This window comes from Anopheles merus, chromosome X (assembly GCF_017562075.2).
Source record: "Anopheles merus strain MAF chromosome X, AmerM5.1, whole genome shotgun sequence".
NCBI classification, from domain to species: Eukaryota; Metazoa; Arthropoda; class Insecta; order Diptera; family Culicidae; genus Anopheles; species Anopheles merus.
The window spans coordinates 16,222,983-16,345,335 of NC_054081.1; the positions used below are offsets into that span (position 1 = coordinate 16,222,983).

Here is a 122,353-nt window from a genome sequence, read left to right on the forward strand (position 1 = left end):
GGACGACTCCAGGTGACAATGACTCCAGACGACTCCGGACAAATCCGGGCGACTCCGGGTGACTACGGACAACTTCGGGCGACTTTGAGAAATTCCGTACGATTCCGAACGACTCCAAAAAAATCTGGGCGGACCTACCTACCGGAGTCGGTTCTAACATTATCGGATTCGGATCGGAATCGACTCCGCATTTTTGCCAACTTTACCCATCACTACACCATACCAGGCGCCGTATCCGAAACGGCAAAGCCAGAGAAAGCAGACTGTTGCGCCTAATCTACCAATCGGTCTGGCCAGACAGTTGTGCGCCCGGGCACTACCTTACAAGGGATTTTCCTGCACTTAATGACGCACCAGCGTCAGCGCAGGGAGGGGGATTAATGATGGTGGATACATTGCTTAGGTGAGTTCTTCCTGTGTGTTGATGTTTGCAAGGGAAGCGGAAACAGTCTAAACGATCGCATTTAATTTTGTTACCATTTTATTACAGCTCTTCCGAAGTACGTAACAAAACTTACATTCACTCTTTCGCTCGCTTCCTCTCAATCGTGTGTCACTCTTGATAATTTATTTCCTGTCACCTTCTGAAGCTGTGTCTCATCTCGACAAAAGGCATCGGTACCTTAGTGTAATCGTTTTGACGGGTGTCGTTTGTTTTTTTTTTCAGTTTTCTACTCCCTCCAACCCGAAGCGCAACTCAGACTCGTGTTGCGCCATTTCCTTAAGCTAATACGCATTTGCTATGTATGTGTTATCGCTCACAATACACAACAAAAGCGACAAGAGGTTCTGTGTACTGTGCCGTGTCGATCTGTGCTGGTGGCTCCGATTTGGGCGTGTTTTTGGGCACACGGTGCACGGTGTTTGTGTGTGTATGTGTTATTGAACGACCAATAAAACAGATCTAACAGAGGTCTGTGGGTGCGCGTCGGTGTGGCTTAGTGTGTGCCTCTCCTCTAGTAGAAGAACTGCTTCCACGAGTCTTGCTTCTTGTGGCCACCGTTCCAGTAGCCGCGATGGCCGCTGTATCCGCCCTGCTGCTCCTGCTCGTCGTGCCCGTGCTGCGGCCCGTGGTGGTAGCCGTGACCGTGGTGCGGCGCACCGTGCGCATGGAACTCTACGCCGTGGTACTTGTTGTACGCGTACGCCTTGGCCGTCGTCGGGTAGGACTGGGTGGAGTACATGTGCGAGGTCGGCGTATCGTAGCCCTGCGTAAACTTGTGCACCTGGGGCGCCACGGTCGGCGCGAAGCTCAGCGACGGCGTGTACCCGCCGGACAGCGGCTGCGAGTAGGTCGTCGGCAGCAGCGTCGTGTCGGTGTTGTAGGTGGTCGACAGGTCGGCCGCATCACCGCCAAACTTGGGCTGGATCGCGCCGAACTGGCCCGCCTGCACGTCACACACCGTGCCGGCGACGAGCGTCGACAGCGGGGCGGAGAAGATGCGGAAGTTCACGTCGCTGTAGTCGAGGTCGGCAATCAGGAACACCGGCATCCGGTCGGAGATGACCCACACCGTCTCCTCGTCGTCAATCTTCACGTCCGCCGGGAAGACCAGCTCCACGTCGTCCCGGTCGACCACGCCGTGGTACTCCGGGCTGTACGGCAGCGACGAATGCCAGCAGCCGACCGCGTTCTGGTCGATCAGGTTGAACAGCTGCAGTCCGGTTTCGCTCATCACGCGCGACGTCGTGTGGCTGTTCGGTCCGCGCTCCTTCAGGTACTGGAAGTCGTGGAAGCTTTCCTCCACTTCGTCTCGTCGCGCAGGATGCGCGTCGACACGGTGAACTCGCGGTGGCTGGCTAGCGGCGAGAAGTACAGCGTGCGGAACCCGTCAGCCTGCGGCGGCGTCAGCGACATGCCGAAGATGCCCTCCTCGCCCCACTGGAAGTTGAGCCCGGCGACGTTGAAGTCCCCGCGGAGCGGATCCGGGAAGAAGAAGCTGTGGGCGAAGCGCCACGATTTGTTCTGCTCGAACGAGTACACGATCAGCCCGTACCCGAGCTCGTCCGACATGTACGCGAACGTGTCGTCGCAGCTGCGTCCCATATCGATGGCAATGTTGGCGATGAACGTGTTGGCGTTGGTGTCCTCCGGGCGGAGCTCATACCGGCGCAGCCGACGGTTCGTCTTCAGATCCCAAACGTTCAGCGCGTACGGGCAGAGCTGCTGCGTAGTGTTGCCGATGCCGACGGTGCCGGTGTCGAGGGCCCACAGCCGACCGCACTTGTCCGCCTTGATGCGGTATACGGTGGACAGACCGTTGGCACAGTCGCCCGCCACATTCGAGGACCAGTCCGGGTAGGGGATGAGGGCCGGCGAACCGGACGGCGTCTGGTTCATGTCAATGTAGTTAAGCGTCGAGGGGATACCTGAAGGAGCAGGGTGAAATAGATAAGTTGTAAAAGATCAGTGATTTAGCTGCGTGCGTCACTGCTGACATTGATCGCTGAAAGCATCCTGAAGCCTACCGCGCACGTTTCTTGCAAGGCTACATAGCTCCAGGAACCTGTATCTCCAAACTATCTCCCCAAGCGCTGCTCAGGCATTCGCCCCGAAGCACCTTCAGCTCGTCCAGTTTCACATCAGAAACTCAACCAACCATCAACTAATGGTTTATTCGGGTAGGTCTGGTGCGCAAGGTTTCCCTTTCCTCTTTTAGCCGCCGTCATCGTCGCTAACTAGCTAATCCACTACTCACTTTCGAACCCTGACTCGCGCAACCCGTGCGCGTCCTTGAACTTGGACATGCTCGCCTGAATGATTTCAGCGTGCGTTTTAGACGTCGTAGCTTGCCGAAAACGGAGCGCATTATTAAATATATCCTACCGTGAGGCTCTTGGATTTCGGTTGCTGTTGCTGGCTGCTAAACATGCTGTACGCTCCAAAAAACAACCATGTGTGATGCAATCTTGAGCTGCTCAACCCGTCCCAGAAAGGGAACGTTCCAAAAGCACTTGCTTCGGATGTGTCAACCTTGCGGTGACCGAAGAGTAAAGCAGCGTATTAGGATATTTTAGGCAGCAGTAGATACCACAATTCCGGTCCGGCCCACCATGTACCGCGGCGTTCCGTGCCGTGGGTTTCAAGCGATTGCGGGAGGCGAAACCTATGCAAATCGTTTGCCTCGCGCGGCCCTCCGGCCCCAACCAGCCTAAGCCATCGCAGGCCTCCGCACGCTCGCAGAAAGCGCATTCGAAGCAATTTTTCACACTCCACCGTTTCGTTTTTCATTTTGACAGCTTGTTTGCACCGGGCAGTGCACCGTGTGTGTGTGTGTGTGTGTGTGTGTGTGTGTGTGTATGTGTGTGTGTGTGTGTGTGTGTGTGTGTGTGTGTGGTGTGTGTGTGTGTGTGTGTGTGTGTGTGTGTACAAGTAGTGTCTATGTGGCATGCGGTTTCTGAGTTGTGAAGTACGCGTCGTACCTCATTTCGACTGTATGTTTGCTTCCGCTTAGCTGCTCGTTCGGGTGGCCCTAATAGCGCAAACCGTTTTCTTTTTCTGCATTGGACGCTATTTATGACGCCACGACGTTTCGCGGCACTAATCATATTAAGAAGGGCCTGTTAGACGGTCAGAAAAAACTAATGTACCCAGCGTCACCAAACCGCTTGCCACGGAGCTGGACCGAATGTCCTAATGTTGGCACCTGCTTTCAGCGCACTGCCAATCTGGTGGCTTGTTAGCAAACAGTGCGCGCCCGCGAGAAAAGACGTGTGTGGCTCGGCTCAGAGGTTTGACAGATTGGCAGTCCCCCCCATTATACACTGTTGCAACCACGGCGCATAAAAATTCGGTCACATTTCACGGCGCACGCGCTGTGACACCCCAAATGTCCACTGGACCGGGGACTACGCGAGGTCTTCACGCGCTAACGTTCATCTCCAAAAATCCGAAAGCCCGAGGAGTTGCAAACATCGTGGTGCGTTCTTCGGAACGCTTTGCCCGGTCCCGTCTAGAACGTTGCGGGCCCCGACGATGTCCAACCGCAGATGTCCTAGTTAGGCAGCGGTGCGGTTGTTTACACGGTTACACGGTTTTGCGTAAGGATGGTTTTGCTCGCTCGGTGTTGTAAACGGCTGGCGCCTCCCCTGTGTGTTGCGTTGTGAGGAGGTCCGTCCGTGCAGCACGTAGCGCCGTGTTGCGACGAATCATTAAAGTGCGCTGCTCAAGTGAATGGGTAATCCACAAAAAAGGGCTTAACATGATAATAGGCTGTTGTTGTTTGCTGTCGATCTGCATGTGATCTAATTCCAACACATGTTTTGTTGTAATGACTGAAGCAGCCCTGAATGACTGAAGTGGCATTATCGCGCGAATCACGGACCTACTCGAAAGCGGTTAATAAGCTGCAAACAAGCACCTGTGGGATAAGCTTCTTTGCAAAAGAGCAAGTGAATCGACCATCTCACGTGTCTCATAGTCGTGAGATTGGAATTCTGGAACAGTGAGTGAGCGTAACTCACAATCTTCATCGTCGTGAGTCCTTTGTTGCCACAACAAAACTAAAAAGGCTATGTTACGTAAATTGCTATCACAGTGTCCTTGAGTTCCGCGACAGACCAATTTAGTCGCCAGAAAACAAAATCAATACACTCTCCAATTAAGTGGAAAATTTATTCGAAAAGCTGTTACATGGACCCAACGGCATTTCTGACGTTTTGTTTATTCCTTTTATGTTTGGATTTGGCGAGATGGTTTGTGCGACCCAAGGTTGCGATAAATTGTGCCGGGGAACTATTAATATCTTTGCTGAACCAATCACAACTAACCCATGAAATGCTTTCCCTGCAGAGTACCCGAAAATATGTGGAAAGAGTATTCTTAAACGGTTGTTTATGGTGTCCGGGAAGGCATGCTACCAACGCGAAAAGCAAAAAAATGCCTTTATACCGTGTCTGCAATTTAAATATCTTTTCTACCTCGTGCGTTCTCAGAATGCCAAAAACTGGAATTATGGAGCCTGAATAGGGTAACCTACCGAACCCGAAAACAAATGCGTCAGCAGGTTGCAACGCCATCGGCCGAAAAAGATCGACCCACTGGAACCTGTTTCGTTTCCTCTTCACGCCTTCGCTCCCTCTCTCTCTCTCTCTTTCTCTATTCCTCTTCCGCTCAAACGCTTGTTTGGGCCTTCCCGTTGACGTTGGCCGATGCGTCTTCCGATTTCGCTGACGCTTCAAACTGCTCCAAAACTGCTCTACATACCCATACTGCCGTCCGGCGGAAACAAACTTTTTTTTCTGTCGTTTTCGGTTAATGCACGAGCGTGGGCATGTGTGAGGCGAGCGATGGGTGCGAACACCGAAATCAATGTAAAAAAAAAAAACAACCCCAACGATGCTCCAATCGAACTGTCGGAAAGCAGTTTCCAGCGACCGCAGTGACGTCGATCGATTCGGGTGTAGGAAATTAGTCTAAATTGGTTATTTACACTGATCCGTTTCGGAGAGTGGAAATAAGCAGAAGCAGAAAAAACCTTTCCCCAGGATTGATTACACCGAGATGCGGTAACTGCGTGTCGGTGGCATCGTCATCACCAATAAATCAAAAGCACACGCCCCTATTAGCTTCTTCCATTAATTCATCTGCCGGTTGTTGCTGCTTTTTTTTTTGCTTTATTCCTCACCCAGAGCAATCAAGTGAATTTCACCCATCAACAAAAACAGACAAACGAACGGCGGGCTCCAATAAAACAACAAAAACAAAAAAAGCGTGCTCGAAAACGCATCAAGCGAATCCAATCGTAACAGACGCAAGGCAGCGCCGTAATCGACTCAATCCGGAGCTGATATTAGAAACATGGTTGAAGGTGAGTGTCGATTTGAGTTTCAGCGTATACATTTTAACTTCAGTGACGAAATGGTAAGCGCTCAAATGACAAATCGCAGCCCATTAAGAAACATTAACAGAAACTGAATTCTGTGAATCTGCAGAATGGCCTAAAAGCTAATTAAGGCTTTCAGTTAAAACAATACATCAGTTTGTTGCCATATTTGACCAACTTAAACAAAAAACAAACCGTGCAATGGGTATAACTTCACAGCTTCAAATTGTTTGTGGCACTATACGTCAACAGGTTTTTTTTTTTTGAGGCAGAGCAAACTGTTCCAAGAATTGCTTAATAACAAGCATTTTTTGATGGTAGAATATAGACGCCCAATATGTCCGTTTTGAGACACCGAAGCGGAAGAGTGAGTTCTGGGCAACTAGGGCGGAATAGCGCTCTATTCTCTTTTGCTTGTCGGCTTTTGCATGAACCGGAACGTTACACATAATCAACAACGATAAATCACACTTCCAGGACACACGTTACTTACCATCCTTCCATCTTGGTACCGAGACGAACAGCTTGTTCTCCCAGCGCTCGATACCGACCGGCAGACCGTTCGTGGGCACGTAGTCGCCCCGCGCCAGTGCCTGTTGCTTGAGGCGTTGATTGGGGAAGACAAAGTCCAGCTGCTGCCAGCTATAGCGCTCCTGGAGCTTCTGCGTTCCACTAACACTGCCGGCGGCCACCAGGCACGCCACCATCAGCAACATTCCACCGTACATCGTGTCCTTTTTGTTCAAACGTTTATGTTTCTGATTGTGTGTCTGTTCGCTTCTGCCACTAAGGAACTTCTGTGCCCAACTTGGTCCCAAAAACTTGGCTTCGGGGAGGCTTCTCCGGATCTCACACACTGCTCGGCGCGCCACTTCACAACAACTGATGGTTGGTCGAGCTCCGGCACTGGGGTTATATCAACAACGTCCGGCGCGAAACGCTGCGCCAGCGACGAACCTCCCACCAAACGCCCCGTGAGGTCTCGCAGGCCTCCGGTCATCCAACCGAGCACGAACAAACGAGCGAGAGCGTAAAACGTGCGTGTGCATCGATCGAGCCACGAGCGAGACGGACGAGCACGAGAACGTACCTAAGAGAACAAGAGCATCAGTCCGAGAAAGGTAGAGAGAGAGAGAGAGAGAGAGAGAGAGAGAGTGAGAGAACAAAAAGAGAGAAATCATTGCTTTTTGGGTCCTGGATGCTACTAAACGCAAGGTGCGCCTTATGATCCGTATCCAGGTAATGGCCCTCCGGTCAGCTGCAAAGGGCAGTGTATGTGGGTGAGACGCGGTAGGTCAATAAAATTCAGCAACTTCACATGAAGATTAAGACACCCTGAGGACAGAAAAAGAGGAAATCGGGTAGTAACAGAGGTTGTGGGTGAGCTGAAAGGCGAGACAAACAATTTAGCGTCTTAATGAAGCTCAATTTTCGGGTGTAATCAACTTATTTCGATGTGTGAAGCTATTAAACCCGTACTGACCAGTGGTGAGCAAACGGGTTTGGGCAAATCTGAAGGTAAATTATGCTTAAAAGCATTTTAAAAGTCTGCTTAAGAGCCATTCATCACAGTTTAATGTACCATATATCATTAAAATTAGCTTGTACTGGCATCATGTTGCTAAAAAGTCTCCAGAATGTTGAAAAAATATTGAATATCAACCCTTGATATATTGGGAGTTTCAGATGACAACTTGGTAAACTTACTCCCAAGATGTCTAAAGGTTGATATCTCACTAACAATCTAGTGCAGCCGGGAAAGTTAAATGGAGCTGAGCTCTACTCTCGGGATATTTCACTTCCAAGGTATCCCAAATTTTAACTAAGATCTTTTTGTTGTGGATAAATATCAAATAACTTCAGTATCAACAAAGGAACTTTTCAGCTACCAAATATCCTGGAAACTATAGTTAGTGAATATATCTTCATGAAAAAAGTGCAATCAAATTTGCAGCAACTTTCCAGCAGCAATGAGGTCTCAAAGAAGTAGCTACCCTTGCCGGCCCCTGATGCATATTAGCTGAAAATGAACTAAACCTCGACAAAAACAGCCGTACCTTGGGCGTTCAATTCGAAGGTGTGTAAGGTCTCGTGTGCAATAATCCAACAATTTAAACCGAATCCAGCCAGCATTAGATACGGTCGTCGCCATCCCTGCCAGTTACTGTCAGCTCACCTGTCATTCTAATGGGTTAATTATGTTGCCCCCCGGCTCGCATATCGATTACCCGCGAGCGTCCAGCAACAGACATCAGTGTGTACATTAGGGACCGGTTTTCATGTTTACCCCGCGCTTTTTTCTCTTTTCTTTTTTTTTGTTTTTGTACCTCCATAACCAAACCCGACCGCCACTCATCCCAAAACCGCAGTGCACATCTTCGTAGGTAAAAGAGAAATTCCCAAAACCACACCCGGGACGGAGTTTCGCACGGGAAATACCTGCGCGATGAGTTTGGGAATTCCGCCGCGCGCTGGTTTTTCTGAGCCCACCTTGACCTCTCGCATGCAAGGAAATCCGTCCGCCGGTCAGGTCTGCCAGAACGGCTGCCCCGGTGTGCATTCTAGCGCGTCATGTACATTGCCGCCGTCTAGTCTTGCGGGGTATGCGTTTGGGGCATTGTTGAAATGCTTCGACCGAAGGGCAGCGTGCCGTTTTCTCCGCTGCAAGCACTGCTGCTGCAGCTACCATCGATTTTCCGCCCGACCGGCGATTGAGTCTAGACGGCGCGGGAAAGAGGCTGCGCCAACATCCTTAACATTTCGACGCTGTGTTCGGTGGCGGTGGAATATGCCTGGGAAGGGGAATGGTGTGGTTGGGCGAGTAAAAATAAACCCCTGCACGATTGTGCGCGTGATGCGAGCGGGGGGGATTGGGGGGGGGGATCGAAAATAATCAGCAATAATCCTAATAACAAGTTCGATCGCACGCACGCACTCACGAACTCAGCGATGCGGTGATCACGCGCAAACTCAGGGACCAAGCGCTGTGCGAAGGATCGAGGCGGTGACGCCATCCGTTTGGCGTTCCTTTCCCAATGCCCTCGATTGCTTATCGAGATTCTGACAGGCACAGAAACAGCCGCAGTCTCCTTTCTTTCTCAAACACGATTGAAATGCCTCCGCGTGAGTGTGTGAGTGCTGTATTATTAATGCATACAATTTGTGCAGAAAATTGGCTTCACTTCTGGAAAGGTGTGCAAATGAGATCATTGCCGCGATACGCTGGGGAGTGTAACGCACACCTTCGCCAATAGAGCATTTATAATAAACGAGGGGGAGGTGGACAGTATTATCTTCAGCTGGACGCAGTCTCAAGAAAGGAAAAAAAAACACACACCCGTTAATTTCGCGAAACGCCCCGTCCCACCTCCGACAGCCTTCGATTCCGAAAGATTCGATTGCCTTTCCTCTCTTGCCTATGGCGAGATCTCGCCAGCGCGAAGGTGAATGTCACGAAATTTTATGTTTCCAATTTGTATGTGCCCCTCCCCTCGTCAACCACGCACAAGTTCCTAGGCAGACCGGCGAAGGGCTCTAGGGTGCTGGGCCTAAGGTCGGTTGCGACGTCCATATGTTTCGCCATCCGCACACACATATCCATAAATTGGTTAAGCCGGTTGACGAAAACACGATCATATCACACGCATTATTCGTGAGCTGTTGCTGAACACAAGGTAAGTCTTTAGGTCGTTAATGGTCTCCCGCTGGTTGCAAGGCACTTCGTCACACACCGTTATATGGTGCCTAACCGGAAGACCCGGGCCCGAGAACACTCGTTCTCGTTTGAGGACGGGTGAGAACTTCGTTGTACCTTCGACGCCGCGGTGAACCAATTCGAGGGGCCTACCTGGCGCAATTAGCGTGCGTCTCGGAGGTAAGCATTTCTATGATGAGGTGTCGCTGTGTTTCACGTTGCGCGACGACAATTAGCTGTCGCTAGGCAATCGCATTGTCGTTTGGGGTAATTTGAAACCATTTCCACCAAACCCACCAAGCATCTCCTAACCCCCATCGCGTTTTCATTTGAGATGGAAGGCTTTGTAACTGCGTAAGTGGTTGCGGTGCCATGACCAGGATTTGGAGGTTTAAGAGCACACGTTGGTTTGCCTGTTGCGCGAAGTACGCAAACAAAACAAAAAAACAGCGTCCTAGAGAAGGTGCTCAAACGGGCCTGTCTTCAAATTGTTAATTACCGATTCATTAGCAATGCGCGCAGAATGTTGCCTCCACTTGTTGCGGTACGCGCAAGATATTATCTATGTCAGCTTGCGGGGTCTTCTTAATTCTGTCACAGGGTTTTTTTTTGTTATGCTATCCCGCGAAACACATGGAGAAAGTTTCAAATCAGGTTTTTTATTCCTGAAAACCAGAGCACATGACATCATGAGCTCGATACGTTGCGCATGGTTTTTTTTTTTTTTTGTACTGTCGTTTTTTAAAGCGCCCAACAGTCCACGTCTTTGGAGCGTTGATCTTACAGATAAACTTTTTTGAGCTTCTGGCGCCTTATACATGAATTCATTGATTTTAATGCAATGAAAAAAATACATGTAATTGCAATCAAGCATTAGAGACAAGCTCCGGATCAAATTTGAGCAATTTTTGTTAAAAGACTTTTTTCTCCTTCATTCCTTTCCCATGTTCTTTTTCGCAAGTTTCGTTACCTGTATTCCGCCAGCGGCATCAGTCAGTGAGGCGGGTTAGGAGCTTCGGCGGTTGCAAAGCGTAACCTCAAAAAGTGTCTTCGACTCGCTGACATCGAGCCCAAAGACACGTTGGTGCGTTCAATTATGCACGCGTCCCCGCCCGCCCCTCCGACTCCCCCGGCCGGCGATACACACCAAAGCGTGCCGAAATCGAATTATTTTCCACCCGACCATTTTGCGCCTGCTTGCTATGGCACATTTGTTTCATTCGCCTTCCGACCACCCCTGACCCTGTGTGCGAATCTCCCAATTTCGATCGATCGGCTAAAATATCGATGTAATCGATAATCTGCCGTAAGTGATGCGCACGCACACTCCAGCGGCCCATCTCACACCCCGCCAGCCATTGTCGGCGAGTATCGGCTCATGATTTTGCGCGGCTTCAAATGAAGCTAATTGGCGAGCCGCTCCGCCAGCTGATTTCAACAATTATCGTCCGTTTTTCCGTTTCTCAAAACGCCTTTTTTGGAGGTTTCCAAATGTGTTGCGGCCCCGGCTAACCCTTCCACGCGAGATCGCGACGCCCGAGCACAAGCACCGAAATACTGTTCCACCAGAATGGTGGAAATTAAAGGAAATCGGACAACCGTGTGCTTGGAGGTTTTACTTCCGCCGAGCCAATTACACCGCCCTACCTCGATCCCCACGTCTCTTTCGCGTCACACACACCCGCTTGTGTTCGGTGGTAGAGCACTGTCCAAGTTCCGCGTTGTTGTTCTAGGTCTAGGCGTCTAAGGCTCAAGATCATTGCTGGACGCGACCCCTGAAGGTCCGGCGGCGGCGGTTGTGGCAGCAGCGGTATGTTCCTTTTGCGGATCCAGCTAACCAGTGAACCGTTGATTAGTGGTGCATGCGCCTTGGTTGGCAAGAACATGCCAGCAAGAACAAGCCGTCAGGGGCAACAAACCACCGCTTACTGTTTTTGTTGTTCTTTTATTGTGAAGAAGAGCATGTTGTCTGGTGGAAGGAAAACTAGGTTTTCGTGTGGCGCACTGACATCCTGACTGTTCAAGTACGTTTATGACTCAGTGCGGCCAGAAGCTACATTTTATGGTGATTGTAAAAATATACACACATCTTGGGAGAATGATATGGTCGCAAAGCTAAATAAAACTAATTTAACAATAATTTATCATCTTTTTTTCAAAATGGACGTTTTGGCATACTAATGAGAATAGATAACCAAACTGACAAAGGCAATGGTATACTTTAAGCTTTGGCTTCAGATACTCTCAGTTCAAGAGTATCAGACAGTATCTGAACCGTAAACTGATCAAACATAAAGCTATGTAGTGAGATTAATAAAAAAATCAGTATTGCTATTAAAAGTGTCTGTGAAGACTTGAACGCGCCCCACCCACCTCCATCGCATAACACTGTGGCCATACTAATGACACCACAACACGGCACATCGAAAGGAAGGTTAATAATGACATCCAACATGAGCCTCGCTTGCCTTCTCCCACCGAGAGTGTCTCCTACACGTTTAGTTTATCGCTCTTCACGTTTAGCGGTTTGCTGTAAAACACTAATTTAAATAATTTGCACTACATAGATGTTTTATTTCGTTAACCGACTGGTGTTCCACCCTACAGCTAAGCTCGGTCAAGTGACTAAGCTTATGTAGCTGGTAACAGCTTTCGAGAACATTCTCAAGGCCACCGGCAAGAGTCTGTTTAGCTAGGCTTCGATCAATAGGTGGTATGAGGTTATGTTTTCAAGGAAAAGCTTCAGAGGTTTATTATGTCAGCACACATAACTCTTTTTATAGCAGAAGCTAATCAAAAAGAAAGTAAACAACTGTAATCTTTGCCTGAACGATGATACCTATAGCAAAGGAGGGAACTTGATGATGACACGTCGAGACGAAAGAAAACAGATAATAAAAAGCAAGCTAATTAACTACCTCATTAATTTTCGTAACGCAGCTACAAGATATTAGATTGTCCTGAATTCGGTAACAAATGTTTGCTACCAGAAGACCCTATTTGGAAGTCACAAAACAGGGTGACGAAATGCATAATTTATATTTAGAAGACCTCTGGGCACCACTTCCGACACTTCAGATGAGGCAAAATTCCCATTGCCAGCTTTCTGGTGTACGCAACCCACGCAACATCTGGTGTACGAAAGGCATCCCCAACATCCTGGAAATAAATCAGCAAAAGTTCTACGAAGCGGATAAGATCGCGCCAAACTTTCTCTTTTCCGTGATGCGTAGATGTTCTGCTTCGCTCGCGGCACTAACAGCGAGCATAATTGTACGGAAATCTACCCACTCCAATCAGCGAGAAACTACTCTGCCCTGTCCCTGTCCAATTTTTGATGTCCGAGCATAACCTTCAGTTCGATTAGCTCCCCGCGCAGCAAATCATTAATCTTGCGCGTACCGGCGCTCAGTACCTTCCAAAAATTGCCTATTTCCGTGCGTTTCCTACCAAAACCGTTAAGAACTTCAACGATATGCTTGGTGCTTTGAGTGTGTTTTTTTGTGGTTTGGTTTGTCCTTTGTTTCTGTGTCAGCCGGATGGAATTTTCGTACCGTACCTTTGTCCGGTAAACTAATTCTTTCCCTTTTGCGGAGCGCATTGAAATTACTACTCGTGTGCGTTTAAATCAATGACGCAATCGCTCGAGCACAAAAACAGCTGTAGTTTTTGTTCCTCCCCACCCTGTTGTGTACGTCTTGAATGGTGTCCCATTGTCGGTGAAAGGTTTTGTTTGCTGAGGGACCACACGCTTTGGAAATAGATCAATAATGTTGTCTTGTTCGTGATTTTTATAGCACCGCCACGCACTCGGGACGGTCGGCTACGGTTGGAAAAAAAAAGTCCAACCGGACGGCCCATAAATCTCGTAACGTAAATTTCCGCTTTACAACGCTTTGGACGGATGCATGAACGGCATCGATTCATCTTCTGCTATGGTAGATGCTTTTAAAAAAAATCGACCGCCCCATTGTGACGACCCATACCGCTTGGCTGTAGCTGTATCCTTTCCGGAACATTTGGTTGATTAATTTAATCGTACTGGTTGTTCTGTCCAACCAGAACATCCTATTTCATGGGATACAAAACGGCATCGAATGATGAAATCGCGTTCCAAAGTCGAGCGTTAAAGCAACAATCAAAAACACCCCAAAAAGCAACGCGTAACCGGTCCAGCGATTGACAGAAAACAGGGTGAGGAAACAAAGCATTGGCCGCTCAATACCGTCTCCGATTAGCGGGTGGAATCGAGCTGACGGACAGGGGCAAGGCCCTCAAGAACCGTGCCCACACCAGTGTCGCTTCAAGGGGCGAACGCCACAGATTCAGACCATTTCCATCAATCATCCATCTGCACAAGTGATCAGCTTGAGATTAAAAAAAAACCACAACAAAAAAAAGTGCAAAACGCAAATTAGTTCTCACTCCCCCGCCTGCTCCATATTGGTCGGGGGCGAACCGATGAGGCAAAGGAGAAAGGATGTGGCAGAACGCCTTTTTTGTGCTCGGTGCAGGTTTCCTTCCATTTTTTTTTCTTTTGCTCACTTTTAGAATGAGCTCACAAATCAGGTGATTTATGGCATGAGTAGCCTGGTCGTGCCACTCCCGTCGTGATGGCCGCAGCCGAAATAAAGCAAAGGAAAGACAACGCAGACAGAGCGCACCGTTTGTGCGCTGGACGACGATGGCATTGGTGTGCTAAGACATGCCATTCCAAAAATAAAGTGTCATGCGCTGCCCGAAACATAACAATGTAGCTCATTTTAACGACCTAGGCTTAAGCTGTGCTGTAATACATTTGAAAAAAAAATAGCTCGTAGAAAATATACATAAAAAAACGGATGGCCGGAAACGGAGAGTGACAAATTTGTATTCGAAACCGTTTGAAATTGTGTAAGCGCATTAGACGCGCAGGTCTTCCTAGTTTCCCGTGGTCACCTTTCTCAACGTACTTACCTGCAGCAGAAAAGCGACGGAAAATCTATGCACCTTAATCCCGCACCGTGCGGGTGCCAGTTTTGCACCCGCACTGTCGCATTTTTCCGTCTGCAGAATAACAAAATCGAACGGCAGCGCAGCAGACTGCAGCGCTTTCACTTTTCTGCCTCGGGTGCGTACGGCAGGAGCGGGATCGCAGGGCCGAACAGGGGTCGGTAAGGAAGTTCATTAATGCCAAACACACACACAAACAGGCGCGGGAGCGCGCGCAGCATGTGACGAGTGCATTTCCACTTGACGACAGCTCACCATCTCCGCGGGTTCGTAGTTTTGCGCGATCTCCCGCCGGGCACCTGTCTTGGGCTGTTGGACCAAAAAAAAAATGGATGGTTGCACCTCGTTAAGGTGTTTTTATTTGCGCTAGCAGTACCATTTATCTGCCACCGGTGCAGCAAACAGTGATTTATTTCGCTTGCCCAAAACAAGTTGCAACCAATTCCCATCGCAAAACTAAAGAAACACACTGTTTTGTTTTTATTTTCATTAAGCGACGAACCTTATGAATTATTATTTTGTACGGTTTATTATTGATTTCATTAATCGCAAAGTTTTACAAACACCCCACTGCTTCAAGGGTTTTCGCAGCTTGCGCGCAGCGTGCTCGGAATACATTTACACGGCAGGAATTTTCTCGCACCTAGCGCATGATTGAAGCACTGTATGCACGCGCGACCACCCTCCGACGCGAGGGTTGATTTATGTGCAGAAACTGCATTCATAAGTGATCATTTATTCGCACCTACATTTGACATAAGCGATTGAGCGATTATCCTAACGATCGTCTTGTTTATCTACTCGCGTCACTGTGCACGAACAGTGCTTGATGTTCGGTGCAAGGCGACAAGTGGTTGGCAAATTGTGCCGGCACGAGGATAGCAAGTCGAGTGGATGCGGGACGGGCCATCCAGGCCAGGCCGGTAATGCACTGTTATGTAACAAAACAAATCAATCACCCCCATCGGACACATTGATTCCCGTTTGATTCGTGCTATCGGTTTAGTTTTGCACGACAGTTGGCAGCATAAATGCTCCGAAAGCCCGTCCCCGCTTGCCTTGATCGGTTTATTATGTGCATGCCGCCCGGTCAAGGAGAGTGGCGTTGCAACCATGACCAGGATCAAGAAGTTGTCCCATTAATAGCTGCGTATAGCGTTTATTCCAATTTTTCATGAACACGGCGGGAGAAAGCGGCAGGTAGCAATTTATGGAGTGTTTCGTTTTTGTTTTATATCGTTGTTTTTTTGTTTTTTTTTTTAGGTCACGGACTCGACTGTGATCGGTCAGATGGAAAAGCGAAAGAAAGGGTGGACTCAGACTCCATTAAGAAGAAACATAATAATACCTTCATTGCAGTTTCGGGTGATTCGGGAAGCGTACGTGCTCTCAATCTGTGCGACTCCGCGAGTTACATCGCCCGGGAACAGATGGCTCAGGCTGCCCGAGCCGAAACGGGCTGCCCGAAACCACTTGCGATAATAATCGCTTCACCCGCAAAACGTCACGTGGGTGGTACGAAGGCACGATATGCATCGTGTTCATCGGATCGGCACGGTCGCCAGACCCCAGACGAAAACGCATGCGCTGTTATTCGATTACGAAAAAGCAGTCGAAAAAGCAGCGCAAAGCTACAATTTAATACGAAAGACTTCAATGCGCCGCTAGAGGCGGTTAGGCGACGAACCTGCCATCGAACCCAAAAACTGTTTAATCGATTCCCGTTCTCCGCTGCTCTGCTTGCAATTAAGCTGTACGTGTATATAAAAAAACCGATCCAAACCACACGTCACCCGACTGGTGAAGCCCTCGCACCGTACGTTAGTTAAGGCATTGCATTTGAATAATATCGTGTAGGTGACGGCGTTTGTGCCGAAAACTAGCAACCACTCCTCCTCCTGCCTGGTTGGCAGCCATTGCATACCCGTACCGGATAAAAGCTGGTGCCCCAATTTCACCACGCCGACGCCTGCACACCCCGATGCGGTGGCAGTGCTAGAAGAGCCGGCCATAAATAATCCACCGCTGGCTGCCCACGCAAACACACACACACACAGACACAATACGGTGCGCTCGTCCATTAGCCGCCGGCAGTTGCGGGCGCCTCTCCCTGCCCCCGGCTTAGTAATGTGAGAGTCCTCGCCGGTCTACAGAATGTGCATTTGCAGCCGCCAAAACGATGGCCGGTTTGTTTGTGTATTTAATTCCTCGCCGCTACGGTTAAACCGGAACGCTTAGGAGTACGCGCTGTCGCCGACACGCATGTTATGACTGGATCAGTTTCTTCTGAATGGTGCGCAATGAGGAAACGATACAACCGCCGCGCACATGCGCACCAGTTCGGCGTTATCGGGCGTGCGACATCGTGTATTGCGATATCCCTGGCGTGTCTTCGATTTTCTCACCAACAACAACTACAACAACAAAAAGAAAAACCGGACTGCGTCTCGGTTCCGCGATAGTGTGTATCAAATAAAACGTAAGTGTAATATTTTCTTGCGACCATTCGAGCAGCGATGTTTGCATCGGGGTAGGTCAGGAGCGGCGTTCATAGCGGCCGCTTACGGTCCAACCTTGAGCTTTCTCAAACCCCTGTCGGCCCAGACACCCTCCCCCACCAACTCTGCCTCGGCTGACCGCGTATCTAATTCACGTGAAAGATTACGAGGCACGGGATCAGGAAAGGGGGCACGAATGCTCGAGTTGTTGGCTCTACCCCGCTTTTGCTTTTGGTTTTGTGTGTCGCCCGCGCTAACTTTACGGCCGGCAGGCCGGGTTGTTTATGTCGTGCTCACCTATGCGCATCGATGTGCAATTGCGCAAGGCCCGCGGCTCGTTTGCCGCATGCCGTAATGCGCCGAAACGAGGGCCAATACGCACGCCCAACCAATGTCCTGGGCGCACTAATCAATGATACCGAGTGTCCGGGGCGCGCTGGGTGGTTTGCCATTGGATGCAGGATTTTCCGGATGCTTTCCCCACAGGCTAGCACGCTAATTTTCTGTACCAATCTGTACATGGATTGCTAAAAAGCACGGAACTCTCCCAGTTCCATTTTTGTTTTAACGATGCTCGTTCAATATCCATAATAAACATAACAAATTCATACGATTGCGTCAATTTTTTTCCCCTTGGTTTGACCAATGACCATGATGGAGACTGGACTAACAATGTTGCTATTTTTTATGTCTTTTTTCTGTTACAAGTTGGATCTCTTTTTTACAGATTTATGCTAGGGTAAAGACAAGTAAAGACGTACCCTGCGGGAAAGATGAACACTTCTCGTAAATACATGATAAAAGTAATTATTGTATAACTCAACAATGTAGCATCCCAACTGAAAGCGACTAAAACATCACATTCGAGATCCGTTTTGGTATAATATACCGATATGATTCAAAAATACGAGGAGCTTCAAATTCCGGACATTCGGCATGTTTTTATTAAATTTCTTTACACTCAGCTTCTGGCTATACAGCTTTTTAATTTTACATGATTGTCATGATGTACGAGAATCAATTAAAATTGTGTCTGATCCCTAGTAGACCCTGATGCCACAGTAAATAAATATTTTCTGTCGGTCAGTTCACCACCAGAGGCATTCTTAGCAGTTTTGCTAAGTACCGACGCCAGTGTTATTTCGTCAATAATTCCTATTGATCACGTCTACGTGCATTGAAATACATCGGAATCCATTGTAAAAGTAGTTATCAACGTGAAAGCAACAGTGTTTTATCATATTGTGCTCTGAATTTCATTAAATCACATGTTTATTCAAAGCAAGATTTTTATCTCATTTTTAATTCCGTACAGCCGAAATAAATTCTGATTGATTATGTAACAATATGTTTTTACATAATGATAATAACAAGAAAACAACGATATTTGAAGATGTATGTGACAAATGCATTGATGGCCGTCAATTCGCGTAGTTTCTTGGTTTCTATTCATCTACGAGTACGAGATAAAAACAACATCCAAACCTTGTTGTATTAAAGACCGTCGTTCTGTCAGTCTAAAAGGACACCAACATCCAGAATTAAGTGTCTAGACCTTGGCACAAGTTAAAAACTAAAAAAGAATATTATATGTGTAAATTTGAAGGTTATAAATGGAATTTTGAGGCTGTCCGGATTATGAATCAAATCGTCCAAAATCAAAATGCCAAAAATGTCTTAGGTTTCCTTAATTCGAAGCAGTACGGTATGTAGAATTGGTTAAATTCATGACCAAAACAAATTTTTCATCATGGGCACCCGTGTGGATCTAATTTGACTACTACAGATCATATGCTCTAGAACTTGCATTGTTTATATTTCTGTAAGTTTTACTAAATCAATGAGTTATACTTAATTATTAAAAACAGAATGAAGAATGCAATAGGAATGAAAGGAAAAACGGACATTCTGTCATAAAGAAAGATGGATACCGACATTTTGATAATTTTTTTCTTATATCATTTGGTGATGAACAGTTTTTAAATTCCTTAAGTAAGATAACAGAGGCGAAATAGACCCTAAGAGCACTAGACCCTAACAGCAACTAGAAAAAGCAATGACAGTTGCAAGAAATGAAACACCGGTCAAAACAGCAGTCATGCGATATGCTATTACTCGCTCGACGATGATGAGGCATCTCACGAAAAACAAAATCTTGACACGATTTGGACCACATCAATCAACAAAAAGAAGATATATACCACATATATCAGGAATAGAGTAGAGATTATATGGGATTACTAAAACGAAAAGTTGAACTTTGACATGGTGAAAAAAAAGTACATGTAACAAAGAATACGTGTAACATAAAGTCGGCACATTTTCACGGTCGTTAAATTTCATCCATACCAGTCACTGTAAATACGAATAAGGTTTCGTTTTAAAAAGAACAACTTATTTGTTTTAAAATGTAGCAATCCTAACATAAGACTTAAAAATTATTTTTTTTATTTAAAAAAAATCCATCAATTACGCCACGATTGTAACAGAGCAGGGGGAGAGTAAGAGTTACAATTTGTTCCGTAGCGGGAGATAGTGGTCCGCAGCACGTTGGGACGAACAAAAAAATTCTGTTCGTCGATCAAGGTTTTGCGTTGCCGTAGTTACTACATATCCTATATAAATAAATTTCTTAAAAGCGTTTTATAACAGCGCAAAAATGTTGCTACAAAAGAATATTTTCCAGGCAATACCATTGTATTCATAAAGGATACAATGTTTTAACTATAACGATAAAAAATTAGTAGGTAAGCTCATCGCCCTCGACATTGAGAAAGCTTTCGATAGAGTTAATCACAGTTATTTATGTAAAAAATGGATTCTATAAGCCTAAATACTCATATTTTTTACGCATTTTTTTTAAATCCATCAAAACTCATGTTCTAGATTATATTTAAACGGTTCACTCCAACATAACATTACGGTTATACAAGGTGATCCATTAGCTCCATAATGATCCAAATTTGTTCTTTTAACGATTTATAAAACTCCCCTTCCAGTAAAACTAGAAGAAGTTTGTAATGATCAAGAAGATTTAGTGAACGCGCACGCAGAAGATATTTCGATAATAACAAAAAGTTCTAAAAAAATAGACAAAAGACATAAAAGAAATATTCAGAGAATTCGGGCTAGATTCTGAAGCTACACTTAACGCTAATAAATCAAGGTCAATTGAAATTGGTTTTATCTCAGCTAGGAATAAAATTATCGTAGATTGGTTGCAAAACAGTGAGAAAATTAAGATACTAGGAATAATTTTCACTACGACTTACGACTTACCATAAAACATTATTGGGAAGCAACCACGCATAAATTTGCGCAAATAATTTGACATTACATTTGGCAAGACAGTTAAATCTTCATCAAAAAATAATAGTAGCAAACACATACTTAACTTAACTTCTAAGATATGGTTTGTTGAATCAGTAATATCAATAAGTAACAAATACTTTAATAAGTAACAAAATTAGCCGGTCTCATTGTACAGTCGTCAACTCGTACGACTTAACAACATGCCCGTCATGGGTTCAAGCCCCAACTAGACCGTGCCGCCATACGTGGGACTGACTATCCTGCTATGGGGGGGTAATCCAAAAGTCACTGAAAGCCAACCCCACAAGTGGTGTGGTACAGGCAGGCCTTGACCGACAACGGTTGTTGAGCCAAAAGAAGAAGAAGAAGAAGAACAAATACTTAGGGAAGACTAAATCCAAACTAGGCTCTTTCATTTGGTCTAAAGGTGGCCCTAGAATTTCTCTCCGTCAGTTAGCTATGTCAAAGACAAACGGAGGGCTGAATATTCTAGTACCGGAGGCAAAATTAAAAGCATTAATTATTAACAGGCTTTTAAAAGAAATAGAATACATTAAACATGCTAAGGAATTTATCTCAGAAAATCACAATTCACCCGAAATCTTAGACATTCCACCATCATATCCATGCATGAAAACAATAAGAATAGAAATGGCTTAATTATAAACTACAATAATACAAAAAAACAGCAAGCTCAATTCACAAATTAATAGTCAGTTCCTATAGCTTTCCATACATAATACAAAAATACCCTAATATTAAATGGTAGAACTTATGACTCAATATAAATGGTAAACAATTGTACTCGGAACAAAAAAGCGAAATGTACTGGTTGGTCAATGAAAGACACTCAGGAGATAAAATTTAAATATAATTTAGCTAACAGCCTAATTGTGAAAAATGTGGCTGTATTGAAAGCCATGGAAATAAATAAGGGAAAAAATAAACAAGCTATTCAGCAGTTACGTCATAGGAATAATTAAAAATGAAATCCATCCGCATATAGATAAACAAGGTTTAAATCGGATACTAAACATAGTCTAAAAGATAAAGTTGGTAATATTTAGGAAAATAATCGAATAAAAACTTAATTAGTTGATTTTTATATAAAACATATTTTTAAAAAAATCGGTCCACACAGCCCTGTCCATGTTCAAAGTAAATCACCGATACCTTGTGAATACGCAAAAAGCCTTAATATTTCTGTTATGTGAATAATGTTTCTCAAGGCGTAAGAGTATGCTGCAAAAGGCTACATTCATAGTAGATGGATTAGACTGACAGTAAGAAATAAATATAAGAATATTAAAATCATTCTACATTGAGATTGTAAAACTAAAAGTACACATCGTGGCTAAACGTAAGGATTACGGGATACTCATTTTTACTAATAAACCAATGCGCTAGAAATCTAGAAATCTGCAGTTGTCGTGTAGCTCATTTCAATATCCCCTTGACATTCATGTTATAAACATCTTCCCTAAAATCAAGTAGGATGAAAATCTTGCATTCTATGATGAGAGGAAATAAGTAAACGGATTTTAGTCGTTCGTCCTGACGTACTAAGGACTTGTTGCTTCTTTTTATTCAAAAATCAACACCTTTTCTTAAATATTTCTTGCTGACCCAAGTTTTGCCTACTAAACTTTTAGCAATTTCTACCGTTAACAACACTATTCATTTTCCATGAGACATTTTAAAATAAGCTCTGATACAATTTTTGTTCATCGTTATGCACAAAAAAATTAGCTTTTTCTGTCCGTCCCATGGTATAAAAGGTTATAAAAAGCAGCCCACTTGTCAAGCAGAAAAGAGAGCGCCAAACATTGCCACAATAAAAAAATAAATCTCTCCAAAAGTCTCTCGCGCCAGAGATGCCGCAGTCAGACGGACGAAGGACGGTCCACTTCCCGCATTCACTCTAATTAATCGAAAACTGAAATAACTTCCCGCGCTTAAATTAAACGCACCAACTAGGGCTGTGCGTCTGGTGGCGTTGCCAGTTGGCAAACCGTCACCGCCCAATTGGACTGCGGTCTGCGGCCACTACCGGATCCGGAATCTATCCAATTTGTGCGACATACCGGGCCGACCCCAGACAGCCCATTCACGGCACAAACCCGTCCGCCAGACACAAACAGCAAGTAGACCGCGTGCGTCTGGCTTGACGTTATTATTTGAAAATAGTATGTCGGTTTCGCTCCCAGTGCCCGCCACGACCAGCCACGCAGACGCGTTTAATGAGGCAACATATTGCCGGGGCGAGCAGCACCGGCGCGTTTTGCCGTGATCGATTATGAGACGTTTTTATTTCAAGTCGGTTGATTTTTGCTTCTTCTTTTTCGTCTGCTCTGCTGCTGTTGGAGTTGTTTTGACCGCATGCGATATGAAATATGACAAATCTATTGCACACTTGCATTGAGGTTAGTTTGACTAATGTTGCTCTGCGCCTGTGTGTGTGTGTGTGTGTGGTTTTGGGCATGAACCGAAAGGGATCCTGCAGTACCAGCAGCCCGATTGAGCAATAACAATCTGCATCGGCTTAGTAGCAGAACAATTTTGCCGATTAATGAAGTTAATGAAGGGGTATGGACGAAGCGACACGGGAGATGTGTATGTGCGCCACTTATCATACGAGTGCTGTTATGGGAAAGCGGGGCAAAATGGGAGTCAAGGATTTTGCTCTGTATCTCATTGGGTGAACCACCTTACACTGATATTTTGACGGCAAGCGCAATGTTTCAACGTCTTGTTCATGAAACAAAAATTGTCGTAGACGTATTAGTAACAAATATAAATGTATAAAATGAAATTTAAAAATCAACATCAAAAGTCGTGAAAATGTATTGTGCGGGGTAAAATGGTCTCGCTATGGGGTAAAATGGTCATACAGCTAATGTCAAAAGACACCCAACCAAAGAGGCAAAATGAACCACATCACTTTAGGCTTTAGGCTTTGGTTTAAGCTCTTGCATCTAGGTAGAATTGTAAGCCTAGAGATTTAAGAGATTTGTTGAATAATTTTGTTATTAGTTGGAATAATTGAATAATGCACGTCTTATCAGTAATTTGTCTTGTCGATTTTTTTTAGGTAGCGGCATTTAGCATAGTTTTATTTATATAAAACAAATATATTGTAACGACCTTTGCTTACACCACAGTCTCATTATTTTGGTCCAACCGCAAAAAATCCAACGATTTGGCCCCAAGGTGGAACGAGCCAAACCCCTAAACGAAGCATTTTGCAAACTTTAACTTTAAAAATTTTACATTGAATTAAAATGGCTATTTTTTGGAACGCCCGATCTCCTACAGGTCTTGCTTCACCGCGAAATGAACACTCAATGAGGCTTCTAGAATTTGATTTGTTAGTGACTGTGGCGACCTGACTGATCAATTCATATGCAGACTGTGGTAATCATCTTCTCGCTATAATTTAGTTCACGAATAAATCAAAATTAATTATTATATAACCGATAACTTGGTCCTTCTGACTTCTATCCAGGGGTATGAGGTGGGACATCATCATCACCTGATCCGGCCATCGAGCTCGCTGTACTCCCCGGCGCCTCGTGCCGAACTGGGGGTCGCTGTCGGGCACTTTCTAGGTGGAACATGAATCCGGCATCCTCATGACATACCCCCGCCAATATTCGCCACTGTCAGGATGCTCGGTTCGCCATACAGGTCAGCAAGTTCGTGGTTCATCCTTTTCCTCCACACTCCATGCTCGAACACACCGCCTAAGATGTTCCGGGGGATGCGCCTCTCAAAAACGCCCAGAGCGTTTGCATCCTCCGCTCGGATGGTCCAAGACTCGTGTCCGTAGAGGACTACCGGTCGAATCAATGAGCGATATGTATCATGGGTTCGAAGTCTTCTGGATCTCAGCAGTCAGTAAAGCCCATGAACGATTATTCTGCACAATGCGTCTTCGGATTTCGCTGCTGATGTCGTTGTCCGAAGTAACGACCGTCCCAAGATAGCAGAACTCCTTTACTACCTCGAGATTGTCGTAATACACTGTCTAATATACTTTCTCCCAGATGTTCTGAGTCTCCAGCAAACAGGTACTTCGTCTTCGTCCCATTGATTCTCACTCCAATTCTTGCTGCTTCACGTTTTAGTCGGGTGTACGTCTCACTAACCTTCGCTGTTGTCCTGCCGATGATGCCGATGTCATCTGCGAAGCTAAGAAATTGGAGAGATCGGTAGAGGATCGTACCACGAATGCCGTTGTCTAGCCCGCCGTTTCGAATGACACCTTCCAGGTCATCAGACCTAACCTATAGTCCGAAGAGTCCGTCACCTAACCTCAAATCCCTGTGAGATTCGAATGATTCTGACACCACGTTCTTAATTACGAAAGCTTTATTTCGAGACGGTCCAAATAATATCGTTTTGATCAATAATTTTATGTCTTAATTTATTCATTTATTTAAAAATCTTAGGTTTTGAAATGTTCATGATGTACATCTAACACTGTGTTTGATGTTTTTCAATTAGCGAAACCATTTTAAACGTGTAGATTTGCTAATAATGCCAATAATCTTTTTTACGCACCAAACCATATGGCCCCACTTTCCCCTACGTATGGCGTTTTTCTCTAGCGGCGACTAATGAGTATGCACTAAAGAGTAACAGTGGGGTGGCGCGTAGGGATACCGCTCCATCCCAGATGTGAGAGGGTGCAACCCGCGTAGTGGAGGGTGCGGATGACATATGTTGTGAGTGGTGACCTCGTACCGTTCAGTAGTTGCAATGAAGCAGAGCAGAAGAAAGAGCGACAAAATCCACACATACACACGCATAAGTACATACTCTGACGCCTCGAACTTACTAACTGCATCTTTCACTTTCGATTCGATGTTGCGGCGTTGATATGCGTCATCCGTCAGCGTCCGAGGGGCAAACGTGCGCGCGGTAACATGTGTTTCGGTTGGTAATTGATGTTAGAGATGGAGAGGAGGGGCAGACATAACAGAGACGGAGAGAGCGAGGTGGATGGAAGGAGCACGATGCGGGCTGGCATGGTAGTGATTATCGTGATTGTGAAGATCTTTATGAAGCGTTTCGCCTAGAAGGAGGCCCTCCTTCTCCGGAGCCAAACGTTATACTCGTACTGTCATGTGCGTTTGTGTGCGTGATTTTTTTGTTGCCTTTTTTCTTTATCTCGTCCAAGGCCTTTTTTTCCTTCCGACGGCCTTGCTGTGCACTGGCCGCTCAATCTGCCACTTGATTTTGATCGTGAGTGATGTCTAGCGACAAGAAAAACAGGTACAGCCGTCAGAAGAGCCGTATATCGTCCACCGTCAGAAGAGCAGCACGAAGTGAAACGGAACTGAAGCCCAGCAAAGACCTCCCCACCGGTCCGGATTAAGCCCGCGCATGTCACACATTCCTGCAAGTCTGAGCGGAGCAGGGAGGGGCGTATAAAGGTAGCATTGCGCGAGAATACTGCCTTCGCCCCCATCTGCCCTCGGGCCGACCCTTCCACGTGCCCCTCCTGCCCATACGAAATGAAATTAATTGGACGCTTAGCGCAGGCCCTTCCCCAAATCGCGCGAAACGTGCTAAGTGGGAAGCTAATTTTGGAAACGGAGCAGCAGAAGAAAAAAATAGCTCGCCCCGAAATTTCAAACCAATGCACACGCGGGAAGTGAATGTTGTCCCGGAGCCCAACCGTGTTTCTCACCGTTTCGGTCTCTAATCGGGCTAATCTTTCGCCCGAGCTCCCCGAAAACGCGCGAGAAGGAACAAAAAAATAATAGAATGCCAAAACTCATTGCCACTGACAAATTCATGACCTGGCACAAGCCGTTTTGCCTTAGAAACAACGGGCGCCACGTTGCGCGCTGTGCTCAATGTCGAACAAATATGGTTGGCCGCGTCCGCATGGTTGCCGGGGAGGGCCTAGAAAAGGCAACAAAGCGCTAGAGAAGCGGAGAGAACAAGACGAAAAGATAGGTTCGGGTTTTGGGAGCGGATTTGGTTTTTTTTTATTTTGTCGAGTTTTACTTCTGCAAGGTTTGACGGCCAATTTGATCTTGACGGCAGGGGTTAACGTTCAACTGACAAGACACGAACAAATACCGAACCTGATAGGTTTTCGTTTTCTCCTCTCCTGTTTCTACCGTTGTTTTTTTGACGACATGTGTCAACTTAATTATAATGTTGTGCAATAGTTTTGTGGGTTATGCTCTACACCTCAACGCCAATTCTATTGTATTCACGACACGCTCGCTTAACAATTTTAACCGATTACTCTTTAAGCTCAATTTATACTCTCAATTGATGCTTCTAATTCTTTCTGAACGTCTTTCCATCACACTGGTAACATTGAGTAAAGCATCAATTCCAGAATCGAAGAAATTTTCAAGAAACAATTCCAGGTGTTGGGAAATTGAGCGCCATTCAGGATTCGTTTCGAAACTGAGCTGGGACGCTATCTTCGCATGTTTTAGTAATAGAAGAAACTCACTACTAGCCACACTTTCAGCAAGACAATAATTACAATGCAAATTAAGCAGAAATTTCTACGTTTTTCATACGCTTATTCCAACACTAATTCCTACTCAGAATTTCTATGCTAAATTTCTTAACTAATTCCTATGCTGAACATATAACTGCCTCGTATGGCTCGCCGACCTACAAAATCAGTTAATGGGTCGGAACAGAAACTGTATCGGCTTCTGGACCGGAACAGATTCACGTTTCGTCCTGGATTCGGAATAGGTCTAGGATCGATTTCAAGAAGGAATGTAATTGGAAGCTGTTTCAGGACCTGTACGGGTTCAGTATCAATTATAGAGCTGATATGGGTTCAGTAGCAGTTCCAGGACTGGTATGGGATTAAAATCAATTCCAAGATCTGTGTGGGTTCGTGATCAGTTATTGAACCTGTCCCAGTCCGAATGAAAGTCCCAATACCGACAGAGGTTTGTGATTGATTAAAGGAACGCTTTAGGGCCGTGATTGATTCCTGGACCGATAGGCGCTCGTGATCGTTTCACGACCGGTATGAGTTCAGTAACAGTTACAGGACAGACATGGCTCCAGTAATAGTTCCAGGACCGGTATAGGTTCGACGCTGTTGAAAGCTGTCAGATTCGGATCAATCCAAATCCGGCTGCAGACAAATTTTGCCCATCACTAGGATGGTTTGTAGACTGAAACTGGAACTGTACCGGTTCCAAACCTGGACCAAGGACCTGGGTTTCAAATATCGTTCCGAATCCAAATCAGGAACAGATCCAGGAACAGTTCTTTAAAATAAATTAAATCGGAGGCTATTTATGTTTCAGTATCAGTATGGGTGCATGATCGATTCCAGGACCGGTATGGGTTCATAATAGGTTCCAGATCCTTTATGGGTTTACTTTAAGTTCCACGACTGATATGGATTCATGAGTAGTTCCAGGATCGGTATGGATTTATGATCGATTCCAAGACCAGTAGGTGTTCCAGGATAAGTTCCAGAATCAGTATGGGTTTATGATAGCATCCAGGAACGCTATGTGTTCATGATAGGTTCCAGGACCGGTATGAGTTCATTAGGGGTTCCAGGACCGGTATAGGTTCAGTTACAGAATTGGTTTGGTTTCCTTATAAGTCGCAATACCGATATAGGTTTGTGATTGATCAAAGAACCGCTTTGGGGCCGTGATTGATTCCAGGACCGATATGAACTCCTGGATAGGTTTCAGGACCAGTTTGCGTTCATGATAGTTTTATGGACCGGTATGGATTCAGTATCAGTTTCCGATCGGTATCAGTATCAGTTTATGATAGGTTTATGGACCAGTATGGATTCATGATCGGTTCCAGAACTGGTATTGGTTCATGATATGTTCCAGAACCGGTATGGGATCATGATAGGTTCAAGGATCAGTATGAGATCATAATAAGTGCTAGGTATGCTAGGTGCTAGGTAACTGCTTATGAATAGTTCCAGTGCCGGTATAGGTTTATGATCGGTTTTAGGACCGGTATGAGTTTAGTATCAGTTCAAGTACCAGATAGCTTCATGATATGTTCCAAGACGTTCATGATAGGTTCCAGGACCTATGCAGACTCATGATAGATTCCAGGACCTGTATGGATTCATGATAGGTTCAAGAGCCGGTATGGGTTCATTATCAGTTCCAATACCATTATGGGTTAATTATAGGTTCCAAGGCAGCTATAGGTACATGATCAGTTCTAGGACCGATATGACCAGTGTTTGGGATCATTATAGGTCCCCGGTATTGGATAGGTTCAGCGACGGTCCTGAAGGCATTAGATCATGTGCTGTTCTTTAACCTGAAAAGTGTATGTATTGGTGTCAGGACCAGCATGCGATTAGTTTTGGTTTAGGTCTCTAAAGGGGTGGTCATAAATAACTCATTTTAATTGGGTTACGAAAGCATTGTTTTTGGCGTATTCTTTGCTTACTTGCTTACTTATCCGGCGCTACAACCGCTTTGCGGTCTTGGCCTGCCTCAGGAGTGTCCGAAACCGCTCACGGTCTCGCGCCTTCGTCTGCCAGTCTGTTATCCGGCCTTAATGGCGGACGCCTCCACGCCATCTTGTCACCTCAATTTGGGCCTACCACGCCTCCTCTGTCCTTGTGGACGGCCTAAAAAGACTTTACGGGCTGGGTCGTCCGTTTCCATGCGTACAACATGGCCAGCCCACTGGAGCCTGGCGAGCTTGATACGCTGTACGACAAGTTCAGGACAGTGAGTTCGCTGTACATCTCGTATAGCTCCTCATTATAGCGGCTCCTCCATTGTCCTTCCACACATACGGGGCCAAGTATCCTTCTGAGCATCTTCCTCTCGTCAGATTTGGACAGTGTCCATGTCTCAGAGGCGTATGTGAGTACTGGTACTATATAGGTACTATATAGTCCCAGCTTCGTATTCTTTGCAGTAAAGGGGATTTTTGAAATTTATTTGCGTAGCCCAGGAATCTGGCCAAATTAACTAGTCAATTCAAAAATCGGAATGGGCTCAGCATCCACTATAGAAGCGGCATCAGTACCAGGACCGGTATAAGCTCGGTTTTGGTTATAAATATAGACGATCAACCGTAAGATTTTTTCCATACTACATGTAAGAAGACAACCATTAAGCACAGAAAAACGCCAAATCACTTTTCTCCGCAGGGAACAAAAAAAATTTTCCCACAAAGTTTAGTTTTACGAGGGTAGGTTATATATGTTTCAGTTTTTTTTGTTTTGTTTTTTTCGATATTATGTTATACATCCACTATCCGAAAAAATGTGCATTCGCTTCACTTCTAACGGAGTACAATATTTGGTTTTTCGAGGCTGCTTAGCAAATCCACTTCAGTACGCTCCGAAAGACAGTTTTTGTAACACAAGTAGTCCAAAACTCTTCTCGGTAGGGGAAGAGCTTGAATAAGATCTTTTCGCTTGATTGTTTTATGGATGACAAATCTGAAACAAAGCAAGAGACAAGCGAGAAGAAAACCAATTAGTAAGGCGTATCGGGCATACTTATTCAGTTCGGGCGGAGAATTCAACGTATGGTGAGAAACTATACCTGCATATGTGTTGCAGGCTTTGCACATGTTTGAAACGCGAAACTGGTTTTGTTAATTGAACACGCATGGGGCCATATTCCGGACGTCTATGGAGAAAGAACAAATATCTTCCGCTTCTTGAATGTTCCACGGCATTCTCTATAAATTCCATTATCGTACGAGACTTAAACTTAGCGCAGGACCCGAATGAAAACGATCCTGGAAGTAAAGGGGACAGTAATGAGACGGCAACGCTTTTTACCTTCCATCCTTCAGAGGCGATCGCACGCAGCACCTACCTTGATATTGATCTATTCGAACGTGTCGCACCGTTCCATTTAGTTTGAATGTTAGAGAAAATATGTAATGGTCGTCGGAGCTGTCTCTAACTAAAAAGCTACCATCCGGTTCGTTCGATAGTATTTTTTCCGCTCCTTCAGACGTTATTGGACCCCAGTACCAACCGAACTGCAATGCATGATAGAACAGCAAACACAATGATCAGATTGTTACACGTTGTACGAACATTAAATTGCAAAATGATTTACTATACCTCTTGAACTTTTTCTATACTTGCAGTAAAGTCCATCGACGATTTCCTTTCATTTGATTTCTTCTTCTGGTCGCTAGTATCACCCATTAGGTACCTTAAATCAGATTCTGGAAGGCGTAGCAAAGCGTTAAATGAAAATCCAAACGGTTTACAAAACAACTACACAATCTGGAATTTCAACAACTCCATGCAAAACGTACCATTGGCAGGAAGCGGCGGCAGCTTCCGTGGAGTGTTTAATTTCTTACCGATCGCGCTTTCATTTTTGTCTTTGACGCACACAGCATTATCTTTCGCTCTGCTGGCGACGATCGAGCGCTTATTGCCCAAGAACGGTTTGTGGTGCTGCTGTCGGCTTACTCGAAAAATGTTACAAAACTTTTGCTTAAGATTTACGGAAAAGTTTGACTTTTTGCACTGAGCGCGTATCTCGTGCGAGATGGAATTGCGCTTGCTGTCCGCTTTATCACTGTTGGTGTGTTTGTCAACCACTTTGGTTGATTTTCTGTCAAGTATAATGTGGGGTTTGTTGTTTTTACGCTCATTAATAGAGCTGATCTGTTCACTGTAGTTTAACAAATTGTTCCAACTGTTTCTCTGTGATGCTTCTGAAAAATGTATCATTTCATACCATTAGTCGGCTGGCCAGATTGTCAGGGTCACCAAAATCATACGCAAACAAAGATGATTTTACAAGTTTTTTTTTGTGATTGGGTAATTTCGTTAACTTGTACGGAGTCTTACAAGAAATCTTCACTCGCGTGCCTATGTATTGTTCCAGTGTGGCTAGCACCAGAGCAACGGTAAAACCAAACAACCATACAAGTCACCGAATTTTGCCTAGGACAGGACAGGTAAGCAAAACCAAACGTAATCGAAACGCAATGCAACCATGAGGACACGATTAGGAAGTGGATGCAGTATCCAGAAACAAAATGAGAACGGAAAACGGGGGGGAAAAAGCAAACTAATAAGATGACCGCAATTCAATTCCGGCGTACACGACCGATTCCAGCACTTACCGTTCCGGTTGCGATAAAAAGACGTTTCCGCGTTGTAGGTATTCCTTATTAAATCAATTGGCGTGGTATAGATGTCAGAATCGATAGGAACATTATAGAAATCAAGAATTTTGTTGTCGTCTAATGCATCGTGTGACATCGCTTGCGTGATGAACACCGAGTCGTCTGCTTTATTTTTTATGGAATCAGTCAGGGAGTTATGCGAGCACGATAGGCGCGTTCGAAGCGAGTTGGAATTGCGTTGCATCGTGGAAATATTGCTTTTACTGTGGCGGTAAAGTGTGACGAAGCACTGCGACCGCTTGCCCGGGCTCCATGTTTTTATCTTCAGCAGATACGTTTCCGACGCGTCCGCCTTCTCTAGCGGACAATTTAGCGGATTGTCGTTTGCTTTACAAGCGCTACTTTTCAACTTATTCTTCTTCTCATTCATGTTGCTTTGCCGAATGGTTATTACAATTTACACGCGTTCTGGTCACCGCTTGCCAAAAGGAGTCGTACTGAGTGAGCAAAAATCTTGAAAAACAAAATATTTACAATTGAATTAGTTAAACTGTAATGAAGGGCAGAAATTGCGCTGTAACCATTCATTTGACATGTTTATCCTAAGTAACGCAGAGAGCATGTTTACGACCAACAAAAAAAGCTAATCATTTGAATACTGTAAGCTTTGAATTCAATACTTTTGTGTTAATTGTATACATTACAGGGTTATCCAGGAGTGCTCATAGCTGTGGGACACTTTATAGCCTATTTCATACGTGAAATGAACTTAATGTAATGAGAATTTGACCCTATAACACCCTTGATGGACACATGCAATAGGAATTTCCACGGAGCCTGTCAGAAAAGCGTGCCATAGAGTCTAATTTGTAACATATGAAGTTCACTTCCAATAAGAAAGAGTCAAGGAAAACAGCTTAATTATAGTAAATACTGTTTGGTGAGTACAAGTTGGATACTTGTTGGGAAACAATGTTCATTTCATCCAAGAACCATCCATCGTTTGGCCTTTTTCTTCAACTTTTCAACCAAAATCTTGAGCTGGAAAGCAAAACGGCCAGAATCAATTCCTTTATTTGCTAACAACACCACAGTTGGCTATTTATTTTAATCCTAGGAAACGCCAATTAACTAATGAAAATGTCGAGTTAAATCCGCGTGTTTTAAAATAGAAGGCAGAAGCATTTGCGCGAACGAAAAAAAGGTCGCAAAACCGTGCCCATTCCAATGTGTTAATTGCATACGTTAATTAGTAGGTGTGAAATTTAGCAAAGCGGGCAGACCAACGCTTATGATTTGTCGACCTGCATGCATGTCCAGCAACTATGAAGCGACGGCGTGGAAAACTGTTTCATAGTGAATGTTCCGTCGCTCAAATGGCACAGCAAAATAAACAAAACCTTCCATTTTGTGCCGTACAGCTGAGTCTGTCTAGCATTAAGCCGACAGCACTGCATCAAGTAAAAGCATAATCTTAATGTTGGTGCCCAAGAGCATTCATGAAACGTGTTACGCATTGCACACAATTCAATGGATAGAGTTCTAGCGCTTTGCAAGGAAACGATTATGTGCTCATTATGCTTATGCTTTATCGTTCGATGGATTTGCCTTTGATGTTTTTTAGCGAATCAAATATGCATCAATAAACCATCCTTTTTTTTTGTTGAGTGTGTAAGGTAACGTAAACATGTTCTTCGTGACATCTTATTTCCCGAAGAAAAGTGACCGGACGTTAGTTTAGCACGCTCATCCGCGAAATTAATGTTACCCACAGCAATGCATATAACAGTACACAAAATGCAGGTAATGTGTGGGAAGCATTCTAACTTTCGCCATGAATGAATGCAACGACGCTAAAAAAAATACGTTCCACTGCCCTACGATGGGTGGGGGGTGGCAGACCACAATTGCTTGTTTAGACACTTTTCCCCCTCTTCTCATTTCTGTTGCCTGCCTGCCTGCCTGCCTGCCTGTCTGCCGTGTGTGTAAGTGTTGCGTGTGTGCGTATGCGTATGTGTGGGACGAGCTAAAATTACGTACAGCCTTTAGCCACTGTGGAGCATTAATTTTCTAACACATTTGCCAATCGTATGGCAGACTTTGCTGCCCGTCTCCGATGCTGCCGTTCTTGTCCGGTCCGTTCTGCATTGCTTTTTTGTAAACTACCCGATTGCTTTATCGATTCTGTTACACATTTGGCCAGTTAATTTTTCACTTCGCTTGGCTCGGCCGACCCACAGACGAGCTTCCACACAGTGCCACCGCGTACCGCGGGCCAACACGTTAATTCGTCCCAATCATCTTTGTTTCGGTCTTGCGGGGAAATTCGTTCACACCTTGCACTTGCACTCGAACGTCGTACTTTTTCCCCCAACAATTCTAACGCTGCCAGTTTCCAGTAAAAGGATCACAAAGCACCAATAGCAATTTCTTTCCTCTGTCGACATGTATTTTTACATTTGCCCTTTGTTCGTAGCTGTCAATATGGTCGCTCCTTACATCGGGCGCAGCTACACCGGTGGGTTCGTTTCTCACCCGGTTTCGTTGCGCTCGTAGCATGCAAGGGTGTTTGCATATAGCTACCTTGACCATCGAGTTTAGACTGCTTTATTGGCACTGACTGCGGTTGTATTGTTTGCTGCTAATTGCAACGTTGGTGGTTCGATCGTTTGTTTTTTTGTTTTGTTAATTTTTAAGAAGAAAATAAAACTTCTTCCCGCAATTTTCCATCAACAATAGGGCACGATACGCTTCGGGGGTGTAAGCATTCTCTGCCACCGTTTCTCGACCGTACAATCACCCGTTCAATGTGAAAGCACAATAACATGTCAGGCAAGACGTCAGTGTGGCTCAAAAAGATAAACAACACTGCAAAACACAACAAGATCGATTTTGTATTTCTCACTATCGTAAATGGTTGTTTGTGTCGAAAGTGTCGCTTCGGAAAGTAATTTCATTGCGTAATTCTCGTTCTCAGTACAAGAAAACACTTGTGCAGATGCCGAAATCTGTCCGAAATCTGTCCGAATGTAAACTAGAGTAAAGCTTCGCATATATTTCGGATCTAAATACGGTCAACTGTTAATTATTCCTGATTAAACAAGTGCTGCCCACGACGAATAGCAACACGACATCTTGGAGAACTTAATCTTCACATCACTTAACTCAATAGACTCAAACGTTCGCTACTATCGTAAAACAAGCAGCCACTATTTATGCAATTGTTTCCGATGGAACAAAAACTTACATATTCCTTACGTACGCACAATTCAAGACTACCCAAAACTAGCCAGTTTTGGAGCTACGGCAATTTTCATGAGGAGGAACAGTCACATACCGGCGGTGGCGGATTACGAGTATCGGAGGCCCTAGGTGGTAGGATGACTTGAGATTGGGAGATTGAACAGTCTACTGCAATTGCTGGCGGAGGGTATCACCGGCCACAGGCCCTACCAAAATTTGTGTCGATCGAGGGGGGTTGAATCCTAGCACCATCCTTCAGGGGACCTAGCACCTAGTACTCTGTCAACTTTTATACATACTGCATACTATAGACTATCGATCGACAAGGCCCAAGCTGACCACCTCGTTCGCCTACCGGTAGATCCGACGCTGCATTCCGGTCCTTGTTTCTACTTCAGCGAACTACGAGTGCTGCAACTTTATTTTTCCAGAACACTTCAAATGCCAATTTTCCAATGGAGACTAGATCTGTGTCGCCCTAACACAACTCAAGTGTGTCTATCGATGCAATCAACTTATCGCCGTTCGACATCGATGTATCGATTGAATCGGTTGAACAAGCATGTCGATCAAATGTTCTGGACCAGATGATGTTCGTGAATCGTCCATCAATGCAATGCAGCATTTTTCGTTTTTAGTTTTTGCTGAACCTTCAAAATATTTTAAATGTCACTGCAACAAAAAATGTTTCCTCTTTTGTAGAAATGCTTTTGAAAGTTTCGCGTTTTTAAACAAAACTGTGTGAAATACACAAGTAGCAAACTACAGACGAATCACATATTAATGCCCCTGCTCGGAAATCTTGTCAAGTCATTATTCACCGAGAGCTCCTGGATTATTACCGTGGGGTTATAAGTTAGCATCAGCATGTATTTTTCCCCGTAAGATCTGTTAAAACCAACCTTTTAGAGTTGGTTTAAATGGGCCTCAAAACCTGCCAGCTCAAACTGAGGTTCTCCCTGGAATCGATCTAGAATCTTGCCCGTTCCCGGAACTGATCTTGACACTCGCTCGGCCCAGGAACTACGGAATGTGTCTTATGTGGTTTGTTAAAAGCACACCCCTTCTTGTTGGGCTCAACAACCCTAATTGGTCTAGGCCAGTGCCAAGCCCGCTTTTAAGTGGACTTATTATCTGTGACAAATTCCCACCCTCTGCATGATAGTAATGATAATGGGTCCTGTGTACATCGAGACAGTTACAGTCCAATTGAACAACGCACCACGTGTTGGACTGAACACGTGTTGCGTACGATAGTGAAGGAATTTTGGATTGTGCAACGTGAATTACCTAAACTTGAACCGATTGTTTACACATTAATCAGTCAGACTTGCTCGTCTGTATTTATTACAAACTTTATAAAACAAAGATGTAAGCCCTCCACTTATTCAAATACAATTCCCTGTGCCAGTGGCAAATCGGTTGAATGGTTGACGGTTATAGTTGATCGTCGCGCGTACTGCTTCCAGGCGTCGGATCCCGATTCACGGCCACCGCCGGTATGTTTCTCGCCACCGAACGCTCCTCCAATTTCCGCTCCCGAGGGCGAAGTGTTGATATTTACGATGCCGCAGTCAGAACCACTCTCTCCCAGCCACTGTTGTTTGGTAGCGAACCGACAAGGAACAATGTTTTCATTAAAAATGTCTTCAACAAAAAAAAAAAACGATCAAAACTTCCCCACTTACCTCAAATGCCGACTGGATGTTGTTGGTGAAAAGGGACGACGACAGCCCTTGGTCGACTTCGTTGTTCCAGCTGATCGCCTCCTGCAAGTTGCTCGCCTTGAACACGTACACGATGGGCGCAAACGTTTCCCGCTTCACGACCGGCGCATTGTGCGGCAGGTTGGAGATGATGGTCGGCTCGACGAAGAACCCGGCCCGATCGATCACCTTGCCACCGCACTCGATCTTGCCACCGAGCGCGACCGCTTCCTGCACCGTCTGCAAGTAATTGTCCACCGCCTGCTGGTTGTGCACCGGCCCGTACAACGTGGCCGAGTCCAGCGGATGGCCGACGCGCTTCAGCAGGCTGGCGTACCGCTTGACCAGCTTCGCGATGAAGCTATCGTACAGCTTGGCGTGTATGATCAGCCGCCTGGTCGTGGTGCACCGCTGGCCGGCCGTGCCGATGCAGCCGAAGAACGCCGCATCCAGCGCCATCTCCTGCGGCGCATCCTCGTTGATGATGAGCGCATTGTTGCCGCCGAGCTCCAGCAGGCAGCGGCCGAACCGGCGCTGCATCTCGATGCCGACCGTGCGGCCGACGGCCGTGCTGCCGGTGAAGGACATCAGCCTGATGCGCTCGTCGCTCACCATCCGCTTGCCGACGTCCTCGCCGCCCTGGCAGAGCGTCACGATTGGGGGCAGCTTGTTGCGCTTGATCACGTCGGTCACTATCTTGGTGGTCGCCACGCTCACGAGCGACGTGCTCGGGGCGCCCTTCCACAGCACGGTGTTGCCAACCGTCAGTGCGATCGCCGCATTCCAGCCAAAGACGGCGCAGGGGAAGTTGAACGCCGATATGACACCGACCAGCCCGAGCGGGTTCCACTTCTCCAGGATCGTGTGCTGCGGCCGCTCGGAGGGAAAGATGGCGCCGCCGAACATGCGCGACAGCCCGACCGCGTAGTCGCAGATGTCCACAAACTCCTGCACCTCGCCGACCCCCTCGGGCAGGATTTTGCCCATCTCCAGTGCCACCAGCTTGCCGAGCGGCTCCCGGTACTTGCGCAGCTCGTCGCCAATCTGGCGTATGACGTCACCGCGCAGCGGGGCCGGTATTTTCTTCCACTCCTGGTAGGCGGCCACACCGGCCGTCAGGCAGCGTTCCAAATCCTGCTCGGAGCCGGTAGCAACCTCCGCTATTACCCGGCCGGAAGCGGGATCGATCGACTGCACCTTGCTGGCCGTGCCGGCCACCCATTCGCCGTTGTACACGCCATTGTTCACGCGCTGCAGGCCGAGATCGCGCAGGAAGGCAAAATTGTCCTCTTCGACCAAATACTTCGTCATGCCGCTCATGCTGCGTGTGCCGAGGATCTTGCAAATGACGTTGTTCAGCTTTGGCCCCCTTTGCAGCAGTGTTCCTATCATGCTGTAAAAGGACCACCGACAGACAATGGTTGAATGTTGAGTTGTTCCAAAAGTGTTGGTCTCGCTGCCCCAATTGCTGCACGATTGTTTGGCCCGGTCACACTTACTCTATCCTAGCTGGAAGCGCTTGCAGTCCGCTGGAGGTTCTGTTAGCAACTGCCGGCTGCGCGCGGTGCCCCTACCATGTGACACTATCTGCGAGGCCGTTATCAGTTTGGAAATACTTTCGCCTCCAATTGTGTATTGCTGTCCTCTTGAGCGATCGAGTGACGGATTTGCTCTGCGGCGACTGTGTGCAACTGGCACTGTACACTGTTCAGCTTGATAAGAGTGATAATTCTGGCTATTTGAGAGTGCATGCACAACAACAGCCGGCGGGGCACACGTTATCTACACGAGAGTGGCGGGTTTGCGTCGTTCGCCTCGAGCATTGGGCGGTGTTCATCTCCGTTTCACCCGAGTTGGTCTGCGTGCCTGCTGATGTACCAAAGACAACGATGGCTCACAATCTCCTAGCGCCTAGCCTATCTTGTGTTGTGATAGGGGCGCGTTAGTAACGGAAGGAACTGATGAGGTACGCTAAATATGCTCTCTGTTGACATGCCCTGCGACATTCCGACGACGTGTCGGTCTCCTGGCTGTCTGTTTTGTTAAATCTTGTTCACTTTGTAAGCATTAAATGCACACTTCTCAGGCAAGGTTTACTTTAAAAATATTTCTTTATTTTTGTAAAACCACTCAAACAACCCAATCATCCGAAAGGTTGCCTTTATGCATTTCAGACTTATTTTTGTAGCAATTTTCACTGATTTTACTAGTATTTTACTAATCAACAGTGATGGAATGAGAAGCGAAAATCATGCGTAACAACAATAATGCAGATTAGTGTTGGGTAAATCTGACTCAGATTCATGAATCTGAATGAATCTTCAAAATGATTCAATGAATCTGAATCTCGGTTGAAAAGATTCATGAACCTCAAAGATTCAAGAATTTTCTAAGATTTAGGAATTATGTTCTTGGCGTAATAACGTACGTGGCCATGCCACCCTGTCCAGCCAACCCCCAACGGGCAAGTTTTAAGTGGGATTGGGCAAATTCAATATTTTGGAGATCATAAATCTCTAAAGATTCATAAATCCTGGAGATGTATGAATTTTAATGGATTTATGAATCTTATAGATTCACGAATCTTTAGAGATTCATTAGAGATTCGTGAATATTTAGAGATTCGAATATTCGACTCGATATCGATTGATACATCTCGTCACTGAAGATGTATATAAATTAATCTCAACGAAAGATTCATGTAACCCAACACTAATGCAGATCTATGCCTCGCTATGTTAGATTTAGAATGCTAATAATAGGTATAACATCTCCTGCGAGGTTTTATTCTCCGGTATTACACGAGCGCAGGCAAACACTATTCTGCAAAACTAAGCTAAAACCCTTTGAGAAATCATTAAAATAGGTAATGAGTTCCTTAACATTGGTTGCTGCATCATTCGAGGGTCGTCAGTACACTGGCATGGCCACAAATCGGCGCACCAGCCGGTCCTTCAACACGTTCGGCAGGTAGCGGAAGGCATTGTAGTAGAAGAAGTACCGCCACGGTTCACAGATGTACAGCGCCCGGGGCGATGCGTCGAACAGTACCCGCCGCATGCAGCCCGTTAGCGGATCACTTTCACTGAAGCTTTCCAGCGCGCGCGGTTGGCAGAGCGGCGCCAGATAGCCCCGGTAGCGATCGAAGTAGTCCTGGTAAAACGCACGCTGGTTCGCGCCCATCGCCGACCACATCTCGTCAAAGTACTGCATCTGCTGGGCGCAAATGTTGGAATGAAACAGGAACGAGCCGGGCATAAACTCGACCACCGGCACGCCGTGGCAGGACAGTTCCATGCGCACCGCATCGGTCCAGGCGCGCAGTGCCGCCTTGGTCGCGGAGTAAACGCTCAGCCCCGGCAGGGCCTGCCGTCCGCAGTGGCTGGTAACAACGATCAGCCGCGCTCGGTTCTCTCGGACCAGCTCGAGCAGGGGTAGCGTGAACTGGATGGTACCGATGGCGTTTACATTGAGCTGCAGCTTGGTGAGGCTGCTGGAAAGCCATTCCGCCTCCCCGAAACACATGACGCCCGCGTTGTTAACTAGCGCATACAGACCTGCAAGCGAGAGGAGCACAATTGTTTGAAAAGATGCAAAAGAAAAGCTTCAACTACGAGTACGCACGTGCTGGATGATTTGCTGCAAACCATTTCCTTATTGCGCTTTGCGTGTCTGCAATGCTTTCCTGGCTGTTCAGATCCATGATGAAGCAGACAAGCTGCCCCGTTTGCTTTCCGCGCGATTGCAAGCTTTTGTATCCGTCGGACTCCTTGCTTAGGCACGTCGCCATCACCGTCATGCCGGCCTGCAGACACATGCAGGCCATATTGTAGCTGGGGATCGGGTTGAGAGACAATGAGTCAATACGCCAATTTGGGACCATTTTCAGTACGCAGAAAAACTCGCTTACCCTAGGCCAGAATCGCAACCCGTAATAATGACTACTTCCTTGGTGCTCAGCTTCCGTATCGGCTGGAGCGATCGTGATCGCCAGTACTGCAGTAACTTCAGAGCGACAACACATACGCCGCTACTGGCAAGGACGATGTTTCTTGCTTGATAAACATTATTGGTAAACCAGCCGGTCATCATCTTCGATTGTAGAAGAAGTTTGTAGTTTCTGCAATGATTTTGTCAAAATAAGATGAATTGTTTTTTTTAATGTGAGTAACTGAAGTAGTGATGGGAAAAATTAAGATTTAGTCGGAACTGATTCTGGCTAGCTCCGAAGTTTTCTGGAATCGTTTCCGGAATCGATGCAGGAATTGGCTCCGGAATCGGAATCGGTTCCTGAGTTGAAATCGGTTCCGGAATCGAAATCAGCTCCAGAATCGAAATTGGCTCGGAAATCAAAATCGGCTTCGAAATCGTCAATTTCGGCATCGCCATAAAAATAGGCGTTTGAGTCCTAAAAGATCCAAATTTATTTGTAAACGATCCATTCTCAAGGTAATTCCCGGACTGATTTCGCTTCTGAAACTTCTTTTTTCATGTCAAGAACTGAATCGCATCCCGGAGCTAACTCCAATTCTGGAATCATTTCTGATTCCGTTGCCCTAACAAATTGAGTTTCCCAGTTCGATTTCAATTCCGGAGCCGATTATGATTCCGGAATAGGATCCGGAGTCGACACCGAAATCGGCTCTGGAGTCAACTCCGGAATCGGCTCCGTAATCTGAATCGATTCCAGCATCGGAATCGGCTCCGGAATTGATACCTGAGCACGGGCTCGGAATCAGATGGGTCCGATTTCGAGCTCCCACCACTAAACTGAAGCACAAAGACGACAATAAACAAGCATACTCATGAAAAGAAAAACTACGAAAAGAATGTAGCAAGCTAGTAACGATACAAAAACATACTTTAAGATAAAAGATTAACCGTTCATTAGATAATCGGGTATTTAAGCCATTAGTTACGATAATGAATATTACAACGCCAACACATGACACGGGTGGAAATATTTTGAGCAGCAACACCCAATTGTAAACATATGATCGGCGGACCGCTAAACAAATGAGGCCGTTTTGCAAGCAGTTTCTGCCTGAAAGTAATGTAAATTAAGCAAAATCCAACTACTCACCGTTGTACCGTGGCAGTGGTTGACTCAGGTGGACGATCTTCGGATTATTATTAAGCGGGCTTAGCTGTAACGCGCAGCAACATCTACCCGGTACTGTTGCCGACTGGGCAAACGCAGCGTTTTGTTTTCCGTTTTTTTTTTTTTGGAAAATATGAGAATATTAACCATATGACGCACACCACCAAACCTCAGACTTCAAATAAGTTACATAACGCACTCGTCGGTGGTGGTGAAACCAACGCAGTTTAAGAAAATACACACCGAAAGCAGTTTTGTTCGTTTCAGCAGCGTGCGTAATGCCATCATCCATGCGCATGTAGGCTCTTGGCGTACGAAATGCAGCGTGACATTTTTTTTGTAAATAATTTACTGATTTGCGTACCCGAGCGTTTCGATGCGTTTGGATTGCGCTTTCGTCACGATGAGTAATTATTCTTTTCTTTAACCTTTATCTCTACGACCGGCATACACGGCTATGATTTTCATTTTCTGGTATAACTGATATAACTTTGAATTGCAAAAATGATGAATATAAAAATTTCAAAGTTGGTTAAAAGATGAAGGCATTAGTCTTTTTTACTTTATTGAAGAAATGGGAATTTTTAAAGTTTTAATTTTTTTTTTATTTTGTAATATATGACACCATTTTTTTCATGGACAGCCTTCAATGCTGCCACCATATTGAATCAATTAGTAATGTTGCACTTCATGGATGATTTTGATTGATTATGAATAGAAAAGCAGACATTCTTCATAAAGATATGTTTTCCAAACATATTTTTTTTATTATTCAATTTACTTTCATAAAAAAAATCAAACGTATAAAATGCTTTGTATATTATTTTAATGTGCATTATGTTCTACTTTTTCCTCAAATGTGCTTTCTTCTAATCATTTTTGAATTAAGCAATACGGCCGGGCCGTACTTACTAATAAATAAATAAATAAATAATAATTTTCCAATAAGAATAACAAATTACCGACAGAGAAAAGTGTTGCAGAATTAGTATTCTTGATGTAATTCTATATTTATGAAACTGTACTTACCAAGCATAGATGTTTTATAGAATTGGCTTTAAAACAATATAAAACAACAAAAAAGAATAATTAATTAAAAATCACCTGAAAAATGAATGCAAAAAGCTACATGCAACGTATTTTACATAGAACGGCAGAAAAACATCCATTTAAAAGGTAAATTGTCAAACTTTAAAAAAATATTAAAAATAATGAACGAAAAAAATAGTAAAAAATCCCATTTCTTCACTAAAGTAAATAAGATTAACGGCCGTACCTATGTACCAAATTTTATGTTTTAGTTCTCAATGCAACAGAAGTTATTGAAGTTTTAGTTTGAAATAGAATTACATCCCACACTAAATGTATGGAATTGCCCGGGTATGGCGGTGGTAGAGATGAAGGTGTAAATTTGGACATTGAGACAACGGTTAATGCTAAAAAGGTAATTAACCATGTTCTTGAAATCTTTCTTCTAATTGGGGGTGTCAGCCTGTTCGAAGTTTCCTGTCTACTGCTCGCTCGTACGACGAAGATCGATTTGAATTTGAAGCCCGGTTTATTGCCCTCACCTAATCCATTCCACTTGGAGTTAAAGATCTGTTGGCATCATAAATGCAATTGAATCTGATTAGAACTAATCCATTACCTTAGAATAAGTAGGAGCACAATTAATACAATAAAATAACGTTCAGCGTAGCAAAGCTAAGAAAAAGACCAAATACCGCCTGAATTATTATTAAGCCAGTTTTTTTTTATTTCTTCTCTTCTGGTGTGGCAATTCTTTTATTTTAATTCAATGAGGCCGAGACAAAACGACAATCGTTAACGAAACGGGGCGGGGAGCGGGAACGAATTTCAAACCGGACACGAACAACCTGCTGGCAAAATGAAGCCGAGCTACACCGAGCGCAATAAGTGTGCTCGCTACTTCCCTCGCGTACGTACTCACACTATTTCCTCACGTAAAACTAACAATTCAACGATTACACACTCGTACTTGTGCTCTCAGCAATAATAGGAGAACCACCATCGCGCTTTCTCCCCTCCCCACCCAACGATCGACATTCTGTCTCTTTGCAGCAAGCTTGAATTTGAAGTTGTATCTGTTGCTGTTGCGGATTTGATTGATGGCTGGAGGATGCTGCACTGCTGCAAACGAAAGGCCCGTGGTGTGTGGTAAGTTGTTTCAAAAAAGAGAGAGAGAGAGGCGGTCGAACACTATCCTTCCGCGGAGTTCAAAACAAATCGATGGTTGACGTAGCCATTGTTGCGCATTTTTGTTGTTTCGTTTGATTGCAGCAGTTGTGGGTGAATGTTTTGACAGCCAGACGCGCACCAGCCAGATGGAACATAGACGACCGTTGTGGTTGTGTTGTGTGTGTTTTTTTTAAGAGTAACAAAAATCAGGACGATTTACTTGAATATCTTGCCCTGGTTGAACTTGCGCCCGTTCTTGTCGGTGCCGCTCCAGGAGAAGTACTGTTCGACCAGCTTCTTCGTCTCGTCCGAGGCGGGGTCCAGCTTCTTCCAGTCGTACACCTCGTAGTCCACCTGCCAGTCGGGCGACAGCTTGAACGCCAGGTCCTGGCCGCGCCAGACCCACACGCCCGAGATCGTGCTGTTGTTGTCCTCGCCGAACAGGCACACCGAGGCGAAGCTCTGCTTGCGCATCTTGTCCAGCCGCTGGAACATGCCGGTGATCAGGTTGCAGCTCATGAACACCTTCGTCAGCTCCTCGGGGTACTTGTACTCGCCGTACCAGATCGAGTAGTTGGCCGGGTCGAACTTGGTCCAGAAGTAGGGGATCGATTTCGCCTCCTCCTCGTTCGAGTAGAACCGCTTGAAGTCGTCGAAGTTGAAAGTGCCCTTCGGCAGCGTTTCGAACGGATCGTTCTGCTTCGGCTCGGCGGCCAGCAGCTCGTCGGCTGCGTCCGGCTGCTCGGCCGGTTCCGGCTTCTCCGGCGCCGGCTTCTTCTCCTTCTTTTCCTTCTTCTTTTCTGCTGGAGCGCCGCCGCTTCCGCCGCTCACCTTGGCCTGGAATTCGGCGTACTTCTTCGGGTCGGCCTGTGCGACCTTGGCGCAGAGCGCCGGCACCTTCACCACCGCCTGCACCTGCGGCTGGTTCATCAGCGTGGTGAACCACCGGTTGACGGCGCCGAACGGTGCGCGGAAGGCAGGATCCAGCACGTACTCGTACGCGTGCAGCAGCGTGGCAAACACGACCACATCGGCCAGCGTGATCCGCTCGCCGACCAGGTACGTCTGCTTCAGCAGGCGGCTGTTGAGGGCGGCCAGGCCGCGGCGCAGCTCCTCCTTCGCACGCTCAACGTTGTTCTTGTTGTACGGCACGATGCCAATCATCGGGAACGTCCAGCCCTGGACAGCAGGCAGCAGCTCATTGTCGGCGAAGCTGAGGAAGGACTGCACCTCGGCCCGGTGGAAGTCGTTCGCACCGCGCAGCTGCTCGTTGGCCACGTAGTAAGCGATCGCGTTGCTCTCCGTCAGGTACTTGCCATCCTTCGTCTCGTACGCCGGCACCTTGCCGCTCGGGAACTTCTGCAGGAAGGGCTCGCTGCAGTTGGTTTCGCCGAACACGAAGTCGGCGGCAACCTTCACCGGCGTGCCGGAGTATTGGGCCGCGATCAGCACTTTGTAGGCACGAAAGTTTTCCGGGTAAGTGTACAGAGTCTGCAAAAGGGACAGAGAAGTTCGAGTTAATTCAGCGAAAAGCAGCTAGTAAGCGAGAAGGGGGGGGGGGGGGGGGTGAGGGGAGAAGGGGTTTAAGGAGTAGGATTAGGATGGTAACAAAACCCGCACAGAATGCTCCATTTTACAAGCGTTTTTTTTTTCTTTTTCGGAACGCTCCCGAAATTCCGAGCTTCGTATTAATTGCTAATTTTAGTAAGTACACCCGCCAAGGAAGATCTTATATTCACACCGATCACACCGCACCGCATCCGTCACCCGTGTACAACACACACACAACCCGGCGTACACCCGGAACTCGAATTCCGGGTGGAAAAACGTATTTCAGCCGGCTGACCCATAGCCCACCAGCTGCCCAATACTTACACCGGCCATTTTAACGCTGTTGCAGGACGATTGTGAGAAAAAATCACGCGTTTTGGGCTTTATTCGGCGAATTCGCGTGCTTCACAAGTACGTGTCCGTCGATGGCGGAAATGAAAAGGAGGTCGCCACTGTCGTAACTGGTGACGTTTGGTACACAGGGCGGCAAAGGCTCGTTTATCCGTGCCACTTTTCGATTATCCGGGGTGCAATGACACGAGAAATCCTGCGGGCATGGTCAACGCGCGGCCATGGCGAGCGATTTGACGCAAACGTTTTTGTACGCAATTTGACGTGCATGGCAGTGGATCCTTTTTGCCATGTGGGAAAGACGAAGCAGTGGTGCAATCCACTTGCAATGTTATTGAAACAACACAAATCAAACATAAACAGTCCGTTCATGGTAGAAAAATACCTCTCCTCTTCTTTATTCAGGAGGGCCGGCACCGCTTACCGCTAAATTTTTCTTTAGCGAAAATTGCTTATGTGTAGGGTTCATGATAGAACTTTAAGGCTTGTTAAGAGTGTGTATCGAACTTGGTGGAGCTTTATAGCTTTTTAATGCATGGCATCGGTACAAGGTGGATCTTGTCAAAGTGTCAAAGAGAGACGCCGTCAATCATCTCATTGCTGCTGTACAAGTTAGATTCGTTAATTAAAGAAGGAATATTGAGTGAAGTGATTGTGAATTATCAGTAAATTGTGTAAAATTTTGTGTAATTCATCAATACAAAAGATTTAAAAATATACATATGTGTTTAAACGAAACAAATCTTGTTGTTTATTTCATCGATGACGCTTGGTTGAAAATAAAACACACAGAAAAATAATCCCTGGAATCGTGGCATAAGGAAGCTGCTTAGGCGCTGTTTTAAAGACCCACATAGAACTTTGATACTGTTTATCTACTGCAAAAGGCGAATTAGAGCAGCGATCTTTAGCGTGCCAAAATGAGCTGCTTAAGCAATTCTGGCTATTTGGGACGCCTTGCGTTGGGACTTTTTTTCGGTCCCAAATACAGTCGTATCTCGGGGGACACCTGTTCTTGTTAAAAAGCTCCATAGTTCCGCAAAGTATCGACTTTCTCTTAATCAACCACAAAGTACGACATCGGAATGATATTTTTGTAAAACAGCCTCAAATCAGCTATACAGCTCGTGCTGGCTATTTGGGATATTTGTGTGGATTTTTCACAAAAGAATATCCAATTTTAGGCCTTAGTTAAGATATTAATTACACTGTTCTAACTATTCATTGAATGCTGTAAATATAATTGCTGAATATACAGTGGCCGGCAAAATAAAGTGGCCACTATTTACAATTTTACATTTTTTATATTTTTTCCGTGAAAAGGGAAGTTATTGCACTGCTTTATATTTTGAAACATTGTTCGTGATATGCTTAAGAATGCGCAGTACCATAGCATGACAAAAATGAGAAGTTTGCTTCAAGAAAAAATATTTTTTCCAAAATTGATCAAAATCACTGTGCCAAAAAAAAGTACCCACTTTATTCATTCTTCAGAACATATTTTTCTGAACAAATATAACAGCAAACTTATAATTTATATGCGTTCCTCTCGCATTCTTTATATGTTTGAGGATCTTTGCCATAATTTATTATGTTTTTATCTGCACATATTTGGCATTGGTTCTTTCTAAGAGTATTTCAGAGCTTTAACACATTTTGTTTTTCTTAATCACGTCATTTTCACTACATTTGCATTAAAATTTGCACACTAAATGTCGATTGAATTAAAATTAAGACTAACTAAGAGCCATTAAAAAAAAATTATTCGATTGGATTGAAAAAATAAAATAAAAAATTCTTCGTGTATAACTTGAGTCGTCTTCCTGTTGTAACATCATTTTATTTACTAACTCCGTATTTTTCACAGAAAACAGATAAATTCACACCGGATGCTTGTATAGGTATTAGCTTTCATTATGCTGTCGATTCAAACCATGCTCCCCACTTCTCGTATAGAAATCCCCTCCCTGGTCATCACATTGCACTCTTCATACATATTGGTTTGTTGGATCGCGTCTAGATATTTTTGAACATCAGTTCTAATTTGGCCTCATCTGTCCAAATATCAGTTTTTCAACTATCTAACGATATATCTGCATGTTCTTGATCATATTGAAGCCAATTGGCTTTGTTAGTCCTGCTGTAGCTCGGGCGAGGAACTTGAAGGACGCTACATCTAACGGGCAGTAAATTACGAAAATTGCAATGTGATAGCTAGGGGGTGTTTCTCTTTAGGAGTAGCAGGAAAACTGGTGTGAATCGAAAGTACAACTATGACTGATACCTTTTTTAACATTCTTCATCACTACTTTGGGATATTTCTTTTGAAAAAATGGGGTTTGAAAACTAAAAACATGTTCCTACAGGCTAACATCTCAACACACACAATCAATACAAAAATCCTTTCTCAACTAGTATCGTATAAAACACCTTGCATGTCCTCCATGAAGTCTAAATCTTTGTTCCATCGAGAATTTGTGGCAGATTCTATATGCGAAGGTGGATAAAACTGGTGTCAAATACAAATAAATTTAAATTTAAAGCTCTTGATAACGCTTGAGAAGAACCAGATGCCAAAACTAGATGCAGAACTAGATAAACCTTTAAAAATTAGAAAAAAATACGCCAACGATCTTCGAACATGTAAAGAATGCGAGAGGAACGCATATAAATTATAAGTTTGCTGTTATATTTGTTCAGAAAAATATTTTCTGTAGAATGAATAAAGTGGGCACTTTATTTTGGCACAGTGATTTTGATCAATTTTGGAAAAAAATATTTTTTCTTGAAGCAAACTTCTCATTTTTGTCATGCTATGGTACTGCGCATTCTTAAGCATATCACAAACAATGTTTCAAAAAATAAAGCAGTTCAATAACTTCATTTTTCACGGAAAAAATATAAAAAATGTAAAATTGTAAATAGTGGCCACTTTATTTTGCCGGCCACTGTATGGACAAAAATGCTAGTCCTTACAAGCTGCTTAAATGCGAGGTCGCTGGGGCTATGTAGTTGTATGGAGTGCTAGGCCTCATGCGAGCTCGCAGACCACTCGAAGTTGTTTCGCTAGTACGGTTAAGTTTTGTTGCTTGGGTGTTGACCATAATGCTTCCGTTTTCGCACACTGTCCGATAGGTCCATGGATGTTCGCGAGTCCCATACGTTTGCGTATAATTGACGTATTCGAAGAATTTCGCTAAATGTATATTTTCGTCGGCCGTCGCTATTCCCGAAGCAACAAAAAAATATTAACCGTTTAAAATGCAAGCACCTCGGGACGAAAACGATTGCAATATTTGGTGTTTAAACAGACAGAATAATTGAGCGTACTGATGGCGTCATCAACGATTACTACACTCTTTGCCTTGCCGTTTCGTACCGTCTGTCCCTAGCCGATTGCTGTTAACAACCTGGACTGTCAGCACACCGCTTCACACATGTCAAAACTTGGAGTGCAAAGTGTATGCCAAAGTCGGACGAAGAAAGTTACAATTAATAACAATGCGGAGAGATCGATAGTTGTTCGTGTAAAAATTGTTAATTAGTTTTGTGTACGAAACGTACTGCCGAACCCGTAAAGCCGTCACAGGCAGCAGCACATCGCACAAGGTGCTGCAAACACAACACGCAAGCACCAGACGAAACCTGCACCACGGACCGTGCATGCATCGACTCAGCTTGCCAAAGAAGAACGAAAAAAAAACGATAAATAATCGGAAGTAAAGTTCATCGGCCAACACTCCCTTATTACATGCTGGCACTGTTACGTACTTACCAATGAGCTAAGATAATTTATATGCCTGTTCGCAATGTTCCCAAGCATAGTTCTCGGCAGGCAATGTACATGATGATGATCAAATCAATAATTGATGTCACCTTGCGCTGAGATACCCTTTTGCGGCAAACCGTATTACATGTTACTGGGTTGTATGAGAGATAGTGTGAATATTTACATTATGTTTACCGTTTGTTTTGTAAACATTTATGCTGGCTGCGTTTAGTGTTGCGGAGCATAGTTTTGTAAGTATCGTTTTCGTAAACTTCTTCTCTCTTCTGTCCGACACTGGTAACTTGCTGGCTTCGAGTGACAGTGCGCTTAGTTTGATCTGCCTTTACTTTCAATTACTTTTGCAAAGCAACAAGCAGTGACAAAAAATGTCATATCAAATGTAGATATTCGTTTTCGGGCTCATTACACGATAGAAGCAGTTTGCAAAAAGTGTCCAAAAAATAATAACCAAAACATAGAAACGATATATATGGCCAATGTTTGCATGTGCGTGTGTGGGAATAGATATGTATATGTATATATACATGTACACACTTTCATCATACATAATACATGATTACCATTGGGCCCCCCAATGGATAAATGACGAACAGAAATACTGATAAATAACGATTGCTAACATCCCGTGTGCTCTATTGAATCTTATATGACCGCCTTTGACCGTTTTGGTGCAATTTTGTTTTAGGTCCATCATCATCATGCATCATGCACGCTGGCAATCAGGTGGCAAATGACAGGTGCAACATAAAAACGGCAGTAAAGCGGCGATACAACTTGATTGTTTACAAATAATTGTGATTAGAAGAATTTTTGTATGCTTTGTTTTAACAACTAATTTGAACACTTACCCATTGGGACGAGAACATTGAATGGTGGTGGATTGTTCTGTCCGTTCCGTACGTCATGGTTCAGCAGTATGTATCGGTAAGCATGTTAGGCTTAAGGCAAGTTGGTCTTCAACGTTGCTAATTTCAACAAATATTAATTTTTGTTTTCTTCCTCTTTGGCCCTTTGCAGGCAACAGCAACAATTGTGAATGGAACAAACGCGCACGAGCTTTTCTGCGAACAGCATCATCACAAGTGTAATTCCGCCATCGCCACTGCTGCGGCACTGAAGACTGCTATGAAAAGCCTCAACAGTATGGTCACCCACACCATGAGCAATTCACTGGCCACACTATGCAACATCGGCAACTCGTGCTACATGAACTCGGTGCTGTACACCTTGCGCTTCGCACCGAACTTTACGCATAATTTGCACCATCTGGTCGAGTTTCTGGAGCTGACGTTGCATAAGGCGAACGCGGAGAAACGGTGCCTGCCCGAGCACGACGAGCAGGGGCATGGGCAGGACGAGCAGAGCGCGATCAGCACCAAGCAGAAAGGCTCCCTGCTCGGGGCGGGCTCGGATGGACCGGACGCGATCGGTGGGCACAGCTGGAACGGCAAGGAGCTAGGGTTGCACGAAAAGCACGTGAACGGGTACGAGCCGCACGCAGCACCGTACGGCCGATCGGCGAGTGCGTCCGATGGTTCGGCGATGGTCAGCGAAATATGCTTTAGCGAGAGCGAGAAGTGCAGCGCACCCGCCAATCACGCCCGCGGCTGCAACGCGTACGGTGGTGCGTCCACCCCCGCCTACACCGGTGATAGCTACAATCGGTCCCGCAAGTGCGAACCGAGCGTTAGCAATGGGAACGGTGCCAAGACCAACCGGCAGCTGGTATGCGAAACGCTGCACGAGCTGTACCACAGCCTTGCGCGGAACGAGGCGGCCGACACGATAGAGCCTTTCCACGCCGGCGGACTGCTGCAGGCGGTGCAGCGCGTGAGCAGCACGTTCGAAGGGAATCAGCAGCAGGACGCGCACGAATTTCTCATGTGCATACTGGATAGCGTGCGGGAATCGTGTTTAAAGCTGAACAAAACTCTCATCGAAAATCCAGATTTCCTCAAAATAAGGTAAGTGATGGCATACACAGTAGGCAAGGGGTAGCCCCTAAAACCACCTGGCCTGTTAGAAATAGTGATGGGAAAAAGGAGGTTTTTGTCGGAATCGATTCCGGCTAGCTCCAAAGATTTCTGGAATCGATTCCGAATAGTATGTCCGGAATCGAAATCGGAATCGGAATTGGTACCGGAATCGGAATCGGCTCCAGAATCAGAATTGGTCCCGAAATCAGAATCGGCTTCGAAATTGTAGTCGTTTTGGCATCTCCTGAAGAATAGGCGTTTGGGTCCTATTATGCTACGTATTGATAGCCGCATAGAATTCAAATTTACTTGGAAACGATCCATTCTCATGGAGAATCCCGGACTGATTTCTCTTCAGAAACTTTTTATTTGAATTCAAGAACTGATTTTCATTCAAGAGCTAATTTCTATTTCTGGAGTCAATTCTGATTCCGTTACCGGGGCAAATCACGATTCCCAGGTCCTTTTCGGAGTCGTTTCTGATTCCGGAATCGATTCTGGATTCGGAGTCAACTCGAGAATTGGTTCCGGGATTGGTTCCGAAATCGGCTCCAGAATCGGCTCTGGTATTTGGAATCGGGTTCGGAATCGAAATCGGCAAATCAAAATTGGTTCCGATATCAGAATCAGCTTCGAAATCGGAGTCGGTATCGGCATCTCCTTAAGAATAGGCATTTGGGACCTATGATGCTACGTATTGATAGCCAATAAATTGATAAAGTTACTTCAAAACAATTTGATTTTCATTCCAGAGCTAATTTTAATTCTGGAGTCAATTCTGATTCCGGTACCGGAGCTGTTTGCAATTATCACGTCGAATCCCAGGCGATTCTGATTCAGGTGTCTATTCTGGATTCGGAGACAACTCCAAAATCGGCTTTGGATTGGTTCCGGAATTGGCTCCAGAATCGGCTCTGGTATTCGGAATCGGGTTCAGAATTCAAATTGGCTCCGGAATCAAAATTGGCTCCAAAATTAGAATCGGTTTTGAAACGGAGTCGGTTTCGGCATCTACTTAAGAATAGGCGTTTTGGTCCATTGATATGTATTGATAGCCGCAAAGAATCAAAATTTATTTGTAAAGGATCCATTCTCATGGAGATTCCCGGACTGATTTCGCTGCTAAAACTTCTTATTTCAGTTCAAAAACTAATTCTCATTCCGGCGCTAATTCCAATTCTGGAGTCAATTCTGATTTCGTTTCCTGAATCGGCTCCGGAATTGACTCCGGAATCGAAATCGTTTCCAATAACGGAATCGGCTCCAGAATTGATGCCGAACACGGCATCGGATTCGAGTAGGTCCGATTCCGAGCTCGCACCACTAATTTAGAAAGTAATATTTAAACAGTCCTGGAGCTGTTCATCTAATACCGTTTATTTGTGCGATTTTTAAGCAAACTTTTTCTTTTTGTCGTTTTAGCTCGCTTCCATCCCTAGAAAAGCCTCCGCCCGCCAAGGGCACGTTCGATAGTGCTGACTCGGTGACTGCCAGCACCGAATCGAAGTCTAGCACACAATTCATCGGGCGCAACATATTCCGGCGGCGTAAAGAATCGCTCCGCAATGCCAAGTCCTTCGCGGCGAAGGAAAGCAAAGCGAATGCCGCAGTGGAGCTGCCGCTGGCCAGTAGCGTTAAACCTGTGGCGCCCGCCAGCAAATGTGCCGATGCAGGGGCGGGCAAAGACAAGGCCAGCTTACCGCACGAAGCAGCGCCGGGTGGGCACGGACCGACCGCAGCGGAGGAACGGCTCGAGGAACGGATTCGCACGTTGGGGTTAAACTTCTTTTGCGAAGATTTCGAAGGTGTTACCGTGTCCAGAACGCGGTGCCTGTCGTGCGAAACGGTAACCGAGCAAAAGGAAATCATGATCGACATTGCTATTCCGATCGCTTCCAACGAGATCAGCGAGGCGTTGAAGAATCCTCAGCAATTTTATCAGGTACGTTGCTGGGTGCTAGTGGCCTATTTATGTGCGGAATGTAAAAATGAATGTTTTTGCGGTTATATTTATTGAGATCCGGTTTCAAACCCTGGTGATTAAACGATGGCAGCAGCCCGTTCAAGTGTTGAAAATCTTGCTGAAGAAATTAAAAATTATTACAGGATTCGAATGGGCACATCATTATTCACTGGCTATATGATGATTTTCAACAACTACGATCATACATTGTATTCGCATCACAGTAATGTTTCAGTTCTTACACATGATTTTTAACACACCACAAAGAACTGACAAACTCAACCCAGCCTGAGATCTGTTGAAAATCATGGTAAAAAAATAAAAATTATGATACATATGATAAAGGTTTTCCTAATGACTTTTGAATGTAAACGTTTTTGTTCATCTCTTGCAAAATGTTAAACTACATCAATCTGATATTTTGTTTCTGGATGATTTTCAACACGTTTGATGCTTGAGTTTGTCGGTTTTTTGTGGTGAAATATGTGCAAAAACTGAAATTTTATCATGAAGCAAATACACCATTTGACAGCTGTTGAAAAACATCTTGGAGGCAGTGAATAATTATGTGAACATTCGAAAGTGACTTGGGAAACCCTGTAACGCATATTAGTTTCCCCTAGTGTGAAGAATTTGTGAAGAATGATTTCTTTTATGGAAGACGTTTGATTTGATCTCGGCTTGTTTCGTACCATGTTTACTTTTCCGCTACCTCCAAGCACTATTATAACAAACATTCATGCAAAATTAAATATATGAGCTGAGATAAAAAAAAACTCAATTAATGGTTGATGTTTTTCGTTTACTCCCCCGCCAGGACGCTTGCATAACGCAGGAATACTTTCGTGGTGATAACAAGTACCGGTGCGAAGTGTGCTCGGGCTACACCGAGGCGTGTCGTACGATATCGTTCGATATACTGCCCCGGCTGCTGGTGCTGCAGCTGAAGCGGTTCAATGGCGATATGGAAAAAATTAACAGCTACATCCCGACGCCGTTCGTGTTGCAGTGCTTCTGTGCCGACTGTCTGGGTAAGTCGGACAGCGAGAAGCGCCACGTGTACCGGCTGTACAGCGTGATAACGCACGTCGGTGCGCGCATGTCGGTCGGTCACTACATCGCCTACACCAGCTCGCTGCAGATCCCGCTGCACTACGTCAACTGTGTTAAGGATCGCCAACGAAGGGCACTGCTCGCTGCCTCCTCCCTCGAAGCGCAGGCGGCCGGCATGCCGAACGGCATCAAAGGCGTCGGAATCTCGGGCAAGGGGCACGGCGGCGGCGTCGACAAGAGTGCTTCCGGTCAATTAAAAAAGCTGTTTGGCAGCAAAAAAGCCTCCAGTGCTGGTGATATTAGCAAAAAGCTGAAAAACAACGTTATTAATCGGTTCTCCCCCATCAATGGGATCGAAAACCTGCAGCTGAACACGCACGCCACCACCGTCTGCATCGAGAAGGCGGTGCGGGCCGGCTATAGTGATAACTTTTACAGCATTCAAAGCATGGACGGCGTCAGCTCGGCGCGCAACGCGGTCGATTGTTCGCTGGGCGGCGGGAGCAATCCGTGCGACGGCAAAACAAATCATCCGCTGCGCAGTATTTGCGATAAAGCGTCGAACCTGCACGATCTCCATTGCCAGAGCGTCGGTTGCTGTGCCGTGCTGGCGAAAAACATACTCGCCGACGACATCCGGCATGCGGGATGCGCTCACGCCGGAAGCGGGACCGCCGATGAGGGCGGCGGCCTGATTGGGGACGGTTTGCGCAGCAGCAGTGGCCCGGGCAGCGCCCCCCATCACCTATCGCCCATCGCGGCGGGGTCAATGTGCGAAATGAACTGTGCACAAAGTCGCTACAAGCTGGACGGTGCGAACGGCGAAAGCCAATCAACCATCGGCAACTGTCACTCTTCATTGCTGTCCAGCTCGTCGATTAACAATCAAGGTAATAGCGAGCTAAGTTATGGCAATTTCATGGACGATACTGTTGCAAGGCAGCAGCAGCAGCAGCTAACCTGGTACATGTGCGACGATGACAAGGTAAAAATTATGACGCAGCTCGAGTTCGAGGAGATACTGTCCCCGAACCGGCGGCACGTGACCACGCCATACCTGCTGTTTTACGCGCGTTACGACATCGAGCGAAAGGAACATAATCAACCAAAAGAGCAGTCGGCATCGCCCACGCAGCAGCATCAGCAACAGCAGTATCAACACAAAATGCATAAGGTAATAACCAAGCATGTCCCGGCGGCGACCAAATCTGCTACCATCTCCGTTTAAGTTTGACGCGCACGATGCTCCAGGCACGCATGCTGGCAAGTCTAAAAATTAAACACGTTTCTTTCTATTCAAGGAATACTTCCTGCCTGGCGCCAAAACCACCTAGCTGGTCGTGCCCGGCCTTATATTGGCTTATTGTAAATCAACCCCCACTCCCACTCCTCCCCCATTCCCCTCCCCTGTTTATGTTGGCTACGCACGCAGCGCCACGGGATAGTCAGTGCTTGCTGCCTGCAGCTGGAGCACGTGCGACGTGGAGCAGGGGGATAGGGAGCGCCACGGAATTGTGGCGTGAGAGATCTAGACTTTAGCAGCATGGCAATATAGTTGACCTCCTCATTCGAGTCGCATATAGTAATTATATTAGGGCGAAGATAGATCGTGAAACCTGAAGCCGGTTCAAAATCGGCTTTCTAACTTATTGACAGACAAATAAGAAGCAACAGTGTAAAAGCTAAGAGAAATGTTAGAGATGATAGAGGGTTTGGAGTAGTGCGCCGTAACATCATTCAACAATATATGGTATATGAGAGACCGCATTAGAGCAGCAACAGAAACTGAGTAATGTTCAATATATTTAAAGAGGAATAATAAAACAAAACAGAACAAACAGAGCATACCGCTTTACTGTTGTATACACTTTGTTACTGGAATATCATCAGATAATGTTTAAGTTGCTGAAATGATTATAATCACGAAATTGTATGTCTCAATGCGAAAATCAATATTATAAAACGTCCTCTCGTCCCCTACTCTCCTCATCTACAACAAGCATATTTAGCAGGATCGTTTGCGTTTGTTTTATGCATGACCGATGATGACCCACAATCGCAAACCTTGATTGAAATTGCTTCTTCGTATCTGAGCGCAATAACGCGTTTGTCGGTCAAGGCCAACCATCAAACATGGAGTCTGTAGCGCAATGGAAAAAAAGGTTTTGCTGCGTGGTAGTGTTGGGTAAATCTGATTCAGATTCATGAACGTGAATGAATCTTTGAAATGAATCTCGAAAGATTATTGAATCTCTGAAGATTCATGCATCTCAAAAGATTATTACATCACGAAAGATTAACAGAGATTCGTTCGTTCGTTTAGGATTCATATATCTCTAAAAAAAGATAAAGCTTGAACTTTTTATTATTCTTCTTCTTAGCGTACCAACCTACGTGGTCATGCCAGCCCGTCCAGGCTTTCGAGACTTCGTGGAAAGTACCACGCAGCTGAATAGTTTGTTTTGCTACGAGGAGACGGTTAATGCAATGATTGATCCCACAATGGGCAAGTTTTCGGTGGGATCGCGCAAATTCAATATTTGAAAATCATACATCTCCAACGATTGATAAATCCCTGGAGATATAAGAATTTCAATGGATTTATAAATTTTACAGATTCACGAATCTTATAGATGCATGAATCTTAAGAGATTCGTGAATCCTTGGAGATTTGTGAATATTTAGAGATTCATGAATCTTCGAAGATTCTTGAATCTTTGAACATTCATTAATCTTTGAACATTCATGATTCTTTGCAGATTCATGAATCTTCCAAGAATTCATGAATCTTTGAATATTCCACTCGAGATTCTAATAATTCATCACTGATGATTCATATCAATGAATCTGAACGAAAGATTCATGAAACCCAACACTACTGCTTTCGTCTTTTGTCACAATCAGCTATAAAATGCGTGTGCGTGTTTTGTGAATGTTTTAGTTTTATTTCAATAAAAATTGAGGACCGTGCTACAGCTACAGCTAGGCCGGACGGTATAGTCAGGAAAATATTTAAAGTAACAACTTCTTAACTATCTACCGAGCATGTGCGTGTGTTTTTTTTATATATATATTTTAACTCCCTCTCCATTGTAGAGGAATGCTTGCGGCAGGACTGTGTAATTGTACTGCTGATGGGGCCGAAGGTAAACGGGGTATGCTTTAAGTACTACACTTCGGGGGGAGGGCGCCTATGGAAATGTATCGACGCACCGTCCACCCGCGCGGGCCCCTTTCTACAGGTCGTCGATTAAACTTAACACTGAAACGGACCGGGTAGTAAGCATTGGCAATAGGCGTTCCATCTTGTCAATGTTCACTTTCGACCACCGGTTGTTCGTTTGGGCCGTTTCCAGCGCCTGTTTGACGCCCTGGTTGGCCTTTTCGAAGATCGGTGCCTTCTGTTCGATCAGATCGGTCAGCTCCTGAAGCTCCTCGCTGGAAAACATTTGCTCCGCGAGCGGTTTAATGTAGCGCGACAGTCGCGACGTGTCCGGGCTCAGGCTGTTACGGAGTAAAAGGAACGGTGCGGTTAGTATTCGAACTAGTGATGGGGAAAATTAAATTTTGTATGAATCGATTTACGGCTAGCTCCGAAGTTTGCTGGAATCGATTCCAGAATGTAGGTTCGGAATCAGTCGATGATGGAATCGGATCCGGAATTGGTTCCGAAATTGGAATTAGATCCGGAATCGCAACCGGCTCCGGAATCGAAATCGGACCCGGAGTCGAAATCGGCTTCAGAATCAGAATCTCCTTAAGAATAGGCGTTTTGGTCGAATGATGCTACGATTGATAGCCGCAAAGAATCTAAATTTACATTCTCATGGAGATTCCCGGACTGATTTCGCTTCTGAAACATCTTAATGTTCCGAAGCTAATTCCATTTCTGGAGTCAATCCTGATTCCGTTACCGGGGCAAATAGCGATTCCCAGGTCGATTTTGCAGTCGTTTCTGATTCCGGAATCGATTCTGGATTCGCAGTCAACTCCAGAATTGGTTCTAGATCTGGTTCCGGAATTGGCTCCGGAATCGCCTCCGGAATTCAGAATTGGGTTTGGAATCGAAATCGACTCCTTAATCGGAATTAGCTCCGAAATCAGAATTAGATCGTACTCGGAGTTGGTTTCGCCATTTCCTTAAGAATATGTGTTTGGGTTCTGGAGTTAATTCTGATTCCGTTTCCGAAGCAAATTACGATTCCCAGGGTTTATTCTAATTCCGGAGCTGACTCCGATCGCGGAATCGAGTCAACTCCGGAATCGGAGGGATCGATTCCAGCATCGGAATTGGCTCCAAAATTGGTTCCGAACACGGAATCGGGCCCGGGTAGCTGTCCGTTACTTACTAGTTGTATATGTCGTCGGCCCGCTCGAGGAAGAACTTTTTGGCGGCAGCGAACCCGGCATCGTTGCGCGATACGCCGCTGAACAGGATCGTGGCGTCCTGCTTGCGCACGCCCGACGTGCTGTTGAGCGACCACTGCAGGAAGCGCTCGACGAGCCGCACCTCGCGCGTGCACGCCAGCGAACCGATGATCATGATCTTTTCCGCCCCGACGTTGCTCTGCAGGTAGCGCAGCCAGAGGAAGTGCCACTGCGCCTCGTCGCCCCGACGGATCGCGTTGCAGTACACCACCGGGCGGAGATTGACCGGCACCGGGTTGTCCGTGTCCGGGCTGCTCTCGTTCATCCAGCGGGCGAACAGCTCGACCGACCGGTTGACGCAGTCGCCGACCTCGAACCGGCAGGCCCAGGAAGCGATCAGCGTGATCTGCTTGATCCCGTCCAGCCGTTCCGTCGTCGCCCGGCTGCCGTTGAAGATGTCCAGCTGCTCGTAGATCGGCTCGAGGATGTACTGCACGTAGCTCCGGAACACGCCGTACAGTGGCGTGCGCTTCAGGATGCGGTTGATGCTGTTCAGGTTGGTCAGTGCGGACTTCCACGGGATGTATTGCGTCTCCTGCCGCAGGTAGTTCAGCATCGCGAACGCGATGCCGTAGTTCTGCTGCCCCGTCCAGGCCAGATCCATCGCGTCATCGATCAGCTGCGCGCGGTTCAGCAGCCCGATCTCGCCGAACCGGGGCCCGTTCAGCTGCGCAATGATCAGCTGATAGTTGCGCCTGTCGTACCGCACCTTGTACAGCCCAGCCAGCTGCACGTTGAAGATGACCCACTGGTCGGCGTCGGGCAGATCCTCCAGCCGCTTCGTTTCCTGCTGGTGCGAGCCCTTCGGCTCGCCGCTGCACGCCATCCACGCTTTCGGCAGCGTGTCGTTAAAGTCGAGCTGCTTGGCGGTGGTGTAGGTCAACGGTATCCACCAGCAGTAGTCGGTCACGTTGCTGTCCGGCCGCACATCGGAGGAGATGAAGCGTGTTTGTGTTACCTCCGCCGTGTTGGCGTCGTAGTTGCGCGTCACGGTGACAATCGGGTAGCCCGTCTGCAGCGTCCACGAGTCCATCACCTTCTTCACGTCGATGTGGTCGGGCAATACGCCGTTCGCGTGCGCCTCCTCGGTCAGGGCCGCCCACAGGTTGTCCTGCTCCGCGTTGCCGTACGCGTGCCGGCGCAGATACCGGCCGACGCCGTCGCGGAACGTTTCCTCGTCCAGGAACAGGTGCATCATGCGTATCACGATCGAGCCCTTCTCGTACGAGATCGCGTCGAAGATTTGCGATATCTGGTTCGGGTGGCCGATCTCCACCGAGATCGGGTGGCTAGACTGCAGCGCATCGAACTTGAATATGTCCAGCGTGTTCGAGACCGACTCCTCCTCCAGCGAGTGCCACTCGGGGTGCAGATAGTCGACCCCGAGGCTGGCGACGTACGTCGCGAAGCCTTCGTTCAGCCACAGGTCGGTCCACCAGCGCATGGTGACGAGATTGCCGAACCACTGGTGCGCCAGCTCGTGCGCAATGACCGACGCAACGCGGTGCTTGTTGCTCGCCGTCGACACGTTCGGATGGTAGAGCAGGGCCGTCTCGCGGTAAGTGATGAGGCCCCAGTTTTCCATCGCACCGGACGCAAAGTCCGGTATCGCGATCATGTCGATCTTGGGCAGCGGGAACTTCTGCTGAAAGTAGTCCTCGTAGAAGCGCGTCACCTTCGGGCCGATCTCGCGCGCATAGTCCACCTGCTCGATCGCGTCGCGACGGGCCCAGATTTTGAACAGCACGTCGCCCTCCTCCACCGCCATCGCTTCCCGGTACTCGAAATCGTTCACCGTGTACGCGACGAGGTAGGTCGACATCGGCACGGTGGTGCCGAACACGTCCATCACCCAGCCCGACATACCGTCCACCGGGGCGCTGCTGTTCACCGGCATGTTGCTGAGCGCGACGTACCGCTCGTCGTGCGCTAGCGCGATGTCGAAGGTGGCCTTCATTTCCGGCTCGTCGAAGCACGGGAACGCTTGGCGGGCGTACGTCGGCTCGAACTGTGTCACCGCCAGCCAGATCTTCTGCTTGCTCGCCTTGTCGACGTAGCTGCTGCGGTAGTAGCCGAGCAGGCCGGTGCCGAGGGCGCTCTCGAACGGTACGACCAGCTCGTAGCGGTTCCCCTTGCGCAGCACGGTGGCCACGTTCAGTATCACAAAGTCATGCTCCTTGGCGTACTGCACGCTTTTGATGGTTATGGCGGAGCCGTTCTGTTGGCCGGCCGAGCCCAGTTCGCGCAACGAGATGCGCTCCTCGGGGAGCGTTAGGTTTTTCGAGTGCAGCACTATATTCTCCGTATCCTCGTGGCAAATGAGCTGTAAAATCCATCGCATACAAAAACCTGTTATTAGGTCCAAGACTTTTTTGTTGTCCGCTGCCTTTGGTTGCTTACCCGCATCGCCACTTGGCCGTAAAATATGAAACCCCGCTCATCGCCAAGATGTGTGTAGACGCGCAGATTGTAATGCTCGGGAGTGATCGATTTGGGCAATCGGTAACCGCTGTACGGCACTCCCGTGTCACCCACGGTCACTCCTATAATGGTTGCAGCAATTACTGCGAGCAGCATCGAGCTTCGACCCATCGCCATACCTAAGCAATCGGGAATCGGGAATTAAACAACCGTAAAAATCAAACAAAGTAACAGCACAGTGAAACTCGGATAGCAACTAGTGGTGGGAGCTCGGAATTGGACCTACCCGGTTCCAATTCCGTGTCCAGAATCAATTCCGGAGTCGATTCCGATGCTGGAATTGATTTCAGAGTCGGCTCCAGAATCAGAATCAGTTCCGGAGTCGAAAACGACCTGGAATTCGCAATTTTTCCGGGTAATGGAATCAGGATTGACTCCAGAAATGGAATTAGCTCCGGAATGAGAATCATTTGAAATCAGAATGGATCGTTATAAGTAAATTTTGAATCTTTCCAGCTATCGAAACCGATTCTGTTTCGACGTCGATTCTGATTTCGGAGGTAATTCCGATTCCGAAGCCCATGTTGATTCCAGACCCGATTCCGATTCCGGATCCGATTCTGGAGCCAATTTCTCAGCCAATTCCGGAAACCAATTCCAGAGCCAATTCTCGAGTTGACTCCGAAACCAGAATCGATTCCGGAATCAGAACCGACTTCGGAATCGACCTTCTTAAGACTTGGGATTCGCTTTTTGCCCCGGTAACGGAATCAAGATTGACTCCAGAAATGAAATTAGCTCTGGAACGAGAATCAGTTCTTGAACTGAATTCAGAAGTTTCAGAAGTGAAATCAGTCCTGGAATCTCCATTAGAATTGATCGTTTCCAAGTAAATTTGGATTCTTTGCAGACATCAAAAGTATTATTGGACCTAAACGCCTATTCTTATGGAGATGCCGAAACCGACTCTGATCGACTTCGAAGTCGATTCAGATTTCGGAGCGAAATTCGATACCAGAGCCAATTAGATTCCGGAACCGATTCCGATTCCGAAGCCATTTCGGACTCCGGAGCCGTTTCTGGAGCCGATTCCGGAACCAATTCTGGAGCCGATTCCAGAATCAATTCCGGAAACTGATTCCGGACCTACTATCCGGAATCGATTCCAGAAAACTTCGGAACTATCCGGAATCAATTTTGACAAAAACTTCATTTTTTCCCATCATTATTAGCTAACTCTCGTTGGTGTAGCAACGGTTCAATTATATACACTTTTTTAACGTCACGCTTATGCAACGGCAGTTTAAAAAAATGCTCAAAACAACCTTTTTAAGAAAAAATACTGAAAACTAGCATCATACTTATTAAGCTGAGCTAACAATTTGAAAGCGATTTGAAGGGTTTAATTTCATTGATTGAGCATTGAGCGTATTTGCAAGTATTCGCACACTGTATTTAACTGTCAATAAGTAAAAGCTGATCGTGGTGGTGTATGGACAGATAATTCTGGTATCTTTTGATAGCAGTTCAATTTAAATAAAAAACGCTTTAGGTTATCAAACATTAACACAACAACAAACAACTACACAACATGTCTCGAGGGAATTGAACACTTTGGAGCCAACACTAATAATAACCCACCGCGCAAACACAGTAGCAGCACAGCACACGACCGCACTCACCGAGATCTTGACGGGTTCTTCTCCCGCGGACAGCCGACGAACTTGGAATTTATATGCGAATCATCGGAGTGTTGTGCTTCATGTAATATGCTGAAGGCGTTTACAGCACTGTGGAACAACCACACGCAGGAAATCACACACATATACAAACAGCGGCAGCGGTGGTAGAAGAGAGAAAAGGTTAACTTTTCTGATTGATCCAACGCATCTCGTGGCACTTTCACGCCAATCGAACGCCAACCCTAATCGACATGCCTACAGAAAACACACTCACACACACGTTTGTATGGTCTTTCAATTAAAGTCTCCGCTTGTACCAACATATGAAAACATGGGAAGTATTTTATAAAGAACGTAACGTACATTTTGCCTTAATCCTACTCCTAGTGAACAGTAAAAAGGGAAAATAGAAATATAAAAAACACACGGCCTACCATAATTTGCCACCTTTTTTACAGTGGAAGACGGAGGACTGACCTTAAACCGCAACATCAAACCGGTTTATTCGTCTTTCAGCAGTGTGCGTACGAGGTGATAGCATCTGAATTTCAATCACTAACCTTAAGAATTAAAATTATAAATGCCCGTGCACGTACCCCAGCCCCATCGCCTTATCTTCGTATTGTACGTAATTTTCTGTAGCAATTTTTTAAGCGCAACTACACGATCGCACAGTCGTCTTACAGCGAATCGTTTATGTAGTTAGCTTGATTTAAAGTACAGTATAAACAGTGATACAGTTAATAGCACTGGGCAAAATGTAACAAATAAACATTCGATTGTAGCAACCAGTTAAAGAGCAGTTTTTAATTTGTTTTTTTTTTTTTAAATTAGTTAACACATGCCTTAAAAGCTTTCAATTTCTTAAGAACCAACCAAACCGAAACTGCGCTTATTGGTAATGCGTATGTCTTGCAAACTCTCTACAAATCCTGCAAACGCAAACTTAAACTCAAAGTAAAATATTCGTAGAATAAAATTAAACTGATTAGAAAGCTTGCCACATTACATAATCACAAAACAATCTTTAGGTGCATCATCTACAAATACAAAAGAAATTATGCAACAGGGCGGCTTTATGCTTTAGAACAGCGGTCGGCAAACATTTTAGGCAAAGGGCCAAATTTAGTGAATGATCGAGAGCCGCGGGCCAGGAGCAGGCTTTTTCATTTTCTCATATTGACGGTATTCTGGGGATGATACAAAAGTCTCATCGGCCGAAAAGTTATCGAAGCAAACATGCATTCAGCAATTATCAAAATGCTTTACGGACAACTAATGCCATGTCAGATAAAGTGATAACTGATACCTTATGAAAAAGCACTTTGACAATCGCTGTACTCGTAAACAGCAACAAAGTGGAATCGTCATTCTCGTTAAAACAACAGGGTTTTTTTTAATGTTCGTTTTTGCTTTCAAATACGATTGAAAATATCTCTAAAACAGATAAAAGGGAAACCATCTAATTTGTGTGAAATTAAGAAAAACGAATAACAGAAAATATTTTGTCGCGAGAAAAATGTATGGACCTATTTTGCTATATCTAAAACTTTGTATTGCATGTATTGCGTATACGAAAGTCAAATGCTCTCCCATCGTAAAGTCGCGCGCAAAACTTTAAATAAATGTATTGCAACCAGACTAAAGTGTATCTTATCTATATAAAATTTCGTATGCGACTTCCTTCATTCCGGAAGTCTTATTGACGTGTTAAAAAAAAAACAATGTTAAAATTACATAATGGTTGAATTACAAAAATGAACAAGTTAATAGGTTTATCGTGGGTTTTTCTTCAGCTGCAGTAACAAAACGTTGATAGCACTTTTAATAGTAGTATCTCATGAATCAGCAAACAAAATTTGACACCTCTATCGCTCGAACTCTAACCATGATGGCCAAAAAAGTAACTCAACGTCGTTCAAAAGCGTGCGCGAGTAAAGAATGGCACCCCGTAGCGTCTAAAATGCACTCCGTGCAGAAGTTTGTGGACGTCGTTGCGTAGAAAATCGAAGGTAGAACTTATTTTATGCCTGCACGCACGTCTTCGTCCACCATGGCGAAAATTCCGGATAACTGACCAAAGGCAACTCGTAAAGTCTTAGATTTATTTGTGAAAGTAAGTTTAAATAAATACCTTTCAATTGCTAAAGAAATATAAATGTAAAGAAATTATCTGTTCTAGTTTGTTTTCTACAGCCAGTCGATTTTTTTTCCTGCAAACGCCATTTTTTATGCAAATGTTACGGGGATATTGACCTCGAGTTCGAACATACTTAACGGTCCATCATATCATAGTACTTTAATTAAAGTTGAAACAGTACAGTATAAAATGTTATACTTAAGGATCTTCAGTATTTTGTGTACGAATGGTTTCTTTCCATCTTTCAAAATCAGTCAAATCCTTTCGCGGCCGGCATTAAATGTTGCTGCGGGCCGGACTTTGCCGACCGCTGCTTTAGAAGAATTACATTTGATATAACCTTACCGAAGATAATGAAGGCTTGGAAAGTATTTGGGAAATATATGTATTTTTGGTGTAGCCGAGATGTGGCATTTCTCTCATCGAATCATGAGCAAAGCGACAACGTGAATTCGATCGTATTCTGAAAACACTATAAAATACGACGTTTGAAGCAGAAACTATGTATTTCTAAAACCTAGTTCGAAAACAATGCAAAAAACAAGAAATTAAAGGAACCGTTTGCGGCAAACATACCTATGCCTGTGTGCAGTAAATATTAAACAAATCATTCTATTTGTTTTTTTCTTTTCTTCCATGGGAACAATATTTATCTTTCAAATCTGTTGCGTTAATGTACGATGCGCACTCTATGAGGGCAACTATACAGTCTATTCCCGAGTAATGCGGTTCTCGATATGCGCGGATTAGGAAATAAGCGGATTTTCTGAATTTTGTTGGGCCATGTGTCAAATCAGTAATCAGTATGCTCCAAGAATTATACTCTCTGTTTGTACAAAAATATGGAAACAAGTGAAGTTACATGAACATATGAAACATATGAAACATATGAAAAATGCAGTGATATTTGCCATACGCGGATGTCTTCAGAACACATTCACCGCATATCTCGGGAACGGACGGCATGTTCTCTCACTTTTTTCTTCTTCCAATGTTTTGTATTTCAAGCGTGTTTTTAATCGTCTTTTTTATTCGTATTGTCGTATTTTAGTGGTACGCCGCTCATCATAGCATCGTCATCATCAAGCTCGATATACTCCACGGCACATTTCCGAGGAAACCAACCGCGCACCCGCTTCGGAATAGTTTTTTTCGTTGGTTCCTGTAGTTTTTCGCCAAACAACCAGTGCCTGAAACGGTGGAAAATTAAGTTAATATAGACGTTAGATGGCATTTTGATTCATATTCTCTTCTTCTTAACCAGCCTCTTTCGACAGTCAAAGTGTGTTTAAGGAATGAAGTTTAAATGCTTTCGGAGAACAGATTGTACTTCGTCAAATATATTGATTGAAACGGTGGCTTATCTAATGTTACTGGTTTGTAGCAAAATATATTCAAGCTTATGTCTTTCTTGCAATCAAGTGTTTGAGTTGATTATTACTAAACAAACTTTTATTTTTCGATTACCAGGCAGAAATATGTGTTCCGTCGATGCGGGAATTTATTCTAGCTAGTCGTTTTCGACATCAAACCCCCCGCAGGAAAATGAATCTAAAACAATGTTTTGGCAATTTCGAAAATATTTCGTTTTGCTTACAACAATGAAAACTTGTGGTCTGATATGTTCTAATTAAACAGGCGCGGCGAATCTGCAATGAAATGTTCCACAATCATATGTTCACACTGGAATTTGCACGGTCAGCATATGACAATTGTTTGTACACTCGGAAAACTACGAAAGCTGAGATGTATCTAATCCTATACGTCGATAATATAGTTTTGGCATCAATCTTTTTGGAAGAAAATTCAACTGGTAAAGGAACAATTGAAAAGGTAATTCGAAATGGAAGATTTGTAAGAAATAAACAACTTCCTTCGAATAACAATTGATTACGACATGACAACAAGGTACGTTAAAAATTAATCAATCAAAGTACGTGAAAGCCTTTTAGTATGGAAGATTGCAAACCGTCGTTAGGATCGCTAGAAACCAGAGAGGTGCAACAGATGGCCACTGGACACATCTGAACCGTGTACTAAGGTATTTGCAAGACACAAAGGATTATTTCCTAGGATATTGGCATAATCAAGATGAGCCAATTACAGGGTTTGCTGATGCAGATTGGGGTAGCGACATGGAGAGTCGTTATTCTACAAGTGGCTACAAACACATATATTCCAAACGAAACCCAAATTCCGGATCAGTTTACGAAAGGTTTTGCTTCAGCAGTTTGCGATAGCATAGATTTGCGATAGCTCTAAGAGGGTGTGTTGGAAAAACAAAGTGGACTATATCATATACGACGGTTATAAAAGAAGCAGCCAGCTTCAGCTGGGTTCAGTTGTGGATAATAAACGGTAGAGACTAGTGTTGGGCTTTATGAATCCTTCATTAAGATTCATTCCAATCTCGAATCGAATCTCCAAAGATTCATGAATCTCTAAAGATTCGTGAATCTAAAAAAAAATCATGATTCTCTATAAAATCATCAATTCTCTCTCTCGAATAATTCATGAATCTCGTAAGAACTCGCACAACTTAATAACATGCCCGGCAGTGTTGTACATGGCAAGAAATCTCGAAAGCCTATGTTGGCTGACATGATCACGTAGGTTGTTACGCCAAGCAGAAGAATAACAAGAAGCTCAAACTCTATGATTCTTAGGAGATGTATGAGTCCCTTGAGATTTGTAAATCTTTCGAGATATATGAATAATAATTAGATTTATGAATCATTCCAACAGAGATTCAGATTCATTGAATCATTTCAAAGACTCATTCAGATATATGACTCTGAATTAGATTTACCCAACACTAGTAGAGACACATTCTCTCTACTAGCTGTTCAGAAACAGCGTCAACATATGCGTGAAGGAAAACGGTGGTTACCAAACTGATTAAGATGGCATTTACATAGGTCCGCGTTAGAGTCCCAGTGAAATAGAACGTGAAATTTTGGGTTCTTGCTATATTTCATTGAACATTTTTCAGAATATGGCTTATCGCACACCAAAAGAAAAGCAATTCAATTCCCCAACTATTTGAACAATAAAACATAAAGAATAATAAATTAAATGCATTTTCTTGAGATTCCTTGCTTTTTTTATTCAGGAGGAACGGTCCGAGAAGGCCGTATTGCTTAAAGATTCCCCGCTTTGTTCACGGTGAAAAAAATAATGCTCAGCGGGAGGAAATAAATTTAATTCACAAAATTTTTGTTTTATAGTCTAGATAGTTGAGACATTGAATATTCTTTCTTTTGGTGTGCAATAAGCCATATTCTGATAAATATTCAATGAAATATAGTATAAAATAGAAATTCACGTTCACTTGGTCTAAAGCGACCTATACATTGTGAAGTAGTAGTTTAGTGACTCAGTGTGGATTAACGCGATACGATGAAGATTGTGTGTTGATCTCCATTGAAGTTTGAATATAAGCATGTGTAGTGGAAACGGGCCGATCATGCCTGCCATGGTTCCAAACCCCGCATGGACTGCATATTCAGATGGAAAATAGGACCGAAACATGGTCAAGAAATGGACTCACAAATGGGCATTATGAGAAACTGAATCAGGAAACGAATAAGGTTGTATCTTTGGCCGATTTGGTTTCATATTGCCAGTTACGCATACTGGAACGTACATGGCAGAGCAGAAACCTTTATGTGCACTTTGGAATAAGTAAACTACTTCAAAAATCCCAGCATCTCGTTAAAGATAACATACAACTTTCAAATAGCAATCTGGTCAAATTTCACAACTCGCATGAAGTATGAAGAGTGAAATAAGCTTGAATATTATTTAACTATTTTGTATCATCTCCAATACTTACTTTCTCCATCTGGTAACACGAACGATGTCATCAACCTCAAGCTTAATTCGTGGCTCATCGGTAAGCGGAGGCGAAAGGCACACCGACGGTCCTTGCGAAAACAGAGGAAACCAGCTTCCCGTTGCCGGTCGAACAATGGTGTACGTCCGTGTTCGTTCCCGTTTTTCCTTCTTTTGTGCTAATTGTTCACGCTGTATAATGAGAGTAATGGATGGTGCAAATTAAAGCGCGCGGGTGACCAACATTGTCGCTCGGCAACGTACCGTTAGCGTGTACTGGTCGCATCCTTCGATGACGGGCCAATCGTACCCGTTACCGACCGGCCGGCAGGTTAAGTTGATGACCTGCTTCACGTTCCTCCATCGGCCCAGATCGTAAGGATACACGAAGGTCTGCTCGTTGCGCTCCGCTCTAAACCGCGCCTTCTCCACGATCCAATCCTCGATGGCGGTCCGGTTGTTCAGGATGGATCGCACCTGGTACACTAACAAGGCGCCCACCGTGAGTACGACCCCGATGGCCAGCCCGATGTTGAACACGCACAGCACCAGACTCAAAACCGTTAGCTTCACGTTCACTTTCGAGAGCTGGCCGTAATACACGTACCAGTCGCGATACAGGCCCACGTACAGCGAGGAGCCCAATATCACCGTACCGTGGATGCAGCCGAGCACGGCGAACGCTAGAAAGGCGGTAAAGTAGCCATGGTTGGCCCAACCGACGCAGTTGTTGATCCACGGGCAGTGGTGATCCATCTTGATCACGCACCGGTCACACTTCCGGCAGTGGTGCGAACGCGGCGCCTTGTAACCTCCGCACACGATGCAAAACTGCAACTGCTCGTCCGCTGAGTGATGGGCCGGTCGCCATTTGAGGCGCAAGTAGCCCGGCCCGGTTAGCGAGGCCATCACGAAGTAAAGCCCGGTGCCGAGGGACAGCAGCACAAATACTGTCAGGTTGAGGAGCGCCCACAGGGAAGTATGCGAGGGCCACCACATGCTGTTCATGTAAATGGTCATCACTGTAATCGATTGTATAATTCCTGCAACGGATAACCATCAGCATTGCGTTACATGCGCCAGTAGAGCAGCGTCGCGTTGAAGTGGCAACACTGTTTTGCCGCAGTCTTACCGATTGCAGTTAATGGTCCCCAATGGAGGAAACGCCGGATGGAATTGTACCACCCGAGGAACATTGTTGCGCGGGCACTCTGCTGCGCCTAGCTGCCTGTATCTGTATGTTGCATAAATAGAGCGTATAGATTAGGCTACTTTTCCCGTACGTTTGTAGAGCAAGCAATTCTTCCCACACTACCTGTGCGAAAACTGATGTATGGACCTTTTAGCAACCCTCCTAGTGTTGAGTGTTTGTGTATTTTCCCGACGTTTGAACGGCACACAGTTTTTACATTTTGCCCGTTTTCTTAGGCACTAATTTTGAACAATTTCAGTCACCATTTTTAAATACCATAATTACCACACTGCCACAAAACAAAAGGTGTCTGGTCTCTCTGGTTACTTTGATGTGCGTTTTTTTTCTCTTCTGCTTGCACAAAACGTTAATCATCGCTTACCATATCAAAAAGATATCATGCACCGCATCGAAATGACGCACAAGGATCTCTTTCTAGCTTTTTTAGCTGTCTTTGTCTTTCCAGCTGACGTTAACGTGTGCATGCACGCATGTTTGTGTTTAATAGCATTCCCAAACATCAAAAACCGACTTATGACATTGTTGCAGCCGCGTGAGTTCACACGTATTTTTGTAGCATTCCATCGTCGGTACATCTGCACTACGAGGCAATGTTGGCCTTTTACAGGCTTACTGGAATTAAAAAGTGTAGTCGAAGTTTTAATTTTAATAGCATTTCCGCGAGATGTGTTTTGTTTATATTTAATGAGATGTGTTACAAATTTTAACTTATTTTTATATTGTTCTTTTTGCGCTTTTTGATAAATTCAATTGGATTTCTAGAAATAAAAGGTCAATTGTCATGTTAAGCCGAAAACACATGATCCAGAATTTCGCGGATGTGAAATTTCGCCTGCTGAAAAACTTACGGATCCCAAGCGCTACAGATTAAGCTTAACCTTCGTTTTGACCCAAACAGCCAGAATTACTTAAGCAGCCAATTTTGGCATGCTAAAGATCGCTGCATGAATTCGCCTTTTGCAGTAGATAAACAGCATCAAAGTTCCAGATGGGTCTTTCAAACAGCGCTTAAGCAGCTTCCTTATGCCAGGGTACCGGGGATTATTTTTCTTTGTATTTTATTTTCAAGCAAGCGTCATCGAAGAAATAAACAACAGGATTTGTTTTGTTTGTGTATATGTGTATGTTGTGTCCGCACAAATGAAACATGAAACAGATGGCGCCACCAGCTTTTTGCTACTTTTAGAATGCATGAGTCGTTTGCCGACAGCTAAACGAAGTCTTTTTATATTGCGTTTAGGATGAGAGTTTGAACCTTTTAGATCCCGTTTAGTGGAGTTGTCGCTCTTGGGTGACAGTTGGATGTGACAGTTCGGAAAAGTTGCAGTTGACAGTTTGTTCATAGGTTTGACAGTAGGCGTTTATTACGCGCCCGAAAAATTCTGGTTTTTTTATTTTCGGCCTTAAATAATAATTTAACTCCCACCTGACCAAATTATTCATTTAATTTACACCTTAATGTATGCATCAGGTGAAAGCCCTACACTCATCTAAACCGACTAGCCCTAGAGTATAAATTAACAAATTAATATGATTTTCTTAATCAAAATGCTTTTCAAACACGGGACACGATCTCTCGCACGTGCAGCTGTCAATTAGCCGATCAGATTGAAAGCGTATCTTGTTCGTTGGGGACTTGCGACTTTGTCACGCCGGTGTAGACATAACAATACCCTGTCATTCTAGGAACGGCCCCTACAGTTCGCGATGTTTGTTTTCACCAAATCTTTCCTTTTAAATCCAGCCCGGCGTTCTAGTTTGTTGGTAAAAAAAGGTAAATAAATTATAACCGTCGCTCCGACGTAATGCTGGCCGCACGCTAACGTTATTTTCAACCCCCCTAAACAGCTCGATGGTGCGCCGATTACCACAAGACCAATGTAATGCTCTCAGCCGGCAAGCCGGGCAGACAGGCCGCCTTCCAGAATGCAACGTTCGGGCAGCCGGTGCACCAGACGCATCCACATTTAATAGGGTCTGGCGAGGTGCTAACCGGAATACGGCTTGAAGAGGTGCAGGAGAGGCGAAAACGGTTGCTCCATGCGTTGCGAGATCATCACGCGCTCCAAACAGGCACGGAAACGAATCACATCGTAAGTACGTCGGTTGTGCTGTGCATCGATGTGCAAAGAATAAACGGTATCGCCCATGTTTTGTAGGTGGTCATCCCGTCGGCGAACAAAAAGTACATGAGCCACAAGATTCCGTACGTATTTCGGCAGAACACCGACTTCCTGTACCTGAGCGGCTGCCAGGAGCCGGACAGTGTGCTGGTGCTGGAAATCGACGCGAGTAGCAACTGCAAAAGCACGCTGTTCGTGCGCCCCAAAGACAAGCATGCGGAAATGTGGGACGGCCCCAGGACGGGCGTGCAGGCCGCCGTGGACGTGTTCGGTGTGGATGAAGCGCTGGATGTCAATGGCTTAAAGGAATACCTCAACAAGCATGGTTTCGCCCATCCCAACGCCGTGCTGTGGTACGACGCAGCGGCGTCGGATTTGCAGGACGTTTCAAGGATGGTTAAAGACGTGACGAACCAGACGCAACCAAAGCCACCGACCGAAGCGATTCAAAGCCTCCGGCTAGTGAAGTCGGCCAGCGAGTGTGCGCTGATGGGCAAAACGTGTGAAATCGCATCCAAAGCCATCAACCGGACGATGCAGCACAGCTTTCCCGGCATCAGTGAGCATGAAGTGTTCGCCAACGTAGACTACTACACCCGCGTCGCTGGTGCCAACTTCCTGGCCTACCCGCCGGTGGTCGCAGGCGGCTCCAACGCGACGGTGATACACTACATTAACAACAATCAAATTGTCGGGGCCGGTGAGCTGCTGCTGCTGGACGCCGGCTGCGAGTATCACGGGTACACCAGCGACATTACCCGCACGTGGCCCGTCGAGGGCAGGTTTAGCGATCCGCAGCGAGTGCTGTACGAGGTGCTGCTGCAGGTGCAGCGGGAACTGCTCGGTTGTTTGCAGCAGGCGGGCGGTGAAACGCTCGACCAGCTGTTCGATACGATGTGCTCGAAGATCGGCAAATACTTGCAGGAAATCAAGCTCATACCGGAGTCACTGTCGGGCCTGGAGCGCTCCAGGGCGGCCTACAAGTTTTGCCCCCACCATGTGTCGCACTATCTGGGCATGGATGTGCACGACACGCCGTTGATATCGCGCAACATTCGCCTAATGCCCGGGATGGTGTGCACCGTCGAGCCAGGTAAATCGCTGTAGTTACTCGATTTCTCCTTTTTCCAACCATTAATAAATACGCTTCTTGCAGGTATTTACATCTCCAAGCACAATTTCGACGTTCCGGTCGAATTTCGCGGCACGGGTTTGCGCATTGAGGACGATGTGCTGATAAAGCCGGATAAGCAAATAGAAGTGCTAACAAAAGAGTGTGCAAAAGATGTAGCGGCGATCGAAGGGTTATTTAGTCGTTAAAATGGGGGAAGCCCGTTTTTGTACGTGTTTGTTTCTTTCTTATTTCGCGTAAGACTGTTTACACCGACTCAAACCCTTTGTAAATGATTAAATAATGTTCCTTCATTGTTGTATAGTTTTTTTTTTGTGTTCGTTACTTGCTCGATCGTACTCAAAGTATCAGCTTTATATTAGTGAAGAATCTATATTTGTCTATTTTTATACGCTTTAAGACTAGTGATGGGAGAAATAAAGTTTTTGTCAGAATCGATTCCGGCTAACACCGAAGAATTCTGGAATCGATTCCGGAATCAGTTTCCGAAATCGATTCCGAAATTGGAAATGGCTCCGAAATCGGAGTCGGTGTTGGCATCTCCTTAGGAATAGGCGTTTGGGTCCAATGATGCTGTTGATAACCGCAAAGAATCAAAATTCATTTGTTCTTCAAATTCAATTATGGAGATTCGCGATGTTTGGAATGGAGAATTTATGGAGATTCCCGGACTGATTTCCCTTCTGAAACTTCTTATTTTCATTCAAGAACAGATTCTCATTCCGGAGCTAATTCCAATTATATAATCAATTCTGATTCCATTACCGGAGCAAATTGTGATTCCCAGGTCGATTCCGGAATCGATTTTGGATTCAGAGTCAACTCCGAAATTGGTCTGGAATCGAAATATGCTTCGGCAACGGTTCCAGAATCGAAATCGGAAACTCCATAAGCCGAGGCGTTTGGGTCCAATGATGCTACATATTGATATAGCCGCAAAGAATCAAAATCTACTTGTAAACGATGCATTCTAATGGAGATTCGCGGACTGATTTCGTTTCTGAAACTTCTTATTTCCATTCAAGAACTGATTCTCGTTTCGGAGCTCATTCCATTTCTGAAGTCAATCCTGATTCCATTACCGGGACAAATTACGATTCCCATGTCGTTTTCGGAGTCAATTCTGATTCCGGAATTGTCTCCAAAATCAGAATTAGCTCGAATTCGGAGTTGGCTTCGGCATCTCCTTAAGAATAGGCGTTTGGGTCCATTGATGCTACGTATTGATAGCCGCATAGAATACAAATTTACTTGTAAACGATCAATACTCATGGAGATTCTAGGACTGATTTCGCTTCTGGAACTTCTTATTTCTTATTACTTCTATACGATCCATTCTCATGAAGGATCTCGGACTGATTTCGCTTCTGAAACTTCTTATTTCAGTTCAAGAAATAATTTTCATTCCGGAGCTGATTCCAATCCCGGAGTCAATTCTGATTCCTTTTCCCAAATAAATTGCGATTCCCAAGGTCTATTCTGATTTTGTAGTCGATTCTGGATTCGGAGTCAACTCCGGAATCGGCTCAAGAATTGATTCTGAACAAGAAATCGGAATTTGGTAGGTCTGATTCCGAGCTCCCACCACTATTTAAGACGCTACTTATTCAAAAATACCGTGTAAATGTGCTATAGTTCAATGTGATTGCAATCAAACGGGTAAATTACTGTATTATGCAAGGGCGGCTTGTTTTCTACACCCTTGAAACGCTGAATATTTAATATTTTTGTGGTTTTAGAAATCGAAAATCTTTATTATCTTAGGCAATAGTAGCAACAAAAAACAAAAGAACGAAACATTCACTCATCTATCGCAACGACCGGCGTTACGATGTTGTCCGGCGCAAGCCGATAAACGTATTTGTGCGCCTCGTCGTAGAACGGATTGGTCCGCTCCCGCACCGCCGTCAGCCAGCTGGCCAGTGCCGGGCGGCCCTCACACGGATCGTACCCGGCTATTTTCGCCTGCTCAATCTCGCAAGCGGCCGATAGGTCGGCAATGCTTATGCGATCGCCCGCCAGAAACGCCTGCCCGCTACCGCCGGACAGCAGCTCCTGGTCGAAAAAGTTCAGCACACCGTCCAGCCGCCGGCGCAACCGTTCCGTCTTGCCGGCGTCCGGCTCCTTGCCCAGCAGCGGGTTTAACCACACGTGGAAAAAGTACAGCGACACGTCGGCGCGCAGGTTTAGGTGCTGCCAGGAAAGGTACTCGTCGACGCGTGCCTGGCGCACCGTGTCGCTCGGGTACCAGTGGCCGTCGGTCGGAAACTCTCGGCACAGGTACCGGTAGATGGCGACACTCTCGGCAAGCCGGAAGCTGCCGTCCACGATGCAGGGCACCTTGCCGTACCGATTCACCTGTCGGCGGTATTCGTCCGTCTTGTGCTGCACTGTGTGGAGGAGAAGCCAAACGCGGGTACATTAAAATAAATAAAAACGATAACGCAAAGATTATCACCCGCATACTCACTTTTTCGCAGCGCTATCGGGCACCGGTCAAAGGGGATCTTGTTGGTCGATAAGAATATGTAAAGCGCCCTAGACGGTTGCGACATGAGGTCATAGTAAAGCTTAACACTACGGGACATTGTGGCAATTGAAGCTAGCTGGAAAGCGGGAAAAAGGGATCTTTGAATGTAATAGACTAACCGCTTACTTAATTGCGCGCAGTAAATTGCATTTCTTTAAATGTTTGCAACATTTAAAGCTAAGCAGCACCGCCTCTCCTTTTCTGCACCCTTCCCCCAAAACGAGCTGGTTGGGGTTTCAAATTTAAGTTTCTGGTCCCCAAATAATGCAACAAAACGGCACCACTACCTACTGCCTGCAATGTATTCCAAGAAGCAACAGGGGACGGCCGCTTGCTTTAACCTGCACCGCGGTTACGCAAAAAAAAGATAAGCAACAGCTTTTGTTTTTATTGCTGACAAAGCTGACAACTGAGCTGCTCGCGATAAACATTGGCGTATGGAAATAGTCGATGGTAAAAAAACAGAGCAGCATATATTTAAAAAACTAAAGCATTGGAATTATGAAAAAATGATTTCTTAAAAAAAAAACCACTGCGTGCAAAGAAAAATAGCTCACAATTGTGCGTCAATCATGGGCACCTCGGTTTGTCAAATCCAGTCAAACATGGCGGGCTCGAAAGTGCGGAAACAGCACAGCGCGTGCCGGAGATATCCATTGCAAGAAAAGAGACAGCTATACCTTCGCGGTCGCCCTTTCCTTCGCGGACGCTTTCACACGCGCGTATCTGGCACGGGCTAACGGAGCCGCGAACAAACGAGACAGCAAACAGCAGACCAAACAGCGCGCGCTACCGACGGTCGTCTCTTTCGCTCGCATTCGTCGAACGGACCCGAAGCTTTCCAGCCGCACACACTGCACGTGTAAAAATGTTTGTACAATTATTGCGCACGCTTAAACCATCTCAGTCTTGGCTGGAATTCGTTGCCCTGCAAACCGTGTGAAGCTCGCTCGCCGGCAAACCGTCGCGTTGCATTATCCTCCCGTGTGCGGTGTTCAAGCATTGTTCGTCTTGTGTGTGCGTGTGTTGTTTTTTTGTTGTTGTTGTTGTATTGAGTGTGTCCTTGTGCATTATTGATGCTGAAGACGAAGAACGTAGGGAAGCACTGGTGCTAGTTTGAGTAAATTGAATCCGGCGAAAGGTTTTACAGCGGCCCACGGCTTTGTCAACTGAGGAAAAAAGGTCAAGCAGAGTTGCGTGGCTCAATTATCAGCACAAACACGCACACACACACACACCCGCACCCTTGGAAAACCCACTATCAAACGTTTGCTCAAACAGCATCTCCACCGCATCAGCAGGATGTCCGACTCGGTTGAAGTAGAGCAAATGGCCGAGAGCAAGCCTCGCAAGGTAAGTCACAAGTGTGTGTGTGTGTGTTTCTTGGCAAGTGTTCTTTTCTTCTTCTTCTTCTTCTTCTTGGGGCGCGTTACGACCTACGTTCCGCGGGTCAATGCCGGTTTGCTATACGGGCGCCTCCGCTTCTCTCATTCTTACCGGATATGGTCGCGCCTCACACACACACACACTCAAAGTTCTTGGGTTGGGCGGGGGGGTGAACGACAATTGCCGAATGGACGAATTGTCTTGTAGCCAAGTGGGTAGCCCGGATCGTCTCTCCAATAGACCGCCGAGCCGCTGTCCGTTCATGCAAATCTCAACGATAAATCCACTTCATCCCCCAACGGCGCCTTGGGTTTTTTTTCAAACAGTCCAAATAAATCACGGAGAAAGTGCTGCTGCAGGGTGCCACTTTCGTGCTATTTATTTGAACTGAATTTGCAAATCATTGAAATCACTCGTCACGCGCCTGCAAAGTATCACAAGTATCACACACAACAACAAAATCCGTTGAAAGCAGGTGCACATTCGAAAGACCGTTCAAAAACACACACACCACCGGGACACGGACGGTGCAACGCCGCGTGTGTGTGTGTGTGTGTGTGGCCCCGCGAAATGCCCGCAGGGCTTGGCGGCTTAAAAAAAAGGTAAAAAGCCATCGCCGAAGAAAACGGGTTCTTCAACAACAGTGTGCCCAGCGAAACCACCAGCAAGCCCCAGATGCATCGCCAACCGCCACCCCCTCGCGCCCCCGGGACTTGTTCGGGTGCGAACGACCTGTTTTACCAATATGTACGGGTAAATGATGGTTTCCTCTGGTTTGTTCCACATTTATCCCGCTTTTTGGAACGCCTTCGACCAGTTTCTGTAACTGTAGTGATTAACAAGAACAAGAAGAAGAAGAAGAAGATGAAGAAGAAAAACGAAAATTAACGAAATCACTGACACTGACACGTGTTGCTTACAGTTATGCAATGCAATTTCGGTTCGGTTTGGGCTACGGTACAGAATGGATGCAATTTTTTGGGGTATGAGATTTCGGGAAAATAGAACATGAAACTGGAGAAAAATGGTATCCTTAAAATCTTTCACCTTTGTTTGGGTGTAGCTGGCACATCGATGGCGAAAAACGTACAAACAAACACGATGGTTGCTGCTTTCTTAGAAACAAATTTTGATTTGAACAAGAAAAAGAAAATAAAAATTGCTTCATCTGTGTGGCATTACAGAGTTTTCCAAGAGTACTCATAGCTGTGGGACATTTTATTGACTTTCTTACAGGAAATGAACTTAATGTAATGGGAATTGGACTCTATAGCACCCTTGTTTGACGAATCCAATAGGAATGATCAAGAGGCCTATACAAAAAGCGTGCCATGGAGCCCAATTACCAACATATGAAGTTCACTTCCAATACGAAAGAGTCAAGGAAGTGTCCCACAACTATAAACTACTTAGCTTTGAGAGGACCATTCACAAAAGGATGAAAACAGTTTCCTGTGCCGCATGCACTGATTGAAAAACTGCACCAGCGAAGGTACATAATGACGTCATAACACGTTGCGTAGAGAAAAAAAATATTCGAAGCCTCCCAAACGATAAAAAGGGGTATATACGGGGTTCAAAATAATTCATTTAATCCATACAACACCCACGTGTGTGCCGAACACGGGTTTGTGTGTGTAATCGAAATGCAAAGGGTTTTCCCGAGAAAAAAAATAAATATGCTGAATTTTAAGCATGCCGTGTGTGTGTGTAACCATCAACACGAAGAAGATGAGGAGTCCCGTTTTGGGAAGTAGCATCTTTTGGCTTCCAATGTTGGCGAGCGGCGGGACCGGCCGGCCGGGTGGGGGGATTTTTTTTCTTCGTTCCGTTCCATTTTAGATGCCTAATTGGGGCCAATGGCTTGCTTGAAATGGGGGATAAAATAACACAAACATAGCAGCGATAGCACGCCCACGCCTTCACCCCCCCTGCCACTTCTCCTAATTTCATTGCTTTCGGTCCGAAAGCTGCCGCTGCATCCCATCCCCAAGTGTGTGTGTGCTTTGGTGCGATCGCGTGGCTGTTTGCTGTACATCGAGGGTGTGGAGGATAATTTCACCTTTTACTGAATTCGCCCCTCCCTCCTCTCCACTCCTAATTTCTCTTTCCCGTCACTCACAGCAGTAGGAGAAGGGTTCATGTTTTTTTTTTATTTGGTTGGTTTCGTTCCGAAATGTAAAGAGATTTTGGAAACTCCACCCGATGTGGGAACGATGGGTGAGCAAAAGGATAGGGTTAACTGTGCTTCGGAAAATATAGAGCACAAGCTAAGCGAAACGACGAGAAAATAGAAAGAAAAAGGGAAACACACCTAAAAAAGGGGAAAAAAGGAAAAGAAACCGAATATACAAAAAAACGCAACAACAACACAAAAACGCTTAAAATTGCGAATTGAAAACACATGCACTCACGCGCGTGTGTGTGAGTGCAGCGGGAAAGCTGGAAATTTGCTGCACGGTTTTTTTTTGTTGCTTTTGCTGTTGTTTGCCTCCGAGGGACGTCGTTGTTTGAGGAATGTGTGCGTTTAATTGTTTATTTTCATTTCACTGTACAATTTAATCACTCTCGCGCAGATATTTCGCGTGGAACCAGTCGCAAGACAGCAACACACGCTCGGTGCACTAATTGATTAGCCCAACCAGTGCTGCAGAATGTCACTGTCAATGTCATACAACAATTGTGTCTGAAATAAAATCCATATCTGCTTCACTTACTTAATTGGGATGATCAGAGGTGATATACTCAACACGATTGGTGTGATCAATGCATGCTTTGTGACATTTTTGTGACTATCGTTTCAGTCAGTCACTTTGTCTTGACTTTTTTTTACTGTGATCAGTTCTGCGAAATGTCACTGACATAGTCATGACAAAATCATATCAGCGGCACGAGCTCTACTGTGATGATCAACGGTGAGGCTCAAACAGTTGATGTGACAATCACATGCTTGGTGACATTGTGTGCAACCAACTCTTGGTCAGTCACATGGTCGCGACATTTTCTGTCGGTGATAATCACGATAGTCATCGGAGGTATGCTGTCGGGTCAAACAGAGCGAGAAAGCTTGCTCATGTTGCTCCTTGGGACCACACGCCAAGTATATTCCAAAAATGTCATGATTATCACAGACAGAAAATGTCATGACCGAGTGAGTGATGAAGAGTTGAATGTTAAACAAAATGTCATCAACCATGTGAACTGCTTGAGTCTTACCTCTGAACATCTCAGTTGTGTACGTGAGCTGATTTAAGCTTCGTTTCAGTCCTGTGTCTTGGTGACTGAAACAGTGGCATTTGGCAGCTCTGATCAGAAAAAAAATCATGATCATGCTTGCGCCGGCATTAAGGTAAGCTTGTCAGTCAGAGTATCGCGTTGGACTCAAGCATTCACATGTCGCGTACGGCATGTCATGACGTACTTTCATTAAGTATCGGCAATGAGCATCAAGCTACCACGAATATGTTCATTGTTTTCGCTGGTGAACATATCGTGAAGCTCATGACATTTTGCATCACTGGGCCTAACATCAACTCCAAACTTTTGCCGCTAATTATTAGCCAGCGCATCGGTGCAGTTATGTCATAGAAGAAAACAACATTTCAAACCTTGTTGCTTTACAAACAATTTTGAAGTATTTTTTTTTGTACGGCGGATGTTCTTGGCTTTATTTTCACCCAACCGTAGCTTTTTGGGGGGGGGGGGGGGGGGGGAAGAGGGTCTTTGCGGTTAAGGTCAATATTTTACCGAATGTGTTGCGCTAGTTGGTGCGTTACGAACCACTTACATTGTGGGATAATTAAATCAGCTAAACTTAAAACTACATCGCGCGTTAGAGAAGAGAGCGAGTGAAGGAACTCTGCGCACAACGGATCTTTTATACAGCCCGGCAGGGGTCAGGCTTGAGCGCTTTACGGATTTAATCAATCGATCTTTATATGTTATCGTCCATTCCCTGAGCCGACTTCCGCTGCTGCTTCTGGTTGGTGGCCCGCGCCAATAACCTTCCGGCGGGAGGAGAAGAAAGCCACAACCTCTCAAGGAAAGCACGTTCCGCAAGACTCTCCGGACCAGTGAGTAATATTTTTACTACCTACCCCTGAGCGCAGCACATTGGACGATTGCCCAAATGCGGTACTTTTTTCGTGTGTGTGTGTGTGTGTGTGTGTGTGTGCTTTTCTTACTGAACTCGCGCGCGGGTTTTGCTGCGCTTTTGCGCGGACGACCGGGTGTAAAAAAAAGCCGGGGGCAAAAATCTGTTGGCTCGCTCCCGAGGGTTTTTTTTTTGTAATGGTGAAATCACACCATCCGTGCCGAGGTTTTGCGTGTGTATCGAAACAATTTTTGGACAAAATTTAGCGATTGCGAGTGGTATTTATAGAAAGAAAAGAAAAAAAACCCGGTCTTGTGTGTTCCCGCAGGAGGGTGTTGATGAATCACGAGTGCAATTTTTATATTTCTTAGCTCAAATCAAGACATGGTTTTTTGCTGCCGATTGTTTGTATGGATGCGTCACCAATAGACGGGCCATTAGTGTCTGGGGCTAGCATACAGCCCGCCAACCCGCGTGCGGCTGACAAACTCAGAGGGTCAAGGCTGGTGGAGTCTTTTGTGCTGTAGGTGTGTGTCTGTCTGGCTGCGTGTGTATGTGTATGGAGCGGGGTACACACAGTCCAAAACGGCAGCGCAAGCCCGCGTCGGTAGATGGTGGCCCTGACACACAAAACAAAAAACAGCAACGAACCGGACAATCTCTGGCCGCGTTGGATGCATTGGAGGGAAGACAAAAATGGTCAACTCACATATCACCAGCGCGCTCGGCGGGTGCTACGAAGCACGAAGCGATTTCAAGAAGAAGCAAACCTTCGTCAGGTTACTTTCACGCACAGTGAAGGAGGAGGAGATACAGTTAAACGGGAGATTAAAATAAGGGTGAAAATAAAATGCAAGCCAGAGCGGGGGGACATAGACGAAACATTATTTGGACAGCCTTTGAGCGATGAGTGTGTGTGTGTATGTGTGTGTGTGTTGGCGAGCCGAGTTGCACCAACGCCTTAAATGGTCATCGTTTCATGGAGCCGATGGAGAGGCAGCTCTTAGCCAGCGCCAGAGTGTCGATGAAGTGTTACTTTTATTGCACCCGGAGCACACACAACACCAGCAATAAAAATGCATTATTTTGACAGTGTCTTGAAGCATTTTCCAGGAGAGAGAAGAAAAAAAACCCATGCAACTTGGTGTGACTTGGAGCGGGCTGAGGGGGAAAGAAATGGCAACACAACGCCAAGACCGCTCAGTTCAGCCGGAGCGAAGATGCATCAACAACCAGCGCTAATGCAAGCAGCACACTTGTGTGTCATAAAACCGCAGCCAGGAATGCACTCGTCATGCGGCTGTGTTAGTGACTGCGCACTGAGTCATACACGCGGCGAAAACGCGAAACGCACGATAAAGATTTCTGTGTGCGGCTCATGCCGAGGGGGTGGGAGCACAGCATTGGCTCCTCGCCACCCCCTCCGGCATTCACAGTTGATTCGGCTGTGTTGGGAAAGCAAAAATACCTTAAAGCAAAGGCAAAGGCATCAAACAAATTTTCGGTAGGAGGCACCATCTGTCGCCGGTAGCTTGGCGGTGCGATGACGCGAATTTTGTATCGGCACGATGTGCCGCGGACACGCCACTGACGACGATGCCGGGCCGGGAAAAAGGCGTCGAATGTGTTTATTGTGCATGCGCTGTTTTCTTGCAACACACCGTGCAAGCCACCGTTTATTCTTTGCACTTTTGCATGGTGATGATTTTGGGACGAAATAAAACAGAAATTATTGAGCCCCGGGGGCTGAAGGAATGCGGCCAAGATGATGACTCAGCCAGCGGCAAACTGCTGTTCCAATCGTAGTTGTATTTGCGGTCCCATGACTCATGGCCATGATTCCCTATCGAGCAAACCACTATCAGCAAACCGATGCGTGGCAAACTGGGCTGTTTTCTGAGATCATAAATAAATGACTAATGTAGTGTGTTATTTAAGCGATGAATGCCGATTTTATCGAATTCTATTTTAACTGGCTTTATTTGAGTGCTTTAACATGGCAACTTAATTTCGTGTTACAATTCTGGAATGAATAAATGTCTTACAGGGTTGTCCAAGTCACTTTCAAATTTAACCATTGTTATTCACCGCGAGCAAGATGTTGATCCACATCCATCTGACATTTCATTTCCATCAAAATATATTTTTTTAATTTCATAAGCATGATTTTCAACACGCATGAAGCTGGATTGGGTTTGACAGCACTTTCTTATGTGTTGAAAATCATGTGTTGGAACTAAAGTTTCATTTTGAAGCAAACGCACTGTTTGGCAGCTGTTGAAAAACATTTTTAAACTGATTAATACTTTTAAATTCAAACTTTGCTTGACTTGGAAAACCCTGTATAATATCCATTACATTTTTTATTTGATTTCGCAAGCGTAGCAACGTTGAACGCAACTGCAGCATTTGACGGGACAAGCGCATCAGTTGTTTTTAGCATGTTGTCATGGTTAAGACAACTTTCGCACTTGATATCGCAGGCGCGGTACATAATATCACAATTCCAGTGTTGCGGGTTCAAGCAAGTATTCAACTCCATGTGTCTGAACGGATTCAGATTTGATAATTTACAAGTTTTTTCAAAGATTTTGGAGAAAAAATCCAAAGTAAATTCACAATCACAAATGGACGAATACTTTACCCAACGCTGTAGTTTCATTTTTCGTGCGTGTGCATTACTTTAAAAACGTTTATAGGCGTTGGTTAAATGATTGCTTCAAGCCGCAAACCCCCTTTGCGATATTGTGTACCGCGCTTGCGATTTCAAGTGCCGATGGTTGTCTTAAGCGTGATGACGTTCCGAAAATAACTGATGCGCTTGTGGTGTCAAATACTGCAGTTGCGTTCAGCGTTGCCACGCTTGCGAAATCAAGTAAAAACCCCTGTATTACGAAACCACAAAAGAAGTAATGTAGCAATGACGGAGCTAAGCCCCCGACAATGGTACAACCTTATAAGGGCATTGATATCATCGGCCGCAGTGTTGCAGCGATAACAGCCAACATATTGCTCAATCTCTTTTCCGCTTTATCTTTCTTTCCTGTTTTTTTTAGATGGCATTGCCCACCTCGCTAGATAAGGATGCAATTCGCGAGGCGTACGAGGACGTACGCTCCAATATGAGCGACCACGAGTGGGCCGTGTTCAAGTTTGACGGGCTGAAAATCGTATGCTCGGCCAAGGGGCAGGGTTTCCAGGAGTTCTGCGCCCAGTTTAACGACGACGAGCGGGCGTTCGGCTACATCCGGATACAGATGGGGGACGAGATGTCGAAGCGCAGCAAGTTCCTGTTCCTCACCTGGATCGGGCCGGAGGTTGGTGTGATGCAGCGCGCCAAAATGTCCACCGACAAATCGATCATCAAGGATGTGATCAACGTAAGTGGGGGAGGTTGCACCCGGGACGGGGTGGGAGCAAAATAAAAAAAAAACCGTTCTGCTTGCTACACCCTTTCCCCTTTTCTGTGTTCCGCTTTTAGAACTTTGCCGTCGAGCTGCAGGTGGAAACGAGCGTCGATCTCGATTTGGAAATGTTCAAGGCGCATCTGAACAAAGCTGGCGGCGCTAACTACGGCACTGGCGTGCGGGAGCTGTAACACTACCCAGACGGTCGTAAAAAAAAAGGAGAAGCAAGGAGATGTTCGGCGGGCTCCTTAACATATCGCAATAGAACGTGAGCCGGTACCAGAGCCGGCTGCCGCCGGGTTTGGCCCTTCGACAGACTCACGCAACCCGCCAACCGTGTTTGGAGATGAAATGTGATCGCGTTACGGTAACATTCAAGACAGCAGTCCGTGGTATTGTGTTTCGCAAAGGCACAAATTCGTTTAAATTTTTTTGATCTTTTTTTTATCGAAATGAGGTAAAATCGTAAAATTCAATCTATTAACGGTGTCACTCGCTAAAATTCACGAGTCAAGAATTGAGTGACACACATGCATGATTTTTACTATAAACTTTCTGCTCATTCGTTCGTTTACATTTGTCCATTTTGACTGATTAATTTGTATTAGAAGGTGGGGAAAGCGATAACTTAATCAAACATTTGTTATTTGTGCAATCAATTTTAGCTCATCCTCTCGCTATCGCCAATAGGACATCGGAATTGGTATCGTCTCGTGTTTTTTTTTGTTGTTCCGGAGCCATTGATAACATGAGGGTTTTACTCCGTGACGTATCCAGGTTTCATACTTACTGCTGTGTATTTGTTTTTCGTGTTTATTGCGAACGGCATAATGCTTCTAATAGTTTGCACTCACCCCACACCTCATTTCCATGTCTGCCACGGGTAAAGATCACAAAAAGTATATTGCTCATGGTTTTATTTAAATAACAGTGCCTTAATGCTTATCAATTGGCGCTCAAACTACCCACAAATCACGTTTCGTAAACGGCAACAGTTGCCAGTATATGTATTAGTATAATCAATTGGCTAAGTGCGACAGGGTGGGCAAACAGCGGTTCCCTCTTTTTGCTAGCAAACTTCTATCTTACTTAAGGGGTTACGACAGAAAAAAAAACACACACACATATACATACACATATGTGTCGAATGGCTACAGTGGATAGCGTATACAACGAAAATTGTATATTAAAATATCACTAAATTGTCGCACGCACAATTAGATAAATGTAAGAAAGGGAAAGAAGGGTGATAGAAAAGCGTCCCGATGAAGCTAAGTTTGCACATGCGTTGGTGTTTGCAAAGAAGCGACATGCTGCATGTGAGCGGTTCTATGGTCTTCCTGGGGGGGTTCAGGAGCTGAACTGGGCTCGCTGGAAGTGAACTTTGTGCGAGATGGAATTTGGACTCTAGTGCAGCACCTACTTTGGACAGGCACAAATGGCAATTCCCAAACGATTCCAAACGAGCATGTCCAAAAAGGATGCCGTAGAGTCAACTGCCCGCCACATAAAGTCCACCTTCCCCTTTAAGAAAGAGTCAAGCAAGTGTCCCTAAATTATGAGAACCCCTAACAAAAAAACTGTATTATTCGATTCACTCATAAACGGTGTGGAAATTTTCGGAAAACAATTATTTTGGAATTGTGATAAACCAACAGCAACGATAGGCGATTTAAAAATTCTTTTGTTTCATTATGTTTTTCTTTCGTTTGTTTGTTTTAAATTAAGCATCATTCTACGCGCCCATTATAAATTCATCAAAATTCATCTAAATCTACTCAAATAATGAACATGCTCTCAACTTTAAAGGCAGCGTGTATGTGTGTGCTGTTGTTGCATCGTGAACGTTTTTTTTGCACCAATGGGTGCCGTAAGGTTAAATTGTGAGTGGATACAGAAACAAGAACAATCGGATAATAAACATGCCTCAAGCAAGTGTGACACGGCGGAAAAAAACTGGTAACACCGTAATGTAATGCCAATATAATTACTGGCAGTCAAAGGATTAGAATAAATGTGTATGACAGTAAAACAGTAGTGTTTGAAGTGTTTTTTGTACATATTATGTCTGTCTTACTCTTTGAAAAATTCGACACAATTCTGCCCATTGCACGGTAAGTAGTCGTTGCATTCGAATTATATGATAAATGATAGATTTTATCATGCTTAGGTTCTGAGTGTTGGGTAGGTTGAGGCAGTCCCGTGGTATAGTCGTCAACTCGAACGACTCAATAACATGTCCGTCATCCGGGGACCGTCCTCCCGTTGCATGGATTGACAATATCCGGCTGAGTGGCAATGCATTTAGTCTCGAAAGCCTATATATGCCGGAATGTCCGCGTATGACGTTACGCCATATGGAAGAAAAAGGCTCTGAAAGTTCTAACGACTTTGAACGGATAAAACTTTTTTTACGAAGAGTGAAGGAATTGACTGACCTTATATTTGAAAGATGTTCTCATGCCCTGATTTATTACTAAACCTTGCGTAATCATTACAGAAATTAGATAATTTTTACAAATTATAGTCTAAGTCTAAGGTAACTCTTCAAGGGACCTGCAGTTTAGGGCAGGGATCTCTTCACATTGCCTAGTAAAAATAATACTGTTGAGAGCCATTTTGAAGTTACCTTTAGCTGATGGGTGAAGTTCAATTTTGGTTTGTAAAAATTGGAGAAAAAAATCTAATTATTTTAACCCTTATGAAGTCTTCAATGCTATTACTTATCAGTCAGTATTACAAGCTCTCGAGGGTCGTAGTTTGGATACCTCTGGCTTAGAGCGATATTTATGTTGGGGGGAAAAACAATGTTTTGCTGTGGAATATCCAACACAGCAACTGTGAAAACATGGCCTGCTTTGACCACTAAAAACATATATTTGTAAATTTACCTGAGACAGCGATCGGCAATGTGAGGCTCTTAACAGTTCATATATCTCATTGAAATTTCACACATTATTTTCCCTATGTTAACAAAAATTGGGTTACATTGTTTACGTTAAGTTTGCCAACCGCAGACCTAAGCGAATCTGGACAGGCAAATTGCATATGCTGCTTAGAGAATGCATTTTAGAGAGACAAAAATGTATGGCATATGAAGAGACTCTTGAAAATGTCCATCTTAAAGATACAATTTATATTGCAGAGATTATGTCTTACAGTGATTTCACCATAAAACAAAACGCCTGATATCAGAGGTCAAAAAAACCACGCATATCATTAGAGTAGCTTAATGGATCAAATAATATTGTTTGATTATAGTTTGGAACATATTAAATCGTACTGTTTTGCTTCGAATTGAAGACAATAATAATTAGGATATTTTTGGCATGGATTATTTTCTTACTATTTCAAATTTAATCGGCCGAAATTTAGTGATATTTTCTTTCATATTCTAGGCAGTTTCGATATTCTTCATGTTTTATATTACATATTATTACTATCATCTAGAAATGCTTCTGTCTATCTTTTTGTCGATGTAGGAGCCCAATCACTGGTCCCTACGTCATAGACGGCACTGCAGTTAATCGAAAAATTATGCCAAAGACCTGAGCGCCTTTTAGACTCAAATTTGAATTTTAAACAACATATCGATGACATTGTTGCCAGAGGAAACCAAGGCGTGGTTATCCGGGCAACTGATGAATTTCGCAATCCTATGTGCATTAAGGCACGTAACAACATGCCCGTCATGTTTTCAAGTTCCGAATAGACCGTGCCCCCATATGTAGGACTGACTATCCTGCTATGGTAACAATAAGTCACTGAAAGCCAAGCTCTCTTCATTTGGTGGCACTGGCAGGCCTTGACCGACAGCGGTTGTTGTGCCAAAGAAGAAGAAGAAGAAGATGTGCATTAAGGCTGTCTACAATAGTATCGTTCGTTCAGTTCTGGAATATTCGTACGTAGTCTGGTGCCCGACTACTGCTTCTTCAATTGCTCGTCTTGAGGCGATTGAACGAAAGCTCATGCGATATGACCTAAGCCTACTTCCCTGACAGGATCACAATATTCTTCCTCCGTATGCTGCGCGGTGCCGCCTTTTAGGCCTTAGGTTAGAAGACGCAATGCACAGTGCGCTTTTATCGCTGTTCTGCTAAATGGCTCTATCGACTCATTGCCTTTGTTGCATCGCATCGATATCTACGCACTATCCCGACCGCTTAAGTCTAGATAGACTGTACGGGTCGTTCAGCCTCGCTCCAGCGCTGGTCGGTCTGGCCCTATGTTTCGCATGTTGGCTGTATTCAACACTTTAGTTCGGCTTCGACTTTAATATTTCAACTCAGTGCTTCAAAGAACGTCTCCAGTTTCTGCCGTGTCCACAGTGAACTGTGATAAAAATCATGATTTTGCTATGTCATTTTTTTATTGTTACTCATCTTGTAATTGTAACAGGCCATATGCACTGTTGATGATTAACTAATAAAATAGTAATAATTACGGACGTTTTTATTCGAATTTCAGACAACCAAGAAATTATATGAATAATCTTCACTTTCACACACACACTTCTGTGTTTTTAACTTATTTTAAGTTCCGGACACCCAATTCTGAGGATCAGTGTTTGTGTTCTGGATCAACAAGACGACGGTCAAATTGACAACGGGGTTTGGGTGCATTTGGCACAGCTATCTTCAAATATTGTTGTTTTATTATTGCCACTGCATCTTTATTATCATTCAGGCCTATTCTATTCTTGCAATCGAGGTGTCTCGACGCCGAGATGAATATTGGGCTAAGGAAATCAGGTTTACTATGCAGCTAAACTATCCCACTTCCGTTAGCGGTTACAATGTTTCCATAAAAAGTGTTAAGTAAGCGAGTTGTAACCATGAAAGCGTATACATACTTTCTATTCGAGAGTCGATTCAAACCAGTCATTCTCGATATCAAAAACTTTGCGGGAAATGGATAAAAAATGATGTTTTGGCAGTTTTGAAGTATAATATGCCAGAGTCCTATTATGAAAAATTAAGTACTGATATGTGTTAAAATTTATTAATGGAAATTGTTTAAACGCCATTCAAATGAAATTTGATGGACCAAAAGGCAAAAAAAGGGATAGCTCATTGAAATTACGTAAACAAATGATTTCTTTTGATTATCTTTTAGGACATTCAATTATCTTTTTTTGATTAGATTCAAATTCTGTTAACGTATTTGGACAGGCAGAGAGTTGGACTGGCAATTTCACGCCTACTATGATTTCGGTTTCCCGTCTCGATGGATTTTCCCTAGCAAACTTCTGTAACAATAAGCATATTTCAAAAAGCAATCGAGAAAAATTTCTGGACTCGACTCGAGAAAAATAATAGAATAAGTCCACTGTCTAAACATTTGGTTTGCAAAACAAAGTAAAATATCTTGCTTCTATTTTCGGACAGAATTGAATACGTGTTTTAGTAAAAATCAGAGCACAATTTTATTTAAAAAAAATTGTTCCTTTCATGATGATAACTACCTTTACAATAGATTCCGATGTACTTTAATGCATATAGACCAGCGGTCGGCAAACTTTTGAGGCGAAGGGCCAACTTTAGTAGATAATCGAGTGCCGCGGGCCAGGTGAACGTGGTTTTTTTGCGGTTAAATTATTATATTTTAATCTTTTAGAAACATTTTAGGTATTATTGTTGTTTTTCTGTAATTATATCATCCAAGTATGGTTCAAAATTAATGATACCTTCTTTAAAAACTAATTCTAATCTTTAATCATTTGAGAATCGGCAATAGATGACTAAAAATGTGATCAGTCAAAAAATAACAAAATGGGATCAATAACGCTTCTTGAAGACCCCATCTTCCCACGCCTCAAAAAATATTGTATATATTCCGGGGATGATACAAAAGTCTGAAAGGCTGAAAAATTATCGAAGCAAACATAGATTCAGTAATTATAAAAATGCTTTATGGACAAGTCAGATGTCATGCCACGTCAGATCAATTAACTTATCAATAGTCCATGAGACAACAGAAAACCTCATCAGTCACCTTACCTTGACACCTCTGTCAGTCGAACTCTAAACATGATGACCAAAAAAGTGAACCAACCAACTTATAAGCGTGCGCGATCAACGAATGACGCCCCGTAGCGTCTTAAATGGACTGCGTACAGAAGTCTGACGCCGCATAAGAACATTTCTGCGTATTGATCACCAACATCTTGGCACTATTAGGCAACAATCAAAGCATCGCAGGAGAGCGCAGGTTTATTTTGAGGCTCCAAAAAAGCTAAAAATGAAGACAAAGGCACAAGTGGCTACATTTTTGCGTTAGCGGGGGAGGGAGATCGATGCAACCAGCCAAACAGTGAAATAATATGGCAAAATTAACACACATATCAGGAAGCAGTAATCGCGTCCACTGACTTCGCAATGGCAAGCAATGACGCCAAAAGTCAATGCGTTAATATTATGTGAATTTCGGTAGAATTCGGTAGAAAAAAAACCCAAGTCCGCAAACTGGTACAACATCCGTCACATGTGTTCCATCGAATTTTTCTGGACTAACATGATGCAAAAGCTTTACTCTAACAATTTTGTCGCGAAAACTTAGGATGCCTACAGGCATGTCTTCGTCCATAATGGTGAAAATTCCGGATAACTGATGAAAGGCAACTCCCAAAGTCTTAGATTTATTTGTCCAAGGATGCTTAAATAATTACCTTTCAAATTTTGTACGTGTTAAGAAATTATCTCCTCTATTTTTTTTTACAGCTAACCGAAAAAAGGCATTTTTTCTTCGAGTTTGAACATACCGATCGATCCGTCATTCCATAGTATTTTAATTAAAGTTGAAAGAGTACGATGGTATAAAATGTTATTCTAAAAGATATTCAGTAATTTTTATAGGAATAGTTTCTTCACATCTTTCAAAATCAGTCAAAACCTTTCGCGGGCCGGATTGAATGTTGCGGCGGGCCGCATTTGGCCCGCGGGCCGGACTTTGCCGACCGCTGATATAGACCAATTTTATAGGAAATATCGAAGAAATTACACTGGCGCCAAAACTGCTAAGAATGCCTCCAGTGAACTTTTGTGTAGCAAAACAAACTAATTTAGGTGATGAAAACTAGAAAATCAAAATATCAAAACTGAGGATCTATCGCCTAGCCAATAGATTTGCATATGGTATCTAGAACACAGTATGTAGTTTGGGGTATTTTTTGTACCTTAGTTTTAGGCAACAATTATTCGGTTTTAAATATTCATGTAACAAATTGTTGGCGATTCAGTTCAATTATTGTTACGTACGTTTTTATTTTGTTTTGGAAATTGCATCGAAAGATAGGATAATATAATTATTACACATATCTTCCTACTTTTACCTCTTTACTGCTCTTAAACTACCGTATTTTAGGTCACTGTACACTGGTAGTAACTTTTCAACTGTAATGCAATGAAATTTTAAGCAGACAATGTTGAGGATGGTATAATTGATAATTCATTTGAAAACAGCAGTGAGGATAAAGTGGAATTGTAACAATTGTTTAAACTTTGTAAGACTAAAATTAAATTATTTTTTAAAATGTTAAATCAATGTGACAGGGATGGTTGTTATACATACATGCCGCAATACATGTATTTTTTTACTGACATAAGCATAATTGTACAATCTGCAACGAATATTCGATTTCTGAACTTCTAATCAGAAGAATTGCAATGTTCATCTCTCGTTTTTCTGTGAAATATTGTCGTGGGTCAGCCAGGCCCCTTAGACAGTTACACCTACCGTTTAAAACTGTTTCCGAGAAGTTGGTGCAGTAATTTAGAAGCAGTATCGGTATATTTTATAGCGAATTCCCATCACATGGTCAATCCGAGGAACCGTTGGGGCCAAATCGTTAGAGTGGTAAGAATGATCACTCATTTCAACATTTTTTCACTTATTTACGCACTGTAGGTCTTGTTTATTCGTTTTTTTGGATAACAATTCTACTTTACACCTTCCACCCCGCCCTACAACGATGCACACAGCTGCATCAGCTGGTACGGGTTTTGGCAGCTGAGCAGTTTCAGCTCCTCCTCAAACCCGGGCTCATTCGTCTGTATCCATTTGCGCTCCAGGTAGTACTGGATGCAGCTGTAGTACTCAGCGTCATCGTAACCAACCACGCTGACCGGCACGAACGGGTCGAGATGCTCGAAACACTCGCGCGACTCCAGCAGCGCGAGGGAGGGCTCTTGTAGGTGGGCCGGCCCCGCCACAGCACTGCTTTGCCGGCCAGCTGCCGTGTCTTTGAACTCTTTCACCATCTGGTCGACGGTGACCACGCACACGCCGTTCGTCCAGTCGTTGCGCGTGATGCTCAGGAACGGTTTGGTGAGCGTGATCTGGTCCGGCGTGATGCGTGCCTTGGCTTCCGTCAGCAAGCGCGTGTGTGGCTGGAAGAATGCATTGTACCCGTCGATCACTACCATCGCCCGGGCGCGACCCGCACTCGCATGCTGCTTCAGCTCCTCCACCAACGCAGCGATCGTGTCGCAGGAAAACTTCGCCCGGTTGATGCCGTGCTCGACGAGCTCCATCAGCGGTGCACCGGCCGGCGTAGTTTCGCGCTTCGTCCACACGTACTCGCGGCTCACCGTCAGGCCCAGGCTTTTGATGAGCGGCCCGTTCTGGCTCTTGAAGTGCACCAGCCAGGCTGCACCGTCCAGCGGCAGATCGATCGAGCCCTCGTGCGAGGCCGAGTTCGCAATCTCCTTCGCGCGCTTCATCCAGTTCGGCACCCAGGGCACGTGTATCAGCACGTACTGCTGCTGGAAGCCGTAGTGCAGCAGGTGCGCCAGCACGAGCGATTTGCCCACGCCGTCCTCGCCGTGCAGGACGAACCGGTTAACCGGGCGGGCGAAATCCGTCCGCTGCAGGTACTCCATGATCTCGACGGCCGGCCGGCGCACCATCAGCGAGCATTCGTTGAACGTTTTGGTCTGGCGCTCGAAGCTTTTCGGCAGCCCGCCGTGCGCAAAGATCTTCTTGCGCACGTCGCCCGGCACGGTGTAGTAGCGGCCGAGCGTGGCGCGCGTGTGATTGGCTACGGTTTGTTCCGGCGTGCGGAATTCCACCACCTTCGGCACGCGATCCAGCGCGGCGGCGGCGGCGGCTGTGTTTGCTGTGACCGATGACACGATCGAGCGGGTTTGATACCACACGGTGTTTGGGATGGCCATTTTCAGTATCATGGTGCGGCAAGTGGCAGCTTAGCTGGTCGAGTAGCAGTAGTTCTTCCGCAAAGGGGCTATCTCGCTAAATCGTTTGCAGCGAAAAAGAATCAATATTAAAAATTCTTACATAATGCCGCACGTACAGCATGCAGTCGCACACTACAATTACCTTTCCTAGCTTATTTTAATATAAACAGCAAATTATTGGCCGACCATTGAACGCTCGATGAGGTTTTGCAGTAGCAGGTCAGTTTCTTGTATTTATTTTGACACTGCACGGAGTTAGCATAACATGCTCTGACACCGGCAATGCGAGGTGATTACAGTGGGTGTTGTTATGTTGTGGTCTGGCACCATGAGGAAAAGCTTCCTGGGCAAAATGCCAAAAACGCGCAAATGCAGAGCTCGGTAGAGCTGTCAAGCCCCATTAAAAGACAATGTGACCGGGGTGCATTGCTGCAATCGTGTTTGCGTTGCAAGAAAATAAAAAAAAAAATGCAATAAATGATTACTGTATTCCTTGAAATACGTTTTATTGCAAATAAGTAGTGAGTTTAATAATTAAAATAAAAAAGCTGCCAGAAATACAAAAGCATTCACAGCTTGACACATTCCTATGCAGACCATAATGCACATCTACACGTCGTGCGTTTCATAAGATGTAACGTGTACACGCTCACCTAATCGTTGAACTTTTTTCGATACAGTGGAGCGTGGTTTATCCGGGTACCTTTTATCCGGCTTTCCGTTTATCCGTGCTGTTGAGAAATGACAGTCCAATACAAAGATGACATTGCGTACTGAGGCAGCGGTAATCGCTGATGCGGGCGTGCGTGCGTTTTCTGAAAATGTATGAAATTTGACACCTGCAGCCAGTGACAGTATGCCCAAATAGCCAGAATTGCTTAAGCAGCACATTTTGGCACGCTAAAGATCGCTGCTCTAATTCGCCTTTTGCAGTAGATAAACAGCATCAAAGTTCTATGTGGGTCTTTCAAACAGCGCCTAAGCAGCTTCGTTATGCCACGATGCCAGGGATTATTTTTCTTTGTGTTTTACTTTCAAGCAAGCGTCATCGATGAAATAAACAACAAGATTTGTTTCGTTTAAACACATATGTATATTTTTTAATCTTTTGTATTGATGAATTACACAAAATTTTACACAATTTACTGATAATTCACAATCACTTCACTCAATATTCATTCTTCAATTAACGTATCTAACTTGTGCAGCAGCAATGAGATTATTGGCGGCGTACGTCTTTGACACTTTGACAAGAGCCACCTTGTACGATGTCATGCATTAAAAAGCTATAAAGTTCCACCAAGTTCAGCACCCTTTCTTAACAAGCCTTCAAGTTCCATCATGAACCCTACATATAGTGCTAATCAGCCGCAAAGTTCCAAAGAGTACCATGTGCCTGTTAAAAAGCTCCATAGTTCCGCAAAGTACCGTCTATCTCTTAATCAGCCACAAAGTACGACATCGGACCGATTTTTCGTTAAACAGCTTTAAATCAGCTATAAAGTACGAGCTGGCTATTTGGGTGAAACCGCATGCGTCAGAATCAAACAATTTTGATTTTTCCGCACGCACGCCCGCACGCCTGCAATAGCGATTACCGCTGCCTGAGGAGGATATTAAAAAAAGGTTATCAAAGCATGCTGTCATAACAAAAAACGCCATAATTCATGGCATATTTCAAATATTCCACTTGGAACATCTTTTCTATTCTATGTTTTACAAAAACGTATTATGAATTTCCAAAAATTGGAATTTGTGACAACAAAATTACTATGACTCATTATTCGTGATATTCGAGTATCCGGGTGAGGTCGAGTCCCGATAAGCCTGGATAAACGGCGCTCCACTGTACAAGTAGATGGACTGAGTGAACTGAGCTACTTTGATCTACGCGGAGTGAAATTTATCAACGCAACATATCTTATTGTTTATATTAGCCCTCTTGAACAATTCAAAACTGAGCTACTGGAGAACCGCAAGTGATGGAAAACTCATCCATCGAACCCACCGTACTATCAACTCCATGAAATTTTGACAGGAGTTCGATGGGTTCGCTGTTGGCGATTGGCATGTCTAAACAGGGGGTATCGAAAACCAGCGCGAAATTCCCAAGAACTACAGACCATTCATACAAAGTTCATATAGATCATGATTAGATTAAGCTTGTCGAAACACATTGCAAGAAAAGGACAGCAATATAATGATGAGTTATAATATGCCATCTATTGAGCAAACTAGTGAAGCTATGGAGCTTTCATTTTTTGCTTTTTAGCTATTTTTAGCCACAAGATTTTTAGCTATTTTTAGAAAGCATGAGTCGTTTGCCGTCTGCTAAACGAAGTTCCATTTAGGTTGAGAGCTTGAGCAGTTTAGAATTCGTTTAGTGGTCGTGTTGTGGATTTAGTGGATTAGTGTTGTTTAGTGGCACTTGGGTTGTATTGTACGTGATCTTTGGTCCAAAGTAGATCAGCTTAGTTCTACATTTTCGCGTGAACAATTCAAAGTGCACTTAAAAAATAATTTTCGACTGTTTATTTTGAATAATTTAACATCTTATCACATTTAATGGCGTTCTCGCAAAGAAAATGTATGCAATAATATACACGTTGGCAGTACCAAATCTCTCATTTCATTCCTTCTGCAGAACTGGGCTACTTTTAGCCAGTCGCACGCGACTTTCACCCGTACGTGTTGTATCAGCTGTCAGATTGCTGCTTGCCGGACAGCCGCATGCAGGACCATTGCCTAAGCGTCCCATATTTATGTCGTGTCTTGTTTTCTCGACAGACGTCATCTATTTTCCTCGCCCAGTAGTCGTACGATAATGGTAAAGATGGATGCACGAATCTTCGATGATATGAATTTGTAAGTAAAATGCACTTTTATTCGGCACAATTTGTCATCCGGTGTCCTCCCAACGCATGCCATCGCACCAACCAATCGCAAGAGTGTAAAATGTTTACCCGTTTTTCCATCCATCCGGTGTTGTGTTGGATATGGATGTTGTGAGGGAATGCGAAAAAAAAACATCTGATCCGTAAACGATGTTGAGCTGTTTGTTTATCTCGTTCATTCCGTTGTAACCGAGCCGTGCCTTGCCGTTTCAGCTACATCACGCCGGACCGGTTCTACATCGAGCCCTCCGAGTCGGAACAGTTCGTCATCATCGAACGGCCAGATGGAGCAGTTTCGCTGCACAGTGCGTATAGTAGTTCCTTTTCCAGCCGGTGCAGATTTTTTTCTTACCTTATCCTCTCTTCCTACCAACTCTACGCAGCCGTGGACAGCAAGGAGCGGTTACCGATCCACGGTTACGAGCTGCGGAAAATCTGCGGAGTGCTCGGCATGGTGCGGCTAATCAGCGGGCTGCATCTGGTCGTGGTAACGCATCGCATTTTTGTGGGCCTTATCAACAACGAGCCGGTGTGGCAGATGGCCGGTTCCGATCTGATACCGGTCACGCCGACGCTGACGCATCTGAGCGAGAGCCAGAAGGTACAGAACGAGACCTATCTGGCCATGATGCGGCAGGTGCTGGACACACCCTTCTTCTACTTTTCGTACGGCTACGACCTTACCAACACGATGCAGCGCATCGGCAGCAATCCGAAGGTCGGGGACAATGTTGGCCTTTACGGGCAGAGCGACAAGCGCTTCGTGTGGAACGTTGGGCTGCTGGAGCACTTTCCCCTGCTGGTGCGCTACGTTCTACCCATCATACATGGCTGTGAGTACACCCGGTGGCATCATGCCCTTTCCCGTACACTGTAAACTAGTAGTGCGAGCTCGGAATCGGGCCTACCTGATTCCGACTCCGTGTTCGGAATGAATCCACGAGCCGATTCCGATGCTGGAATCGATTCCAATTTCGGAGTCGATTTCGGAATCGGAATCGAACTGGGAATCACAATTTGCTCCGGTAACGGTATCAGAATTGACTCCAGAATTGGAATTAGCTCCGGAATGAGAATCAGTTATTGTTAAACATAACATAATCAGAATAAGAGAAACAAAAAGTTTTAGAAGTAAAATCAGTCCGGGAATATCCATGAGAATGGATCGTTTACAAGTAGATTAGGATTCTTTGTGGCTATCAATACGTAGCATCATAGGACCCAAGCGTCTATTCTTATGAAGATGTCAAAACCGACTCCGATTTCGAGGCTGATTCCGATTTCCTAGCCAATTCTGATTCTGGAGCCGATTTGGATTCCGAAACCGATTTCAATTCCAAAACCGATTTTGATTCCGGAGCCGATTCCGGAGTAAATTCCCTGACCAATTTCGGATCCAATTCTGGAGGCGATTCTGGAACCAATTCCGGAGCAAAGCAAAACTTCGGAGCTAGTCGGAATCGATTCCGACGAAAACTTAATTTTTCCCACAATTACTGTAAACATTAAGTTTTCTCTCTCATTCTAACTCTCTCTCTATCTCTCTCTTTCTCTCTCTATCTCTCTCTATCTCTCACCCTCTCCTCCCTCCCTTGCTTTCGATGCAGTTGTTTCCATCAACGATGTAACGGTGAACGGGCATGCTCTCAGCTGGATACTGATCTCACGCCGCTCGGTACAGCACGCCGGCACCCGGCTGTTCTGCCGCGGCATTAACCAGAATGGCGAGGTGGCCAACTACGTGGAGACGGAGCAGATCCTCGTCACCGGGCAGGATCGGGTGTCGTTCGTGCAGACGCGCGGCAGCATTCCCCTGTTCTGGCACCAGACGCCGAACTTGCAGTACAAACCGCGGCCACAGCTGCTGATCGGGCGCGACCATCTGGTCGCCTGCTCGCGCCACTTCGACGACCAGTGCAAGCTGTACGGTGCGCAGTGCCTAATCAACCTGATCGACCACAAGGGCGCGGAAGAGGTGCTGGAGAAAGCGTACGATGCGACCGTGTCCGGGGTCGGCAACTCGCAGCTGCACTACGTCTCGTTCGACTTCCACAAGGAGTGCAAAAAGATGCGGTATGACCGGCTGAGCCTGCTGATGAACCGCATCACCCACGAGCAGGACAAGTTTGACTTTTATCACACCAACCACGTCGGCCAGGTGTACTCCGTCCAGAAGGGTGTGTTCCGCACCAACTGCATCGACTGTCTGGACCGGACGAACGTTGTGCAGAGCCTGATTGCGAAGCGCAGTCTCGAGCAGGCGCTGGAACGGCTCGGCATTTTCAAGTTCGGCGAGAAGCACATCGATCCCAACTCCCAGTTCGAGGCGGTCTTCAAAGCGGTTGGTTGAATGGTGCTAGTGGCCAGTGTTTCATATAAAACTGGAATGCAATTTGCTCTGTTTTTTCAGGTGTGGGCAGATAACGCAGACCTCATCTCACTGCAGTACTCTGGCACCGGTGCACTGAAGACGGACTTCACGCGCACCGGCAAGCGCACGTTCAAAGGGCTGCTGCGCGACGGGCTTAACTCGCTTACGCGCTACGTCAAGAACAACTTTAGCGACGGCTTCCGGCAGGACAGCATCGAGCTGTTCCTGGGCCTGTACCGCGTACGGAACGGGGAAGGTTTAGAGTTTCCCTCGCCGCTCAGTGTCTCCGATCCTACTGTCGACTGGCGCAAGCGAATGGTAATGTACTAAGCGGATACTTCCCATGTCATGCACTAACCTAGCAACTTCCAACCTTCACTATTGTTCTGCAGATTATGGCCACGGTGCTGTTTGAAATAGCGATGTTCTTTGTCATCATGCTATACCCGACCGAGTTTAGCTTTAAAACGGGTGTCCTGCTGCTCGGCTGGGGCGTGATGGTGCTGTTTACCCATCGGTTCTTCGTCAAGCATCGCAGCGATTTCGTCGACCGGCCGAAGCTGCTGTCAAAAAAGTAGCTTGCCGGCAGGGGCCTCTAACCGCTGGCGAAGAACTGGCCATGCGCGACGTGAGCATGTACTACACCATCGTGTGAGTACGGCACGGCGGCAGCGTGCGGATGCCGCACGGCAAGCGGAACAACAGAGGGGCAACGGATGACCGGCTTTTACATTTATACATTTGCATGTTACGGGTACGTACGAACGGTAGGTTTACATTCATTTGCGCGTGTGCTTTGTTTTATTTATTAATTTTTTATATTCGTTGTTTTGTGTTCTTTTTTTAATTTGTTTTGCAGTACCTTGCGCGGGAAAGATGCACGGAAATCACAGGCACTTAAAATTGATTGTAGTCCTGCGTAGTTAAAACAAAATGGGTTCAACTAGAAGAATGATCATGCCTGCTGCCAGTAGCAAAATTCAAATTTAGACGAATGGGGCTCCAGATGGTGCAAATGAATCAATAATCAACTCCTAACCTTTCCTTACGATTTGTATCGAATGCATGGTCTACGGGTGCAGCAATGCAGCTATTTTGCTTCCTATACGGTTATTTCAGAGTAGGAGAATGTTATTCTAGCGTAAACCAATAAATCAAGATGTAGTGGATCATTGCAATTAGTTTCTTTCCCAGCCGTAGCAAATCATTCACGACCGACAGATAGTGATACAGAGAGTGAGGGGCAGAGAGAGAGAGAGAGAGAGAGAAAGAGAGAGAGAGAGACAGAGAGAGAAAGAGAGAGAGACAGAGAGAGAAAGAGAGAGAGAGAGAGAGAGGGGGAGAAAGATACAGATTGTGCGTGAAATGGGAAATGGGCAATGAGAATAAACATTCATCAAGGTGTAACAGGTGTTAGGAACTGTTGGTTGTAATTGACCGTTACAGATAAGAAGGTTGAGCTAAATTCCATGCCAATTCCAGTTTGATTGTTTGCGACTAACAAACTATAAATATTTATATATTTTCGGCGCGGTCTTGTAGGCACGTAAAACGTAACGTATATGAACAATAGATATCTACAATAAAATCACTCCGTCATTCAAGAAAATGTACATGGTAGTTTCCTCTATTTTTGTTCCCTCTACTAAGCCTTTGTAGGCATAAATAGGGTTTTGTTTGCCCTTGTCTCGAGAAAGCGTAATCACATTTTAAATGTTCATTTCATTCTAATACGATTGCCTATTCCTGTAATAATTTTGTAATGATGCTTGTCATACTATCTACTAGTATCATTTTTACTAACATTGCATGTTCACAGTATGAAACAATCAGGCTTATTCTATTATTGCAATCGAGTTATTCTGCTAAGGAAAAACGATTTACTCTTAAACGAAACTATAGTGCTTTCGAGGTTTCTATAGTAATATGTCCAGTAGTCCATGTGAGCGTCTACTACGTGTCTTTCGATTCTAAAGTCGATTTCATGCCAATCATTCTCGACATCACAAACCAAGCGAGAAATGAATCGAAAGCGATATTTTGGCAATTTTTAAGTAAACTTGTGCAGTTTTCTGAGATGGAAACTAAAATACTGGTAAATTTTAAGTTTCATCAAAGAAAACCATTTAAATTTAAAATTTATAGAAAAAGCTAATTTTATCGACCAAAATGAAACAGAGATAGTTCTATGAAATAATACAAGAAATGATGATTTATTTCGTTTATCTATTGAAATCGATTATTCCGATTGATTTATTTCGAATCCTATGAAATTTCTTATCTTTTTACTGGAGTTCAAATTTTTGAAATCATCTCCGGCAGTTTATCTGGCGATTTGACGCCTACTGCGATTTCGGCTGTTCGTCTCAATTGATTTTCCGTAAGAGATTTCTAAAACACCAAGCAATTTAAAAGAGCAATCGAGTCAAATTTCTCGTCTTAGCTCGAAACGGGTTAAAGAATGGAATATTACACGTAGTATTTTGGTTTTTATTGTCCTAAAGAAACCTAAGACAAGACTAGCCCGGTAGTAGGAAATTAAATTTTGGTCTTGTAAATATTTTTCTATGGCAGCAAAAACGCCACGTCAGTATAGAGATACGCATTTGGCGATTAATTCCTTCTTAATAATCGTTTTTAAACCGTGTCCTATTCCTATTCCGGGATCATTTTTTCGGCTATGAATCGTCCAGCACACGTGCTAAGTTTCACCATTTTTTAAATACAGCGATAAATAAATTAAAATAAATTTCTTCAAAATTTTGACTCCGTCTTTGTCTTCCATCTAGAAGAGTTGTATGAAATATGACGCGACCGTCAAAATCTTGATCTTGAAGAGACTACATCATGGAGAGACCTTATTTTAAATTTTACAAGGCCGGGCAAACTTTTTTATGTAAATTTTCAAAACAATGAAAACCAGTTAATACATTCGAGGTGTCGGTGAGAAGTAGCGTAAAGGAGTGACTGCTGGATATGAGATAGTTTAAAAAATTGTAGATCGTTCTGGAATTGTTTTTTTCGACTAGGTGGGTGTGTAATTTAAAAATTAGCTAACATTTTGTCAAAGCAGCCTCTTGCTACGCTCTCCCTCTTTCTCGCTCGCTTGGATATGATTATACAGGTTATGTGAAATCATGCGGTATTATAGACGGAAAAGAGATAAAATCCGCGAAAGTTCAGCATCTTCCTGAAAACACACTTGAACACACAGACACACACACAGATCCTTGAATCGGTTAACTAAGCGGAACACGAGACACGTGAGGGAGAGGATCGTTCCTCGCCATAACGTTACCATAACGTTGAATCCGATTCACCTCGAAAAGCATGTGTTTTTTGGATTCCACTCAAAAAACGAATAAAAAATTACAAAAAAAGCTAAACATCATGAATTTTAATTCGAATCGAAAGTAGATAGTAAAACCCAAACTCGTTTGCGCTGACAATGATGAGCCTGTTCGGATACGCCTGGCCACAGGTTTGGTTTGCACAATTTTTGCTGGGAAGGAAGGGCCCCACTATTCCATCGGTGGGATAAAACTTCTAGAATATTTTAAATACGGAAAATACGCATGAATACCATCCATAAATTACTTGATAGCACTGGTTCTTAGGATACGTTTGGATCGCGGTAGGCATCGTAACGGCCTGTCACCTACATTGATGTGTCCATTAACGATCGCCCTAAGATCTCCCTACCACTTGCGCAACGGTTGATATCGATCGATGGATACGTGCTTGCCCTTGCTATAAGGTTAACTTATGAATTCCACCTTCGTATCTATTTTTAAACTGACGTTAGGTCCTGCCTTTTGGGCCAAGGCTCCTACGCAGGTTCTTCACCTGGGCCATGTGGTACCGCTGCTGTTGGGAATAGTCTGTTTCGTGTTTTACAAACTGTTAAGCGCTCTTGCCACATTTAGCACCATTTCCTCAACAGAGCGGGCCAATCTTATCGACGCTAATTTACTCCGATGCCGGATCGCTCGCCAAGGCTAGCAAGCGTAGGATCACACAGATTTCTCTAATATGAATGAGCAGCTTTACTATCGACGGTTTTCCTACGCATCCTTCGCTAGGCTTGCTAAGGTAGGAAAAAAGAAGCAAAAGAAACACTACGAAAGAATTCGTTAAAAAGATGCAGATTAGGAAGAGATTCGCCGGCATAAATTATTAACACACAAGAGTGAAATCCCGCATATTCGATATAAAACGACATTTCTTGCACATTTTCGCTTTCAGTTCGTTTTTAGCTCCGGTTGCGCTTGGATTTACTGTAGTGGCAATGCAGGTAAAGTGTGTAGTTTGTGTAAAATTTTTTAACGGAAATAGTGAACCGCATGTGTTTAGCAATTTTTTGCAACGTAATGACTACAGCTGGTGTTTTCATGTACGGTTTTTTTTTTGTTGTTTCGTTTACTTTCTTCCCTTATTCGCCTCTGCTCTAGATCCTTAAAGTGTTGTTAGTAGTGTTTTTGGTGATTAACATAACGACCGGGTTCTTCTTCAAGAAGAAGAAAAAAGTGTACGTCCATCATCCTCCGGCAGTGCAGCAACCGCAGTATCCGTATGGCTACGCCTACAACTATTACTATCAACCTGCGCCGTACTACTATTATCAGCCGACCAGCGTGTACACTGCTCAGGTGCCGGCGACGTATCCGGAACCGGTACACACCGTGGCACCCGTGGCCTACCAGGCAGGAAGTTACGCCGGCAGCTCTCACCAGCAGCCGTTGCCTGCCTACCAGGCAGCAAGTTACGCCGGCAGCTCCCACCAGCAGCCGTTGCCTGCCTACCCGGCAGCAAGTTACTACGGCAGCTCCCACCAGCAGGCATCGGCTGTCTCCCAAGCAGCAAGTTTTGCTGGGAGCTCTCACCAGCAGGCATCGGCTGTGTCCCAAGCAGCAAGTTTCGCTGGCAGCTCGACCCAGCAGGCATTGCCTGCTTTTGAAGCAGTAAGCTTCAATGGCAACTCTAATCAGCAGGCATTACCGGCATTCGGATCAATACGGTTGAATAGTAACTCCAACCAGCATGCTTTGCCAGCAGTAGACTCTAATGGCAACTCCAGAAACGTAGAAGTCGTACCATCCGTCGGGTTCCGGATGGGCACGGTGACCAATGTAATAGAGGTACTAAAGTCGGAAGGTAGACACATTGAGCTACCAGCGGAAATCGTTCCTGTAAACGATGCAGCACCTTTACCGGTGTTCTCTGCGCAAAATCAGGGACGAACCGCGAACACGGAAACCCTATCCTCCAGAATTCAGGAAAGTGACCCATTACTGGGTACGGTTGTAGAAGAGGTACAACAGCCAATTACTGTATCCGAAGATTCCCAAGACGACACTGCAGAAGTTATCCAAGAGTTGCCCCCATCAGTCAGCGGTGGAGCCAATCTTATAGTGTTACCGGATTCGGCAGGCGACAATGTTGAGTTGCCCGTGCGAATCGAAGAAACAGCAGGCTTACCGGCCGATAACGCAGGTACGATACTCGTGTCGGTAAATAACGATCAAACAGTAACCCTGCCAGAAACTGACGATCAAACTGTGGGCCTTGGGGATGCAAGCCTAGTAGCTGTAGACCTACCGGAAGCAAACGATCAGTCTTTAGGACCGGTAGCTGGTGGCCAAACCGTAAGTTTCGCGGGTGCAAGCGTATTTAATGTAGGCTCGGCGGTGGATGTTGATCAAACTGGAGATCTAGCTGTCAATGTGGGTGGAACTGAAGGCCTTTCGCTAGATGGCGATCAAACGCTAAACGTGCCTGTAGATGACGTTCAAACTGTAGGCCTGCGGATTGGCGATGATACTGACCTATCCACTGCCGGTGGAGATTCGAAACCCGCAACGGTGAATACGCGCGATGGAAGTAGTGACGAGTCCGGGAAAGCGAACGCGCAGCCCGAATTGAGCAGTGTGGCCATTGTACCAAATCGACTGTCCGATAATGTGGTCACGTACCAGTTGCAGTCACCGGATGTGGAGCCACTTTCGTTTCCCGAGGTTCAGCAGGTGCTGCAGAAGCTGCTGCAGCGCGATAACTTTGAGGAGAAACGGCTCAAGAAGGATGTGACGTCCAGCGGAGGGTATAAAACGTCCAAGGGAGTACAGATCGATCCGCAAGTCAGCTACAGTCGAGTGGCTCGCCAATAAAGCATGAAGATACCGCTTTAAATAGAGGGGTTTTTTTTAGAATTTGGATTTTTTTATATCAACTAACATTAGTCTTAATATCAATTACCAATGGGGCCTATCGGATTGAAGGTGAAGGTGTGTAAATCCCTTTCTAATTAGGCTAAGCTCGTGAATGTATATTACGAACGTATGGGTTTTGCGCGATGATACGATAGTACTTCAACGGATGAGTTTTTGGGTCAGAGCCCTGTGCTATAGTAGTCAAGCCGAACGACCAAATAAGTTATCTTGTCTTGTCTTGACCAAATAAGTTATCATAGACTCGAATCTCGTGCGTGACAGTGTATCGATTCTGAAGAAACTGAATTATTTGTGAGGCTCACACATTCAGTTTACATCAGTGGTTTTCAAACTTTTCGCATTTCGATCTCCCCCCATGTATGGCGCATGTAGGATTTAATTCCCCCTTACAAGTTCATGAGCGGGGGAGAGCGTGGCAATCCATAGTATTTAGAGAAATTTTGATCAAAAACTTCCCCCAAAAATAATCAAAATTCAATTCAAATAATCAAACCCCCTATGTGAGGAATTCCCCACCGGTTAAAAACCGCTGGTTTACAGATAAGGAGCTACTACTACTACTACTACCACTGCTACTACAACCCATAAAGTGGTATTTTGGAGGACAACAACACAGGCCTTGACCGACTACGACAGTGTGCTGTGTTTTTGTTGCCAAAAAAGAGATAAAAAGAAGACAAATATAATCTTTTGATTCTTAAATTCATCTCCAGTGCTAATATCACAAACATAAACCAGAAATTGTCTTACCTTTTTTCTAGTTGTATAAAACCATTCACGCACATACTGGGCGGCTTATTTAACGTCAGTTCGTTTTTAGCAGGTGTTTAAAAAAGAAAACACAGAATATTTGTTGGCTTTAGTTGATCGGTATTTGTATGTGTGTGATTTTTTTTACAATGATTTATTATATATTCTTTTGTACAACGATATTTTTTCCCTTTTTGATACTATATGCCAGCGGTCGGCAAAGTCCGGCCCGCGTGCCAAATGCGGCCCGCCGCAACATTCAATCAGGCCCGCGAAAGGTTTTGACTGATTTTGAAAGATGTGAAGAAACTATTCGTATACAAATTACTGAATATCTTTTAGAATTACATTTTATACCATCGTACTCTTTCAACTTTAATTAAAATACTATGGAATGACGGATCGTTCGGTATGTTTGAACTCGAAGAAAAAATGCCTTTTTTCGGCTGGCTGTGAAAAAAAAAATAGAAGAGATAATTTCTTAACATGTACAAAATTTGAAAGGTAATTATTTAAGCTTCCTTGGATAAATAAATCTAAGACTTTGGGAGTTGCCTTTCATCAGTTATCCGGTATTTTCGCCATGATGGACGAAGACATGCCTATAGGCATCCTAAGTTTTTGCGACAAAATTGTTAGAGTAGAGCTTTTGCATCATATTGGTCCAGAAAAATTCGATGGAACACAGGTGATGGATAATGTACCAGTTTGTGGACTAGGGTGTCATGTCGAAATTCTACCGAAATTCACCTAGTATGAACGCATTGAGTTTTGGCGTCATTGCTTGCCATTGCGAAGTCAGTGGACGCGATTTCTGCTTCCTGATATGTGTGTCAATTTTCCCATACTATTTCACTGTTTGGCGGGTTGCATCGATCTCCCTGCCCCGCTAACGCAAAAATGTAGCCACTTGTGCCTTTGTTTTCATTTTTAGCTTTTTTGGAATCTCAAAAATGAACCTGGGCTCTCCTGCGATGCTTTGATTGTTGCCTAATAGTGCCAAGATGTTGGTGATCAATACGCAGAAATGTTCTTATGCGACGTCAGAATCTGTGCGCAGTCCATTTAAGACGCTACGGGGTGTCATTCGTTGATCGCGCACGCTTATAAGTTGGTTGGTTCACTTTTTTGGTCATCATGGTAAGAGTTCGACTGACAGAGGTGTCAAGGTAAGGTGGCTGATAGAGGTTCTCTGTTGTCTCATGGGCAACGTAACTTATCATTTGATCTGATATGGCATGACATCTGACTTGTCCATAAAGCATTTTTAAAATTACCGAATCTATTTTTACTTCGATAATTTTTCAGCCTTTCAGACTTTTGTATCATCCCCGGAATATATACAATATTTTTTGCGGCGTGGGAGGATGGGATCTTCAAGAAGCGATATTGATCCCATTTTTAGCCATCTATTGCCGATTCTCAAATGATTAAAGATTAGAATTAGTTTTTAAAGTAGGTTTCATTAATTTTGAACCATACTTGGATGATATAATTACAGAAAAACAACGATTGTACCTCAAATGTTTCTTAAAGATTAAAATATAATAATTTAAGCGCAAAAATAAAAAAATACCGCATTCGCCTGGCCCGCGGCACTCGATCATTTACTAAAGTTGGCCCTTCGCCTCAAAAGTTTGCCGACCGCTGCTATATGCTGTTGCTGCTCAAAACCAGATCATTTTAGTGTAAATTGTCATTAGCAAGTGATCAAGTAAACAGTCATTTTTGATGACACCCTCATCGTGGTCATCTTCAACTCATTCGCCCATGCCGTCCATAACTGGTGTTGCTGCGAGCGGCGATCGAGCCTCACGCGAACGTGACCTTTCTAGGCCGTATTGATAGGCCAACTGCTTTTCCGAGGGTGCTTCTATTTTAATACACATGGACTCCAGGATCAAGCAGCTCGTCGCAGGACAATTTGAGTCGTGCCTCCGAAACAAGGATAGTGGACAAACAATCGCTACGCACTACGCATGACTGTCTATGTTGTTACGCGATAACAAGACGAAGTAGAAGCAGGTGATCACTCTTTCCACAGCACACGGAACGGGCAATACATAATCATGGCAGTTTGTAAATCGGCCATACCTAAAGGTCACATGTAAGAGCGTGGTGTGTAGGATCATCGAATGCCGCCGGAAGATGGTCGAGGTTGCGTCACCGGTCACTGGAAGCGCTCGTCTGATCTATTGTTTATTGACGCGGCGTTGAATTGCCACGGCACCTCGGGGGGTTTACGGCGGCTGATAAGTTTGCCGTTGGAAAAAAAACAGCTATGAGGAATATTAGAAAAAAATAAAATAAATTTATACGATAACATTCAATGAATATTACTATATTTTCCAATTATGTTAAATCATATTTCAATTAGGTTATATTTTTTGAATTAAATATTAAATAATAGTTTTTGAATAGATTTCAATCTTCACTCAATACATTTCTTATCATAGGTACGTTAATACAAAAAGGAAAATGATTTTTAAAAGTAATGTAAGTAAGGAAGTATGAAGGAAACCAAACAAAACGCAACAAACCGGTAAAGTGCAACATACAATGTGGGTAAAAAGTTTAACACCGACGAACAAAGCAACCGGTGACTGTTCGCTGATTGTTCGTATTGTTTAAGAACCGCTCGGGGTATCAGGGTGGGACCACTGCAACCCTGTCGGGACCAGCGAAAGTTTGCCACACTGTTGCAACAGCATGCACCATGCTTTATGCCACATTTAGCCTGTTTACTGTAAGATAATAAGGATTGACGAGCCTGTCTTGCGTGCTGTTTTCGTGTGTATTATAACGTCCCACACGAAAGCCTGCTGTACTGCTGGGCGATGATGAACAGTCGAGAGACTTTTTGTTATAATTAAAGCAATTGCAAATATACTAAACCTTAATCATCGGGCTGAATCTGGTTGCGCGCGCAGGAAAATCCGTTGCTTGCGCAACGACAATCAGCACGTGGGAAACTGTTTCACTATTTCTATCACTCGTCTGGTTCTGCGATTCGATCGATAAAACGACAAATATGCTTCCCTCCGATCCCATTCCCCAGCGTCTCTTCGGCGTGGCTGGGGACCATCCCGAAGCAACATTATTAGTTGTCTTTTTGTTTTCGCTTCGCTCGGGGAATTCATTCACCGGCACATACTCCCTGTCCGGGGATTGGTCAGTTGCGTAATCAGGCTTCAAACATTCGATGTAATGCTTCCCAGCGCTGCTCAAAATAATAATAATAATAAACAGCGTATATTACGCCCTTCCTGTCCCGCATGCCAGGGATGAGTGGAGCGAACTGTGCTTCTTTTGTTTTATGAGTTTATGCTGCCATGGCGCATTACTGTGCTTGATAATACGAATAGCATTTACTAACTTAAGGAGGAGAAAGTTGATGTTTCCACTATATGTTTGAAAATTTGAAATAAAATGCTTTGACAAATCAAATCCACAGCTACCACTGCTTTGTGATTGCTGCTGCTGCTGCTGCTGCTGCTGCTGCTGCTGCTGCTGCTCAGGGATGTATGCTAATAACACACAAATATTGGTACTTGGAGACAATAAACAATGCTGATTAAACTCCCAACGTCTCGGCAGGGCCACGTCAAGTGTTTTTGGCACTGTACGCACTCCCAGACCGGCATACAAACGGCAAAAGGTGGACGTCCGTGTGCCCCCGCGCCAAGCCGATAAGCCACAGCAGTGGTCGCAACAACTGGACGCACCTCTTTACAACCCTGCCGGTTCCAGGGTCGTTGCGCGGCGTGATTGCTTGGCCCGGTAGAGTAGGCAGGCCATTCGACGGAACGGACGGTTCGACTGACGAAAGCGTCACAGTCCCGTGACATAAGCGTGCATCAATGATCGTCCAATGGATTGGTTAAACATATCGCGCGCGGTTTGGCTTCCTGCGGGGTATGCTAAGAGACTGGCGAAAAGAGAGAGTGAGATAGAGATAGAGAGAGAGAGAGAGAAAGAGAAAGAGAAAGAGAAAGAGAGAAAGAGAGAGAGAGAGAGAGAGAGAAAGAAAAAGATTGAGAGAGGGCAAGAGCGGGTGGAGGTTGGTCCGATTGCCTAACGTTGACGCGTATGTGCCAAGGTTAGGCATCGGTCGGGCGCGAACTAACTTGCCTTCGCGCTATCAAAGGACCGTTATTGACATTAGCACGGTAAACCAGGTGAAGTTGAGGGAGGCAGCGAAAAGAAGAAAAAATCATTACACTCATCGACCTCCCCCCCACCTAAGATACTCAAGATGCTACCAAGGTAGTAAAAGGTTGTCCAAGAGAAGAGATTTTTTTTTATAGGCTCATGACCGGGCGTGCGCGTTGTTTGCTTTCCCCAGGGTAAGAGCGGTACACCGATTTCAACATATCGCAAATGAGACTACATTAGTGCATCATACATATCGCGTCACCCAAATGAGAGGTCCGATTAGATGATTGTTTTGTGCGTAAAGGCATCATCAGTTTGTTGTTGTGGTGGTGTGTACCACCAATTACTGATGAGCGAAACGTTTTGATTTTAATAATATTTTAATAATATTTATGCGAATAATGAATTGATCAGTTAACTATATTTCCAGTAGAGTAGGGACTGGGAATCGATCCGTATCCGGCTTCCTTTATGTGTCAGCGCCTCTACCCGTTCGACCACCCGACCAGCATAGAAAACAGTACTTTGTGTTCGTATAAATACGAACTGCTTCATCTAGAGGCAACACAACAATAGCTTTGAAAACAATTGTGATTTGTTTATTATATTTATTTGAAGCGGTGCTGGTACACTACTCAATAAAAAAAATTGCTCCATTTTTTTGCTGTTGCTATCATTTTTGTATCCGTTCCACATGTCGCGATCTCAACCCAAGCCAATGTAAATTCCTCTAAAGGTCAGTCCGAATGTGGTGGATCGTTTCCGCCTTGAAAAGAAATTTAAATACGAAATGTTACCGAAGAGAGAGAAAAAAACAAAAGTTTCGTCCAAACTGGATTGTTCAGTGGTTAATATTCAAAGAGGCAAGTAAAAAAAAACTAACAAAAATCACCTTTAAACTTTCTATAGCCGCAGCTTTGTGGTGTAAAAAGATAGTTTTGAATGAAATACATATTATAAAATTGCAGATTTGATATAAAGCTGCGATTGGAATAAATAGCCATTAGCTCAATGACAATATTTGCGCCGAGCTGTATTTGCTAACGCTTCGTGCGTTCCGCCGATCGCGTCATCCTAGTGTCGGTATGGGGAGCAAACAGCTCGTCCTTGGTTCTAGTCCTTTGCAGGGCAAGGTAGCTTATACAATCATACAACGCCCGTGGTCGTGGGACGGAGTGTACTCAGCAACCTGTCGCCCGGAAGCGTTCATGTACCGGGGCCCGATCGTTCGCTGGCCGCGAGTATCCACGCGACCTCATCTATGCGCGCGCTCCCTTGCGCTTCTTCAACATTTAAAACACTTCGCAGCCAACGCACTCGAACCGTTCGAACAATTACCGGATAGGCTAGGACGATCGTGAGAGAGACAACGGTTTTGGACCGATATGTGTTTCAAGTGCACCTCGTGTAACATAGTAATTTCACCGCTACTCTCGCCGACTACATCCATTTCAGCGCCTGCTCGCTCTCGCGCCCCGTACGTCGTTGTTGCATAATGCGATACTACACGGTAACACGTTTTGTGGTTCCAAAAATTCCATCTTGCAGCCGCCCCAGCGTGCGACGTGCTCTTTTCATGCTGGTTTCATCTTCGATTCGATCAGATGTTGAGATGTTCGCGCATCTTGTTACCCATCCCTGCGTGTCGTTCCCAGAGCGATGGGTGGGTTGACGGTCGAGCGGATGGGGGTAGAGGAAGTGGTCAGGGAAGGGGGAGGAATCGGTGGCGAGGGGGCTTGGTTTTGTGTTGAATTGCGCATTGCCTAACACCAATTCCTTTTCTCATCGATGTATCAAACCATTTTGATGTGTTATATTATGTGTGTGCCGCATCGAGGCGAACGGCACTGGGTGACCTGTTGCATAAAGAACAATCACAAGAATATTCGCAATTACCTGTTTGCTTTTTTTCTTCCTCTTTTAATTAAATCAAACTGTGCTTGGTCAGAGAGATGTAACATTCCAATGGCATTATGATTTCTTCTTTCATGTTGTAGTTCAATGTATTGTATGGCTTATTTTGTTTTGATTGCACTATCAAGACATTTCTGTAGCTATAAGTACTTTTAAGAAGGTGCTTTGTTTAATAAATAAAGTTCATCCGAGGTGAGCCCCAAAACAACGAACCCGATCGTACAGGTATTAGTATTAGCACACTGGAATGAACATCTTTCAACGAAGCCACCTAACACACGGACCCTAGTAATCATATCGCTCGATCCACCCCTGTCGAGGGCCGAAATGTGTGACGAACCCGTTCCAAATCCGGTTTTGACTTTTGCTATCTCGAACGGCGAGAAGTGTTTGGAAGTTTTGGAGGCATGCAATAGGTTACGAAATGATCGAAAGAGAAATTTATTCAAATCGTAGCCTCATTAGTCCTGGCCAACGACTGCCGCCGTTTTCGATTTCGGCACGTCAATCCTCGGTGTAACTCCAGGTAGCAGATGCGTCGCGCACAAGATTTCGCACGTGCGTCCTGTTGTGCCACCGCAGGAACTGTCCTCTGTTTGTCACAAGGAGAGAGCTACCAGTTGACCAAACTCAACAACAATCTCCTGAAATTGCTAATTAAATGGTTGTTTGCGTGACAGATGAGCACTCTAAATCGACCTGTAATGTTATTAAGCGACTGGCTTTGTTTAAGGATGATTAGCCCAATCAACGTGCGTTGATTTGAGTGCTTCCAATTAAACAGAAGCAAAATACCGCTAGAAAGTGGTGTCCGTTAAGGCCAGCCGCATTCAAATTTGTCTGAGCCGAGGATTAGGCCGGGAAAGCTGCTGGGAGCAGTCGGTCACCAAGGTGAAGCGATGGCTTTGAAGCGTGCTACCACGGATGCGTGAACTTGAAGTTTGGAACTTATTTTCGGAACACTTTTCTCTGGTTGAGCTGCTAGTAAGGTACCACAACACAATAGAGTAGTAACCGAGCAAACATTACTTCATGCAGACATGGGATCGTGCGCAAATATTGCACTCACTGCAGCAATCTAGGTGCAGTGGCTGTGGCATATTGGCTCCCAACGCCCCAGTCGCGTTGCTCAAGTGTGTCGGCCAACAGCCATTCGAAGATTAGAGGTCAAATGCTATTGTTGTATTCGCTTTCTTTTTTCTCTAGGATGTTGGATGTCCAAGTAGATATGGACAAATCGATTATAACAAAAGAACGCAAATAAATTAGTGCAACCTGAACCGAGACGCAAATGCAAAGGTTTTCCAGTTTTCAGTGGCGATACGACTTGCCAATATCGCGAAAATACAATATGATGAATAAAAGTAACAGAGTACAGGTGTCCCCCGAGTTACCGTCCCCTCGAGTTAACACGATTCGCAGATACAACGATTTGATTTCGACGGTTTAAAGTTGGCATTGAGATTCCTTAATTGTCCGATCTTCATTGTCTATGTCGTGTAAACGGCTTTTATAGTAAAATTAATATATTATCGAACATTGTTTTAAATAAAATACAGGATATCATCGATTTTGACTCTCCAACGTCTGTTTTAACTTTATATTCACAGATATTCGACCTACGACTATTTTGACTTACGCCTTGCTTTGGGACATTTTTTCGGTCTCAAATACAGTTGTATCTCGGGGAGTCACCCGTACATACATCAGGCGTAACGTCCAGATTGCTTGCTGAAGGCGCCTCCAAACTATGGTTCGTGGCCAAATACGTCCCTGGAATGTTTATAATGCGGTCCGCGGTTACTTTAGAAGGATTAAAACGAAAACAAATAATTTTGACTATTTCCATCAACATTTTTGACTTTTTGGCTCTTTTTTTAATACCAAAAACAAACTTCAGTAATAGAAAGCTGTACAAATTTTATACATAGAGTTTGTATATTCGTATCAAAACGAGATTTAAACGTTCAGCCAATAGCTAAAGGTAGCGTCAATATGACCCTCAACAACATTATTTGCGTAGCAATGCGGCCCGCGAACTCAAAAAAGTTTGGGGACTTCTGGCCTAATGGCCTAACGCGCCGGCTCCTGCAAGGCTGGACATGTTCGATTCCTCCACAATGATTGTTATGCGAACAAATAGTAAATATGTATGCGTCGGATTTAAAGATCATGCGCAACATCATGCACTTGTTTGTAGGTAGATGAATAATTAAAACCCCCAAATTGACACAGCCGATTGTCTCCGGGTTGTTGCGGCGGTGGGTTCGTCTTCCGTTTGTGTTTGCATACCGGAGAGAAAGAGAGTGGGAACGGGAGTAGGACGAAACACCAGATGCCTTACACTTGATGTTGTTTTTTTCCTTAATGAACCAGTTCGCATAAAGTTCAACAAAGCTATAGCCATTCGATAACCGGCTATTAAGTAATCAAATCTGAAATTCGTCTTCGGTCTGCCCAGTGCTGTGGGCTGCGGACCCGAAAGGGGCGGCCACCGTATTGGTGTGAAGATAGTGCCCGGTCTTAGGTAGGAGTAGAGGATCCGCTAGTGGCCGATGTTCGACGTCATCCGAGGTGATCGAGGGACGGACGGCCAAGCCAACATTCCTGCTGCAAAGGTTGTCCTCTCCGTCCCTCCCTCCCGCCAACACTCTCCTCTTTATCGCTTGAAGAGGAAAGAAAAATGACAAAATATTCATTGGCATACATAACAACGGCGGACATACATTAGGGAGTAGGCTCTCCGGTTTTTTTTCAGGCGGATAGAAAAGGATGATGTTTGAAGATGCACTGCACCACGGGCACCTGAGAGCAGGACAGTGGATGCGGGAAGATAAGAGGTATGAAGTGCGGTTTGGTAAGGTGGTTTCATAACCGGCAGCAACCTAAAGGATGTGTCGTTGGGGTGTATGCATTTTCATAAGAGAGAAATTACACGTATCTGTATAAAACATATTTGTTCCGTCCTGTAACTCTTATATAGTACTCAAAATATCGTTTTCATTCCTGGCCAATTCTTAGAAACATAAGGGCATTGTTAATTATACATAAAAAAGGATTTTGAGTGATGTAAATCGCATCCTTCACCCGATCCCGATCATCCAACTCAGACGACTCTTTTTCGACAGGGCTTCAGGCTAGTGCGTACAGCATGGGGATACTGCTAGCACATTCCTCTGCCCTTTCCTCTCCTCCGCCCTTCCTCACCCTCTTCTACAAAGAAACAAAATGTGTTTTTGTGTCGATAGATCGCGTTGATCGCTGGCTCGACTGGTGCAGACGCAAAAGGCAAATCACACCCCATCCGGGAAGACAGTTTACTGGTGCGTTACACAATGCCGAGTGGCCGAGCTGAAACTTTCCACCCCACCCGGCCGAGCTGCTGAAGATGCTGCGACCGGGCGCGCTCACACACCCGTGGTCGGTTTGGGTACGGTGGCCCCCACCAAAAACGATCACACACCGGCCCCAAAGCCTATTGTTGTTTGGCTTTGGCGTCCGAACCACTGCACGGGTGGAGCAAGCGCGCGTACCGGGGCGGAATGGTATAAAATTGAGCGCAGATGCGTTACCAATTATCAGTTTGGCAGTGTCTCGTGGATCACAAACAACACGCAGCCAACAATGAAGGTTAGTTGTGGCGGTGCTTCGGGCCACAGGCCAGTTGGTTGGGATTTGGTTGGGACGCTTGTGTGCATCGGTGTGCAACGGATAAAGAATATACAGTGCCTGCATGCTAGGAACAATTTAAGCTGGTTTTTTGTGGTTTGTTGCGGCAAACACCTGTGTAACTCTCTCGTTGCGTGTGCTTGTGTGCTTCTTGTGCAGAAATGGACTAATGCTGTCAGTTAAAGGACATTGTCGAATCTGTGCTTGTGGTTTACCAGTGTCTTACGGTTGTCTATCAGCACCGTCGTAGACAAATCATCATCCGCATCACCAACATCGATCAATTTTCTGCCATCATTCAAAGCCCAGCGCATGCACGTGTTACATACAACAAAAAGGCTCGCTAGGAAGCTGTGAAGCACCATTTAGAACAGGGCTGATACCTGTACCTGACTACATGACTCGAGTCTTGTAGGGATTTAGCGCAACTAGATCGGGTTGATCGATTGGTTTAATGGTAGACGCGCTGACTCGTGCAAAGGCAGGATACTGTTTGATTCCCATCAGAATCATTTCTACGCAATAAGGAGCGATGTGATGTTATTCAGTTTTCTTGGAGCATCCCAAATCTCCACAGGCTTGTTTTAAACTTTGAAATAATGCTAGTTAGATAGTCACATGAAGAAGACGAGGTAGAAACACATATAATCAGGGAAAGAAGAAGATCAAACGTGTCTACAAGGAGGGGCGGAGGGAGGAGTGTTAGCATGCAATATCCAACCGGGAAATTTATTCTTGTTGATATTCAAAATTGGTATGCAATCATCATTGCGATAAGAATGATGAGCATTCCAACCTATTTAGGACTGATATAAAATGTTGTCTACAACAATTGATTGACATTACTCTTAGTCGCAAAGTTGCTTTTAACAAATTGGTTTCCACACACAACACAAACTATTTCGTGCTAGCTGAATCAAGATCGATCCCTAACGGCTAAGCGCGTTCTTCTCTCTCTGTTTCGGCAGGTCCTTTTAGTACTGTGTGCACTCACGGTGTGCACAACAGCCACTTTCGACCAACTGTTCAAAAAGAAGGACTTCGACCTGAGCGGGCTGTTTGACGGGCTGTTCGAAAAGGAGAAGCATCACGGTCCACCGCCACCTCCTCGGCCCGTCTACGGCCCACCACCGGTACATCACGCTCCGCCGCCGCCACCGCCTCCGGCCTACGGACCACCGCCAGCCCCGGTGTACGGACCGCCACCCCCGCAATCGTACGGCCCACCGCCCCCGCAATCGTACGGCCCTCCGCCACCAGTGCATCACGCACCGCCGCCACCTCCGCCACCGCCGCCACGTCCAGTGTACGGACCGCCGCCCCAGCAATCGTACGGACCTCCGCCACCAGTGCACCACGCCCCACCTCCGCCACCTCCGCCGCCGCCGCGCCCAGTGTATGGGCCTCCTCCGCCAGTGCATCACGCACCTCCTCCGCCACCACCGCCGCGCCCAGTGTACGGACCCCCTCCGCCAGTGCATCACGCACCTCCTCCGCCACCGCCACCACCGCCGCGCCCAGTGTACGGTCCGCCGGCCCAGGCCTATCACGCACCACCACCTCCACCGCCGCCCCGTCCAGTCTACGGCCCGCCAGCAGTACAGTACGCACCTGCCCCACCGCCGCCACCACCGCCACCACCGCCACAGCCCGCCTACGTCCCACCAGCACCGGTGTATCACGCGCCCCCACCCGCCCCCGTCTACAGTGCGCCCCCGCCAGCCCCCGCCACCAGCCGCCCGTGTACAGTGCACCGCCGCCACCGCCACCACCACCACCACCGCCTGTCTACAGTGCGCCTGCCCCGCGCCCGGAACCGATACAGCTGCTCCCGCTGCAGAATAACCCAGTTAGCTTTTCGGGCGCCAGCTCGGCTTCGGTCGCGTCCGGCTCGGTCACAAACGATGGCTACCACTACGGCGTCGGTCACGGCTCTGGCCACTAGCCGGCCCGGTGAGCACTGAGCTCATTTCCCTTTTTCACCCTCCGCTGTCTAACGGCTATCGCCATGCGCTGCAATTCTTTCACCCCTTCCCTATCCCCCTATCCGTACCGCCCCCGCGAGAGGGAACGAATCCGCTTCCGGATTGTGCAATACCAAAAGAATGTCTTAATGTTTGTTAAATATGCTTCCCAAGCACCGTACCTATGCAGCGACGAGCTGCCCGGAGCATTTCAGGGACACGATTCTGCTTTAATCGTGCCAATTGTTATCCCGATACGCGCGTTGCCTACTGTTCTGCGCGATCAGATCAGCGGGAACGTCTAGCCACAGTGAATCTGCACTATTCATTCATCACCTATGAGCACAGGGTCAAATCTGTGGATAGATAGAAAGAGAGAGATAGAGAGAGAAAGTGCACGAGAAAGGCATCGGCAGATGTTTTGGCAGAGTAGTAACAAAGTAACAGTCTGAACAAATACAGCAAGGGGCAAGTGTGAGCTGAGCGGTATAAGGTGTTGTAATCGCGGAGCGCATAGATCTGCGTGAGATCAACACATCTGCAAAACGTAGCGCAGCGCTGGTGACACTGCACATGCTCAGCCGCACTTGCTTCCAATATGGTTGCCATATGTCATTAAATCGTTTTTCAAACGGCATGCTACATGTACTGAAATCAGTTTATCAGTTTTTAAAGAAACATGAAACGAATAACCGATTGTGTCTGCGTTTATTATTTTCTTCGCCTATATCTGAAGATCTGAACAGTTTACCTCCGAAACAATGACGAAACATTCGTACCTGCGGTTCAAATTAGAGCTGGCTTAAGTGGCATAGATTGAGGCTCATGGAAATGGAAGAGATTGATAGAAATGGAAAAAATGCATTGTCAAATTGACTCAAAACACTCAAAAAACAGTTTGCTTATTAATGACGATTGTAACAAACGTACAGCCAAATTTGCTGCTTGGGTTAGCAGCTCACAGGTGTTAGGCGCGTAACGCCAACGTAACGAAGACAGCGGAGCTTCACTTTTACCCAATACTTCAATGGCGATTAAATCGAAACATGTAATCAAAGGTTGCGAGAAGTTTGATCACCAGATTTCGTTTTTAGTCACCATTGTTATTAGCTGCTCCCAAGCATCAAAGATTTAGCTCGAACGACTGAAAAATCACATATATGTAAAAAAAAGAAATAAAAAAAACCTTCGAATTTTGATTGAATTCTTCAAATAAATGCTGCTGCTTTCTACTAACTCAATTTTTTCGGCTTGCGTTTTTCTGGCATTCTGTTTCGACCACCTTGTATTCTATCCATATATAGCTTAAAAAGCATTCTGCCTTCCGAACAAAATTATTTGAAATACTTTAGTGATCAAATATACGGGCGAATCTAGACCATATCTTACATTCTTCTATTTGGTCTATTTACCATTAATTTTTAAATTAATGAGGAGGAGAAGAAGAAGAAGAAGAAAAAGAAACAGTTGTTTATCTATATAACGTTATCTTTAGATAACGTTATATAGATAAACAACTGTTTCTTTTTCTTCTTCTTCTTCCTCTTCTTCTTCTTCTTCTTCTTCTTGTTCTTTGGTACATCAACCGTTGTCGGTCAATGTCTGTCTGTACCACTAGTGGTCTTGGCTTTCAGTGATTTATTAATTACCCTAGTACGATAGCCAGTCATTGATATGAGGCACGGTTTATTCAGGGCTTGAACCTATGACGGGCATGTTGTTAAGTCGTAGGAGTTGACGAATGTACCACCAGACAGGCAACAATCGTTTGCCATACAGAATTTCAATGTGAAGTCCACTAACAATACAGAGGTGAAAGCTTTCAAAGCGATGAAAACTCCACTGAATATTTACCGACAGAGGGAGCCACCTGTTTTTTTTTAACTTTTTGCAAATTACTGCAGTTGTTTCTTCTTCTTCATTTTGGCTCAACAACCGTTGTCGGTCAAGGCCTGCCTGTACCACTTGTGTCGGGTTGGCTTTCACTACAGTTGTTTACCGTTTGCTAAACGCAGCCTGTTAGGATTCCTTTAAGAATGAAATTTAGAGAGGTTAAACACCATTTAGTTATGCAAACGTTTAAGGCCCGTACCTTTCAGTTCGCTTTGCGCATTGTCTCCGAACTTTCAGTTCGCGCGGCGTATTGCTTTGCAAATAATGTGGTTGAGGGCCATTTTGACGCTACATTTAGCAAACCAGACCATTCGTTAACTACGTTTCATATGTCGTTAAACAGATGGTTATGGTTTTCTCAACATGGTTACTAGGATCATATCAAATACATTGCGACCATTCCAAGAAATAGAGAAAGAAGGCAAAGTTCACTCTAGAGACGAATAGGATAAGGGGAGAGCGCAATCTAGAGCGTTAGGAGCATTTGAGAGAATTGGTGAGAATAATGTTCGCAAAACACGGCGATGTGACAAGCATTACATTTTCATAGCCAAAAGTAAGCGACTTCAATAAAACACGTGTAAATACTTCTCGCTATATATAAAATCGAAAATCGCCACAATGACGTGAGAGTAAACATTCAGCGAGGGAGAGAGAGTGGTTAGAACAGCACTCTCTTAGTAACGCGCGTTGCTGTGAAAGGAATTGCTCCATGCAAGATTGCTCGCCTGTGGGTGATGAGGGCAATGGTTACTAAGATTTTTTGTTTGTACAAAACGATTAGAAACCACATAATACGGGATATAACGATTTTTTTAATAACTAAAGATGAAAATAAGCCTACCGATCAAGATTTCCCAGATAATATAAAGATACATGTTTGAAAGCTATGCAAGATAACTTTAACTACATTGTGAAATGTTTGTTACTCCAATTAATTAAATAATCCAAAAATCAACCATGCGCATTTTGGGAGCTTAAGCACCTCGCATACTACACCGTCATCGGGAGATAAGTACCCAGGACGTCGGAGATGTACACTCCCCCAAATCTATTAGTCCACTTGAATGGCTGAGTCGGGACAAGGAAAAGGCATGACAACAAAAGACAAATTTAGGCGAGAGACCCTAAGTGGCCATATGCTAAATGCCTTGCTGAAATTTCGTGCGGAAAAGCAGCGGAGGTGTTGATGGCTTGAAAGTTATTATTGAATTTGCAACGATTCAGTGGCGGCCGGGAATAACTAATGATTTCTAGATGTCCTTCCGGAACAAAGCACTAAAGTGAGCGATGGTTCACTGCGCGACATGGCTACAACACACTGCGCGTTGGGTGAGGCAACCGTGCGCACTGCATTCAGCCGGATCAGCATCGTCTGCAGAAAGATCAACATTGAAAATTTCTCAAAAAAGGCAGAAAAGGATTCTGAACGTATCTATCAAGAGTGTTCAGGCAATGTTATCATCGTTCTATTGATAGTTTTGGTTTGCAACAACCACGCTATAATTTAGGACACGTCAAATTAGAAGCAGAATCTGAAAGATGTGATGCGGCAAGAATGTAAAGTCGTGTAAGAATTTGGTTCAATGATCTGGATGGGTTAAAACAGTGTCAAACAATTATTTTTACAACTTTATAGATTGGAATACTACAACTACAAAGTTGGTGTAATTGTATGAGGGAATATGTTCACCGTTGAAATTTGATGTTCGGCGCATCAATAACGATTGTCACATATACCAATACTAATTCAATTTAACACTTCGAACCCAATTTCAGGTCGATAAAATATACTATCAATGGCATTTTTGGAAATGACCCTCATGAAATTTGCGACCGGGAAAATTTACATTGAAATTGGACCATGCATCTATTACTTACTACCCAACGTATGAAACATAAGTAAACAAAGGGTAGAAATGGGATTCGAACCACTTGCGATATCATATTTTAGTGATTTTATGTTACATTTATATAAAATATTGTACAGTATTTTTGTAGTTGGATCTTTAATTACTGTTTTGCTATACTCTGATAATGACGCCGGTAACCAAAAAATAAAGTAAAAGAATCATACATTGATGTCAACAAAGGCATGGAATATATCAGGTGTATTGAAAATCGGATCTCTGCATGTCTACAGAACCTTTTATATTATCTAAATGGCCAAGGCGCTGGCATTATGTCTATGAAATTGAACATTTTTGTCATTACTTATATCTTTAAGTAAATTATATGCATTGGTACTTTTTGTGCGTATTAAATAACCATATTTTTAAATACCACTCCAAAAGTAACAAAATGCTGTGCCTTGGTTTTCAATGGTTTTGTTATTTAAGTTATTAGCCTATTTGTTGCTGGCGGCCAACCGGTCATTCTACAGCCTGAAAAAGCAGTTCACCTCCAAGAACCTGTCGTGACGGACGAAGCTGGGACTATATAGTACCTATATAGTACCAGTACTCACATACGCCTCTGAGACATGGACACTGTCCAAATCTGACGAAACCCTCTTAGCCGCGTTCGAGAGGAAGATGCTCAGAAGGATAATTGGCCCCGTATGTGTGGAA

At 44.9% G+C, this 122,353-nt stretch overlaps 15 protein-coding genes across 25 annotated transcripts; 6 read left to right on the plus strand and 9 right to left on the minus strand.

Annotated features, from left to right (window-relative positions):
- Positions 1-463: 463 nt before the first annotated feature.
- On the minus strand, positions 464-6,738 carry LOC121592992 (protein yellow-like). Its single transcript, XM_041915004.1, is given in 3 exon segments — positions 464-1,753; positions 1,756-2,370; positions 6,319-6,738. Coding segments are annotated over 3 exon segments (1,647 nt in total). The 5' UTR covers positions 6,554-6,738; the 3' UTR covers positions 464-956.
- Positions 6,739-29,498: 22,760 nt separating this feature from the next.
- On the minus strand, positions 29,499-33,909 carry LOC121595523. Of its 2 annotated transcripts, none has more exons than XM_041919570.1 (7): positions 33,767-33,909; positions 31,428-31,943; positions 30,606-31,013; positions 30,406-30,512; positions 30,152-30,320; positions 29,873-30,071; positions 29,499-29,766 (listed from the first exon to the last, which is right to left on the minus strand). In XM_041919570.1, the coding sequence occupies exons 2-7, from the start codon at positions 31,858-31,860 to the stop codon at positions 29,607-29,609; spliced, it is 1,476 nt and encodes a 491-aa protein (XP_041775504.1). In that variant the 5' UTR covers positions 31,861-31,943; positions 33,767-33,909; the 3' UTR covers positions 29,499-29,606. The 2 variants fall into 2 exon arrangements, with proteins under 2 accessions (XP_041775504.1, XP_041775497.1); XM_041919563.1 differs by having other exon boundaries at positions 33,471-33,909.
- A 2,072-nt stretch (positions 33,910-35,981) lies between these two features.
- LOC121588383 (putative aldehyde dehydrogenase family 7 member A1 homolog) lies at positions 35,982-38,237 on the minus strand. The gene is made up of 3 exons (XM_041906247.1): positions 37,879-38,237; positions 36,362-37,772; positions 35,982-36,270 (listed from the first exon to the last, which is right to left on the minus strand). The coding sequence occupies exons 2-3, from the start codon at positions 37,769-37,771 to the stop codon at positions 36,058-36,060; spliced, it is 1,623 nt and encodes a 540-aa protein (XP_041762181.1). The 5' UTR covers position 37,772; positions 37,879-38,237; the 3' UTR covers positions 35,982-36,057.
- Positions 38,238-39,095: 858 nt separating this feature from the next.
- On the minus strand, positions 39,096-41,763 carry LOC121588397 (17-beta-hydroxysteroid dehydrogenase type 6). The gene is made up of 4 exons (XM_041906273.1): positions 41,463-41,763; positions 40,290-40,499; positions 40,004-40,212; positions 39,096-39,936 (listed from the first exon to the last, which is right to left on the minus strand). Exons 2-4 carry the CDS (start codon positions 40,469-40,471, stop codon positions 39,290-39,292), a joined length of 1,038 nt encoding a protein of 345 aa, XP_041762207.1. The 5' UTR covers positions 40,472-40,499; positions 41,463-41,763; the 3' UTR covers positions 39,096-39,289.
- A 1,449-nt stretch (positions 41,764-43,212) lies between these two features.
- LOC121588391 (elongation factor 1-gamma) lies at positions 43,213-45,695 on the minus strand. The gene is made up of 2 exons (XM_041906260.1): positions 45,555-45,695; positions 43,213-45,170 (listed from the first exon to the last, which is right to left on the minus strand). The coding sequence occupies exons 1-2, from the start codon at positions 45,561-45,563 to the stop codon at positions 43,896-43,898; spliced, it is 1,284 nt and encodes a 427-aa protein (XP_041762194.1). The 5' UTR covers positions 45,564-45,695; the 3' UTR covers positions 43,213-43,895.
- A 3,064-nt stretch (positions 45,696-48,759) lies between these two features.
- On the plus strand, positions 48,760-56,358 carry LOC121593717. Of its 4 annotated transcripts, XM_041916355.1 has the most exons (6): positions 48,760-49,601; positions 50,057-50,295; positions 50,389-51,335; positions 52,770-53,289; positions 54,128-55,537; positions 55,665-56,358. In XM_041916355.1, the coding sequence occupies exons 2-6, from the start codon at positions 50,275-50,277 to the stop codon at positions 55,695-55,697; spliced, it is 2,931 nt and encodes a 976-aa protein (XP_041772289.1). In that variant the 5' UTR covers positions 48,760-49,601; positions 50,057-50,274; the 3' UTR covers positions 55,698-56,358. The 4 variants fall into 4 exon arrangements, with proteins under 4 accessions (XP_041772289.1, XP_041772255.1, XP_041772266.1 ...); XM_041916321.1 differs by having other exon boundaries at positions 48,761-49,601; positions 54,128-56,358; XM_041916332.1 differs by having other exon boundaries at positions 48,761-49,300; positions 54,128-56,358.
- A 929-nt stretch (positions 56,359-57,287) lies between these two features.
- Positions 57,288-63,423, minus strand: LOC121591073 (aminopeptidase N-like). Of its 3 annotated transcripts, none has more exons than XM_041911443.1 (4): positions 63,329-63,423; positions 61,192-61,391; positions 58,713-61,114; positions 57,288-57,867 (listed from the first exon to the last, which is right to left on the minus strand). In XM_041911443.1, exons 1-4 carry the CDS (start codon positions 63,384-63,386, stop codon positions 57,600-57,602), a joined length of 2,928 nt encoding a protein of 975 aa, XP_041767377.1. In that variant the 5' UTR covers positions 63,387-63,423; the 3' UTR covers positions 57,288-57,599. The 3 variants fall into 3 exon arrangements, with proteins under 3 accessions (XP_041767377.1, XP_041767395.1, XP_041767386.1); XM_041911461.1 differs by lacking the exon at positions 63,329-63,423 and adding an exon at positions 62,895-63,291; XM_041911452.1 differs by lacking the exon at positions 63,329-63,423 and adding an exon at positions 62,854-63,290.
- A 2,098-nt stretch (positions 63,424-65,521) lies between these two features.
- LOC121591091 (palmitoyltransferase ZDHHC6) lies at positions 65,522-70,525 on the minus strand. Its single transcript, XM_041911470.1, has 5 exons — positions 70,184-70,525; positions 70,001-70,102; positions 69,133-69,911; positions 68,870-69,060; positions 65,522-66,224 (listed from the first exon to the last, which is right to left on the minus strand). Exons 2-5 carry the CDS (start codon positions 70,062-70,064, stop codon positions 66,050-66,052), a joined length of 1,209 nt encoding a protein of 402 aa, XP_041767404.1. The 5' UTR covers positions 70,065-70,102; positions 70,184-70,525; the 3' UTR covers positions 65,522-66,049.
- A 1,206-nt stretch (positions 70,526-71,731) lies between these two features.
- LOC121597321 (xaa-Pro aminopeptidase 3) lies at positions 71,732-73,637 on the plus strand. The gene is made up of 4 exons (XM_041922991.1): positions 71,732-71,855; positions 71,930-72,174; positions 72,241-73,297; positions 73,361-73,637. The coding sequence occupies exons 1-4, from the start codon at positions 71,789-71,791 to the stop codon at positions 73,522-73,524; spliced, it is 1,533 nt and encodes a 510-aa protein (XP_041778925.1). The 5' UTR covers positions 71,732-71,788; the 3' UTR covers positions 73,525-73,637.
- A 1,423-nt stretch (positions 73,638-75,060) lies between these two features.
- Positions 75,061-76,706, minus strand: LOC121591384 (glutathione S-transferase theta-3-like). 3 transcript variants are annotated; one of them, XM_041911807.1, is made up of 3 exons: positions 76,547-76,706; positions 75,807-75,942; positions 75,061-75,726 (listed from the first exon to the last, which is right to left on the minus strand). In XM_041911807.1, the coding sequence occupies exons 1-3, from the start codon at positions 76,682-76,684 to the stop codon at positions 75,137-75,139; spliced, it is 864 nt and encodes a 287-aa protein (XP_041767741.1). In that variant the 5' UTR covers positions 76,685-76,706; the 3' UTR covers positions 75,061-75,136. The 3 variants fall into 3 exon arrangements, with proteins under 3 accessions (XP_041767741.1, XP_041767762.1, XP_041767751.1); XM_041911828.1 differs by lacking the exon at positions 76,547-76,706 and adding an exon at positions 76,158-76,422; XM_041911817.1 differs by lacking the exon at positions 76,547-76,706 and adding an exon at positions 76,154-76,422.
- A 7-nt stretch (positions 76,707-76,713) lies between these two features.
- LOC121591388 (coactosin-like protein) lies at positions 76,714-86,784 on the plus strand. Of its 2 annotated transcripts, none has more exons than XM_041911842.1 (3): positions 76,714-77,219; positions 84,402-84,725; positions 84,827-86,784. In XM_041911842.1, exons 1-3 carry the CDS (start codon positions 77,169-77,171, stop codon positions 84,941-84,943), a joined length of 492 nt encoding a protein of 163 aa, XP_041767776.1. In that variant the 5' UTR covers positions 76,714-77,168; the 3' UTR covers positions 84,944-86,784. The 2 variants fall into 2 exon arrangements, with proteins under 2 accessions (XP_041767776.1, XP_041767785.1); XM_041911851.1 differs by lacking the exon at positions 76,714-77,219 and adding an exon at positions 81,203-81,325.
- Positions 86,785-91,841: 5,057 nt separating this feature from the next.
- On the minus strand, positions 91,842-94,264 carry LOC121596414 (28S ribosomal protein S29, mitochondrial). The gene is made up of 2 exons (XM_041921324.1): positions 94,089-94,264; positions 91,842-94,001 (listed from the first exon to the last, which is right to left on the minus strand). The coding sequence occupies exon 2, from the start codon at positions 93,935-93,937 to the stop codon at positions 92,714-92,716; it is 1,224 nt and encodes a 407-aa protein (XP_041777258.1). The 5' UTR covers positions 93,938-94,001; positions 94,089-94,264; the 3' UTR covers positions 91,842-92,713.
- A 2,437-nt stretch (positions 94,265-96,701) lies between these two features.
- Positions 96,702-100,487, plus strand: LOC121594165 (phosphatidylinositol-3-phosphatase SAC1). 2 transcript variants are annotated; one of them, XM_041917198.1, is made up of 7 exons: positions 96,702-96,811; positions 97,054-97,145; positions 97,224-97,673; positions 98,448-99,181; positions 99,251-99,529; positions 99,604-99,978; positions 100,071-100,487. In XM_041917198.1, exons 1-6 carry the CDS (start codon positions 96,771-96,773, stop codon positions 99,787-99,789), a joined length of 1,782 nt encoding a protein of 593 aa, XP_041773132.1. In that variant the 5' UTR covers positions 96,702-96,770; the 3' UTR covers positions 99,790-99,978; positions 100,071-100,487. The 2 variants fall into 2 exon arrangements, with proteins under 2 accessions (XP_041773132.1, XP_041773128.1); XM_041917194.1 differs by having other exon boundaries at positions 99,604-99,965.
- Positions 100,488-103,395: 2,908 nt separating this feature from the next.
- Positions 103,396-105,417, plus strand: LOC121595293. The gene is made up of 2 exons (XM_041919178.1): positions 103,396-103,505; positions 103,663-105,417. Exons 1-2 carry the CDS (start codon positions 103,500-103,502, stop codon positions 105,373-105,375), a joined length of 1,719 nt encoding a protein of 572 aa, XP_041775112.1. The 5' UTR covers positions 103,396-103,499; the 3' UTR covers positions 105,376-105,417.
- Positions 105,418-115,785: 10,368 nt separating this feature from the next.
- LOC121597344 (leucine-rich repeat extensin-like protein 3) lies at positions 115,786-118,579 on the plus strand. Its single transcript, XM_041923049.1, has 2 exons — positions 115,786-115,887; positions 116,895-118,579. The coding sequence occupies exons 1-2, from the start codon at positions 115,882-115,884 to the stop codon at positions 117,888-117,890; spliced, it is 1,002 nt and encodes a 333-aa protein (XP_041778983.1). The 5' UTR covers positions 115,786-115,881; the 3' UTR covers positions 117,891-118,579.
- The last annotated feature ends 3,774 nt before the right edge of the window (positions 118,580-122,353 follow it).

Excerpts from the sequence above, each read along its gene's own strand:
- LOC121595523 (XM_041919570.1), bottom strand. The coding sequence starts at position 31,860 with ATGAATGAGAAGAAGAATAAGTTGAAAAGTAGCGCTTGTAAAGCAAAC. Across the intron at positions 30,321-30,405 it reads GTATAGAAAAAGTTCAAGAG|TTCGGTTGGTACTGGGGTCC; the intron begins GTATAGTAAATC and ends CATGCATTGCAG. Across the intron at positions 29,767-29,872 it reads AGCCTGCAACACATATGCAG|ATTTGTCATCCATAAAACAA; the intron begins GTATAGTTTCTC and ends GCTTTGTTTCAG.
- LOC121588383 (XM_041906247.1), bottom strand. The coding sequence starts at position 37,771 with ATGATAGGAACACTGCTGCAAAGGGGGCCAAAGCTGAACAACGTCATT. Across the intron at positions 36,271-36,361 it reads ACATCCAGTCGGCATTTGAG|TGGCTGGGAGAGAGTGGTTC; the intron begins GTAAGTGGGGAA and ends ACCAAACAACAG.
- LOC121588397 (XM_041906273.1), bottom strand. The coding sequence starts at position 40,471 with ATGATGACCGGCTGGTTTACCAATAATGTTTATCAAGCAAGAAACATC. Across the intron at positions 40,213-40,289 it reads GGTTGCGATTCTGGCCTAGG|CTACAATATGGCCTGCATGT; the intron begins GTAAGCGAGTTT and ends CCCGATCCCCAG. Across the intron at positions 39,937-40,003 it reads TGCAGCAAATCATCCAGCAC|GTCTGTATGCGCTAGTTAAC; the intron begins GTGCGTACTCGT and ends TCTCGCTTGCAG.
- LOC121593717 (XM_041916321.1), top strand. The coding sequence starts at position 50,275 with ATGGTTCAGCAGTATGTATCG. Across the intron at positions 51,336-52,769 it reads CCAGATTTCCTCAAAATAAG|CTCGCTTCCATCCCTAGAAA; the intron begins GTAAGTGATGGC and ends TTGTCGTTTTAG. Across the intron at positions 53,290-54,127 it reads ATCCTCAGCAATTTTATCAG|GACGCTTGCATAACGCAGGA; the intron begins GTACGTTGCTGG and ends CTCCCCCGCCAG.
- LOC121591073 (XM_041911443.1), bottom strand. The coding sequence starts at position 63,386 with ATGTTGCGGTTTAAGGTCAGTCCTCCGTCTTCCACTGTAAAAAAGGTG. Across the intron at positions 61,392-63,328 it reads AAAAAAGGTGGCAAATTATG|GTATGGCGATGGGTCGAAGC; the intron begins GTAGGCCGTGTG and ends CCGATTGCTTAG. Across the intron at positions 61,115-61,191 it reads ACGGCCAAGTGGCGATGCGG|CTCATTTGCCACGAGGATAC; the intron begins GTAAGCAACCAA and ends TGGATTTTACAG.
- LOC121591091 (XM_041911470.1), bottom strand. The coding sequence starts at position 70,064 with ATGTTCCTCGGGTGGTACAATTCCATCCGGCGTTTCCTCCATTGGGGA. Across the intron at positions 69,912-70,000 it reads GGGACCATTAACTGCAATCG|GAATTATACAATCGATTACA; the intron begins GTAAGACTGCGG and ends TATCCGTTGCAG. Across the intron at positions 69,061-69,132 it reads GCGACCAGTACACGCTAACG|CGTGAACAATTAGCACAAAA; the intron begins GTACGTTGCCGA and ends CTCATTATACAG.
- LOC121597321 (XM_041922991.1), top strand. The coding sequence starts at position 71,789 with ATGTTTGTTTTCACCAAATCTTTCCTTTTAAATCCAGCCCGGCGTTCT. Across the intron at positions 71,856-71,929 it reads TAGTTTGTTGGTAAAAAAAG|CTCGATGGTGCGCCGATTAC; the intron begins GTAAATAAATTA and ends CCCCCTAAACAG. Across the intron at positions 72,175-72,240 it reads GCACGGAAACGAATCACATC|GTGGTCATCCCGTCGGCGAA; the intron begins GTAAGTACGTCG and ends CATGTTTTGTAG.
- LOC121591384 (XM_041911807.1), bottom strand. The coding sequence starts at position 76,684 with ATGCGAGCGAAAGAGACGACCGTCGGTAGCGCGCGCTGTTTGGTCTGC. Across the intron at positions 75,943-76,546 it reads AGGAAAGGGCGACCGCGAAG|CTAGCTTCAATTGCCACAAT; the intron begins GTATAGCTGTCT and ends CCCGCTTTCCAG. Across the intron at positions 75,727-75,806 it reads CCCGATAGCGCTGCGAAAAA|TGCAGCACAAGACGGACGAA; the intron begins GTGAGTATGCGG and ends TCCTCCACACAG.
- LOC121591388 (XM_041911842.1), top strand. The coding sequence starts at position 77,169 with ATGTCCGACTCGGTTGAAGTAGAGCAAATGGCCGAGAGCAAGCCTCGC. Across the intron at positions 77,220-84,401 it reads CCGAGAGCAAGCCTCGCAAG|ATGGCATTGCCCACCTCGCT; the intron begins GTAAGTCACAAG and ends TGTTTTTTTTAG. Across the intron at positions 84,726-84,826 it reads TCATCAAGGATGTGATCAAC|AACTTTGCCGTCGAGCTGCA; the intron begins GTAAGTGGGGGA and ends TTCCGCTTTTAG.
- LOC121596414 (XM_041921324.1), bottom strand. The coding sequence starts at position 93,937 with ATGATACTGAAAATGGCCATCCCAAACACCGTGTGGTATCAAACCCGC.
- LOC121594165 (XM_041917198.1), top strand. The coding sequence starts at position 96,771 with ATGGTAAAGATGGATGCACGAATCTTCGATGATATGAATTT. Across the intron at positions 96,812-97,053 it reads ATCTTCGATGATATGAATTT|CTACATCACGCCGGACCGGT; the intron begins GTAAGTAAAATG and ends TTGCCGTTTCAG. Across the intron at positions 99,530-99,603 it reads TCGACTGGCGCAAGCGAATG|ATTATGGCCACGGTGCTGTT; the intron begins GTAATGTACTAA and ends ATTGTTCTGCAG.